The 144,179-nt window shown below is 46.5% G+C and overlaps 1 protein-coding gene and 1 long non-coding RNA gene across 3 annotated transcripts; one reads left to right on the top strand and one right to left on the bottom strand.

Annotated features, from left to right (window-relative positions):
• The first annotated feature begins 62,730 nt into the window (after positions 1-62,730).
• Positions 62,731-67,971, top strand: tpbg (trophoblast glycoprotein). Its single transcript, XM_070885569.1, has one exon. It carries the CDS (start codon positions 63,362-63,364, stop codon positions 64,514-64,516), a length of 1,155 nt encoding a protein of 384 aa, XP_070741670.1. The 5' UTR covers positions 62,731-63,361; the 3' UTR covers positions 64,517-67,971.
• Positions 67,972-76,740: 8,769 nt separating this feature from the next.
• LOC139266903 (uncharacterized) lies at positions 76,741-140,214 on the bottom strand. 2 transcript variants are annotated; one of them, XR_011593799.1, is made up of 3 exons: positions 139,864-140,214; positions 80,359-80,442; positions 76,741-76,863 (listed from the first exon to the last, which is right to left on the bottom strand). It is a non-coding gene; the product is annotated as an uncharacterized lncRNA (long non-coding RNA). The 2 variants fall into 2 exon arrangements; XR_011593800.1 differs by lacking the exon at positions 139,864-140,214 and adding an exon at positions 96,837-97,002.
• Positions 140,215-144,179: the final 3,965 nt, after the last annotated feature.

The raw sequence follows: 144,179 nt of genomic DNA, 5'->3' as shown, positions 1-144,179 counted from the left end.
CAGCGGGCGATAGCGCTCGGACGTCGTCCCAGTTCCAGCGTATCTTTCCCAGCCAGCTCCTGCCAAGCAGCTTGGGATCATCGCCCGGTACCACCCAGAGTGGTAGCTTGTGCACTGCTCCATCATAGAGACTTTTACAGTAGCACTGCCGATTACGGGAATCAGTTCTGTCGTGTAAGTTCTTAGTTTCGTTCAAATTGGAGTTAAGACGAGCCTTGAGGCCTTGTTGCACCACAATCTTCTGAAAGTCTTTTGCCCACGATGGACTGGCTCACGTCCATGTCCAGTTCCATTGACACCGGGAGTCCATTTAGTTCAACATTCAGCATTATCGGGGGACAATTCGTGGTGAATGTGTGCACCCCATGTACCTCTGCCTCCTCGAGGCACTGCTTTGTCGTGATCCTCCGTGGATCTGTCCTCCTCTGCATAATGGTGGTTTGCAGGTTTAACAGGATTAGCAGCTCACCTGCACATACACTGGAGGTGTCCCATTGTTCCACAGCCCTTGCAAACATACCCTTTGAATCGGCATGAATGGAAACGATGATCAGCCCCGCAGCGCCAACAAGGTGTTAATGGCCTTGCATTCATCACCCTTGATGGTGGACTCTGAGACATCTGCGGACGTGCAGCTGCAGGCATGTGTGATCTGTCCTTAATGTTGCGATTTGAAAACAACATCACTTTGTTCACAATACTTGTAGCAGCACTTGTGTGCTGAGAGATTTGCTTCGTATTGTCACTGGTGGCAATGAACGCCTGGGCTATCGCTATGGCCTTGCTCAAGGTAGGGGTCTCTACAGTCAAAAGTTTGCGAAGTATGGTTTCGTGGCCAATGTCAAGTACGAAAAAGTCTCTGAGCATGTGCTCCAAATGTCCTTCAAATTCGCAATATCCTGCAAGGCGTCTTAGCTCAGCAACATAACTCGCCACTTCCTGGCCTTCAGATCTTTTGTAGGTGTAGAACCGGTACCTCGCCATCAGAACGCTTTCCTTCGGGTTCAAATGCTCTCGGACCAGTGTGCACAAATCATCGTACGATTTCTCCGTGGGTTTCGCTGGAGTGAGCAGATTCTTCATGAGGCCATACGTTAGTGCCCCACAGATGGTGAGGAGGATCGCCCTTCATTTGACAGCACTCTCTTCCCCATCTAGCTCATTGGCCATGAAGTATTGGTCGAGTCACTCCACAAAAGTTTCCCAATCATCTCCCTCCAAGAATTTCTCCAAGATGCCCACTGTTCTCTGCATCTTTGGGTTCGCTATCTGTATCTCATCGCCAGTTATTACGTGTGGAGAAAGAGTCAGACTGAACACTGTGAGCTCAAAGTAAAGTGTGACCTTAGTCTTTTATTGCAGGTCTCCACAGTGCCTCTCCAGCCTGTGAGGCCTCATTAAGTACCAGTGCTCCCAAGGGATTTTGGGATCCCTTGGGACTCCAGGGGATGCGCTCTCTGGTGGCCACACAAGGTATATACAGGTTTACATATATAACAATATTAACAGTAAAGGGATTGTCAGAGGAGTGCTGGGGCTGATTAGGGACCAAATTGGAGATCTATTGGTGGAGGCAGAAGGCATGGCAGAGGTACTCAATCTTCACATTGATGTTCATCAAGAAAGAAGACTTTGCCAAAGCTATCGTAAATGAGGAGGTTGCCGGAATACTGTTGAGCTAAAATCAGATAAAGAGGAAGTACTAGAAAGGCTGTCAGTACTTAAAGTGGATAAGTCACCCTGTCCAGATGGGATGCATCCTAGGTTGCTGACAGAAGTAAGGGTAGAAATTGAAGAGGTGCTGGCCAAAATCTTCCAATCCTCCTGAGATACAGGGGTGATACCAAAGGACTGCAGAGTTGCAAATGCTACACCCTTGTAAAAGAAAAAGGAGAAGGATAAACCTGGCAATTACAAGCCAGTCAGTTTAACGTCAGTGGTGAGGAAGCTTTTATAAACAATAATCCGAGAGAAAATTAACAGCTACTTGGACAAGCATGGACTAATAAAGGAGAGCCGGCAGGGAATTGTTCAGGGCAAATTGTGTTTGACTAACTTGATTGAGTTTTTTGATGAGGTAAGAGAGAGGGTGGATGAGTGTAGTTCAGTTAATATTGTGTATATGGACTTTCAAAAGGCATTTCATAAAGTACCGCATATTAGGCTTGTTATCAAAATTGAAGCCAATTGGATAAAAGAGGCAGTAGTAGCATGGATACAAAATTGGCTAAGGGATAGAAAACAGAGAGTTGTCATGAAAGGCTGTTTTTCAGACTGGAGGGAGATATACAGTGGAATTCCCCAAGGTTCAGTACTAAGACCACTGATGTTTTTGATATACATTCATGACTTGGTACAGGGCTCAATTCCAAAACTTCAGGTGACACAAAACTTGGAAGTGCAGTAAACAGTGAGGAAGATAGTAATAGACTTCAAAAGGACATAGACAGACTGGTAGAATGGGCAGACACATGGCAGATGAAATTCAATGCAGAAAGTGTGAGGTGATACATTTTGGTAGGAAGAATGAGGAGAGACAATGCATGCTAAATGGTACAATTTAAAGGGGGTGCAAGAAGAGAAAGACCTAGAGTGTTTATGCACAAATCTTTGAAGCTGGCAGGACAGGTTAACAGAGCAGTTCATAGAATCATAGAATCATAGAATGGTTACAGCACGGAAGGCCATTCAGCCTATCGAACCCGTACCGACTATCAGCTAGCACCATTCCCCTGCCCTTTCCTCATAGCCCTGCAATTTATTTTCCTTTGGATACTTATCTAACTCAATTTTGTAAGATAAAATTAAGTTTTCCTCCACCACCCTTTCCGGCAGTGCATTCCAGATCTTAACCATTCGCTGCGTAAAAAAGGTTTTTCTTATGTTGCCTTTGGTTCTTTTGCCAATAACCTTAAATCAGTGTCCTCTGGTTTTCAAACCTTCTGCCAATGGGAACTGTTAGCGTGAATGTTTTCTCAGAAGAATCACTCAACACTCAGAGTCGGTTCCAACGCCAATGCGGCCTTTATTTTTGCATGCGGGGAGGAAGCCTCAGGACTGGATCCAGGCACTTCTCTCCGACGAACAAAGAAACTCATCGATATTTATATGTTTTACAATAGTTCTTTACAGTTACTCAGCCCACTTCGGCTGGACACAATTCAATTATAACGATTATAGATTACATATAGGTTTCTTTAACCCAATAGAATTACCCTGATACCTCAGGGGCTGTATGTTCGGTTTTTGTCAGCTAGGACTGATTAATGACCTCGTTATGTGAGGCAGGTTCTCCCCTTATCTCTGTTCCTCGGGGCTTGGCTGTGTGAAGTCACTGATTATACCAGTGTACTATAATGGTTCGTTATAATTATCTTGTATCCAAGGCATTCCTGGTAGTGGGCCTCACAGGGTCATTGCTCGGTCATTGCTCGGTCAGCCCCAGTTCATTCCTTGACTAACTGAGTACCCATCATGCTTGGGCAGCCATTTTATGTGTGGCCACTTTAAACTTATATGAGTTTAGATATATTCAGCAGGTGCCTAATGCCTAGTGTTTTGACATATTCAGCAGGTGCCTAATGCCTACAACAATTTCCTCCTTTCGGTAAAGGGACTAGTCCTAGTCCCCCTTTAATCGACCGCCCTACTTTTATTAGATTTTGTGCATGGCCCGGTACTCCCTGCCTCAACGTGCTGGCCAGTCACGCGGTTTCAGGAGTCCCGGTTGCTTAAATCAAATTAACAAAGGCCAAATCCTCCTGCCCCTTTATTAGACAGGCTTGTTTAGTATTTGAGGACCGGTCATGGGTCCCTCTTCATCGTGCTTGGTGCCTGCATGCCTGGCAGGCCATTATGCCCCATGTTACTGCTAAGATCAATTGTATCCCAACCAGTATTCGAATCCAAGGATGGATGTTCACATTTATTCCCCAGTCCCAGACCTTTCTCGACCAACTCTGACTTTGTAAGTCTACATCGATATCTTCTTCCAGTACTTTGATTTTAGTTTGCAGTTGGTGGTAGAGCTTTACGGATTGACCCACCCTGAGCCTCAATTCTCGTAATACTTCGGTTAGATGTGGGATAGGGACCTGCTCTGGCTCATCATAATCCTGCAAATGATCGTGGAGCTGATCGGTTACATCAATAACTTCGGGCTTCCGGCGCCTAACCTGGGTGATATGCGCTTGCCCGATCGTGACAGGTCGTAGCGGCGCAAAGCAAAAGTTCGGCTGTGGTATCGGGCACTGCAGGTCATTATACCGGTATGAACGCTCTGTGGTAGAGACGCAGTAGCTTCCCTTCCCTCCGTAGCCTGCCCTCGCGAAGTGCCTGTGTGCGGGCACTATTTCTAGTACGCACCCGTCGGTTCGGTTAAACCCGCACTCGTCTAGCTCACCTCGGCCTACCGGGTGAGGGCATACTGTGATCTCCCCCCTTTGCTTGCATTCTGTTAGGGAAATTCCGATAAGTATGTTGTTTCGACGAATGGCGGAGGTGGTGGTCAGGTAGTAACGTATGGAGACATTTTCCCGTATTACTCCGATATTCTCTAGTTGGTACAGGGGGAATGGCCCTGAGTCCGGCGTGGTTATAGGGATCATCAGGACTATCTCTATCCCAGTATTCCTACCCATCTGGCAATCTGGAATTGCTGGGTATACTCGGGTCAGTCCCTTCAGAGTACAATTATCCAGTGTCCCCCTCTGGTTAGCCAACTGAGCCAAATGTGAACTGTCTACCCAATCGGGTACTTCCCCGCGTTGGATCTGGTCGCGATTGTGGCGGATCTGTCCCACCATCCACAGACCATAAGCGTGACAGAGTTGCCCCTGTCTTTGCTTTCCTGTATCTTCTTTTTCTCTATCAATGAGGTGATTGATGGTTTTGGCGTGAGCTTCCAGGACTGAGATGCCATCCAACTGGATTTCGGCACCCTCCTTTCCTAGGTTGGCTTGGTCTTCCTGGTTTTGCTTCACCCTCTCTAATAACCCTTGTATATCTGTCGAGTTTACTACGGAGGTCCCTGTATTAAAACCGGTAGCAACATCATTAACTATTCCCCTCTTTATCCTGGTGGCTGACCCCTGTCCTCGGAATCTATTGGCACCCATTGCATTTGCAGCCTGCTGCATTACAACTTTAATTAATACATTGTACATTTTCCTTGACTGTTCTGTACAGTATTCCGGCATCTGGATGCCTGAAATATTGATCAGGACAGGCACAATTTCATGTTTAACATTATCATACAATAATTCCCCTTCGTTGTACATTACAATCCCATTTTCTGGTCCCTTAGTAGTTATGGGACAAGGCAGTTCCTCGGGCAATGTAGTGGTTCTTATGGGGCACGGTGTCGGAGGGGGTGAGAGGCATACATACAATGACATTGCAGCCGCCCCCACCTCCTCGTAGTACCCACACAGCCCCACTCCCTTTTTGCGGATGACTGATTGCTGGGACTGTCCCGGAGGTGCGCAAATTATGCCGAAAGTACATTCATCGGGCCCTTTGACATCCCTCCGTTTATTGCAGCTGCTCCTTATACCCGTGGAGCACTGTACACATACCCGGTTCTTATTAGGATTCACTTGTAACCATGCATTAAAATAAGTGCTGTCCTTGCTCCAATCCTTGGCTGCTGGGATGCACATTCCATCCGTTAAATTAAACAATACTCCATAGTTCATGTAGTTGTTTATTTCCTGAGTGCGTTGCAATCCGTTGGTATCATCCAGTGTTTGCGTGGGTCTTGAGGTTCCCAGTATCATGAGTCCCCAGAGTCGAAGTCATCACTGCGGTCCCATCTTGGTGAGTGTTTTATCTGAAAATTTTAAACAGATAGCCTGGTCGTCACCAGGTATTAGGTAGTGGTCTACTTGTGTCGCTGTCACTCTGTGGAATCGGAGGTAAGGATTAGGTTAACCATATTCTTTATAGTCGTACCATCTCTATCACTTCATGTCCCTGTCTGGGCTGCTGTCGGTTTTGCGTTTGAGCCTGCTGTGCTCGAGCCTGCACGATGACCCATCTAAATATTATCCAAACTCCAATCAACACCAATGCCACCATTATTCCTCCAAACATCGCTGTCTGCTTTACCGTTAGGTTGGGTTTGTGGACTACACCTACCTACCGTGGGGTACATTGGCTCTATTGCCATAGGTGATGGTGCTATGGCTGCGCACTGCACTATCCGTCTAGTCCCATTTTTTAAAACATCTCTTCCAGCCCGTTTATCTTAGCTTTTAACACTTGACCAGCTAGTTCCGTTTTATTTTTATTCTGAATATCCCACCACTTCCTCTGCCTGTCAGGTGAGTCTTCTTTATTTTATTAAGAAATCCAAATTAATAATGTCCAGTATAAAACAGCTGTCAATGGAAAGGGTTAACTCCTTTACAGGTTTGTAAGAAAGCCTGATGTCATTACATGACTTCACGTAATCATCCGAAAAATTCTTTTTTTTTTCAAGTCTTTGTGCCTTCAAAACTTGCTTAAAATTAGGAATCCGTTAAACAGCATAAATCATTAGTAAAGTGGTCATAATAAAAATCTTCTCGTCGGGAAAGACAGCATTTTAGATTAAACTCCAATTTTTTCTTAACTTCTAATTCAAGTACTTGCCAAAGAATTTTTTTTTAAAATTGATTTAAAACGAGACTACACATTTTTAATAGCTATTTTGTTTACTGAAATTCAATTTTGTTTTTTTTTAAATTTCTCTCTCAGCACAAAATCTAAACTTCTGTGCCAGTTCCATTTTTTCTTTCTGTGCTGAGTTCGCATAGCTTAGATCTTTTCTTCTCGTTATTTTCATACATTCCAACATTTCGTTTTTTTTTTACGGTCCCGTTCACTGGGCAAATCTTGTGTTTTATTTCTCTCTCAGCACAAAATCTAAACATCCGTGCCAGTTCCATTTTGTATAAGAATTTAAAAATTCAGTAAGATTCTCTAATTCCCAGTTTTTTTCTTTCTGTGCTGAGTTCGCATAGCTTAGATTTTTTCTCCTCATTATTTTCAAAACCTTCCTGCTTGTTTAGACTGTTCGGGACTTTTCTTGATAAACACTGTCCATTTTGGAAATCTTTTCAAACTGCATTGAAACTTTCTCATAATTTAAAATCATTATCAATGTAGAGTGTCTTTTACCTCTTCCAATTTTTTTTCCTTATCCTAATTGAACCAATATCTTTTTCACAGCAAACATCAACTAGTATTTAGTAAGTTATGTCTTTTTCCATCAAAAACACATTTTTTTTTTCAGCACTTATTTAGTACGTTACATCTTTTTTTTTCAGATCTCCTTTCTTCAAATTAGGTTTTGTATTTTACACGGAGGACTCGTGACTCCATAAATTTGTTAATTTAAAATCATTTGTTTACTTTCAAAGTGGCGTCTTTATCTTTTTCTTTTCTCCATAACTAGAATGGAGTCCAGCAATTAGGCTTTGAGGGCTGCTTTTCGTTATCTCAAAATGCTCCAGTTTCAAAGTCGTTAAAATGTCTCTTCTAAACTGCTAAAGCTTGCTGTTTTTAACATTTTTCAAAAGTCCCTTTTACACCTTCGCAGATAGCTCGCCACTCGCCCAGGAGTTTGACCTGATCCCTGAAGGTATTTCTAGATTGTTTCCAAACCTTTTAGTTTTATATCTCCTTTTTTCTTTAAGAGATCAGATTTAATTTAATTATTTTTTTTTTTGAATCCACCTCAGTATTTTGCTGTGCCTTCTCTGAATATCTCAAAATCCCAATTCAAACGTTGTAATTTCAATCTTTATTTAAAACTTTTTTTTTGGAGCTAGAAGCTTTTTTTAAAAGGCATTCTTTCGCTCATTCCGAGACTAAATTTATGCCTTTCAACCCAATGTAATCAATCATTGCATGTTTTCTTTCGACAAGTAAGTGAACGTGTCAAATAAATTCTTTTTTTTTAACCACCGGGACCATGTATTTTTTATCTTTTGCTCAACAAACCTATCCTTCGTACATTTCCTAGCTCCGTAACTTATCATCCGAATAAATCCACACCTGAGTTTCTAACTTAAAATGTCTTAAAACTTCCCACATACAGGACAATACTACAAAGGGTTAAAAAAAACTTTCACTCTGTTTAGAAAAGTGGGTGGAGCTAAAATAAACAGACAGTTGCATTCCTCTTCCAACCAGGCTTTCGAAAACATGAAAACATTAAAAAAATTCATTCCGCAGTCACAAAATCACACAAGGACTCTCAACGACAGACATTTACAAAAGTCTCTCTTCATTCAACAAAGCTTATTAATTTTTTTTTGGCCGGCTCTATTCTTGGATCCATACTTCACTTAAGATAATCATTATCAGGTTTTTTTATTTCTTACATATTCCCTTTGATTCGCTGGCAGGTCCTGAGGATCCCACCCTGCTCTAATCATTTTCTCGATTAGTTTCTTTTGTTTTTCCACCAGGTGGCGGGTAAGGGACCCTTCTGGTCCCCACTCGAGGTTACTTGCTTTCGTGGCCATTCCTGGGTAGGACTAGAACCATTAGGAATCTACTCTCAGAGGTCCGCTTTCTACCTAGCGTAACTTGTAGTAGACCATCTCCTGGCTACCGTCAGGTCACAAGTTCTGCTGTTACACAAACTTATACAATTCTTAAAACGCGTTTAAGCAATTCCCGCAGTGCTCTACGTATCCTAAATGACTACCTACCACCGCTCTGCCCGTTGGTCCGAACCTATTCACAGGTTTGGATTCCGTTAGCCGCTGTACACCGCTTGGTTCTACCCCGGGGTATATTTCAAATCACACTACTGGGTCCGGAAGATGTCTTTCGGTACCACGATTCCACGGTCCAAGTGTGTTCCCGGCACCTACTTAGTTCCTGGCCGTCACGTGGGACTAAAGCCCTCTTAATTCAGGCTCAGGCGAGGTGTTTGAGATTTTGGACCGTCTCCTCGTGTCGATCAACCAGCATCCACCTTCTGCACCCGTTATAAAATTTTGTTTAAGGTATATCCACCCGGTTTCTCCAAGAGCGTTAGCGACCCCGAAATCCTGTTCGTGACGCCATTGTTAGCGTGAATGTTTTCTCAGAAGAATCACTCAACACTCAGAGTCGGTTCCAACGCCAATGCGGCCTTTATTTTCGCATGCGGGGAGGAAGCCTCAGGACTGGATCCAGGCACTTCTCTCCGACGAACAAAGAAACTCATCGATATTTATATGTTTTACAATAGTTCTTTACAGTTACTCAGTCCACTTCGGCTGGACACAATCCAATCATAACGACTATAGATTACATGTAGGTTTCTTTAACCCAATAGAATTACCCTGATACCTCAGGATTTGTATGTTCGGTTTTTGTCAGCTCGGGCTGATTAATGACCTCGTTATGTGAGGCAGGTTCTCCCCTTATCTCTGTTCCTCGGGGCTCGGCTGTGTGAAGTCACTGATTATACCAGTGTACTATAATGGTTCATTATAATTATCTTGTATCCAAGGCATTCCTGGTAGTGGGCCTCACTAGGTCATTGCTCGGTCAGCCCCAGTTCATTACTTGACTAACTGAGTACCCATCATGCTTCGGCAGCCATTTTATGTGTGGCCACTTTAAACTTATATGAGTTTAGATATATTCAGCAGGTGCCTAATGCCTAGTGTTTTGATATATTCAGCAGGTGCCTAATGCCTACAACAATTCCTTCCTTTCAGTAAAGGGACTAGTCCTAGTCCTCCTTTAACTGACCGCCCTACTTTTATTAGATTTTGTGCACGGCCCGGTACTCCCTGCCTCAACGTGCTGGCCAGTCACGCGGTTTCAGGAGTCCCGGTTGCTTAAATGAAATTAACAAAGGCCAAATCCTCCTGCCCCTTTATTAGACAGGCTTGTTTAGTATTTGGGGACCGGTCATGGGTCCCTCTTCGTCGTGCTTGGTGCCTGCATGCCTGGCAGACCGTTATGCCCCATGTTACTACTAAGATCAATTATATCCCAACCAGTATTCGAATTCAAAGATGAATGTTCACATTTATTCCCCAGTCCAAGACCTTTCTTCACCAACTCTGACTTTGTAAGTCTACATCGATATCTTCTTCCAGTACTTTGATTTTAGTTTGCAGTTGGTGGTAGAGCTTTACGGATTGACCCACCCTGAGCCTCAATTCTCGTAATACTTCAGTTAGATGTGGGATAGGGACCTGCTCTGGCTCGTCATAATCCTGCAAATGATCGTGGAGCTGATCGGTTACATCAATAACTTCGGGCTTCCGGCGCCTAACCTGGGTGATATGCATTTGCCCGATCGTGACAGGTCGTAGCGGCGCACAACCCTAGCTTCACCAGTCTATCCACGTAACTGAAGTCCCTCAACTATTTTAAGTTGCACCTGTAAATCAAGTAAATCGAGTTAAATCAAGTGCCCCCTGGTTAAAGGGGGAGAGGCACTAAAACCGACACAATTAATCAAATTAAAATTTGGTTGCCGGGGTGATGATGCACTCCAGTCCCTCCGGCGCCCACCTCTCGCGCAATGCCACGAGCGTACCGGTGGGCACCGCGTGCACCATCTCCAGGGACACTCTGGCTCGGATGTAACCGCGGAAGAGAGGCAGGCAGTCAGGCTGAATGACCCTCTTGACCATCCGCTGCCTGCATCGGTTGATGGCCATCTTGGCCATGCCCAGGAGCAGTCCTATGAGGAGGCCTTCCAACCTGCCGCTCCCCTCCGCACAGGATGCCCAAAGTTCAGGAGTGTGGGACTGAAGTGCAACCAGAATTTGAGGAGTAGCTCCTTCAAATATTGGAAGAGGGGCTGCAACCTTGCCCACTCTACATATACCTGGAACACGGACTCCTCTATACCGCAGAAATTATAGGCAGCCTGGGAGCCCGTGAACCGACTTAAAAACTTATTGCATGGGACTCAATAAAGGGAGAGGGTGAGAGAGAAATTGAACACAGGAGTTAGAAGCAAACAATTTGTTGATTGATTGATAGCAGTGTGAATGTCACAAGCAGCCTGTGGTGGCAGTAAACATCGAGGGAAACTGGTATTCCCAGTCAGTCTCCCTTCCAAGTACTAACCAGGCCTTATTTGCTTAGTATCCAAGATCAGATAAGATCAGGCTTTTTCAGACTAGTATGGCCATAGGCCTGAAGGCCCTCATTCCTGGAATCATTTTCATAAATCTATTCTGCAGCTTCTCTAAGGCCTTCACATTCTTCCTATAGTGTGGTGCTCAGAATTGGACACAATACTCAACCTACCCTGCCACCTTCAACAATTTGTGCACATATACCCCCAGGTCTCTCTGTTCATGCACCCCATTTACAATTATACCCTTTAGTTTATATGGCCTCTCCTCATTCTTCCTATCAAAATGTATCCCTTTGCACTTTTCTGTGTCAAATTTCATCTGCCACGTGTCGACTCATTTCACCAGCCTGTCTATGTCTTCTTGACGTCTATTACTATTCTCCTCACTGTTCACTAAACTTCCAAGTTTTGTGTCATCTGCAAATTTTTAAATTGTGCCCTGTACACCCAAGTCCATATCATTAATATATATCAGGAAAAGCAGTGGTCCTAGTATCAGTCCCTGGGGAACACCACTGTTTACCTTCCTCCAGTCTGAAAAACAACCGTTCACCACTACTCTCTGTTTCCTGTCACTTAGCCAATTTTGTATCCATGCTGCCACTGCCCCTTTTATTCCATGGGCTTCAACTTTGCTGGCAAGCCAATTATGTGGCACTTTATCAAATGCTTTTTTGAAATCCATGTGTGCCACGTCAACCACATTGCCCTCATCAACCTTCTCTGTTACCTCTGTCAGCAGAAAGCAGGAATGGGGTACTGAAGTTGCATGTTCAGCCATGAACTCATTGAATGGCGGTGCAGGCTAGAAGGGCCGAATGGCCTACTCCTGCACCTATTTTCTATGTTTCTATGTTTCTTCTATGTTTCTTAATAGGGATAGGGTCGAGGGAGCAGGAAGTGGATCTCATGGACAAGATGAGTGTGGAGAGGTCAAGGAAGGAGATTGGAAAGAAACTGGAGAAAGATGCAAGTTCAGGGCTAGGGCGGTGGGGGGAGCGACCCTTAGAGGAAGTTTGGCCTGGTGGGGTTGGGAAAGGAAGGGAAGTGGCAGAGACAGCTGATTGGATAGTCTCAGTCTTAGAGATAAAGAAGTCCATGAGCTTCTCGCACTGGTTGTTGGAGGTGAGGGTGGAGGTGAGAGATGAGAGCAGTTTAAGAAGATGGTTAGCAGTAGAAAATAATAGCCAGGGGTTATCTTTGCATTCCAGAATGATCCTGCAATAGTGAGCAGTTTTGGCAGTCAAGAGTAGGACCCGATAATGCTTTCTGAGGTCCAGCCAGATCTGGCAGTGAATGGTAAAACAAGTTGTCTGCCATATCCATTCAAGTCTGCGTCCTTTGGAGATGAGGGAGCGAAGATGAGGGCTGTACCGGGGGAATGGCCAGGGTTAGAGAAATTACTGGTTTTAATAGGGTCTAGGGTATCAAAGGTGGTGATGAGGGTGCGATTGAGCTGATTGGTGGCTGCAGAAATGTAATGGTGAATGAAAAAAAAAACTTGCATTTATATAGCGTCTTTCACAACCACCGGATGTTTCAAAACACCTTACAGCCACTGAAGTACTTTTGAAGTGTAGTCACTGTTGTAATGTGGAAAATGCGACAGCCAATTTGCGCACAGCAAGCTCCCACAAACAACAACGTGATAATGACCAGATAAACTCTTTTCTGTTATGTTGATTGAGAGATAAATATTGGCCAGGACACCGGGGATAACACTCCTGCTCTTTTTTGAAATAATGCCATGGGATCTTTTACGTCCACCTGTGAAGGCAAACGGGGCCTCGGTTTAATGTCTGATCCGAAAATGGCACCTCCGGCATTGCAGCACTCCCTCAGTACTGCACTGCAGTGTCAGCCTAGATTTTTGTGCTCAAGTCCCTGGAGAGGGACTTGAATCCACCACCTTCTGACTCAGAGGCGAGTGTGCCACAGGTGGAGGGCCAAAGGCTGGACAGTTGGGATTTCATAAGTGCAATTGTAAGAGAGTTTGGAGAGAGTTTTTTCCAGGGGCGGACACAGAAGGAAGTAGGGTTGGATGGGGGAAGGGGGTTGTGGGTAGAGAGCAATACGAAGAAATGGTCAGAGATGACCTTATCTGCAATTGACACAGTGGGAATAGCAAGGCCACAAGAGATGGCAAGGTCAAAAGGGTAGTCTTGATTAGGGGTTGGGGAGTTCACATGGAGGGAGAGATTAAGGGAGGATAGGAGGGTAATGAACTCAGAAGAGAGAGAGAATGATGAATTGAGATGGAGGTTGAAACCAGCGCGAGACCAGACCCAGCAGCAAACAACTAAAGGAGCCAGTCCGGAGCGGTGCCAACCGACGTGGGAGGTTAAGAAGTAAAAAGAATCAAAGTATGACGTCACAGGAAAGCAGGGAAGTGATTGGTTGGTCAGTGTTTCTCTCTTTTTGTCGGGCATGGTATTAAAGTAAAAGCCGGGATTTAAAAAAAAACGAAACATTCAAAATTTCAAAACATAATTAATGAAATAAAATACATTAGCGTGTTACTGCTGCAGCATGTGGGAGCTGGTGGACACCATTGAGGTTCACGGCTACCACATCTGCAGTAAATGTTAGCTGCTCGAGGAACTTTGGCTCCATGTTGATGAGCTGGAGTCCGAACTGCAAACACTGCAACACATCAGGGAGGGGGAGAGTTACTTGGACACTTTGTTCCAGGAGACAGTCACATCCCTTAGATTAAATAATTCAAATTTGGTCCGTGGTCAGGGACAGGAGGGAGTGACTACAAGCGAAGCAGGTATAGGGATCCAGAAAGTAGCATTGAAGGAGCCACAGCCCTTGCAATTGTCTAACAGGTTTGAGGCTCTTACTCCCTGTGTGGACGGGAGCAGGGACTGCAGGGAGCGAACTGACCATAGCACCTTGGTACAGGGCCCCATTCAAGACAGGGGAGTAAAAAGAAATTTTGTAGTGATAGGGGACAGTATAGTTAGGGGGATAGATACTGTTCTCTACAGCCGAGAGCGTGAGTCCTGAAGGCTGTATTGCATGCCTGGTGCCAGGATTAAGGACATCTCCTATGGGCTGGAGAGGAATTTGGAATGGGAGGGGGAAAATCCAGTTGTCGTGTTCCATTGTTGTAGCAATGAAAGAGGTAGAACAAAGAAAGAGGTTCTGCTGAGGGAGTATGAGCAGCTAGGGGATAAGTTAAAAAGCAGAATCACAAAGGTAATAATCTCTGGATTACTACCTGAGCCATGAGGAAATTGGCATAGGGTAAATAAAATCAGAGGGATGAACGCGTAGCTTGAAGTGTGTGAGAAATGGGTTTCGATTCCTGGTGCACTGGCACCAGTACTGGGGTAAGAGGGAGCTGACCGTTGGGATAGGCTTCACTTGAACCATGCTGGGACTAGTGTCCTGGCAAATCGAATAACTAGGGCTGTAGAGAGGGCTTTAAACTAAATAGTGGGGGGAGGGTTCAGGTGAGCAGAAATGTAAAAAGTCAAAGGGCAAGGAGAAGGCAATACAGCAGGGTAGCACGGGGGGAAATGATAACCAGAGTGTGCCAGGAAGGGACAGAATGTATAAAAATAACAGTGTATCAGAAAGTGGGGCCAAAGCAGGGAAAATGATAAAAAGATCAAATTAAAAGCTCTTTATGTGAATGCACACAACATTCGTAACAACATAGCTGAGTTGACGGCACAAATAGATACAAATGGGTATGATTTGATAGCCATTGCAGAAACGTGGTTGCAAGGTGACCAAGGCTGGGAACTGAATATTCAGGGGTATTTGACAATTTGGAAGGATAGACAGACAGGAAAAGGAGGTGGGGTAGCTCTGTTAATAAAGCATGAGGTCAGGGCAATAGTGAGAAATTATATTGGCTCAGAAGATCAAGATGGAAAATCAGTTTGGGTGAAGATAAGAAATAATAAGGGGAAGAAGTCATTGGTGGGCGTAATCTATAGGCCCCCTAACAGTAGCTACACTGTTGGACAGAGTATAAATCAAGAAATAATGGAGGCTTGTAAGAAAGGTACAGCAATAATCATGGTGATTTTAATCTTCACATTGATTAGACAAATCAAATTGGCCAAGGTAGCCTTGAGGAAGAGTTTATAGGGCTAGACTTTCCACTATGATTGTTATCACCCAAAAATGGGTGATATTTCCGGTTTTAGTGATTTTTTATTTTTCAGGATTGCTGGAAATCGGCCATTTTTTGACCTCTAGTTTGGGCTTTTTATTTTGGCGATAGCTTTAGTGATGTGAAATGGGCCTTAGCGATGCATTCAGTCATGCAAGGCTGGCGTCCATAGCAACGGCCGTTCTGCTCATGCACTTTTTTTTTAGCAAATAACTTTTCCCGTGATTCTGGAGGTCAGGGAGGGACAAAGGGAGGGAGAGAGAGTGTTTGTAGTGGAGAGAGAGAAGAGCTTTAAAGAGTGATGGATTGCTAAAATTTTTGAAGGAGTGCTATTGTTGTGAAGGAGTTAAAAGATTGTTGTAAATCAAGTGAGAAAGTTAAAAATTATGATGGAGATGTCCCACAAGGACTCAGGAGAGAGTCTCCAGGAGGTTGCAGGAAGAAGGAGGGCAAAGGCCTTGTCGGACGATGCGAATGAGGCATTAGTCCATGAGGTCGAGACTCGGTGGGGCCAATTAACCAGGGGTGGGCATGGGAAACTTCCACACAGGATTTATCAAAGAATATGGGGCGAGATCGCCGATATTGTTTCCTCGGTGTCCTACGATAGGCGTGGGTCCGACCAGTGCTGCAAGAGGTGGAACAGCCTGGTTGCTTCCGCAAGAGTATTAAATAGATTTTAAATTATAATGATCCATTGAATATGTAAATCTGCCAGATTGTAATGAAGCTGGGTAAACTTGCATAGGTTCCCTGATAAGATCTGGACTGTGTTCGGAACCTGCGTCCTTTAAGTCTAATTTAGGCACCGTCTCCATTTGGGTTACGTTGGTGGATGGGGTACGACTGAGCACTGAGGGGTCTGCTGAACCTTTACCCAGACTGTGTGAGTCTCTGCGGCTGCTGTCACTTACACAGTGACCCAGCCTGGACTGGGGAGAGCTGCCCTGGCTCATTGTCTGCCCTGAGACACTTTGGGACATTGGATCCAGCCACACAGCGGTCTCTGAGCACAGCCCATGGACACAGGGCCCCCTCCCATTACACTCCTGTCATTGCCGAGCTCACCAGCGGTCCTGATTCTAAATCCTGGGAGACTTCCATTGAGTCAAATAAACCACCTACCTCCCCTCAAGTGGTGAATGCAATGGCTGTGGATGGTGCCCTTCCTGCAGATTGTATGTGAGATGTTTGGTGTCAAGCATTAGTTGCTAAACACGATGTTATTAAATATTTTCTCTGAACGTAGATGTTATAACAATGCATCCATTGTGGATATAAACTGTATTAGCGTATAACGTTAGAATCTGTTGTTTTTCCGTAAAAGTACCTAGTCAATTAGCTTATGCCATGCTCTTGTCACGTTTACAGCAAAAACATATAAACATAGAAACATAGAAAATAGGTGCAGGAGTAGGCCATTCGGCCCTTCGAGCCTGCACCACCATTCAATAAGATCATGGCTGATCATTCACCTCAGGACCTCTTTACTGCTTTCTCTCCATACCCCTTGATACCTTTAGCCGTAAGGGCCATATCTAACTCCCTCTTGAATATATCTAATGAACTGGCATCAACAACTCTCTGCGGTAGGGAATTCCACAGGTTAATAACTCTCTGAGTGAAGAAGTTTCTCCTCATCTCAGTCCTAAATGGCTTACCCCTTATACGTAGACTGTGTCCCCTGGTTCTGGACTTCCCCAACATCGGGAACATTCTTCCTACATCTAACCTGTCCAGTCACATCAGATTTTATATGTTTCCATGAGATCCCCTCTCATCTTTCTAAACTCCAGTGAATAAAGGCCCAGTCGATCCAGTCTCTCCTCATATGTCAGTCGTACCATCCTGGTAATCAGTCTGGTGAACCTTCGCTGCACTCCCTCAATAGCAAGAACGTCCTTCCTCAGATTAGGAGACCAAAACTGAACGCAATATTCCAGGTGAGGCCTCACCAAGGCCCTGTACAACAGCTTCTATACTCAAATCCCCTAGCTATGAAGGCCACCATACAATTTGCCTTCTTCATCGCCTGCTGTACTTGCATGCCAACTTTCAATGACAGATGTACCATGATACCTAGGTCTCGTTGCACCTCCCCTTTTCCGAATCTGCCGCCATTCAGATAATATTCTGCCTTCATGGTTCTTCCCCCAAAGTGGATAACCTCACATTTATCCACATTACACTGCATCTGCCATGCATTTGCCCACTCACCTAATCTGTCCAAGTCAACCTGCAGCCTCTTAGCGTCCTCCTCACAGCTCACACCGCCACCCAGTTTAGTGTCATCTGCAAACTTGGAGATATTACACTCAATTCCTTCATCCAAATCATTAAAGTATATTGTAAATAGCTGGTGTTCCAGCACTGAGCCCTGCGGCACTCCACTAGTCACTGCCTGCCATTCTAAAAAGGACCCATTTATCACGACTCTCTGCTTCCTATCTGCCAACCAGTTCTCTATCCACATCAGTACATTACCCCCAATACCATGTGCCTTAATTTTGCACACCGATCTCTTGTGTGGGACCTTGTCAAAAGCCTTTGAATGTCCAAATACACCACATCCACTGGTTCTCCCTTGTCCACTCTATTAGTTACATCCTCAAAAAATTCCAGAAGATTTGTCAAGCATGATTTCCCTTTCATAAATCCATGCTGACTTGGACTGATCCTGTCACTGCTTTCCAAATGCGCTGTTATTTCATCTTTAATAATTGATTCCAACATTTTCCCCACTACAGGCTAACCGGTCTATAATTACCCGTTTTCTCTCTCCCTCCTTTTTTAAAAAGTGGTATTACATTAGCTACCTTCCAGTCCATAGGAACTGATCCAGAGTCACTGGACTGTTGGAAAATGATCACCAATGCATCCACTATTTCTAGGGCCACTTCCTTAAGTGCTCTGGGATGCAGACTATCAGGCCCCGGTGATTTATCGGCCTTAAATCCCATCAATTTCCCTAACACAATTTCCCGCCTAATAAGGATATCCTTCAGTTCCTCCTTCTTACTAGTCCCTTGGTCCCCTAGTACTTCCGGAAGGTTATTTGTATCTTTCCATGTGAAGACAGAACCAAAGTATTTGTTCAACTGGTCTGCCATTTCTTTGTTCCCCATTATAAATGCACCTGAATCTGACTGCAAGGGACCTATGTTTGTCTTCACTAATCTTTTTCTCTTCACATATCTATCGAAGCTTTTGCAGAAACTTTTTATGTTCCTGGCAAGCTTCCTCTCATACTCTATTTCCCCCCTCCTAATTAAACCCTTTGTCCTCTTCTGCTGAATTCTAAATTTCTCCCAGTCCTCAGGTTTGCTGCTTTTTCTGGCCAATTTATATGCCTCTTCCTTGGATTTAACACTATCCTTAATTTCCCTTGTTAGCCACGGTTGAGCCACCTTCCCCATTTTATTTTTACTCCAGACAGGGATGTACAATTGTTGACTTTCACCCATGTGATCTTTAAATGTTTGCCATTGCCTATCCACCGTCAACTCTTTAAGTATCATTTGCCAGTCTATTCTAGCCAATTCACGTCTCATACCATCGAAGTTACCTTTCCTTAAGTTCAGGACCCTAGTCTCTGAATTAACCGTGTCACTCTCCATCTTAATAAAGAATTCTACCATATTATGGTCACTCTTCCCCAAGGGGCCTTGTACAACAAGATTGCTAATTAGTCGTGCGGATCCTGTTGTTGCGCCATGTGAGTAATGTGTAAATCAGTGGTATACCAGTGGTAATTTAAAGTAATGTAACGGCATTTCATTGTAATATATGAATGATGTTATGCATGCAACTATGACCTATCTCAGGCTAACAACATAAGAAATAGGAGCAGGAGTAGGCCATTTGGCCCCTCGAGCCTGCTCCGCCATTCAATAAGATCATAGCGGATCTGATCATGGACTCAGCTCCACTTCCCTGCCCACTCCCCATAACCCTTTACTCCCTTATCGCTCAAAAATCTGTCTATCTCTGCCTTAAATATATTCAATGACCCAGCCTCCACAGGTCTCTGGAGCACAGAATTCCATAGATGTACAACCATATGATTTAATCATATGTAACATCTCTCATTCACATTTATTGCATTAGTGTTGCTCCTCATACATATGCCAGCGCAGCACAAGCATTCTCATGTCTATCCTTCTCTTCTGATAACCTCAATTATGTTTTGCAGGTACCGAGACTCCCGAGGCGCAAAGGGAGGACCCTTCACGAACGTCTTTGCCATTGCAGATGGTCATCACCACGGGTGCAGAAGATGAAACAACAGAGGAGGAAGAAGACGACCACATGTTATCTGTTGTACCTGCGGCCACGTCTTCATCGACGAATGAAGTAACGGGGCCAAGCGGCTTGCAGCAGGTGACTCCAAGGTGTCCAGTGCCCACGCCGACCCCACGGAGGTTGAGTTAGCAAGGTAGGCAAGCACTGTGACGGGCAGATCCTAACGAGGACATGGTGTCATTGTCAAGGGAGAGCATCGACATCGATGAAGAGCTCCTCCAGGCGATTGGTGGGTTGACCGGAAACATTGCCACAATGTCTGCTTGAATAATAGAGGGCATTGAGCGGATAGTTGAGACAATGGGGCAAACGACCGATGGTGTCCATGTGTTGCAGCATGCGATAGTGTCAGGAGATGGCACTGCACCCCAAGATGCCATCCCACCAGGCACTAGGACAGATGCGAGTCAGGAGGTAGAACTTCCTTCTGACTCGTAAGACATTTCTTCAGAAACGTCTTCTCAGCCACCCACTGAGGAGATTCTGCCAACGTGACCCCCCCACCCCCCCACCCTCACAGCAGCAGGCTTTGAGGTCCCCTGCTGCAAGACGTCCTGGTCCCATTATTGGGGATTAAAACCGGGGCTGACTACAAGGGGAGGGCGGTCAAGGTTCAGGAGGGAAGCGTGCCGCAGGTAGGTTGGGCGGGAGGGGGAGGGGTTGCTGTGTATAGTTCTTGTTAAAAATACATTTTTGTTAAATGTTCACTGTTGGGGAATGATGGGAGGGTGTTATGTTATTGTTGTGTTAAAAATATTGTTGAATGTTTGGGGTTGGGGGTGGGGGGAGGGTGTTATATATGTTTGTTCTAAACATTTTCAAATTTGTGTTTCATTATTAAACATCTTTATTTAACTTTACAATTGTCCTCAAGTGTCTTCTAATAATGTACGGTAAAACATCAATACAATGGTTGGAAACAATGGGCATGGCCAGGCAAGGATGAAATGTAATGCAACTGTAACAGTCACCAATGTAACTTCATGCAAAGGGTTCATTTATGAGCTGCTGATGCAAGAGTTTTGCAGCTGTGTAACTACCATGGAGCTTTTCCAGTCTTGAGCAGGGGGGGCATGGGGGCATGGGTTCATCGCCAGGCTGATTGTCCTCCCCGAGGTCCTCGTCATCCTCCTACTCATCCTGCTCTTCCGCCTGCCCTCTCTCCTGAGGTGGACCAGCAATCCCATCTGGCCATTGTTGTCCTCTCCTTATAGCTAGGTTATGCAACACGCAGCACACCACAATGAACTCAGCGACATGCTCAGGGTGGTATTGTAGGTTGCCTCCTGAGTGGTTCAGGCGTCTGAAGCGCTGCTTCAACACTCCAATTGTCTTTTCGATGACATTGCGTGTAGCTATATGGCTTTCATTGTAGTGCTTCTCGGCTTCCGTCTGGGGCTAACGCAGGGGGGGGTTATGAGCCAGCTGGCAAGGCCATATCCTTTATCGCCCAGCATCCAACCGTGATCTTGTGGCTGACTGTTAAACAGATCAGAGACAGTGCTCTCATGCAAGATGTGTGCATCATGGATGCTGCCTGGAAAATTTGCATTTGCTGCCATGATTATTTGCTTGTGATCGCCAACGAGCTGCATATTCAAGGAGTGGAATCCCTTTCGGTTCCGAAACACCTTTGCATCCTTGCAGGGTGAAGTGCGTACAGTCTATTGCTCCCTCCATCTTGGAGAAGTTTGCTATTCGTGACAAACCCAAAGCCCTCTCAGTCCAGTGCCTCCCTGGTAATAGGGAAGTTTATAAAGTTCATCCTGCGTACGTAAAGGGCTTCAGTCACTTGTTGAATGGAGCAATGTGTGGCATGCTGAGAGATACCGCAAATGTCGCCAGCTGAGGCCTGAAAGGAGCTCGATGCTGAGAAGGAAAGTGCCGCAGTAACCTTAACTGCAACGGGCATACGGTCCTGATGGTGCTGGTAGGCTGCAGATCTCCCTTAATTAGCTGGCATTTCTCACTGATGACCTCCTTTCCGAAGCGCAGCCTCCTAATGCACGTGTTATCAGACAAGTTCAGGTATGATCGCTTATCCCTGTAAATGTGTTGGGTGTAACGACTCCTCCTCTGCAGCAGTCTGCCATCTCTTTGATTGGGCACATAATGCTCTTCAATATACCTTCTCCTATCTCTATTCTAAAGCATCTGATTAGTGACCAATACTGGTTAAGAAATTGCAGGCACCATCACTATAAATCGCTATAAATGCCCTTAATTTGTCCTCAACAGATACAAATGTGATTAGATGATTGGAAAGAGTAAAAAGGCCCTTAAAATCACAAATTGACTCTCCTCACAAGCACTTGAAGCAGCCTTTCAGTACAGATGCTCTGAGTTTCAAAATGGCATCAGTAGTGCTGAGTACTGCCAAGTAGTGCTGACTTAAGGTCAGGTGAGTGCAGCTTTTTTTCAGCGACTTTTTTGGCCAGCGAACATTTCAGCAAAGTTTGGGCAAAATGCCGAAAGTTGCGGTCGGCGATAATCTTGGCGATAATCGGGCGCAAGTTTCTATTTTCAGCACTGTTTTCGGCCTTGCACGTGGATGAGGACATTTTTTTTTTTGAAAATTAGGCTGAGCGATGCAGCACATTCATGTGTGCCGAAAGTTGGGCCGGTGATAAATGGACGATAATCAGGTGCTTGTTTCCACTTTTTAGCAAATATAATGGAGAAATTTAGAACTCAGCAGAGGAGGACAAAGGGTTTGATTAGGGCAGGGAAAATGGAGTACGAGAAGAAGCTTGCAGGGAACATTAAGACAGATTGCAAAAGTTTCTATAGGTATGTAAAGAGAAAAAGGTTAGTAAAGACAAACGTAGGTCCCCTGCAGTCAGAATCAGGGGAAGTCATAATGGGGAACAAAGAAATGGCGGACCAATTGAACAAGTACTTTGGTTCTGTATTCACTAAGGAGGACAGAAACAACCTTCCGGATATAAAAGGGGTCAGAGAGTCTAGTAAGGAGGAGGAACTGAGGGAAATCCTTATTAGTCGGGAAGTTGTGTTGGGGAAATTGATGGGGTTGAAGGCCGATAAATCCCCAGGGCCTGATGGACTGCATCCCAGAGTACTTAAGGAGGTGGCCTTGGAAATAGCGGATGCATTGACAGTCATTTTCCAACATTCCATTGACTCTGGATCAGTTCCTATGGAGTGGAGGGTAGCCAATGTAACCTCACTTTTTAAAAAAGGAGGGAGAGAGAAAACAGGGAATTATAGACCGGTCAGCCTGACATCGGTAGTGGGTAAAATGATGGAATCAATTATTAAGGATGTCATAGCAGCGCATTTGGAAAGAGGTGACATGATAGGTCCAAGTCAGCATGGATTTGTGAAAGGGAAATCATGCTTGACAAATCTTCTGGAATTTTTTGAGGATGTTTCCAGTAGAGTGGACAAGGGAGAACCAGTTGATGTGGTATATTTGGACTTTCAGAAGGCTTTCGACAAGGTCCCACACAAGAGATTAATGTGCAAAGTTAAAGCACATGGGATTGGGGGTAGTGTGCTGACATGGATTGAGAACTGGTTGTCAGACAGGAAGCAAAGAGTAGGAGTAAATGGGTACTTTTCAGAATGGCAGGCAGTGACTAGTGGGGTACCGCAAGGTTCTGTGCTGGGGCCCCAGCTGTTTACACTGTACATTAATGATTTAGACGAGGGGATTAAATGTAGTATCTCCAAATTTGCGGATGACACTATGTTGGGTGGCAGTGCGAGCTGCGAGGAGGATGTTATGAGGCTGCAGAGTGACTTGGATAGGTTAGGTAAGTGGGCAAATGCATGGCAGATGAAGTATAATGTGGATAAATGTGAGGTTATCCACTTTGGTGGTAAAAACAGAGAGACAGACTATTATCTGAATGGTGACAGATTAGGAAAAGGGGAGGTGCAACAAGACCTGGGTGTCATGGTACATCGTCATTGAAGGTTGGCATGCAGGTACAGCAGGCGGTTAAGAAAGCAAATGGCATGTTGGCCTTCATAGCGAGGGAATTTGAGTACAGGGCAGGGAGGTGTTGCTACAGTTGTACAGGGCCTTGGTGAGGCCACACCTGGAGTATTGTGTACAGTTTCGGTCTCCTAACCTGAGGAAGGACATTCTTGCTATTGAGGGAGTGCAGCGAAGGTTCACCAGACTGATTCCCGGGATGGCGGAACTGACCTATCAAGAAAGACTGGATCAACTGGGCTTGTATTCACTGGAGTTCAGACGAATGAGAGGGGATCTCATAGAAACGTTTAAAATTCTGATGGGTTCAGACAGGTTAGATGCAGGAAGAATGTTCCCAATGTTGGGGAAGTCCAGAACCAGAGGTCACAGTCTAAGGATAAGGGGTAAGCCATTTAGGACCGAGATGAGGAGAAACTTCTTCACCCAGAGAGTGGTGAACCTGTGGAATTCTCTACCACAGAAAGTTGTTGAGGCCAATTCACTAAATATATTCAAAAAGGAGTTAGATGAGGTCCTTACTACTAGGGGGGTCAAGGGGTATGACGAGAAAGCAGGAATGGGGTACTGAAGTTGCATGTTCAGCCATGAACTCATTGAATGGTGGTGCAGGCTAGAAGGGTCGAATGGCCTACTCCTGCACCTATTTTCTATGTTTCTATGTTTCTATGCGCGATAGCCTACATCTCAGCTTTTATATGGGCGCTAAATGGGCAATGATCTGCTGAAAGTCTCGGCCATAGAATGTTTCCGGGATGGTTTCCTTGAACAGTACATTGTGGAACCAACCAGGGAGCAGGCTATCTTTGATCTGGTACTGTGCAATGAGACAGGATTAATAAATGATCTCTTACTAAAGGATCATCTTGGAAAAAGTGATTATAGCATGGTTGGATTTCAAATTCAGTTGGAGGGTGAGAAAGTTGGGTCTCAAACCAGTGTCCTGATCTTAAATAAAGGCAGAGCTAAAGTGGACTGGGAAAATAGATTTAAGTGTAAGACGAGCAGTGGCATGCATTTAAGGAAATATTTCATAACTCTCGACAAAAATATATTTCAGTGAGAAGGAAAGACTTTAAGGGAGAACCATCTGTGGTTAACTGAGGAAGTAAAGGATGGTATCAAATCGAAAACAATGGGATACAATGTAGCCAAGATTAGTGGGAGGCCAGAGGGTTAAGATTTTTTTAAACCAGCAAAGGTTGACTAAAAAAATAATAAAGAGAGAGAAGATGGATTATGAGAGTAAACTCGCAAGAAATATAAAAACAGACAGTAAGAGCTTCCACAGGTATATAACAAGGAAGAGGGTAGCTAAAGTAAACATTGGTCCCCTAGAGGATGATCCTGGGGAAATAGTAATGGGGATCAGGGAAATGGCAGAGGGCTAGACTTTCCCTAAAGCCCCTCAACACCCGATTGCCCGCTGAGAAGAACCACTAATGTTTGGTGAGTAACCAACCCTTTGGGAACTCTTCAGACTCCAGGGAATTTTTAGGTTTAAAGTAATTAAAACTAATCTCCCGGCGAGAAAATGGGCGTTGCACACTCATTGTTGGCAGTTTTCTCGGCGGGTAAGTGGAAAGTTAGTAACATGGGCGGTCGTTACCGGAACGGACAGTAAGTACTAAAATTTAGCCCAAGGCTGCGGTTGGGCCTCGGTGGGGGGGGAAAACTAAAAAAAAAAATTTCAATAAAAAAAATAAAAACGTACAAAGCATTCCCAAGACACTTTTATACCTAATCGCCATTTAAAATGTTTTAAAAAATAAATAAAGAACCCGTCATGTTTGTAACCTTCACATAACTGTAACCTTTATGTAACAACACTGTACACTGTATACACCTGAGTAATGCACACCTTGACCACAGGGGGTGAACTTGTGGGAGACTCTCCTCACCTGGTCATCCAGGTATATAAAGGGAGGTCCCACGCAGGGTCAGCACTTCTTAGTCCTGGGAATAAAGGTTCAGGTCACGTAGTGACCTTGTCTGCAGTACATGCCTCGTGTGATTCTGTAGTAAGGTGCAAGGATACCACATTTAGCGACGAGAAACGGGAATCAACAAACCATGAGGATGGCCACCGGTAGCACAGAGGAACAGTACTGTGTTGGTGAGAATTGGGACGATTTCGTTGAGAGGCTCCAGCAAAGCTTTGTCACGAAGGACTGGCTGGGAGAGGAAGCGGCTGGCAAATGGAGGGCGCATCTACTGACCAGCTGTGGATCCAAGACGTATGTGCTGATGAAAGACTTGCTCGCACCCGAGAAGCCGGCGGACAAGTCCTTTGAAGAGCTCAGCACTCTGATCGGTGAGCACCTCAAACTGCCGAGCAGTATACACATGGCCCAGCACCGGTTCTATACACACCGGCGTCGGGAGGGACAAAGCATATCGGACTTCGTTGTGGACCTTCGGCGTTTGGCCAGCCTCTGTAAGTTCACAGACGCCTGCAGGGGGGAGATGTTAAGGGATTTCTTCACTGAGGTCATTGGTCATGCCTGGATTTTCAGGAAGCTTATTGAGGCCAAGGACTTGACTTTGGAAAGGGCAACGCTGATAGCTCAGACCTTCATGGAAGGGGAAGAGGAGACCAAGATAATTTACGCGCGCAGCCCTGGTTCCAATGTGGCGATGGACCAGGGAATTAACATTGTAAACGAGACACAGAACCCCGCAGGCAGGCAAGGGCAATTCAACACCGCCCAGGCAGTAACAGACTTTAGGGTGGGCCAGCAACAGAGACAATGGCAGGGGGATCGGCAATTCACGCCATCACAAGGGACAATGCATCCGGGATGGGAGCATTGACACTCAGCAACAGAGTGCTCAGGAGTAATCAAAGAGACAATCAGAGAGGAATGCCTGTTAATAGTTCCTTTGTTCACAACAATCTCAGGCTGGAGGTGCGGTGGCAGACATGCTGCGAAAACCTGTAGGTTTCAACAATTTATCTGCAGTGGACATCTGGCCAGAATGTGCAGAAAGCCCATAGCGAGGCTAGTTTATGAGGCAGAGGAACCAGACGAGGGGTCTGCAAGGCAGGGTGGTGCTTGGGGTAAAGCTATGGATGCTGAAGTCCAGCGGGTTCATGTGGCAGACGTCCACAGCTCGTACACCAAAATGCCACCTATGATGATGAAAGTTCTATTAAATGGCATCCCGGTATGCATGGAGCTGGACACAGGAGCCAGCCAGTCACTTATGAGTGCCTAACAATTTGAAAAACTATAGCCACTCAAAGCTAACAGGCCCAAACTGGAACGCAGCTACGGATGTACACCAGAGAGATCATCCCAGTACTAGGCAGTGCAAACTTGGTGGTCACACACAATGGATCGTAGAACCGGCTGCCACTCTGGATTGTCCCGGGGAATGGTCTCGCGCTCTTGGGGAGGAGCTGGCTAGCCGAGATGAACTGGAAATGGGGGGATGTGCACGCCATTTCATCCGTGGAGCGAAGTTCATGCTCACAGGTCCTGCAGAAATTCGAGCCACTTTTTCAACCAAGTGTCGGGACCTTTAAGGGCACCAAAGTAGTGACACGCATCACCCCGGACGCCAGACCAGTGCAGCACAAAGCCAGAGCCGTGCCGTATGTGATGCGTGAGAGAATTGAGAGTGAGTTGGACAGGCTGCTAAGAGAGGGCATAATTTTGCCTGCTGAATTCAGTGACTGGGCAAGCCCCATCGTTCCTGTCCTTAAAGCGGATGGCTCGGTCAGGATTTGTGGCGACTACAAGGCCACCATCAACCGAGTGTCACTACAGGACCAATACCTGCTTCCGAGAATGGAGGATCCTTTTGCCACGCTGGCAGGCAGCAAGCTGTTCACTAGGTTGGACCTCACTTCGGCCTACATGACTCAGGAACTGGCTGAAGAATCCAAGCTTCTGACCACCATCACTACGCACAAGGGGCTATTCGTTTACAACAGGTGTCCATTTGGCATTCGTTCAGTGGCCGCTATCTTCCAGAGAAACATGGAAAGCTTGCTTGAATCCATCCTTGGAACAATCGTATTCCAAGATGACATCCTTATCACGGGTCGAGACACCGAGGAACACCTCCACAACCTGGAGGAGGTGCTACGCTGACTGGACCGGGTAAGCTTGCGACTAAAGACGTCCAAGTGTGTGTTTTTGGCCCCAGAGGTCGAGTTTTTGGGCAGAAGGGTTGCCGCAGATGGGATCCGGCCCACCGAATCCAAAACGGAGGCAATCCATCGTGCGCCCAGGCCTGGCAACACATCAGAGTTGCCGTCATTTCTGGGACTATTGAACTACTTTGGGAACTTTCTGCCGAACTTAAGCAGCCGCTGCACGTGCTCCTGTGTAAGGGTTGTGAATGGTTTTGGGGGGACTGTCAAGAACGGGCTTTCAATCGGGCATGGAATCTGCTTTGTTCGAACAAGCTGTTGACCTTGTACAATCCCTGTAAGAAACTGGTTTTAACATGTGATGCATCATCCTATGGGGTTGGGTGCATATTGCAGCAGAGTAATGATGAGGGCCAACTCCAACCTGTGGCTTATGCCTCCAGGTCGCTCTCCCAGGCAGAACGGGGATATGGGATAGTTGAAAAGGAAGCACTCGCATGTGTCTACGGGGTGAGAAAGATGCACCAGAACCTTTTTGGCAGAAGGTTCGAGTTAGAAACGGAACACAAACCGAAAACATCCCTGTTGTCCGACAGCAAGACTGTCAATGCCAATGCGTCAGCTCGCATACAGCAGTTTGCCCTCATGCTGGTTGCGTATGGTTACACCATACGGCACCGGCCAGGCAGCAAAAATTGCGCTGACACGCTCAGCAGGCTACCACTAGCGACCACCGAGGGGGCGTCGGAACAAAGCGCGGAGATGGTCATGGCTGTTGAGGTTTTCGACACCGCAGGCTCTCCCATCACAGCCCGCCAGATCAAAATATGGACGAAGAGAGATGCCCTCCTATCCCTGATAAAGAAATGTGTCCTGACTGGGGATTGGGCACCCGTACATGGAGCGTGTCCCGAGGAGGTCAGGCAGTTTCACAGACGGATGGATGAACTCTCCATCCATGCCGACTGCCTGCTATGGGGCAGCCGGGTAGTCATGCCCCAGAAGGGAAGGAAAGCATTCATCAGGGAACTCCACAGCGAGCACCCAGGCATCGTGCTAATGAAGGCCATTGTCCGGTCACATGTATGGTGGCCGGGAATTGACTCAGACCTGGAACACTGGGTTCGCAGGTGCATAACGTGTTCTCAGCTGGAAAATGCCCCCAGGGAGGCCCCACTCAGCCCATAGCCCTGGCCCACCAGGCCATGGTCAAGTATTCACATAGACTACGCGGGTCCATTCATGGGAAAAATGTTCCTGATTGTTATCGATGCATACTCGAAATGGATTGAGTGCATCATATTGAATTCGTGCACGACATCCACCACCGTGGAGAGTCTGCGTACGGTCTTTACGACCCACGGCTTGCCAGACATCTTGGTTAGCGATAATGGCCCGTGTTTCACTAGCTATGAATTCCAGGAGTTTATGTCGGGTAATGGTATCAAACACGTCAGGACAGCGCCGTTCAAGCCGGCTTCCAATGGCCAGGTGGAACGTGCGATTCAAATCATAAAACAGGGCATATTCTGGATTCAAGGACCCTCCCTTCAGTACCGCCTATAGCGCCTCCTGCTGGCCTATAGGTCCCACTCACATTCGCTCATGAAACGCATGCTTAAAACGCGGCTGTCCCTCATTCACCCAGACCTGTCAGACATTGTTGAGGGCAAGCGCCAGTCCCAAATCGAGTGCCATGATCGCAACTCAGTGGGGAGATGCATAGAAATTGATGACCCTGTATTTCTTCTCAATCATGCTTTGGGACCCAAGTGGCTTGAGGGACTGTAATTGGCAAAGAGGGGAATAGGGTCATAGTGGTCAGACTTAACAATGGGCAGAGATGCCGCAAACATCTGGACCAAGTAAAGAAAAGGTTCAGCATGGACACTGAGGAACCTGAGGAAGATCATGAGATGTCAACCACACCACTGCCAGTGAATGAGCAACAAGGACATTCACCAGCATGCACAGTCCCTGCGGCCAGCCCAGACAGGCCGGAATCACCTCAGGCGACAGAGACGCATACCAAGGCCCAACCACCAGAGTCCCAACTGTGGCACTCCACGAGAGAGCGTCGACCGTCTGGAAGACTCAATCTTTGACCCAAAGATGTTGGGGGGAGGTGATGTCATGTTTGTAACCTCACATAACTGCAACCTTCATGTAACAACACTGTACACTATATACACCTGAGTAATGTGCACCTTGACCACAGGGGGTGAACTTGTGGGAGACACTCCTCATCTGGTCATCCAGGTATATAAAGGGAGGTCCCACGCAGGATCAGCACTTCTTGGTCCTGGGAATAAAGGTTCAGGTCACGTAGTGACCTTGTCTGCAGTAATGCCTCGTGTGATTCTATTGTAAGGTGTAAGGACACCACAGAACCTTTAACTTACCTTTCTTAGCGGGGTCTCCCCTTACCACCCTGTTTAAGCAGCTTTTACAGGGCGGTTCTCTCGGCGATCTGGATGTCGGCGGTTGAGGTCAAACTTACGTCCTGGTGGTTGTTCTCGGCGTTGCACGTGGGCGGTTTGGTCCCAGCGGGCGTCTTCAGATGTGGGCGATACCATGAAAAAACTTAAATGGGAACTTTCACCGGGAGAAAAAACAGCTGTACCGCCAAGAAAATTGCTGACAATGAAGGCGAAAGTCTAGCCCAGAGACTTTGAACAAATATTTTTATTGGTCGTCATGGTAGAAGACACTAAAAACATCCCAATGATAGATAATCAAGGGGCTATAGGGAGAGGGGAATTTAATACAATCACAATCACTAAAGAAAAAGTACTCGGTAAAATAATGGGACTAAAGGTGGACAAGTCCCCTGGACCTGTTGGCCTACATCCTGGGGTCTTAAAAGAAGTGGCTGCAGAGATAGTGGATGCATTGGTTGCAATCTACGAAAATTCCCTGGAGTCTGGGGAGGTCCCAGCAGATTGGAAAACTGCAAATGTAACACTCCTATTAAAAAAGGAGGGAGACAGAAAGCAGCAAACTATAGACCAGTTAGCCGAACATCTGTTGTTGGAAAAATGCTGGAGTCCATTATTAAGGAAGCAGGAGCAGGACATTTGGAAAATCATAATGCAGTCAAGCAGAGAGTCAGCATGGTTTTATGAAAGGGAAATCATGTTTGACAAATTTGCTGGAGTTCTTTGAGAATGTAACGAGCAAGATGGATAAAGGGGGAACCAGTGGATGTGGTGTATTTGGATTTCAACAAGGCATTCGATAAGGTGCCACATAAAAGGGTACTGTACAAGGTAAGAGCTCACGGGTTTGGGGGTAATATATGGATAGAGGATTGGCTAACTAACAGAAAACAGAGACTCGGGATAAATGGGTCTTTTTCCAGTTGGCAAACGGTAACTAGTGGGGTGCCACAGGGATCAGTGCTGGGGCCTCAACTATTTACAATCTATATTAATGATTTGGATGAAGGGACCGAGTGTAATGTAGCCAAGTTTGCTGATGATATAACGATGGGTGGGAAAGCAAGTTGTGAGGAAGATGCAAAGAATCTGCAAAGGGCTATAGATAGGCTAAATGAGTGGGCAAACATTTGGCAGATGAAGTATGATGTTGGAAAGTGTGAGGTCATCCACTTTGGCAGGAAAAATAAAAAATAAAATTATTATTTCAATGGAGATTACAAAATGCTGCAGTACAGAGGGACCTGGGAGTCGTTGTGCATGAAACAAAAAAAGTTAGTATGCAGGTACAGCAAGTAATCTGGAAGGCAAATGGAATGTTAGCCTTTATTGCAAAGGGGATGGAGTATTAAAGGCAGAGAAGTCCTGCTACAACTGTATAGGGTATTGGTGAGACCACACCTAGAGTAGTGCATGCAGTTTTTGTCTCCGTATTTAAGGAGAGATATACTTACATTGGAGGCAGTTCAGAGAAGGTTCACTCGGTTGATTCCTGAGATGAAGGGGTTGACTTATGAAGAAAAATTGAGCAGTTGGGCCTATATTCATTGGAGTCTGGAAGAATGAGAGGTGATCTTAATGAAACATATAAGATACTGAGGGGGCTCATCAAGGGAGATGCAGAGAGGATGTTTCCCCTCGTGGGGGAATCTAGAACTAGGGGTCATTGTTGAAGAATAAGGAGTCACCCATTTAGAACTGAGATGAGGAGAAATTTCTTCTCTCAGACAGTCGGAAATCTGTGGAATTCTCTGCCCCAGAGAGCTGTGGAGTCAGGGTCATTGAATATATTTAAGGTAGAGATATACAAATTTTTGAATGATAAGGGAGTGAAGGGTTATGGGAAGTGGGCAGGGAAGTGGAGCTGAGCCCAAGATCAGATCAACCATGATCTTATTGAATCGTGGAGCAGGCTCGAGGGGGCAAATGGCCTACTCCTGCTCCTATTTCTTATGTTCTTAAATCACCAAGGATGAGAAGTCGCTCAGTGCAGAGACTGAGGAAGGAAAGCAGTGAAGATATCTCATTGATAACATTTACATTGTACTTGGGTGGGCGATAGAGAATGAGAATTTAAAATGAGAGGTGAGAGGGGTGGAATAGGGTGAAATGCTCAAAGGAGGAGAAAGTGCCGGAGGAGTATGCGTACAGACCAAGGTACGATTTGGTGATGAGAGCCACACTGCCACCACAGCGATCTGAGCGGGGCAAATGGTGGAAGGTATAGCCAGGAGAGGAGGCTTAATTTTTTAAGGGTAAGGTGTCATCACCCCTCAGCCAAGTTTCTATCAGGGCCATGATGTTGATGCCATCATCCACAATAAGCTCATGGACGGGAAGGGCCTTGTTCGCAAGTGAACCAACATTCTGCAGGAACCAATGGACACAGGGAAAAACTCAAGTTATACAAGCCTGGTTATGTAGCAATTATCGGGATGTATATGTAATGACTCAAGAGTCTTGTTACTGTAAACGGCCTCAGGTGTAAACCTGATCCAACTTTATTCGCGCCCAGAGTACCCGCGTTACATAGTACCTGTGCTTATATAGTACCCGTGCACACGCGCATACAGCCTGATGACCTCCGACAGTGGCACCCTCTTTTGTCTGATGACCCCAAGCATCAATACATAACAGTATATTACCTGGTAGTAACAAGGAATAGGTTGGTGGCAATAGTAGGGAGCCCAGAGTTAAAGTCGAAGGTCCCGTGGAGAGAAAAGGTCGACATAGGTAAGACGAATTCGGCGTAGAGCATCGACGAACTGTTGTCCAAGTTCAGAGACAGATGTAGCAGGTGAGAGAAGTCCAGAAGCTATTTGAAGGGTAGATAATTGAAGGCTGGAGGTTATTGCCATGATAATGAGAATTGCTTGCGGTGCAGTAGGATGATGGCGAAGCTGACAAGAAGTTGGAGGTCACTGTAGATCAGAAGAAGCAGAGAAAATGTAAATCCATAAGCCAGCAACCAACAAAGCAGAAAAACCAGTAGACTAAGTCATCCAGCTCAGTAAAGAAATAGCCACAGTGGGGAAGATAAGGTTTTTAGCAACAAATTTTTGACACAGCAAATGAGTCTTACAGTGTAATCCAGTGCAAAAGCACAATCTTGATGTCCAGAGAAATCCAGGAATTCGGAAACCAAATTTGAGATGCAGAGAGCTGGGTTGCGGGATGTGTAATAACAGTTTAAAACAGTTAACTTGTAGTTAGCTTGTAGTTGGGGCTAAAATGCACTAAATAATGGAGCCAGGGGAACTTGAAGAAGTGGAAGTGAGGAGATTTGGGAGAGAAAGGGCAAAGGTTGGATGGAGATTCCCTTGGATAGAAGTGAAGAGCTCCATAGCTCCTTATGGCACTACAAGCCTAGCAGCAGTCATCTTTGCACCATCGCTCACTGGCATCTCACCATCTTTAAACAACTCTGGAAAACACCAACCGCTTCTACAAACTGACACAGAGCCAGTAGAAATTAATCAGCAACTAACCGGAGAGTGGTTGGTGATCCCTTTAAATAGTGCTTGTGGGAGGTGCAAGACTAACACAGGTCATTAGCTCCAGCGTTAAGGATGAAAATGGCAGCGCTAGCTTTAAATCAGCATTACATGCTGATTGACATCATGATCTGCCTACTCTACATGCTTATGGCGCACGCGCCTAACGTCCACCCTACTGCCCTCACCAAAATGGCGTCCAATGCAGCCCACACCAGAAGTGTACGCATGTGCTGCGGATGACATTTGACGCACAACAGTAGCTGCAGCGCCGAAAAATCGGGTGCTACAGAGCCAATTTTCTAGCCCATTATCTGGTCATTCATCTCATTGCTGTTTATAGGGCCTTGCTGTGAATAAATTAGTTGCCACATCTGTTTATATTACAATAAAACTACACTTCTAAAATACTTAACTAGATGTGTTGTGCTTAAAATGTCCCGTGGTTATGAAAGGCACTATATAAATAGTGGCAGGAGGAATCTGGGTTCCCAGTGGATTTCCTTCCAATTTGTCCATGTTATCGCCACTTCCCAGGGCCACCACATGGAAGCTTACGGTGATCCCCAGGAAGCAGTAGGAATTCTGCTAAAATCACCTCATGGGTGGGTTTGTAGTGGCCTCCTATATCTCTATTTCATCTCCCACAATTACCTGCTGCAAGCCTTAATCTTGCAATGCATTAAAATGCATCACTCTGCAAAGACAGAAAGAGTTAATTGTGAGAACTATAGGTACTTCAAGGTAACACTGTGTACAGTGAGAGCAAAATATATTTCACAGTTAGCAGCTGGTTCCTGTAAAGTCCTGTCCCCTCAGTACAGATTCACACAAGGCATGTAGTGAAGTCAAGGTCACTCTGGACCTGCACCTTTATTTCACAGCTCTGGAATGCTGCACTTGCCAGAGACCTGTCCTTATATACCTGTCTCTTGCAAGTGCACCCCTGGTGGTAAGGTATGCTGGTGGTTACAGGTCATATCTTATTACAGTCATGTATAGCATGTTAGGATACAGTTATATACAATAATGTAAGATACATGACATCACCCTCCCCCAAGGTCTTATTGTCTTTATAGGTTCAGTCTCTCAGGTGGTCTATGCTTTTGCGTGGAATGTCTGAGTTGTTTGCCTTGGTGTCTGTTTTTCTTTGGATGTGGTTGCTGGTATCTCGCCTGGGCTGTCTGTTTCGATTAGTGTGATTGTTGTTGACTCACCTGGGCTGTATGTTGGGATTGCCCTTTCCTCAGGTTGTTCCCTCCAGGTGTAGTGCGAGTTCCACATTGTAGTCTGCCTCTGGTTCCGCAGTGTTGTTACTAAATCTGCTTTTGACTTGGTCTACATGCCTCCGACAGGTTTTGTCATTGTCCATTTGTACTACCAGTAGCCTGTTTCCTTCCTTGGCTGTTACTGTCCCTGCAAGCCATTTGGGACCCCTGCCATAGTTTAGTACAAACACTTTGTCCCCTATCTCATTCCATCTCCCCCTCGAATTTCTGTCATGGTACTCAGTCAGCTTACGGCGCTTTGCCTCAACAATTTCGTGCATGTCTGGGAGGATTAATGAGAGCCTTGTTTTTAAAGTCCTTTTCATCAACAGTTGCGCGGGGGAGGATCCCAGTCAGTGAGTGCGGACGAGATCTGTATGCCAGCAGCAGTCGCGACAGGCGACCCTACAGCTTGGGACCTTGGATTTTAAGCATGCCTTGTTTAATGATTTGCACTGCTCTCTTCGCCTGGCCATTGGAGGCTGGCTTGAACGGTGCCGTCTTGATGTGATTTATGCCGTGGTCAATTATAAAGTCTTGGAATTCTGCGCTGGTGAAGCACGGACCATTGCCACTGACCAATGTGTCAGGGATTCCATGCATTGCAAACATGGTTGCGAGGCTCTCCACAGTGGTGGAGGTTGTGCTCGAGTTTAAAATGGTGCATTCGATCCACTTTGAAAATGCATCTACAACTACAAGGAACATTTTGCCCATGAATGGGCCCGCATAGTCCAAGTGCACCCGTGACCACGGTTTGGTAGGCCAGGGCCAGGGGCTCAGTGGAGCCTCCCTGGGGGCATTGCTGAGTTGGGCACAAATGGTGCACCTTTGGACGCAGAGCTCCAGGTCTGCGTCAATACCAGGCCACCAGACGTGGGATCTGGCTATGGCATTCATGAGAACAATCCCCAGGTGCTCACGGTGGAGCTCCCGGACAAATGCCTCTCTGCCTCGTAGAGGCATGACTACTCGGCTGCCCCACATCAGGCAGTCTGCTTGTAGTGATAGCTCATGCATGCACCTGTGAAAGGGTTTTAATTCCTCAGGGCAGGCATCGCAAGCCTCTGCCCAGTCACCGGTTAGGACACATCTTTTTACTAAGGATAACGTGGGGTCGCTGGCCGTCCAGGCTCTGATTTGGCGAGCCGTCATGAACAAACCTGTGGACTCAAAGGCATTGATTGCCATGACTATCTCACAGTCCTGTTCGTCAGACTCTTCCATGGTCACCAGGGGTAGCCTGCTGAGCGCGTCAGCACAGTTGTCTGTGCCTGGTCTGTGCCTTATTGTGTAGTCGTAGGACGCCAGCATGAGTGCCCACCGTTGAATTCGCGCCGAGGCGTTGGCGTTTATTGCCTTGCTCTCGGATAGGAGGGACGTGAGGGGCTTGTGGTCGGTTTCCAACGCAAACTTTTCCCCGAAAAGGTATTAGTGCATCTTTTTGACACCGTACACGCACGTGAGCGCCTCCTTCTCTACCATTCCGTACCCGCGCTCCAACCGCGAAAGTGACCTGGAGGCATAAGCTATGGGTTGTAATTTGCCCGCACTATTGACATGTTGCAAAACGCACCCGACCCCGTACGCTGATGCATCGCATGTGAGAACTAGCTTTTTACCTGGGTCAAAGAAAGTCAAAACACTGTTGGAACACAGAAGGTTGCGTGCCTTATTGAAGGCACGTTCCTGGGCGTCCCCCCAAAACCAATCGCACCCCTTCCTGAGTAGCACATGGAGAGACTCCAGCAGCGTGTTTAAGTTCTGCATAAAGCTCCCAAAGTAATTGAGTCGCCCGAGAAAGGCGCGCAGTTCGTCGACATTCCTGGGCCTGGGTGCCAGGCGAATTGCTTCTGTTTTGGACTCTGTTGGGTGGATTCCATCAGCGGCAATCCTTCTGCCCAAAAATTCAACCTCTGGTGCGAGAAACAGGCACTTGGATTTCTTGACTCGTAGGCCTACCCGATCCAACCGCTTTAGTACTTCCTCCAAATTATGGATATGGGAGTCGGTGTCCCTGCCCGTGATAAGTATGTCGTCTTGAAATACAACCGTCCCCGAGATGGACTTTAGCAGACTCTCCATGTTGCGCTGGAATATGGTAGCTGCTGACCTGATGCCGAATGGGCATCGATTGTACATGAAAAGGCCTCGATGTGTGTTGATGGTGGTGAGTAGCTTGGATTCCTCAGTCAATTCTTGCGTCATATACGCAGATGTGAGGTCTAGCTTTGAGAAAAGTTTACCTCCAGCCAATGTGGCAAATAAGTCCTCCGCTCTGGGCAGTGGGTACTGGTCCTGTAGGGAGACTCTGTTTATGGTAGATTTGTAGTCCCCACAGATTCGTACGGATCCATCAGGCTTCATGATTGGGACAATGGGACTTGCCCAGTCGCTAAATTCCACAGGTGATATAATGCCTTCCCGCAGAAGCCTGTCTAGTTCGTGTTCAATCTTTTCCCCCATCACATAGAGTACAGCTCTGGCCTTGTGATGGACCGGTCTAGCATCCTGTGTGATGTAGATTTTGACTTTGGCCCCTTTGAAAGTGCCCACACCTGGCTGAAAGAGATGTTCAAATCGCTTTATAACTGTTGAGCAGGAGGTCCATTCCTCTCATGACATGGCATGGACATCATCCCATTTCCAGTTTAGTTTTGCCAGCCAGCTTCTCCCCAGCAGTGCTCCCCAGCAGCTTCTCCTCCATTGTTCAAAGAGTTCCCAAAGAATGAGCTGCGTCTGGCTGATCTCTCTTGAGCTTCTCTCAGTTTGTAGTTGATTGCTCGCATTGTGGGTTGATGAGGTGTGAACGGCCATTCCTGTGGCCCTTGATGGCTTCTGCCTGCTGTCGAGAGCCTGTTCTCCCGGTTTTGTCTGTGTGTGGGGGTAGCAGCTTGTTTAGTGCTGTGAACTTCTTCTTCCGATATTTCGTTAGTTGTCATATCTACATTGTAAATCAACTTCGTTTCTTCTTCCCCTACCAAGAATGTCTGGGCAACCAGTGCTGCTGCCTCTAAGGTCAGGTTCTTGGTCTCTATGAGCTTTCGGAATATGCCTGCGTGGCCTATTCCTTCAATGAAAAAGTTCCTCAGCATTTCTCTCCTCAGTTCATCGGAGAACTCACATAAACTAGCCAACCTCCGAAGTTCCGCCACGAAATCGGGTATACTTTGGCCCACACAGCGTCTGTAGTTGTAGAACCTGTGTCTGGCCATGTATAGGCTGCTCGCTGGTTTCAGGTGGTCTCTTACCAGTGTGCTCAATTCTTCAAACGACTTGCTTGCTGGTTTCTCGGGTGCCAACAGATCCTTCATTAAAGTGTATGTTTTCGAGCCACAGCTGGTCAAGAGATGGGCTCTTCTCTTGTCTGCCTTATTGTTGCCTAACCAGTCTTTGGTTACAAAGCCTTGCTGGAGATTTTCTATAAAGTCCTCCCAATTGTCTCCCGCATTGTACTTTTCATCTGATCCGTTGTTCGCCATTCTATGGATTCTGTAATCCCGTAACCCGTCGCCACTGTAAAGTCCTGTCCCCTCAGTACAGATTCACACGAGGCATGTAGTGAAGTCAAGGTCACTCTGGACCTGCACCTTTATTTCACAGTTCTGGAATGCTGCACTTGCCTGAGACCTGTCCTTATATACCTGTCTCTTGCAAGTGCACCCCTGGTGGTAAGGTATGCTGGTGGTTACAGGTCATATCTTATTACAGTCATGTATAGCATGTTAGGATACAGTTATATATAATAATGTAAGATACATGACAGTTCCAATCAGTGGTCAGAGTTAGATACATTCAAGCCTGTCGAGGTTGAATGAAAGGCTATGTTTACTGAACAAACTGGTAAGTGCCTGGGGTGACCCAAGGAGAGAGCCATCTTACCTTGTGCTGTTTTGACCAATGATTTACACCCTAGCAAAGCGACATAAGTTTTCACTTTGGACCTGGGAGTGATCTAATGCTTTATCTGGATTGTCTTGGACCATTATTTAAAGCCAGACAGAGTAAATGCTTTTTCAACTGATGGATAAATCTAGCTTTCCTCGTGTTGGTAAGAATTTCCCATTATATGTGCTTGAAAAATGCCTGCCTGAGATGACTTGAAATAAGAGACTCCGTGTAACAAGATGTGCCACACAGACTGGTTGAAATGAAAGTAGGTTTTAACTTGAGAATCAAAAGATATAAAAGATGTATTTTCTGAAACTAAAGTGCAAAACAAATCAGGCCAAGAGAGAGAAAATTTGACCACAGAAGACAGAAAGAAGGCTGTTGACTGCAAGATAGAAATTACACGAGTTTAGAAAAGTTAAGAATTCCATTAGCCATAGATAGGTGTATCATGTATCTGTAAGAGTTAAATTCCTGAGAACAGAAGCAAGGTTAGTGCTACCAAGGGAGACCAAATATCATTAGAAAGTCGAACTAGTACAACAACAGATACAGATACATCATATTGACGTCCTGAAGGAAACAAAACCAACAACCTTCCTACACTGACTCTGAAGGATAGGTTGTACAAGATCCATAAATCTTTTCAAAGCTTCCAGTTTAACAATAATAAGCTGAACTAACTAGACTTTTAAGATATCTGATTCACCTATTATTCAAGGCTGTTAACCTGTTAGCTATACACAGAACCAACCTTACTGATTTTATATCCGTTATGAACTGAGTATAATATCAACTTTCAATAGGTAGACCCAGCTGACACTGAGTTACCGTGAAACACTTGGCATGCCTTTGAAACCCAGATATTAATTCTGTCAATTATATGTCTAACTATCTTGAGCAGTCTGGCTTTTTAATATTAAGGTGCAGTTAATTGCATTATCCTAGGTGGCTTAACAAAGAAATATTCATGATTTCATGGCCTGACTTTTTTTTGATGACTTTGGCAAGAAAAGGTTAACTCAATTATTCAGTAGCTTACCTGAATCCCAATAGGAGGATGGTAGTGTAAATGTTAATGTAATTTGAATTGGCTGATGTAAGATGATTCAAGCAAACCAAATAATAACATTTATTACAAGAATTTTCAGATGGTTCTTTGATGAAGAGTTAAGGTGAAGGAGTTAGGATTTATTTAGTGACCTTTGAATATAGGAGTTATGATTAAGAAGTTTGCAGATGATACAAAAATAGGCTGTGTGGTTGATAATGAGGAAGAAAGCTGCGGACTGTCGGAAGATATCCATGTACTGATCAGGCAGGCGGAACAGTGGCAAATGGAATTCAATCCGGATAAGTGTGAGGTAATGCATTTATGGAGGTCTAAACAATGCAAGGGAAGACACTTTAAATGGTATGACACTGAAAAGTGTAGTGGAACAAAGGGACCTTGGAGAGCAGGTCCACAGATCCCTGAAGATAGCAGGCTAGGTAGATAAGGTGGTTAAGAAGGCATATGTAATACTTGCATTTATTAGTCGAGGCATGGAATAGAAGAGCAGGAGGTTATGCTTGAATTGTATAAAACACTGGTTAGACCGCAGCTGGAGTATTGTGTGCAGTTCTGGTCACCACATTACAGGAAAGATGTGATTGCACTGGAAAGGGTGCAGAGGAGATTTACAAGAATGTTGCCTGGACTGGAGAATTTTGGCAATGAGGAAAGATTGGAGATACTGGGTCTGTTTTCTTTGGAATAGAGGATGCTGAGGGGAGATCTGATTGAGGTGTATAAAATTATGAGGGGCCTGGACAGAGTGGATAGGAAGGATCTGTTTCCCTTGGACACAGACTTAAAGTAATTGGGGGGAGGTTTGGAGGAGATATGAGGGGAAATTTCTTCACCCAGAGGGTAGTGGGGGTCTGGAATTCACTGCCTGAAAGGGTGGTAGAGGCAGAAGTCCTCACCACATTTAAAAAGTACTTAGATGTGCACCTGATGTGCCATAACCTGCAGGGCTACGGACCTAGAGCTGGAAAGTGGGCTTAGGCTGGATAGCCTCTTGTTGGCCAGCGCGGACACGATGGGCTGAAATGCTGTAAACTTCTATGATTCTGTGATAATATCCTTTACAAGGTTTATTGGGGTATCAATTCCACTGTTCTTACAGACTGAATTCCCTCCTTTTGCTATGTTCACCAGCATTATCAACCCCTTTCTATTCTTCTGTGCTAACTCGATCCCTTTTAAAATTGCTGCCATCATCCCCTTCTAAAAATGGCACTCTCTGAAACCACCAGCCGATCTTCAATTTGTCCTTTCCCTCCAAGGTCCTTGAATATGTTATTGTCATAGAACTCCACATCCAGCTCCCCAGAACTCCCTTCTCAAATCCCACAAATATGATTTCTAAACTGCCCTGGTGAAAGTGATCAATGACATCTTGTGTGACTAAGGTGGATGAATTAACTGTGCAAATAGATGTTGACAGATATGATGTGATTGGGATTACAGAGACGTGGCTCCAGGATGATCAGGGCTGGGAACTCAACATCCAAGGGTATTCAAGATTCAGGAAGGATAGATTAAAAGGAAAAGGAAGTGGGGTAGCATTGCTGGTTAAAGAGGAGATTAATGCAATAGTTAGGAAGGACATTAGCTTGGATGATGTGGAATCTATATGGGTAGAGCTGCAGAACACCAAAGGGCAAAAAACGTTAGTGGGAGTTGTGTACAGACCTCCAAACAGTAGTAGTGATGTTGAGGAGGGCATCAAACAGGAAATTAGGGGTGCATGCAATAAAGGCGCAGCAGTTATCGTGGGTGACTTTAATATGCATATAGATTGGGCTAACCAAACCGGAAACAATACGGTGGAGGAGGATTTCCTGGAGTGCATAAGGGATGGTTTTCCAGACCAATATGTCGAAGAACCAACTAGGGGGGAGGCCATCTTAGACTGGGTGTTGTGTAATGAGAGAGGATTAATTAGCAATCTTGTTGTGCGAGGCCCCTTGGGGATGAGTGACCATAATATGATGGAATTCTACATTAGGATGGAGAATGAAACAGTTAATTCAGAGACCATGGTCCAGAACTTAAAGAAGGGTAACTTTGAAGGTATGAGGCGTGAATTGGCTAGGATAGATTGGCGAATGATACTTAAGGGGTTGACAGTGGATGGGCAATTGCAGGCATTTAGAGACCGCATGGATGAACTACAACAATTGTACATCCCTGTCTGGCGTAAAAATAAAAGAGGGAAGGTGGCTCAACCGTGGCTATCAAAGGAAATCAGGGATAGTATTAAAGCCAAGGAAGTGGCATACAAATTAGCCAGAAATAGCAGCGAACCTAGGGACTGGGAGAAATTTAGAACTCAGCAGAGGAGGACAAAGGGTTTGATTAGGGCAGGGAAAATAGAGTATGAGAGGAAGCTTGTAGGGAACATTAAGACGGACTGCAAAAGCTTCTTTTGATATGTAAAGAGAAAAAGGTTAGTAAAGACAAACGTAGGTCCCTTGCAGTCAGAATCAGGGGAAGTCATAACAGGGAACAAAGAAATGACAGACCAATTGAACAAGTACTTTGGTTCGGTATTCACGAAGGAGGACACAAACAACCTTCCGGATATAAAAGGGGTCAGAGGGTCGAGTAAGAAGGAGGAACTGAGGGAAATCCTTATTAGTCGGGAAATTGTGTTGGGGAAATTGATGGATTGAAGGCCGATAAATCCCCAGGGCCTGATGGTCTGCATCCCAGAGTACTTAAGGAGGTGGCCTTGGAAATAGCGGATGCATTGACAGTCATTTTCCAGCATTCCATAGACTCTGGATCAGTTCCTATGGAGTGGAGGGTAGCCAATGTAACCCCACTTTTTATAGAGAGAAAACAGGGAATTATAGACCGGTCAGCCTGACATCGGTAGTGGGTAAAATGATGGAATCAATTATTAAGGATGTCATAGCAGCGCATTTGGAAAGAGGTGACATGATAGGTCCAAGTCAGCATGGATTTGTGAAAGGGAAATCATGCTTGACAAATCTTCTGGAATTTTTTGAGGATGTTTCCAGTAGAGTGGACAAGGGAGAACCAGTTGATGTGGTGTATTTGGACTTTCAGAAGTCTTTCGACAAGGTCCCACACAAGAGATTAATGTGCAAAGTTAAAGCACATGGGATTGGGGGTAGTGTGCTGACGTGGATTGAGAACTGGTTGGCAGACAGGAAGCAAAGAGTAGGAGTAAATGGGTACTTTTCAGAATGGCAGGCAGTGACTAGTGGGGTACCGCAAGGTTCTGTGCTGGGGCCCCAGCTGTTTACATTGCATATTAATGATTTAGACGAGGGGATTAAATGTAGTATCTCCAAATTTGCGGATGACACTAAGTTGGGTGGCAGTGTGAGCTGCGAGGAGGATGCTATGAGGCTGCAGAGTGACTTGGATAGGTTAGGTGAGTGGGCAAATGCCTGGCACATGAAGTATAATGTGGATAAATGTGAGGTTATCCACTTTGGTGGTAAAAACAGAGAGACAGACTATTATCTGAATGGTGACAGATTAGGAAAAGGGGAGGTGCAACGAGATCTGGGTGTCATGGTACATTAATCATTGAAGGTTGGCATGCAGGTACAGCAGGCGGTTAAGAAAGCAAATGGCATGTTGGCCTTCATAGCGAGGAGATTTGAGTACAGGGGCAGGGGGGTGTTACTACAGTTGTACAGGGCCTTGGTGAGGCCACACCTGGAATATTATGTACAGTTTTGGTCTCCTAACTTGAGGAAGAACATTCTTGCTATTGAGGGAGTGCAGTGAAGGTTCACCAGACTGATTCCCGGGATGGTGGGACTGACATATCAAGAAAGACTGGATTAACTGGGATTGTATTCACTGGAGTTCAGAAGAATGAGAGGGGATCTCATAGAAACATTTAAAATTTTGACGCGTTTAGACAGGTTAGATGCAGGAAGAATGTTCCCGATGTTGGTGAAGTCCAGAACCAGGGGTCACAGTCTAAGGATAAGATGTAAGCCATTTAGGACCGAGATGAGGAGAAACTTCTTCACCCAGAGAGTGGCGAACCTGTGGAATTCTCTACCACAGAAAGTTGTTGAGGCCAATTCACTAAATATATTCAAAAAGGAGTTAGATGTAGTCCTTACTACTCGGGGGATCAAGGGGTATGGCGAGAAAGCAGGAATGGGGTACTGAAATTGCATGTTCAGCCATGAACTCATTGAACAGCGGTGCAGGCTCAAAGAGCCTACTCCTGCACCTATTTTCTATGTTTCTATGTTTCTATCATCATGGCTTAATATCCCTTCTCAGCCTCCTTGATCTCTCTGCTACCTTCAACACTGTCAGCAACTCTATTCTTCTCTGCTGCCTATCCTCCAGAATCTACATTCGTGGCATTGCTCTCTGGGTTCCATTCATACTTGTCCCAACATTGCCATTACATCTCCTTAAACGGCATTGGGATAGATCTTGACGTTTTGCGATAGTGTAAAACTGCTGATAGCGAATTGGCAGCCCTTTTCATATCTCTCCCGATTTTTATTTCCAATTTCAATGCCTATAAATAATTATGAGAAAATGAGGGTTAACAGCACTAAAGATAATTGTGAGTATAGAAAGTTTAGTGAGGAGTTAAAAAGGGAGATTAGAAAGGCTAAAGGATATCTAAAAAACAGGCTATCAGATAATATAAAAGCAAATAGCAAGGGCTTTTATAAGCATATAAAAATAGTTAGAGGGTAGTAAAACTCAGCGATGAAAGAGAAAGTCTAGTCATGGTGGATGAAGGTACAGAGGAGATATTTAAAAATATTTTGCATTGCTTTTTTCACAAATGGTGGTGGACATAAGTGTATTGGTAGACTACAGGATGATATAGAATAATTGGTAAAGATAATTGTAGAAAAGGAATTGATTCTGAAAAAATTAGCAGAATTCAGTGTGGATAAATCACCAGGCCTCAATGGTGTGCACTCTAGACTGGAAGGTCTATGCAATTTTTCAATCCTCCTTAAATATGCAAACTGTGCTGTTGAACTAGAGAGTAGCTTATGTAACAACTTTGTTCAAAGAGGGAGGGATGGATAAACCAGGTAACTATAGACCAATTAGTCTCATGTCATTTGTGGACAAACTCTTAGAATCTGTAAATCCAGATAAAATGGGTTAACATTTAGAACTGCATGAATTAATCAGGGGAGGGGGAGGGGACTTGGATCTAGGACAATAAGCACAGATTTTTAAAAAATTTGTTCCAGGATGTGGGCGTTGCTGGCAAGGCCAGGTTTATTGCCCATCCCTAATTGCCCTTGAGAAGGTGGTGGTGAACTGCCTTCTTCAACTGCTGAAGTCCTTGTGGTGAAGGTACTCCCACAGTGCTGTTAGGGAGTTTCAGGACTTTGACCCAGCGACAATGAAGGAACGGCGATATATTTCCAAGTCAGGATGATGTGTAACTTGGAGGGGAACTTGCAGGTGATGGTGCTCCCATGCACCTGCTGCTTTTGTTCTTCTAGATGGTAGAGGTCACGGATTTTGGAGGTACTGCTGAAGAAGCCATGGCGAGTAGCTACAGTGCATCTTATAGATGGTACACACTGCAGCTATGGTGAGTCGATGGTAGAGGGAGTGAATTTTGGTGGATGGGATGCCAATCAAGCAGGCAGCTTTGTCCTGGGTAGTGTCAAGCTTCTTGAGTGTTGTTGGGGCTGCACTCATCCAGGCATGTGGAGAGTAATCCATTACACTCCTTTTATGTCTCAAATAAAGCAATGTGACTGAGTACTGTAGACTTGAGTAAGTGTGACCTTAGTCTCTTCTGACTCTAGAGTGCTGGCACAGCATGGGAGGCCTACTTATATGCAGTGCTCCCAAGGGATGCTGGGATCTTTTGGGACTCCAACAGATGCGCCCTCTGGTGGCGGTAGAATGCTGGTTACAAGCTGTTGCATGCATAACATCACTCCCCCTCCAAAGTCAATAGTACATTTATTTACAGGGCGAGATGACCTGGGGCTTTCCGCTCCCTAGTCGATTGTCTCGGTACAAACACCAGTGCAGGTGAGTTGGTTGGACCTTCGCTGGGCTGCTGCACAGCTGGCCTTGCTGGGCTGCTGCGGCTGATGAGTTCAGCTTTGTGGTCAACCGTAATGTCTGTTGTGTCCTTGGATCTCTAATAATGACTCCACAAGGCAATGTGTTGTACTTAAACTGTAGTGACCTTCGTCCTTTATTTTTAACTCCAGAGTGAGGATCACACCTGGTGGCCTGCCTTTTATACTAGGCTAGGCACACCTGTACAGGTAACCTACAAGTCTCCCGCTGCTGTGCTCTCTGGTGGCACACGCTTGTGATAGTACAAACAGTAGCCATGTAGGATACATGACAACACTCTCCCCCAAGCTTTTAGTGCAAATTGCCTCTGCATTGACTGCGCTCTGGGCTTAGCTCTAACTGGTTGACCCTTGACGGGTTGTTTCAATCTTGGGTGAGTGGTTGGTGCAGTTGAGTGCAAGTGGTTGCTGTTTGTGTGTGTCCCTGACCATTCCACTCTCCCCCTCCCACATATAGGTTATGCCGGAGGCTCAGTGCGTTCATATATATTCAAGTTCAGGAAGACAAATTTGCATTCATTTGTGGTTTAGTTGTGAGACCAGTTTGCTCGACTGTTGAGATACATTATCAATGCGTGCTGGAGATCAGTGACTGGTGCGTAAGGACAAACTAGTTCCAGAACTGCTGGATGGTGTCCCTGCAGTCTGGTGGTGACACGGTGCGCAGTGCTGGCAGTGGGAACCCAGTTGGCTCGAGTTGCCTGCTCTTGGGGCTGTTGCCATGGTTCCTAGCATCGGGCAGGTTCACAGTTGCCTGTGACCTCCATGTCTTTTCTTTGCACCCTGGGTCACTGCTGCTCCCTGAGGGGCTGTCGTCTAGCAGTGCACAGAGAACTGCTGACTCGCTAGCCTGGGCGTTGTTTGGTTTGGGATCCTGGCTGATCCCGGTCCCCTTTGGGAGGACTGTAACGAGTGACCCTTCATTTCTGGGTATGGCCTTGGTGGCAATGGGGTCTGGGGGCTGCGCCTTAGCACAGTTTGCTCTTTCAGGCTCATGGCAGTTGCTGCCAATCAGGTGCTTGAGAGGTAGAGCTGATCAGGGTCAGGGTATCGATACCGGTGCCACTACCCTCCTGAGATCGCTTGCTCTGCAGCTCATGTGTATTGGCCACACTCCTGGTGCATAACTCTGGTCCCAGGGACGCAGGCTACAGCATTGGGTAGCTCACTAGACCAGTGTGCTCCAAATGGATGTCTGCCCACTGCATTGGCTGCGTGCAGTTGAAATCCTACATCGCACAACTTTTCATTACTTATTGTGCATGCTCTGTCGCTCCGATCGCGATTGCGCAACTTTTCCTCGCTGGTTGCATGTACACAATTCTGATCGTCACTTACACATTTCATGATCGCGCGACTTTTCCTTGCTTATTGCATGTACACAACTCTGATCATCAGTTAGACATTTTATCTCTAACTTACAGTTGCTATTACCTTGCTTGAGTGTATGGAACTCTCCTTTTAATTGTAGTAGGTTGCAGGCCTCTTTTCAGAAAGCCTTGCTTTCTTTACCCCAATCCTCTTCTCCGTTTGGTGCCACGTGTTGCTCCATCAGCACTACACCTCGTGGTCTGGCTACGGCCATCTTTTTCTTCAGCGCCTCACCTCGTGATTTGGGTGCCAGCTTTCCTCCATGTCCACTTCCATGAAGACTGGAACTCTATCTATCTCAACTTCCATCCTCAACGGGGAACACTCGGTGGTGCAGGTAATAATACTACATACCTCATCGTGGGGCTGAGCTGCCTCTCTGCCTATCGTTTCATAATCCTATGGATTCATGGCCATCTGCAGACTCTTCATCGACATAGTGAGTCATAATTCTCTTGCACATTCTCTGGAGGTGGCCCTTTGTGCTGAAGCCCTTGCATACATAGTCTTTAAAGTGGCACTGGTGAGTCCTGTGATTGCCTCCACAATGCCAGCATAGAGCTACTTGATTAGCCCTCCTCGGTGGACTCTGAGTTAAGGGACTTGGGGGCATGTTCTCTTTCCTCTGAGAGGGTTCGCGTTCTACAGTCCAGCCTCTAAAAAGCACCACTCGGTGCACAGTACCTGCCGGGTTTGAGTCCTGAGGGTGAGTCATCTGCCCAGAACCGCAGGTCGAGGTCGTGAATGACTGGCTCACAGAGATGGCTTTCTGCAGTGTGACTGTGGTATCTGCCAACAGTAGCTTATGAAGAAAGCCCTCATGGCCGATTCCAATGACAAAAATGCCCCGCAGCGCATCGTTTAGGTGGTTGCTGAACTCACATGGTGCCGCCAGCCTCCTGAGGTCTGCAGCGTCTTTCGCGATTTCCTGGCCTTCGGGCCGTCGGTGGCTGTCGAACCTGTGTCTGGCTGTGAGGATGCTCTCCTTGGGTTGAGTTGCTCATGGATCAGGGTTATGAGCTCCTCATACGTCTTGGTCATTGCCTTCACTGATGCCAGCAAGTCCCTGATGAGGTCACAGAGAGTGGACCCATAACTGGTTAGCTCTGCGCTTATCAGCCAGTGTGGCCGGGTCGTCTCCTGCCAGGTCATTTGCTGTGATGAAATGGTCGAGCCTCTCCACAAAGGCATCCCAATCATCACCATCGGCGAACTGCTGCAACGTACCAAGGGTAGCCATTTTCGCGTGAAAGTCCGTAATCTCGTCGCCAATTGTTGTGTCCTTGTATGCTCTAATGATGACTTCACTAGGCAATGTGTTGAACTGTAGTGACCTTAGTCCTTTATTTGTTAACTCCAGATTGAGGATCACACTTGGTGGCCTGTCTTTTATACTTGGCTAGTATAGGTATAAACTATATACCTGTACAGGTAACCTACAAGTCTCCCACTGCTGTGCCCTCTGGTGGCACACCTTGTGATAGTACCAACAGTTGCCATGTAGGATACATGACATCGTCGGTTGCCACTTGTCTCTGTATTGGAGGGTCGAAGTTGGTGGTGTCCTCTTCAGGCTGGTCGTGGCAGTCTGTGAATTGCAGTTTGGTTTGGTCCAAATGCTTTCTGCAAGTTAGTCCATTTGCAAGTTTGACCTCAAACACCCTACTCCCTTCTTTGGCTATGACAGTGCCAGCAAGCCATTTGGGACCATGTCCATAGTTGGGTAAAAAACAGGGTCATTGACTTCAATATTGCGTGACAAATTTGTGCGATCAAGGTACATCCTTTTTTCATGCCGCCTGCCCTCGACATGATCATGGAGATCAGGCTGGACTTGAGAGAGAGCCTTGTTTTGAGTGCCCTTTTCATGAAAGTTCGGCAGGGGAAACTCCAGTGAGCGAGTAGGGTCTTGTGCGGTAGCTGAGCAGGACTTGGGACAGGCTGGTCTGCAGGGAGCCTTCCGACAGGCGTTTCAAGCTTTGTTTGATGGTTTGGACTGCCTGTTCTGCCTGGCCATTAGATGCGGGCTTGAATGGGGCAGATGTGATGTGCTTCATCCCATTGCGGGTCATGAATTCCTTGAATTCAGCACTGGTGAAGCACGGCCCATTGTCGCTGACATCAGGCAGGCCATGTGTGGCAAACACGGCTTGTAGGTTTTCGATGATGGCAGTGGACGTGCTAACAGACATTATTACACGCTCAATCCATTTTGAATAACCATCCACAACAGCCAAAAACACGGGCCAGCGAAGTCAACGTGGATCCTAGACCACGGTTTGGAGGGCCATGACCACAAACTTAGCATTGCCTCGCTGGGTGCATTGCTCAGTTGAGAGCAAGTGTTGCATTGGCACACGCAAGACTCCAAATCTGAATCAATGCCGGGCCACCACACATGGGATCTGCTAAAGCTTTCATCATTGCCATGCCTGGGTGGGTACTGTGTAGGTCACGTATGAACGCTTCCCCCTGCCTTTCTTATGCAAAACTACGCGATTACCCCACAAAAGACAGTCCGCTTGTTATGGACATTTCGTCTTTGCGCCGCTGGAACGGCTTGATCTCTTCATGCATCTCCGCTGGGACGCTGGACCAGCTCCCATGGAGGACACAGTTTTTTACAAGGGACAGTAAAGGATCCTGGCTGGTCCAGGTCCTGATCTGGTGGGCCGTAATGGGTGACTTTTCATTTTTAAATGCATCCATCACCAAGAGCAAATCTGCAGGCTATGCCATTTCCACACCGGTGGTGGGCAATGGTAGCCGACTGAGAGCATCAGCGCAGTTCTCTGTGCCTGGGCTGTGGTGAATTACATAGTTATATGCAGACAGCGTGAGTGCCCATCTTTGGATGCGAGCAGAGGCATTGGTATTAATTCCTTTGCTCTCTGAGAATAGCAATATGAGCGGTTTATAGTCAGTTTCTAACTCAAACTTAAGCCCAGATACTGGTGCATTTTTTTCACCCCGTAAATGCATGCCAGAGCTTCTTTTTCAATCATGCTGTAGGCCCTTTCGGCCTTGGACAAACTCCTGGACGCATAAGAGACCGGTTGCAATGTTCCTGATTCGTTTGCTTGTTGTAACACACACCCGACCCCGTATGACGCGCATCGCAAGCTAGCACTAATCGTTTACATGGGTTATACAGAACAAACAGTTTGTTGGAACGTAACAGATTTCTGGCTTTCTCAAAAGCAGCCTCTTTTGATTTCCCCCATACCCAGTCGTCTCCCTTGCATAGCAACACATGTCGGGGTTCTAGCAAGGTGCTTAACCCGGGTAGGAAATTACCAAAATAATTGAGGAGTCCCAGGAACGACCGCAGCTCCATCACGTTCTGTGTACTCGGCGCATTCTTGATGGCCTCCGTCTTGGCGTTGGTGGGTCTGATGCTATCTGCCGCAATTCTTCTCTTTAAGAACTCTACCTCTGGCGCCAGGAAAACACACTTCGAGCATTTCAACCTGAGTCCCACGGCATTGATGGGCTCGATGATCACCTCCGCAGCGCCAACAAGGTGTTAATTGCCTCGCATTCACACTTTATGGTGGGCTCTGAGTCATCTGAGGTCATGCAGCTGCAGGCGTGTACATTCTGCCATATGCATTCCTGCCTGAAAATGACATTACTTTGTGTACAGTAGTGGCCGATGCATCTTTATGCTGTGAAATTTGTTTGGTGTTATTGCTGGTGGACATAAATGTGTTATGTCTTGAATAAAAAATCTGACCAGATACTGTAAGCTCAAAGAAATGTGTGACCGTAGTCCTTTATTACAGGTCTCCAGAGTGCCTCTCCAGCCTGTGAGGCCTCCTTATGTACAGGTGCTCCCAAGGGATTGTGGGATCCCTTGGGACTCCAAGGAATGAGCCCTTTGGTGGTTAAACAAGGTATTTACAGGTTAACATATGTAACAACATGCCTGGGCTAGCGTTATGACTTTGCTCAGGTTCGGTGTTTCAACAGTCAATAGTTTACGAACGATAACCTCATGGCCAATGCCAAGCACAAATTAGTCTCTTAGCATTTGCTCCGGGAATCCATTGAATTCACAATGTCGTGCAAGGCGCCTTAGTTCAGTGACGTAGCTCGCCACTTCCTGGCCTTCAGACCGCTGACATGTATAAAATTGATAACTTGCCATTAGAACGCTCTCCTTCGGATTTAGCTGCTCCCGGACCAACGTACATAGTTCTTCATACGATTTGGTTGTTGGTCTCACTGGAGCAAGAAGGTTCTTCATGAAGCTGTAGGTTGTTGCCCCGCAGACGGTGAGCAGGATTGCCCTTCATTTGACAGTGTTCTCATTCCCTTCCAGCTCGTTGGCCATGAAGTATTGGTTGAGTCGCTCCACGAAGGCTTCCCAATCATCACCTCCTGAGAATTTCTCCAGGCTACCAACAGTTCTTTGCATTTTCACGTGATGGTTCGTTATCTATTGCTCGTCGCCAGTTGTTATGTCTCAAATAAAGCAATGTGACTGAGTACTGTAGACTTGAGTAAGTGTGACCTTAGTCTCTTCTGACTCCAGAGTACTGGCACAGCATGGGAGACCAGCTTATATGCAGTGCTCCCAACGGATGCTGGGGTCTTTGGGACTCCAAAAGATGCACCCTCTGGTGCTAGTAGAATGCTGGTTACAAGGTGTTGCATACATAACACTCCTAACTTGTGCCTTGTAAATGGTAGTTAAAAACAAGTTGTGTTTGACAAATTTAATAGAGTTTTTTGAAGAAGTGACAGCTTAAATAGATAAAGGGGCAGTAATATAGTTGGTGTGGATTTTCAGATGTCAATGTTGAAGCATGGAATGCTATGCCACAGACAGTCATTGAAGTAAAGAGCATTGCATTGCTTAGGTGAAAATTGAATGAAAATCTGAAGCAGAGGAAGAGGGTGCTGTGGGGAGAGAAGCAGTGGGATTGGTTATCTATGAGTGAAGAAACACTTACAGGTAAAAGCTGGAGGTGTAAAGCGTGCCATGCTGCCCCATGGTCCTTGACATTAAGCAACTTAAAAATTTTAATATAGTGTGTGGGGAAGTTCATTATAAGTGACAGATATATTTAGAGCAATGCATACTTGGAAAATGTGGCCTCTTAATTTTGCCTGGTCTGGAAGGGTCATTAAACATTTTTGGGTGTTGTGTGTGAGGTATTGGGATTTGGCACTACCCTTGAGCATCTCTTCTTGGGGCACATTTTTATTCCATTCCAAAGAGAACCTACCTCCTCAGTCTGATGTTGTCCAGCAACATAGCAAGGGATTTGAGTACAGGGGCAGGAAGGTGTTACTACAGTTGTACAGGGCCTTGGTGAGGCCACACCTGGAGTATTGTGTACAGTTTTGGTCTCCTAACATGAGGAAGGACATGATGGCTATTGAGGGAATGCAGCGAAGGTTCACCAGACTGATTCCTGGGATGGCGGGACTGACATATCAAGAAAGACTGGATCAACTGGGCTTGTATTCACTGGAGTTCAGAAGAATGAGAGGGGATCTCATAGAAACGTTTAAAATTCTGACGGGTTTAGACAGGTTAGATGCAGGAAGAATGTTCCCAATGTTGGGGGAAGTCCAGAACCAGGGGTCACAGTCTAACGATAAGGGGTAAGCCATTTAGGACTGAGATGAGGAGAAACTTCTTCACCCAGAGAGTGGTGAACCTGTGGAATTCTCTACCACAGAAAGTTGTTGAGAGCAATTCACTAAATATATTCAAAAAGGAGTTAGATGTAGTCCTTACTACTAGGGGGATCAAGGGGTATGGCGAGAAAGCAGGAATGGGATACTGAAGTTGCATGTTCAGCCATGAACTCATTGAATGACGGTGCAGGATTGAAGGGCCAAATGGCCTACTCCTGCACCTATTTTCTATGTTTCTATGTAACACTTCCATAGCTGAATAAGAACATAAGAAAAAGGAGCAGGAGTAGGCCATACGGACCCTTGAGCCTGCTCCACCATTTAATACGATCATGGCTGATCCAATTATGGACTCAGGTCCACTTCCCTGCCCACTCCCCATAACCCCTTATCAGTTAAGAAACTGTCTAACTCTGTCTTAAATTTATTCAATTACCCAGCTTCCACTGCTCTCTGAGGCAGCGAATTTCACAGATTTTCAACCCTATGAGAGAAGAAATTCCTCTTCTTCTCAGTTTTAAATGGGCGAACCCTTATTCTAAGATTATGCCCCCTAGTTTGAGTCTCCCCTATCAGTGGAAACATCCTCTCTGCATCCAGCTTGTCAAATCCCCTCATAATCTTATACATTTCGATAAGATCACCTCTTATTCATCTGAATTCCAATGAGTAGAGGCCCAATCTACTCAAACTTTCCACATAAGTCAATCCCCTCATCTCCGGAATCAACCTAGTGAACCTTCTCTGAACTGCCTCTAAAGCAAGTATATCCTTTCTTAAATATGGAAACCAAAACTGTACGCAGTATTCCAGGTGTGGCCTCACCAATACCCTGTATAACTGTAGCAAGACTTCCCTGCTTTTATATTCCATTCCCTTTGCAATAAAGTTCAAGATTTCATTGGCCTTCCTGATCACTTGCTGTATCTGCATACTAACCTTTTGTGTTTCATGCACCAGGACCCCCAGGTCCTGCTGTACTGCAGCACTTTGCAATTTTTCTCCATTTAAATAATAACTTGCTCTTGGATTTTTTTCTGCCAAAGTGCATAATTTCACACTTTCCAACATTATACTCCATCTGCCAAATTTTTGCCCACTCACTTAGCCTGTCTATGTCCTTTTGCAGGTTTTTTGTGTCCTCCTCACACGTTGCTTTTCCTTCCATCTTTGTATCATCAGCAAACTTGGCTACGTTACACTCGGTTCCTTCATCCAAGTCGTTAATATAGATTGTAAATAGTTGGAGTCCCAGCACTGATCCCTGCAGCACCCCACCAGTTACTCATTGCCAACCCAAGAATGAACCATTTATCCTGACTCTCTGTTTTCTGTTAGTTATCCAATCCTCTATCCATGCTGTTATATTACCCCAACCCCATGAACTTTTATCTTGTGCAGTACCCTTTTATGAGGCACCTTGTCAAATGCTTTCTGGAAGTCCAAATACACCACATCCACTGGTTCCCCATTATCCACCCTGTTCATTACATCCTCAACGAATTCCAACAAATTTGTCAAACATGACTTCCCCTTCATAAATCCACGCCGACTCTGCCTGAGCGAATTTTGCTTTTCCAAATGTCCTGCTACTGCTTCCTTACTAATGGACTCCAACATTTTCCCAACAACAGATGTTAGGCTAACTGGTCTATAGTTTCCTGCTTTTTGTCTGCCTCCTTTTTTAAATAGGGGCGTTACATTTACAGTTTTTCAACCTGCTGGGACCTCTTCAGAATCCAGGGAATTTTGGTAAATTACAACCAATGCATCCACTATCACTACTTCTCTTCCAACCCTAGGATGCAAGCCATCAGGTCCAGGGGATTTATCTGCCTTTAGTCCCATTATCTTACTGAGTACCACCTCCTTAGTGATTGTGATTGTGTTAAGTGCCTACCCCCTATAGCCCCTTGACTATTCACTGTTGGGATATTGTTTGTGTCCTCTACCGTAAAGACTGATACAAAATATCTGTTCAGAGTTTCTGCCATCTCCATGTTCCCCATCACTAATTCCCCGGTCTTGGAATCTAAGGGACCAACATTTACTTTAGCCACTCTTTTCGTTTTTATATACCTGTAGAAACTCTTGGTATCTGTTTTTATATTTTGTGCTAGTTTACTTTCATCGTCTATCTTCCCTTTCTTAATCATTTTTAGTCATTCTTTGCTGAGAATCTAGAGTCATAGAATGATATAGCACAGAAGGAAGCCATTTGGCTCATCACACCCTTTGAAAGAACTATCCAATTAGTCCCACTCCCCAATTCTGTCTCCAGAGCCCAGTATTTTTTTTTTCCCTTCAAGTATTTATCCAATTCTCTTTTGTAAGTTACTACTGAATCTGCTTCCTCCCCTCTTTCAGGCAGTGTAAACCTCACTGAGGCTTACTGCATTAAAAAATATTACCATGTCGCCTCGTTATTTTGCCTATTACCTTAAATCTGCATGCCTTGCTTACCGACCCTTCTGCAAATGGAATTTCTCCTTATTTACTCTATCAAAACCGTTCATGATTTTGAACACCTCTATCAAATCTCCACTTTACCTTCCCTCCTCCAAGGAAACAAGCCCAGCTTCTCCAGTCTCTCCACATAACTGAAGCCCCTCATCCCTGGTACCTTTCAAGCTTGACTGCGGGGGGCTAATCTTGCCAATCTCATCCCAGTCCAACTCATCGCTCCAAGCACTGACCCTGTGGATGCTGGAAGTGGATCAGCCATCACTGACCCTCTCTGCATCTCCCTCTAGAACGTCCGTTCGCTTGTGAACAAGGCCCTTGCCATCCATAAGCTTATCGTGGGTGATTGCATCGACATCATGGCCCTGACCGAAACTTGGCTGAGGGCTCATAGCACCTTCCTTTTAAACAAAGCCTCTCCGCCTGGCTATACCTTCCACCACTTGCCCCACACAGACCGCGGTGGTGGCGGTATGCTTCTCATCATCAAATCACACCTTGGTCTGTCCCCCTACTCCTTCAGCACTTTCTCCTTCTTTGAACATCTCACCTTATTCCACCCCTCCCACCTCTCATTTAAAATTCTCGTTCACTCCTGCCCACCCAAGTACCATAACAATTTTATCACCGAGATATCTTCACTGCTTTCCTCCCTCAGCCTCTGCACCGAGCAACTTCTCATCCTCGGTGATTTCAATCGTCATGTCAATTCATCATGCTCTCTCTCCTGAGTTCACTACCCTCCTATCTTCAATTAATGTCTCCTTGTGAACTCCCCAACCCATATTCACGGCCATCCCCTTAACCTTACCATCTCTCGTGGCCTCGCTATTCCTACCATGACAATTGCAAATAAAGCCATCTCGGACCATTTCCTTGCATCGCTTTCCACCCACATCCCCCTTCCCCCACCAAACCCTACTTCCTTCCGTGTCTGCTCCTGGAAAAAACTCTCTCCAAACTTTCTTACAACTGCACATCAACTCCAAACCATCCAGCCTTTGGCCCTCCATGCACCATGACATTTCTGCAGCCACTAATCTGCTCAACCACACCCTCACCACCACCTTTAATGCCCTAGTCCCAATAAAACCATTACCCTCTCTCACCCTGGCCATTCATAAGAACATAAGAATTAGGAACAGGAGTAGGCCATCTAGTCCCTCGAGCCTGCTCCGCCATTCAACAAGATCATGGCTGATCTGGCTTTGAACTCAGCTCCACTTACCCGCCCGCTCCCCATAACCCTTAATTCCCTTATTGGTTAAAAATCTATCTATCTGTGATTTGAATACATTCAATGAGCTAGCCTCAACTGCTTCCTTGGCCAGAGAATTCCACAGATTCACAACCCTCTGGGAGAAGAAATTCCGTCTCAACTCGGTTTTAAATTGGCTCCCCTGTATTTTGAGGCTGTGCCCCCTAGTTCTAGTCTCCCCTACCAGTGGAAACAACTTCTCTGCCTCTATCTTGTCTATCCCTTTCATGATTTTAAATGTTTCTATAAGATCACCCCTCATTCTTCTGAACTCCAACGAGTAAAGACCCAGTCTACTCAATCTATCATCATAAGGTAACCCCCTCATCTCTGGAATCAGCCTAGTGAATCGTCTCTGTACCCCCTCCAAAGCTAGTATATCCTTCCTTAAGGTGACCAAAACTGCATGCAGTACTCCAGGTGCGGCCTTACCAATACCTTATATAGTTGCAGCAGGACCTCCCTGCTTTTGTACTCCATCCCTCTCGCAATGAAGGCCAACATTCCAAACGCCTTCCTGATTACCTGCTGCACCTGCAATCTAACTTTTTGGGATTCATGCACAATGACACCCAGGTCCCTCTGCGCCGCAACATGTTGTAATTTCTCCCCATTCAAATAATATTCCCTTTTACTGTTTTTTTTCCCAAGGTGGATGACCTCACATTTTCCGACATTGTATTCCATCTGTCAAACCTTAGCCCATTCGCTTAACCTATCTAAATTTCTTTGCAGCCTCTCTGTGTCCTCTACACAACCCGCTTTCCCACTAATCTTTGTGTCATCTGCAAATTTTGTTACACTATACTCTGTCCCCTCTTCCAGGTCATCTATGTATGTTGTAAACAGTTGTGGTCCCAGCACCGATCCCCGTGGCACACCACTAACAACCGGTTTCCAACCCGAAAAGGACCCATTTATCCCGACTCTCTGCTTTCTGTTAGCCAGCCAATTCTCGATCCATGCGAATACATTTCCTCTGACTCTGCGTACCTTTATCTTCTGCAGTAACCTTTTGTGTGGCACCTTACCGAATGCCTTTTGGAAAACTAAATACACCACATCCGTCGGTACACCTCTATCCACCATGCTCGTTATATCCTCAAAGAATTCCAGTAAATTAGTTAAACATGATTTCCCCTTCATGAATCCATGTTGCGTCTGCTTGATTGCACTATTCCTATCTAGATGTCCCGCTATTTCTTCCTCAATGATAGCTTCAAGCATTTTCCCCACTACAGATGTTAAACTAACCGGCCTATAGTTGCCTGCCTTTTGTCTGCCCCCTTTTTTAAACAGAGGCGTTACATTAGCTGCTTTCCAATCTGCTGGTACCTCCCCAGAGTCCAGAGAATTTTGGTAGATTATAACGAATGCATCTGCTATAACTTCCGCCATCTCTTTTAATACCCTGGGATGCATTTCATCAGGACCAGGGGACTTTCTACCTTGAGTCCCATTAGCCTGTCCAGCACTACCCCCCTAGTGATAGTGATAATCTCAAGGTCCTCCCTTCCCACATTCCTGTGACCAGCAATTTTTGGCATGGTTTTTGTGTCTTCCACTGTGAAGACCGAAGCAAAATAATTGTTTAAGGTCTCAGCCATTTCCACATTTCCCATTATTAAATCCCCCTAGTATGGCCCTCATCTTCGCTCCCTCAAGTCCAAGGGACGCAGACTTGAGTGGATGTGGCAGAGAACTGGTTTAGTCATTTACCGCCAGGTCTGGCTGGACCACATAAAGCATTATCGGGTCCTACTCTTGTCTGCCAAAACTGCTAATTATTCCAGGATCATTCTGCTACTATTCTCTACTGTTAACTGTCTTCTGAAAACTTTCTTCCCTGACGACACCACACTCACCTCCAACATCAAGTGCGAGGAGCTCATGGACTTCTTTGTCTCAAAGATTGAGACCATTCGATCAGCTGCTACTGCCAGTTCCCTTCCTTCCCCTTGCCCACCACGCCAAACTTCCTTTGAGGTCCCGTCCCCCCAACCTTGCTCCCTTGCCCTGAACTCGCAACTTTTTTCAGTTTCTCTGATTTCTCCTCTTGACCTCTCCACACTCATCTTGTCCATGAGACCCACTTTCTTGACCTTATTCCCACTAAACTGCTGACCACCCAACTTCCTTTTCTGGCTCCCATGTTAGCTGACCTTGTTAACGGTTCTCTCTCCCTGGTTACTGTCCCCCTCTCCTTCAAATCTGCCGTCATCACCCGTCTTCAAAAAAACAACCCTTGACCCCACTGTGCTTGCAAGCCATCATCATATCTTCAAATTCCCTTTCCTCGCCAAAGTCTTTGAGCGTCGCAAATCCGTGCCCATCTTTCTCGGAACTCCATGTTTGAATCCCTTCAATCTGGTTTCCGTCCCTGCCACAGTACAGAAACAGCTCTCATCAAAGTCACAAATGACATCCTTTGTAACTGTGACTAAGGTAAACTATCAGCTTTTGACACGGTTTACCACTCCATCCATCTCAAAACCTCTCCAGCACAGTCCAGCTGGGTGGGACTGCACTCACCTGGTTCCATTCTTATCTATCTAATCATAGCCAGAAAATCACCTGCAATGGCTTCTCTTCCCACTCCCGCATCGTTACCTCTGGTGTCCCCCAAGCCTGTCCTTGCTCCCTCCTATTTCTCATCTATATGCTGTCCCTTGGCGACATCATCCGAAAACACAACATCAGTTTCCACATGTACACTGACGACACCCAGCTCTACCTCACCACCACTTCTCTCAACCCCTCCTCTAATTGTCAGATTGCCTGTCCGACATCCAGTACTGGATGAGCAGATATTTTCTCCAATTAAGTATTGGGAATTGAAGCCATTGTCTTTGGACCCCACCACAAACTCTGTTCCCTAGCCACCGACTCCATCCCTCTCCCGAGCATCTGTCTGAAGCTGAACCTGACTGTTCGCAACCTAAGTGACATATTTGACCCTGAAATAAGCTTCCAGCCACATATCCGTGGTATAACCAAAACTGCCTATTTCCACCTCCATAATATTATCTGTCTCCGCCCTTGCCTCAGCTCATCTGCTGCTGAAACCCACACCTATGCCTTTGTTACCTCTAGACTTGACTACTCCAATGCACTCCTGGCTGGCCTCCCACATTCTACCCTACATAAACTTGAGGTCATCCAAAACTCCGCAGCCCATGTCCTAACTCACACCAAGTCCTGCTCATCCATCACCCCTGTGCTCACTGATCTACATTGGCTCCCAGTTAAGCAATGCCTCAATTTCAAAATTCTCATTCTTGTTTACAAACCCCTCCATGGCCTCATCCCTCTCTATGTCTGTTATCTCCTTCAATCTCACAACCCCCCCTCCAAAGATGTTTGCGCTCTTCAATTTCTGCCCTCTTGAGCACCCCTGATTATAACTGCTCAACCATTAGCATTGGTGCCTTCAGCTGCCTAGGCCCCAAGTTCTGGAACTCCCTCCCTAATCTCTCTGCCTCTCTTTCCTCCTTGAAGATGCTCCTTAAAACCCACCTCTTTGACCAAGCTTTTGATCATCTGTCGTAATTTCTTCTTGGGTGGCTCGGTGTCAAATTTATTTGTTTTGTCTTAAAACACTCCTGTGAAGCACCTTGGGACAGTTACTATGTTAAAGGCGCTTATATAAATATAAGTTGTTGTTGAATCTCTTGCGCACCCTCTCTGAGGCCTTGACATCCTTTTTATACTCCAGCTGAGGCCTAACCAGTGTTTTATGTAGTTTAGCATAACTTCCTTGCTTTTGCACTTTATGCCTCTATTAATAGAATCTCATATGCTTTTTTATACGGCCTTCTCAACTTGTCCTGGCACCTTCAAAGATTTTTGTATGTACACCCCCAGGTCTCTGTTTCTGCATCCTGTTTAAATTTGTACCTTTTCGTTTATATTGTCTCTCTCGTTCTTTCTATCAAAATGTGTTCAATTCCATCTGCCATGCTTGTGTCCATTTCACCAGTCTGTCCATGTTCTCTTGAAGACTGTTACTATCCTCCTCATTGTTTACTACATTTTCAGAGTTTCGTGTTATCTGCAAACTTTGAAATGGTGCCCTCTATACCCAAGGGCTGGCCATTAATATACATCAAAAAGAGCTGTGGTCCAAATACTGACTGCTGGGGAACACCACTGTATACTTTCCTCCGGTCTGAAAAACAACCGTTCACTACTACTCTCTACTTTGTCCCTTAGCCAATTTCATATCCACGCTGCCCCTTTAATCCCATGGATTTCGTTTTGCTAACAAGTCTATTATGTGGTCCCAGAGAAGCGGGAAACATTCTAGCCGGCACCTCATTCGTGGTTTTTTTTCCCCAATATAATTTGCTTAGGGCCTTGGGCGCTGCGTAAATGAATCTATCCCTTTAAATCTTGCAGGAGTGTGCTTTCACCGCACCCCCTCCATCACCAACCGGCAGCTCCTAATCACAGGAATGTTATCATACCTGGAGTGCAGACACAATAGTTTCATGGAACTGAGCCCGAGAATTAGAACTGTCGGGTGGATGCAAATCGTAACGCTTGGTCGGTCTGATGGGACTCACGCATGATCACAGACTTGGCGAATTGTGTGGCATTACGGCGAGGGGAGGGTTAAACCCGTTGAATTAAGTTATGACACTGCGTTCATCGCCTGTTGTAGCCCGTCACTTGATAGAGTTTTGCATGAGTCTGTACAATACTGTCATTGAGGCCAAATAATGTTCTAAAGCAAGTGAATCCCATTGTGCAGTGGATCATGTCAGTTCAACATTGTCTCTACTTGGGTCCGTCACATTTACCAGAAACCGAAATAAAAAAACGAAATAGTTTGAGGACAGAAACATACCCAAAAAAACAAATTATAATAATAACGTTTGATATTAGATTGGTGGATAATGGAGTCATTTGAACTTTCACATTTGGGTGGATAAGGCATAGCAATTCTTTTTCCCCCCAAAAGTAGTGAGATCAGTGAGTTTTCACCGTGAAATTATTCTTTCCAAACGCGCAGCATCTCCACCCCCTCTCTGCCATCCAAATACACACTCCTAATACACAGACAACACTGCATTTTTAAACAGTTCGCGACTCAAAAATAACCTGGTAACATTACTGACCTATTCACAGATCTAATATTCCTTCGGGTGCTCTAAAATTCCTTTAAAGTTATACGCTGGGATACATCAGTAAATGTTATAGGAAACAGCCTTCGAACCGCAAGTAAACCAATTGTGTTCACAAACTTTTAGATGTTAACGAAAGTATTTACGGCAGTGATCCATTGTGGGGCTTAGAAAACGAAAATAACCGCGGTTTATATATCTGAACGAAACTCATGAGGAGAAAGGCGAACGGTTCCTGTAGGACTACTCACTGGAACGGAGGCTGTTAAGCTGGAGAGAGCCCTTATCCTGCAAGACTGCACGAACAGGTCAAATCATTGTATTAGTCGTATAACGTGCCCAGTTACAGATCTCTGTGTCTTGTTTATAATCGCTTAAGTTAAGGAGTCAATAATTCATTCCAATGAATTAATAATGAATGTTTGGAGAAAATGTAATACTACACAAATTTACAAACAAAACTCTGCATATTCTATGTAACAACGTTGCTGTTAATCAGTCGCCGTGTTGGTTTATAAAACAGCGCACTGAGATGACAAGCTTCGAAGTACAGAGCTCCCATTTACTATGTGTTCACCCAACTCCGATACCAAGTGAATTACAAGGAAGGGTATTTCTCCCGTTTTTTATGTTGTTTTTTTTAAACAAGTCCGATTTTCTTTAAAAAGTCGATCGCCCTGATTTGTGATATTTAATAAACAGCATTTAAGGCAATTAAACAGGGAGGTGCCCGCCGGGTTCCAGTCATTTGTAATCGCGCAAATGTCTCACCTCCAGTTACGAAATAAAGTATTTACCGAACTCATTAACCCCTTTCTGATTAACTCAAAAGAAATGTGTTCTTTGCTTCCGACCGCAAAGGCTACAGAGCAGGCGGTGGTGTCGGTGAATACCCCCTATCCTGTTCGAGTAGTCCTGCCCATGGCGATTACTTTCCGTGGAGCTGTGGCACAGCGACTCATTTCCTTTCTCGCAGTGATTGGGGGAGAAATACTTGGAAGTGTGTAAAGTTAGACCAGGGTCTAGTAGAGGAGGAGGAGGAGGGAGGGGGTGGGTCTGGGACGCCGGCTCTCACGATTGGACTTTGGTTCCTCTTTTTTTTTCGCTCTGCGAGATCTGTAGTCAGCCACCAAACTGAGCGGAGACACACAGCAGACAAACACAACCTGCGACCCTCGGAGCCCATTCTCAGCAGCAGCAACATCCTCCTGCTGATCATCACATGGAAGAGCTGCACACAACAAGCACAGGAGAGTGAAACTTCCAGCGGGCGGGAATTCTCAGCCCGAGAGAGAGAGAGAAACAAAGCGGAAAGTTCCTTTTTTGCAATGGATCGATGGACTGAATGAGAGGAGAAGCCGAGCGAGGTGAAGGAGGAGGAGGAGGGTCGGGCAGTGGAGCACACGAGGCTCTCCCGTCAGAAGCCGATTGCAGCCACACACACTGAGGGAGAGGAGCTCCTGGACTTGGCGGCGGCGCCTCTCTCTCTCTGATTTCCTCCGGCGGGGTCGGGTTTTGATCCGCTGTAAAAGTGCCAGTCGCGGGAGTTTCCAACCATTTATCAGTTTTTTCTCCCTCACTTTCCGTGACCGTGGAAGGATCTTCAGAGGAAAGACAAAGAGGCTGAAAGTTGTGGAGGAGCGTGGAGCTGGGGGAGAAGCCGATCCCAACACCGATGAGAGGATGTCCGGGTGCGGGCCGGTGCAAAGTTGGCGCGGGGCCGGGCGGGGGCTAGGCCTGGGGCGGGGGCTGCTGCTGCTGCCGTTGCTGAGCTGGGCGGCCGCCGCCAGTGAGTGCCCGGACGAGTGCGAGTGCTCGGAGCCGCCCAAGACAGTGAAGTGCGTGAACGGCGGTCTGAGCGCCATCCCCAGCGGCCTGCCGGCCGGCGTCCGCAACCTCTTCATCACCGGCAACAACATCTCCACTCTGCGTAGTGGGGCTTTCGGGTGGCCGCTGCCGCAGCTGCTCAACCTCAGTCTGAGCGGCAACCGCATCGAGGTGCTGGAGCGCCGGGTCTTCGCCTCGCTGCCCAGCCTGCAGCAGCTCGACCTCAGCGACAACCGCATCTCGGCCCTGCACCCGGCCGCTTTCGGCACCGGCGGCGGCGGCCACAGCCCGCTGCGGGAACTGGACCTGAGCCGGGCGCTCCGCAACGGCTCGGCGGTGGAGCAGCTGTCCGAGCTGCTGCAGAACGGCAGCCTGACCAACCTGGTGCGGCTGCGGCTGGCGGCCAACGACCTCTTCTACCTGCCGGCCCGCACCTTCTCCCGCCTGCCCAAGCTGCGGCACCTGGAGCTCGCCAACAACTCGCTGGTCGACCTGCGCCACACCTTCCGCCACCTCGACCTGCAGACGCTCGACCTGAGCGCCAACGCGCTCAAGACCCTGGGCAACAGCACGCTGAGCGAGCTGAGCGGCCAGCCCCAGCTCCGCGTCAACCTGCGCGACAACCCCTTCGCCTGCGACTGCGGCATCCAGGACTTCTTGGCGTGGCTGCGGAGTACCGAGAAAGTGGTGCAGAAGGAGCGGCTGCTCTGCGCCTCGCCCGAAAGCATGAGGAACAAACCTGTCCTGCAGGCCAAGTACTCTGATTTGGAGTGCTCCTTCCGAGGGGACATGGAGAGCGTCTTGCAAACTTCTTACGTCTTCCTGGGGATAGTTCTGGCCCTGATCGGGGTCATCTTCATGTTTGTCCTGTACCTCAACAGAAAAGGCATCAAAAAGTGGCTTTATAACGTCAGGGATGCTTGTCGAGATCACATGGAAGGTTATCATTACAGATACGAGATTAACTCAGACCCCAGATTGACAAACCTTGCCTCTAATTCGGATGTGTAAAGCACATTGCTGCGGAAAGCTGACTTGTTTGAGACTAAAGATTGGATTTGTTTTTACTATTAATTATTTGTAATAGCGATGCATGATGGTACCCACTCAGACCAAGGGGGCCGAAGTTGCTGCTTGTGTCGCTCTCCATGGAAAGTGACAAGAGGTTTGACTCTCCAGTGGGAAATGCTCCATGTGCTGCGGTGTGTGTGTGTGATCTTTCTCTCCCTCTTTTCATATGACCTGCTGTGTGATGGTGCCAAAATGAGTGAGTGCGAGGGCGCGTTTGGAAGGTATTGAAGCTCTCTCCAAGCCTTGCTGTAACAATAGAGTACTTCTTAAAACTTACTGAGAAATTAGACCCCCAGTGCATTATAGGCGGGAGAAGGGATTAATTGCTGCAGGAACCATTTTACCATTTCATAGGATAAAACAAAACAAAAAAAAAACTATATAAACAATCAAAACAACAAAAAAAACTATATAAGCAATAAAAACAATGCTGTAGCGAAAAGTTTTTGAACATTAGCTTCACCAACTCGAAGTTTTATCATCGGTCTCCAGGCGGTGTAGTAGCACAAGCAACTGAGTGGTTTAGTGCTTTATTAGAAGTTCCAGTGACTTGAATCCGACCCTAGTCACAGAAGTAAAAGGCGCTTATTACCGTAATGGCATTTTAATGCAAGCTTAATGTGTTTTTTAAAAAACAAGTCTACCTATCTTCCACCAACTTAGCAAAATAAAGAGACACATAATGTCACAAGTATATATTTTTTTGTTGGTCTCATGAGTTGCATTGGGTAATGAAGATTATTGGAATGGAAGCTGGTCGTCAGCCTGTCTGTTCCTGTGAAACCCCGGGGTTTGGAAACATCTGGATCCACAAAGATCAAGGACTCTTCCCCACCCCATCCCCCATTGTTATTTAAAAGAATGTAAGACTCCTTGGAGAGTGGTTCTATTGATGTTGCCCGCAGGCCTCCCTCCGAGTGTTACGATATGGAAGGACTGTGAAATCCCGCCAGACAACTTAATTATTTCACGGGTGGAGGCTGCAACATCACACTAATGCTCAGCCTCGCAGCTTATATGGATTAAAAAAAAACTGCATCTTTGCAAGTCCAACGTTTTGTAATATTTTCAAGAACTCTTAGTCTGTATGAACTTTCGACCCACTTAACCTTTCGACTAAAATAAATTCCAAGGCTACAATAAAGTCAAGCTTAGCAAAATCATCTTTTGAGAATTTGCATTGAAGAAGTTTATATGTAGCACGCATGCACACAGACACTGCGGAAAGGAATTGTACAAAGTGGGACTGTAAATACCAAATAATTGCACGGACAAGCTTGCATTATTTATCAAAGCAGTCTATTAGATCCACAATCCTATAGTAAAATAGAATTAGAATTTGAATGCTTAGCACCACTTGATATAGTGCATGACTATTCTGGTACTTTTGGGGAGGGGCTGCACTGGGGTTATACTAGAATATTGCTAGCTAGAGAATGAATCCAGCTCATTTAATATTTGTTCAGCTTCTCAGCATGAATGAGCTTTGCAGCACCATAACAGTACGGGACTTCAAAGTCCAAACACTTGGCTGCCTTTCATGTACAGTGAGTTCCATCAAAACACAATGGGTGACGGTCAGAAACATTTCACTTTCTGTGATACTTGTTTTCTTGCAATGCAGATGCATATCATAGAGGTGAGGCAACCTCACTTCACAACATTTTATTTTGGTGCATGCGCTATAGAAAAGTTTGAAAATTCTCTAATTTAGGTATTCATTAAGAGAGGATTAACTTTTTACACCATATACACGTGTGGAACATTTGATGGAGTGATTTGATAGAACGAGATGGAAAATCGCGCCAAACTAATGTTCATAACCTACAAATTTCTAATTACATATCAATTTAATTCATTTGAATATTTTCTCAATGGTTTGGCAAATTGCTTAGTGAGCGGTGTGTATGCCTTGGCATCTAGATACATACCATTTGCTTGACTTGGCAAAGTGTAGGCTTCCTAGCATTGCCGCAGACTAACAGTGCTCCTTCAGTCTCATACAGCAGGGAGTTATTTAACTGCTGTGATTGTAATAACACACCAGGCTGTAGAATTTGTACAGCCTGATGTTTCAGAGAAATTGGATTGCGGACAGTTACTAAAACCTAGCTTTGCATTTGTAATTGTGGAAATGGAAGAAATCAGACAGAACTAACGAGTTGAATATGGAATAGTTTACTAACGAGATCCTCTTCAATAAGGCAGCAAAAACTTCCTTAAACTCTGATCAGTTATAGAATCTTAGTGTGTACAGAAGGAGGCCTTTTGGTCCATCGCCGGCTCTTTCGAAGAGCAATCCAGCAAGTCCCACTCGCTGGCTCTTTCCCCATATGCCTGCAATTTTTCTCCAAGTATTTATCCAATTCCCTTTTAAAGGCTACTAATGAATCTGTATCCACCACCCTATCGGGCAGAGCCTTTCAAGTGTTGATATTTGTAATAAAATACAAGCTAAAACTACGACTGTTAGAAATCATCTGGTTTCTTTCATGTTCACAAGCATTTGCCTTTTTAGTAGTCCTAAAATATACTTGAAAATATTTTCAACCAGTGTTGACCATTTCAATTCCTAAAGCACAGTGGAAAACATAAACTTCCACAGTTCAATTAACCAATTTTATCCAAATCTATTCTTTGATATATATATATATATTTATATAAAATGGCTTTAGTTATGAAAGAAGGCACCGGCATGAACTCGGTATACGTAGATATTTTAAAGTGCAGAGTGGCAGCCTATGTCTTGTACTTCACCTCAAAAAATTAGATTGTTTGCATAGTCACTTGTAAGTCTATAAATCAGGTAGCCTGGTCCCTTCCTAAGCTGTTACGGAGTTTCTATTTTTCAGTGTTGCTTTTCTTGTTGCCGGGTGCTAATAATTGTTTTTATTATTGTGTAAAATTTCATTCAATTGCATTCACATCATTTTCTCCAAGGAATGGTACACAGGGATGATATTTTATCGACTGAACAACAAAAAAAAGAAAAGCACAGACAGAAATCTAGGTTAATGCCATCTGGAGTGCATTTTGTTCTGCGCCAGTGAAGAGATGGGGAGAAATATGCTGAATACAGCTTTTTGCCATGTCACATTCTTGACTAGTGCCATCGGTCTTGTGAATACTGGAGACATAAACAAGGCCATGACAGGGAGGGTGGGGCAGTTACCTATTTATTTGAAGGCCTCATAATGTTGCTTATTTAGTCATCAAAGAATAACTCAGTTAAAGAATCATTGCATGCAAAATAAAGCAGTATAATGGAAGTTGGAAAAAAGAGAAACTCGCATTCTGAGAGCCCTGAAGAATGTAAGCATATGCAAGTTGTATGTTTTCTGCTTAACAATGGCTTTGTTAACTTTTATTAAGAAAAATAAATAATATCGTAGCTACTTTTTGGTCTTAATTGAATGTGGCTTTGATTACTAACATTGATTACTTTCATTATGTTTGTGTGTGCGAGCGCATGTGGCAGTCACTGTTGGATATAGTTATTGGTACCTTCACATTCTGTGAATGTCAACTGCATCTTCCTCACAGTGAAGATATTCATTGCAAGCTATTCATTTCCATTAAAAAAAGAAAACTGCAACAGTGAAGAACAGATAGGATTTGCTTTGATTCATTAAAGAAAAAGTCATTCATCATCCAAACAGTAATGCCCAGTTATTCTGTGTGATCTGATTTCATTTGACTTCTCTGTCACTCAAGAGATATGTTGAGTTACAGCAGCAGTCCTCGAAAATATTTCTTTGTACTCAGCAAGCCCTGCAGTGTCACTGGCAGACGTAATTTTCTGGTGGCAAAGTTATCTAAATCAAAGCAAGGCTCGCTGCGAAGATGACAAAGCCAATACTGAAAGCACAATGGTTGCTCAAAAACAACTTGCATTTATTTAATGCAGAAAATGCCTCCAGCTGCTTCATAGATGATAAATGCCAAGCAGAAGAGATGACAAAGCATGGTCAACCTCAGAGTTTTTTTTAATAGAAAGAAAAGTAGCTAAACAATGGAATTTAGGGAAATAGTTCTAACCAGTAAGGCTGAAATAGCTGGAGGATTTGCCCCCAGCTGTGGAGCGGGGGAGGGGGAGCTTGGAGGGTAGTGGGGAATGTGCAGGTAGTCAGCGTGGTCACGCAGGCTCACACATGTAAAAAGGCCAATTGGCAAGGTACTAGATGGCCATTCCCATATCCAAGGAAGCATACTGTAGAGTTAGTCATCACCAAAGGGAAAAAGGAGGAGGGGGGGGGGGGGGGGAAAGCACAATAAGAATGATATATGGGAGGCTGATGTGTTAGATTAAAATTTGCTTGCAAACAATGGAATTTATTTTTAAAATCATGTTTCCTAGTTTTTACATTAAAGATGGTCTGTATTTGTCATTTATGTATTCTGGATTCTACTTAACTTACAATGAGGAAATAATGAACGAAGAAGCATGGGGTAGAGTTTCTGCTTTGAGCACAACGGGGAAATTGTGGCCAAAATGTGCTTGAAATTGCGCTGATCAGCTTAGGCTTCAAGTTTACGCTATAATTCATTTGCCTAATCACAATCGTAAAATCTTCCATGAACCAGTGCAATCGAACAGTGTAATAAAATGTAATCATTTCTTGTTTTCCCTTTCCATTAAAAAGTATTCCTTGATGTATTTAAAAATGGTAACCTGGTACAGTTTTATTAATACAGGTGAAAATGGGATTATCGCCATAAATAAGTATTTTTAGTAAGGGTGTCCAGTTCTGTGAGTAACCTATAAGAATATAAGAATTAGAAGCAGGAGTAGGCCATTCGGCCCCTCGAGCCTGCTCTGCTATTCAATAAGATCATGGCTGATCTACCTCAACTCCACTTACCTGCACTATCCCCATTAAGATTCCATCAATCTCTGTCTTGAATATACTCAATGACTGAGCCTCCATAGCACTCTGGGGTAGAGAATTCCAAAGATTCACCACCCTGAGAGAAATTTATCCTCATCACAATCCTAAATGGCCGACCCCCTTATTCTGAGACTGTGACACCTGGTTCTAGACTACCCAGCCAGGGGAAACATCTTCCCTGCATCTATCTTGTCAAGTTCTGTAAGAATTTTGTATGTTGCAATGAGATCACCTCTCATTCTTCTAAACTCTAGAAAATATAGGCCTAGTCTACTCGATCTCTCCTCGTTGGACAATATCCTGATTTAAAATCAATGAAATTAAAAACATATATATACTGAACCATTTATTAGTTTCATTGGTGTACACCAGTCAGTTTCTTAGTAAACTAAAACTTTTTGATCTGAAAATTTTGAAAACGTGCGTACTAGTGCCTGTGACCTAAGAAAATGAGCACAATTTCAAGAGCCTTTCAGAACTAGAGCAATCAGTGGAATCTTGCAATTTTTGACTGGGGGTGTGGCCAGTTTTGTGGGTGGGGCCTGATTCGGGCAAATCGAGCCAGCATAAAAGCTCATGGGGAAACACAAGCGCAAGTGGTTTTGGGTGTAACTCATCTACGATTTACCGATTCTGCCCAGATTGCACTGATATAAGCGTAAACAAGCAGAAACTTGACCCCCACATGTTTAAAATTAGCTTTAACTCCCCTGGGACCATTAGGACACAGCGAAGCTAAATACTAACGTGTAACCTTGAGACAGTAGATGTTGTTCAATGACACTTTCCTTGGTTCATTCGTGCTATTCAATTCTGAAGTATGTCGGTGTAACAGTAGAATTAATTTCCTTTATTCTGTTCCTTTTCTTTGATTTCATAACAGCAATGAAGAAATGTAGAATAAAACGATTTTGGCTAAATGATTGCAGAGTTTACAAAAGTTCTCCAAACCTTTTTTTGATCATTACTGACGTTGAGGTGATTTAAAGCTGGGCTGGTCTACCATTTTAGTCTAGGAAAAAGCTGCTAATAGATTGAGATGCCTTTTGAAGTTCTATGAGTTTCTGGGGGCGATTTTTAACCTCGCTCAGCAGAAACCACGGGTGGGCAGTTAAAATCGCCCTGACTCTTATCTGTCCGAAAGCTGCCATGATCGCAAAATCTTCTGAGCAGGCAGCAAGGTCAAGGTCTCAGAGCCAACAGGGACCTTCTTTACATAAGCATGTTGCGGTCCGATAATATAATTGAGACGCAAGTGTAATTTTAACGCTTGAGCAGGGGATCCACCTGGAGTTAAAATCAAGGCTGTTTGCCTCCATATTGTGACATTGTCTCCGTCCCTTTAAATTTAATCTATTCCACCTGTTGCTGTGAAAAATTATGTAAATATGCTTATGCATTTGTATGGAATGCTATTTTCTATTTGATCTTTCAGATGGGATTTGAACCAGTTCTAACCCAGTTAGAATTGTCCGACCCTAATGCAAAAATTGTCCTTGAGGTGTTTTCACCATGGAAGCAGGCAGTAGAGTTACATCAAGATTGTTGAAATTATTCAGATGCTGGTATAATCCGCTGAAAATACAACAGATCCTCCAATATGGACTGGTGTTTTTTGTCATTTACCAATTCCCCACCCCTCCTCCCTACATTGTGTATTATGCTTCTACTCTTCATTTGCTTTGTTGGTTACACCATAAAATGTGCAGATGTCTATATTTAAAGTGGATTTTAAAAAAAATGCTGCAGCCATTTAATTACATCTGCTGGAGACATGCTTTATTCTTAAAGCTGAATATAGCTGTACAAATCTAAATACAGTGCGAAGCAGGTTGGCATCAACAGAAGATAAAAAAAACACATGTTGGAAATTTGAAATAAAAACAGTTGATAAAAGGACCAGACCTGAATATCTTTCCTTTCAGATGCTGATTGGCCTGTTTGCAATTCCTGTTTTAGTTTTTGCAGAAACCAAAACAGATTCCAATATAAACCTCAGACAGACTTAGTTTCACAATTTTCATTTACTTGCAGGTCCTATTTTCCACAGCCTCAAGTTGGAAAATATAATAAATTCTTTCTTAAATCATATTTCCATCAATGGACTGAGTATTATAATAAGTTTAAGGTTTGCTGATAGGTGTTCGAGTGCCACTGTGATATCCTTGTGTTGTATGCTAGAATACATTTTCACCCTTTCTGCTATTGAATGTTTGGGCAATAAATTGGTATCTTAGAAAGTTTTCCCTTGAAATGAGCATTGCCATGAATTGGGGGAAGGAGGGAATTGAACAGCTCTATATATACTTGTATCTAGGCATATTCAGGCTGTTGTATATACTCATAGTATCCTGGTGGAATTTTGATTAACTCTATTACAATCGAAACAAGTCAGGAAATGTCATTAATTAAATTAATCTTTGCAGTACTAACTGAACATTGTATTGTGTTTAAGGAACTCAATAAGAATTGCTGGCCTGCCATTTTAATTTGATCTGGTTGTGGCTGTTATAGTCATAGAAGCATAGAATCATAAAAGTTTACAGCACGGAAGGAAGCCATATCAGCCCATCATGTCCATGTCAGCCAATAAGAGGCTATCCAGCCTAATCCAACTTTCCAGCTCTAGGTCCGTAACCCTGCAGGTTATGGCACATCAGGTGCACATCCAAGTACTTTTTAAATGTGGTGAGGGTTTCTGCCTCTACCACCCTTTCAGGCAGTGAGTTCCAGACCCCCACAACCCTCTGTATGCAGAAATTTCCACTCAAATTTCCTCTAAACCTTCTACCAATTACTTTAAAATTTTGCCCCCTGGTTGTTGAACCTTCTGCTAAGGGAAATAGGCTCTTTCTATCCATTATATCTAGGCCCCTCATAATTTTATACACCTCAATGCGGTCTCCCCTCCGCCTCCTCTGTTCCAAGGAAAACAAACCCAGCCTATCCAACCTATCCTCATAGCTAAGAATCTCCACTCACGGCAACATCCTCGTAAATCTCCTCTGTACCCTGTCCCGTGCAATCACATCCTTCCTGTAATGCGGTGACCAAAACTGCACGCAGTACTCCAGCTGTGGCCTAACCAGTGTTTTATACAGTTCAAGCATAACCCCCCCTGCTCTTGTATTCTATGCATCAGCTAATAAAGGCAAGCATTACGTATGCCTTTTTAACCAACTTATCTACCTGGCCTGCTATTTTCACGGATCTGTGGACGTGCAGTCTAAGGTCCCTTTGTTCCTCTCCACATTCTCAGTATCCTACTATTTAATGTGTGTTCCCTTTCCTTGTTAGCCCTCCCCAAATGCATTACCTCACACTTCTCTGGATTAAATTCCATTTACCACTGTTCTGCCCACCTGACCAGTTCATTGATATATTGTTGCAGTCCGCAGCTTTTTTCTTCATTATCAACGACACAGTCAATTTTATATCATCAGCAAACTTCTTAATCATATCCCCTATATTCAAGTCTAGATAATTAATGTATATCATAAAAAGCAAGGGACTTAGTACTGAGCCCTGCGGAACCCCACTGGAAACATCCTTCCAGTCACAAAAACACCCATCAACCATTACCCTTTGCTTCCTGCCTCTGAGCCAATTTTGGATCCAACTTGCCACTTTGCCCTGGATCCCATGGACTTTTACTTTTGTGATCAGTCTGCCATGTGGGACCTAATCAGTTGGCTATTGCACTCAACTGTACATATAAGCCTGAAAATTACTGAGAGTGATGTTGTCCTACAAACACACAATGGAAATGAAAACTGGAAGAGACGTTTAAAAGGCGACCTAATCAATATTGCCCATTTTTACATATCACCCAAAGTCAAAATCATCTCCAATGTGTTTGTAGCAAATTCCTCTCTTCTTTATTTTAATAGCGAAGTTAACTCATTTAAAACAAATGGAATAATGCCTCCATTAAATAGCAGAGAGGAATTTGATATAAGTACATTAAGCTTGTATGACAACAATAGCCACTGTAATTTCCCGGGTATTGACGCACTTTCATCCTGTGATGCGCCTTCGATGAATTGCAAATCTCTGCTGCCGTATACAATTTCCCCTCAACTCCACATGCTTCCAATTACTTGCCAGTATTATTTACTGTTATTTGCTTCTTGTGTGAAATAAGGTGTCTATACTTTTAGCAAGTAAAATAGGTGTACAATTTCCAAGGAATAAACTGTCAGACTTATTATTTGACCAACCGTAAGAGCAATTAGGTGTGATTCTGTGCCTGCTACCAACATAGCCTCATTATTCTGCCAAGTTGGTGGTGGAGTGCAAATCTCTTTGCCACTGTATTTTTCTTTCTAAGATAGAACTGTGTAAGGATCCTAGAATACTTGTAATAGTTTTCTTTAGCTGTGACACACAGAACTACACAACAGTGAAACCATGTGCTATAATAAAGTTAAAATGTAGTAGTGCTTACTATCGTTGTCACTTTTTCTTAATTCCAAAACTGGATATGGCCAGCATAGGAATGGAACAGGAGGTGGCAGAGATGACAGGCTTGGGTGCTGATGTTTTTTTGCTGCAGATACAAAATCGTTGACAATGTTAATATCAATAATTGATTCCTCCAAATCACAAGAAACAGAAATGGAAAAATGAATGTTTACAAGCTAGACTGTTACCCTACGAACACCAGTTTAAAAACTTTAATATGGATATTCCTTTGTTTGTTTGTTGAATTGGGCAGGAAACCCTGTTTCCCTGACGGCCTGACAAATAAGTTAGCATGCATGGAGAGAAGGCTGAGCAGATCAGTGCCAGCGACATCACTCCTAGGACCTGGCTGCAGCACCATCTTACCAGGACTGCCAAGGCAAGACTCCTTTTCACATCTCTCTAACTCTGAATGCAGCCCTACACATTACACTTTATCCCAGCACAACCAATCCTTCCCTTCACTTGCTACATAAGCAGCTCCTCCAATACAATGGGATACTTACTACTGCTTACGCCTGCTACTGCCCTCAAAACTGGCACAAGCGACATACTGCTTTTATCTTGTTTTGATTTGGATGAATTAAGTTGCTTCACACATCTTCACAACCCTTTCACAGGGATTCCTCTGCCAGGGTTTCCATTTCCATTTCTTTCCAAATAACAATGTAGTGCTGGTACAGCAAGCAGCCACAAGGCAAGAGACCCACTTTAGAGTAAACTGCAGTTTCCCTTCTGATTTATCCAGACACTGAAACTTTCAGAGCCACAATAGTTCTCTTAATGACCGCCCTAGTCAATCAACACGCCTCATTGTACCCATTGGTGAGGATAGCAGTCAAAGTGGAGTCATGAGCCATCGAAGCAAGGGGTATACTTTGTTGCCCATAATCCAGCCTGACACTTGACTGTCTACCCTGAATAAAACAGGAAGGCTGGTTCAAGGCCCCATGACAGTAGTGCAATGACAATTCACTGCAAATTTGACATTGACATGGAGAACTTGTTGTCGGTCACAAACAATTTAAACATTCAGGGAATGGAATCCCTTTCCATTCAGGAAATTCAGTATAAAGAACAAACTTGCTTTTATACAGTGCCTTTCTCGGCCTCAGGACATCGCAAAGCATATCGCAACTAATTAGGTATATTTTGAAGTGTAGTCACTGCTGTAATGTAGGGAAACGTGGCAGCCAACTTGTGCACAGCAAGGCTCCTCAAACAGCAATGAGATATTTGACAAGATAAGTTATTTTGGTGATATTAGCTGAGGAATAAATGATTACCCAAACTCTGCTAATCTTCTTTAAATAGTGCCATGGGAACTTGTACATCTACCTGAAAGGGTCGACGGGGTCTCAGCTTAACATCTCATCAAAAGACACCAATCCATCACTGCAGCACTCCCTCAGTACTGCACTGAAGTGTCAGCCTGGATTCTGTGTCAGGTGGGGCTTGAACCCACAACTTTCTGACTCTGAGGCAAGAGCGTTAGTACCACTGAGCCAAGGCTGACACCAACAGGTTCCAAATAGGAGCCTGCAGTCCCATCTATGGCCCTTGAACTTTAGGGAACACAGCAACATTACAGGACTGAATGGTCCTTTTATGCTCTACCTTAGAGTCACATACATACTAACCTAGCAAAATTTGATTGACAGCTTATTAAAAAAGCTGACAGTCCCAGAAAAACTGGCAGCTCAAGATCAGCCCTCAACATAAGCCTTATGAGATGTGTAGATGAGTGGTTGCAGTATTATCTGGGCAAGTGATAACTGAAGCTGCAAGTACCCAATATTTCATCACTTTTATTGCAGGGTAAAAATCTCAAAATACATAAAATCTCAAAATACACAGTTTGAAACAGTGCTGAATTTAGAAATTATTGAGGGGGTTTTGAGCGTTGACGGTAGGGGGATCTGGGGGCATAATTCGGTGAGTGATGTCGTCGATTGTGACATTCTGTGAGAGAACACTACTGAGGGTAGCAGAATTTATCCGTGATCTTAAGTGGTAAGTTATTGATCATAACCAGAGGGGGGCGTGGCTGGATGACCAGTAGGAGGGCGTGTTGAATGTCCAGGTAAGGGCGTGGCTGGATGACCAGTAGGGGGTGTGGTGAATGACCAGGTAAGGGCGTGGCTGGATGACCAGTAGGGGGTGTGGTGAATGACCAGGTAAGAGCGTGGCTGGATGACCAGGAGGCGGACCATGACATCCCCCTTTTTAAAGTTGGTGGTAAGGCCAAAACTTTGTGCAGCCTGAGCAGCTGAATATCCTCTAATGTGGGTGATAATTGGCAAAAAGTAAGTCATGGTTATCTGCATTACTTTTATTTTTGCAAGCAGCCAGCAAAGGTTGAAGATGCTGCCACCTGTACGACATCGAATATAAATTCCTCTGTCACAGTTCTTTAATCCCTTGAGTGGTACCGCAACAACTAGCACCATGAGCAGGGTTGAATCAAGAACACAACCTTATTTGACTCAGTTAGTGACTACAAATAGTGGATAGGTGACCTTGGTTTATTAGTCAGGTTATCATACCATGGTGTAATTGGCATGCAATATTCACAAATCTGCCAAAAGAATCTCCTTCATCCCATCACAATTCACAGCACTGAATGTCTTTGTCAGGTCAATAGAAACTATCAGAAATTCTAGTGCTCTTCTCTACACTTTTCCTGGATTTGCTACAAAAGACTCATTTGTCCTCTACAATAAAATCTGGGAGCATAAAACTGCTGCAAGATTTCAAGGTCGCCAAAATTGGGCACCTCTACAAGTACAAAGGAGACCGCTCGTGTTGCGATAATCACCGTTTAATTTTGCTTCTAACAGCAGCAGATAATATTCTCACATCATGCTCTGCCAACTAAAAGAACAACCAACGAAAAACTTTCTCCCAGTGGTTTTCGGGCTGGTCGCAGAACATCTGAAGATAATGGAATAAAATAGAGGAGCATCAATTGAACATTAAGCATTTGTCCACTCGTAATTTCTAGTTTATATATAAAAAAGGTTTATTTTCTTCTACTGAAAATGAACATTACATACTACAAGTAAAGTGACAGAAATGTGGTTTGCAGAAACAGGCAAGTGGTGCTGACATTTGTGTTCTCAGGTGGATCTGATTGACTGCCTTTTGTCTTTGGATTTGCAACCTATATACTCTTCTTACTGATGATTAATGCCACTCCTTATATTTCCTCTTGGATGTTGACAGTTCTAATATAGGTGGTGTGGTCTCTCTTCCCAGTCACTCCACATTAACAAAGGAACCTCTCAACTATATGTGTAAACAAACTGAAAACAGCGAAATTACAGAAAATAACTGGGCACTGCGACTCACACAAAATAACAAAGGTTCATATCACAGGAGTACACTGTAGTAAAATCCAAAATATGGGAATGACCCCATTCTTAATTTCCAGATCCTAGCAATTTCACAAGTGTAGGAAAAGAATGCTCAATAAAGCCAGTTAATGCATTCACACCAGGGAAAGGAAAAGGCAACTAATCTTGAAGAAGATAAACCTTCAGATAAGACTACAGCCTGACACGAGGGAAATTAAACGTTTTTTAAAGTTTGAATTTAGGAGCTACACTCAATTAATAAAACCACCTGGAACTGTGGTGCTGAGAAACCATTAACTTACCTTAAAGCCTTCTGGCACAAGTTTTTGCTCATACAACACGGGAAGAAAAATTGTTCTAATAGCCATTACTATTCTCCAACTGATCCGATTGGTTCATATTGGTGACTGCCTATCCCAGTGAAAAAAGTTGACTTTTCCTGTGAAATGCCAACAAATTGGTGTGTGGTGTGAAAAGCTGACAGTCAGTTTAAAATAACAAACATTTGGAATGTATGGAATCATAGTAAAATGGATGAATACCTCAGCTCTCCTAAAGATGGCATCGGTGGTCTGGTGAATGCAGAACTGGATGGTCCACTGGTTAATGTTACAAAAATACCCCATTGCAGCCTGGAATGAACCAATGATGTAAAAATATAGAACTGCACTCACTTTGACAGCTACTGGCAGAGCTGTTTGGGCACGTAAACTGGATGGTGGGTCTGGCTATCGAAGTTGGCAAAGGTCATCTAGAGCTCCTAAGTCTGAAAAGACACAGCTCGTCACTCATACCATCTTAAAATCTCCTGGGCCTGTAGGCGCATGTGGTCTGGTGGGGGGGATGGGTAGTTACTGGTTGAACTCATTCGTCTTTGATGCTCCCACACTCTCATTTGCTCTCTTCAGATCTACCCACTCCTCCTTCATCAACATTGTGTGCAGAGGGAATTCCCACAGGAAACTCATGCTGCTCAATAGTATCCTGTATTGTATGCCAAGGTTCCAAATTTTGCTGGTAACCGGCGAGTGCTCCACCCCATTTTGGCAGTTTAAAGTCTATCTCAGTAACGCTCCATGAAAGAAAATAATTTCAAAAATATGGTGGCAAACCTGTGGGCCAATTTTGTTCAAAAAGTTAGCACCTTTAAATGTAGCAGTTCCACCAGGATCAGTTGATCCTGGCAAATCACAGTGCTTCATTTACCTGCTTGTAAGATACATTGAGTGCAACGGGGGCAGTGATGACTTGAATTGGGATGTATGAAACTATCCCATCAATACCATGCAATTTAAATATCTGAGCAACTGAAGGGGTGGGAAACTGGACCAAACCCCATCCTAACCGGAAATGTCATAGGACTGAATGTGGGACAGAACCTGGTGGAAATGGCTTCTGCCCAACTTACGCCCCTATACTGAGTCCCTGCCTCCATTTTACCCCCAGTGCAGTAGAATGTGAGGAAATTTGGAGCCAGGGTGTATAATTTTCTGATTGATTCATTGATGATATTTTCCTGAGATGTAGTTAGGTCAAGAAAAGTGTGGGCCCTGCCACGAGGGAGAAAGAGAGTCAGAGGGTGTGATTAGTTTAGTGTGCTAATCATTGTTGATTGATCACTGAAAAGCACAGGCCAAAAAAGAATAATTCATATAATTAAAGACAATTAAGTCAATTTGTCTGTTGCTGCTACGCAGTTTAATTTGGTCTATGAGCTGAAGCAACACTGAGGTTGCACAATGCACAACGAGCTTCTATGAATAAAAAAATACATTTTGCAAGCCTTGATCAGGAAGCGTTACAATGTAAAGAAAGACTTGAATTGATATGGTGCCTTTCACGACCATTGGACATCTCAAAGTGCTTTACAGCCAATTAAGTACTTTTGAAGTGTAGTCACTGTTGCAATGTTGGAAACGCAGCAGCCAATTTGCAAACAAACAGAGATGTGATAATGACCAGATAATCTGTTTTTTTGTTATGTTGATTGAGGAATAAATATTGGCTAGGACACCAGTGATAACTCCCCTGCTCTTCTTCAAAATAGTGCCATGGGATCTTTTACATCCACTTGAGAGAGCAGACAGGGCCTCGGGGTTTAACGTCTCATCTGAAAGACGGCACCTCCGACTGTGTAGCGCTTCCTCAGCACTGCACTGGAGTGTCAGCCTAGATTTTTATGCTCAGCCCCTGGAGTGGAACTTGAACCCACAAACATCTAACCCAGAGGTGAGTGTGGTACCCACTGAGCCACAGTTGACACTGACAAGAACAAGCAAAATTCCCTACTGATGGTTGACAGCTAAGTGAGAGGAGGGCTGTATGCAGTTAAGCACAGGAGTGAGATCAGATGTGTGGTTGACAGGGCCGGGTGTGGGAAGCGACAGCCACAATATTGAACAGGCGAATTGCAATGCTCTTTCAAGGCAGCTTGGTGAGTGGGAGGGTCGGAATCCAGCAGGATGGGCAAGTTTGATAGGCCTGCAGAAGCATCTTCAAGGGCAGGGGTGGAAGCAAAAGGGAGCAGTGGTTTATAGCGGCAGGGAACATTTTTGCAGTGCCTACAACGGCAAAGAGATCAAATACTGAAAGCCTTTAAGGCTCAAAACACACAAGCAAGCTGCGGTAAAAAATGAATGCCAGAATTTCTTCCACCTTTACCTTGCTGCAGGTGAATACCTTTTTAAATACTGTTGGAAACTGCAGGAATTTTACGGGGGTCTTCCTAAATCAAGACCCCCGTAATAATCGGTACCGGTAAATTGGCAGGTTAATCCTCCAAGTGATTCTTGTCTCGCTATCCCAATTTTTAGGCAAGATAGTAGCAACCAAAAATTGGCACCAGTAATTCAATTTAGCTCCACCGCAGATTTATATATACTTAAAGCTGCATTGCCCCACAGTCATTCGGATAAAATAACAAGGGATTTAAAAATACTTTCCAAGTTTTGGCAGTAAGCCCACTACTGCATTTTATGCTCTACAGTTTTTAAACAATTTTAAAATGAGTTTGCTTTATATCAACCACATAACACACATTTTGTTTATTCAGTGTTCTAGTAAATTGCTTTACTTCTCATTTCTTTGCTGTGTCTCCTGCTGTTGATCCTTTTTGCCATTCTGCTTCTATTCGTTTTTCAGTTTCAAGGTAGAATTGCTTTGGATAAATAAAAATGAATTAAAAAAAATTGCACAGTGGCACCTAGGAGCTGCAAAATTACATGTAGTTCCAATATTCAGAAAAAGGAGTAAGATGCCAGTTAACTCAACATCCATGGGGGGGAAGAAGAGAATATTTTACAGGATGCTGTAAATAAATAGTCACAGAATATAGACTGACAAAAGTGAGATTACTGTATTATATTCTATATGGAGAGGGTAAAAGTGACTTAAAAATTGGCATCAATGAGCTATATTTCTGGATCAAGACCTTTTTTCGTAGCGATGGTGACCATGTTTGTTACTGATCATGGCAATGGGATATGTTTGTTATGGATGGATTTTCTTTTGTTTGTATCAGAGATTAATTCAGTAAGCAGTTGCTGATAGCTAGGATGGGTTGTTTGAAATGTTAATATATGCAAATTAGCAGATCGTGGAATGGACAAACTCAGTTATAAAGTAAGACATTTGCAGATAGACAGTAATACTGAAATATTAACGCCACATTCACAAAATGTGAAAACTAACTTCAAAGGCATAGCTTTCAGTTAAAAGGATTCTCACAACATAAATCATAGCTTTGTTCTGTCTGAAGATCTGAACACTATGCTTTGAAATTTGTATCATCTACATGCCTACAAAGACTGTTTCAAATAGGAGTCCTGTTGGTTATCGAGATGTAAGAACTATGCTCTGAGGACAGCATTTTATATCCATATAGCTTGATTTTACCTACATTGTTTCAAGTATTGTACATTCAATGTCTTTCTGCTGGGGTGTATCACTGCAAATAAACCTGACTAACAATTTTTGCCTGAACACTTTAATCTGATTGTATGGGGTTTAAATTCGACTAGGGTGGTAACACCACATGGACAATAGTGAATCGTCAGCACGCTTTACACTCTGTCCACATAGTTTTTTCCCATTGAAATCAATAGAAAAGAAAATCAGGCGGGGTGCAAAAGGGACAGTTCACTATCATCCGTTGTGCGCTACCGCTCGAGACAAATTTATAACTTATTGTAATGTTTGCACCCGTGAGGATGCTCACAGGTTTGTAGAGCTGTCGGGGGTCGTTCAGCCTGACTGCCTGCCTCTCTTCCGCGCGTACATCCGCGCCAGGGTATCCCTGGAGATGGAGCACGCGGTGTCCACCGGTACGCTCGCGGCCTTCCGCGAGAGGTGGATGCCGGAGGGACTGGAGTGCATCATCACCCCCGGCAACCAAATTTTAATTTGATTTTAATTATTTTACAGTTTAATTTGTTTTAATTGCCGGTTTTAGTGTCCCCCTCCCCTTTTATAGGGGGCACTTGTAAATTATGGTTTTAGAGCCCCAAAAAAAAACACAAAAAAAACCTACAAAAATACAAAAAAAACAAAACAAAAAAAAGGGCCTTGGGAAATGTTTGTAGTCGGGGGACACTTGATCTAATGTTTGCCTGTTTACTTTAAAAGAGTTGTAGAGCTGTCGGGGGTCGTTCAGCCTGACTGCCTGCCTCTCTTCCGCCTGTACATCCGAGCCAGGGTGTCCCTAGAGATGGAGCACGCAATGTCCATCGGTACGCTCGCGGCCTTCCGCGAGAGGTGGGCGCCGGAGGGACTGGAGTGCATCATCACCCCCGGCAACCAAATTTTAATTTGATTTTATATGTTTTAAAGTTTAATTTGTTTTAAATGCCGGTTTTAGAGTCCCCCTCCCCTTTTATAGGGGGCACTTGGAAAAAAAAAAACTATGATTTTAGTGCCCAAACAAACCCCACAAAAAACCCCACAAAAATCACCAAAAAAAAACAAACAAAAAAAAAAGGGCACGTGAAAAGTGTTTGGAGTGTCCCCCAGATCGAGGGGCACTTGAGTTAATGTTGATTTTGTTTCCTCCAAAAGAGTTGTAGAGCTGTCGAGGGTCGTTCAGCCTGACTGCCTGCCTCTCTTCCGCGCCTACATCTGGGCCAGGATGTCCTTAGAGATGGAGCTCGCGGTGTCCACCGGTACGCTCGCGGCCTTCCGCGAGAGGTGGGCGCCGGAGGGACTGGAGTGCATTATAACCCCCGGCAACCAAATTTTAATTTGATTTTATTTGTTTTAAAGCTTAATTTGTTTTAATTGCCGGGTTTTAGTGTCCCCCTCCCCTTTTATAGGAGGCACTTGTAAAATTATATGAATTTAATGCCCCAAAAAAAAAATCACAAAAGGAAAAAAAAAACACAAAAACCCCCCCCCAAAAAAACAACAAAAAAAGAGGGCAGTTATAACTGCCTGGAGTGTCCCCCAGATCGGGGGGCACTCGATCTAATGTTTATTTGTACTCCCCAAAAGAGCTGTAGAACTGTCGGGGGTCGTTCAGCCTGACTGCCTGCCTCTCTTCCGCGCCTACATCCGCGCCAGGGTGTCCCTAGAGATGGAGCTCGCGGTGTCCACCGGTACGCTCGCGGCCTTCCGCGAGAGGTGGGCGCCGGAGGGACTGGAGTGCATCATCACCCCCGGCAACCAAATTTTAATTTGATTTTATGTTTTAAAGTTTAATTTGTTTTAATTGCCGGGGTTTTTAGTGTCCCCCACGCCTTTTATAGGGGGCACTTGTAAAATATGGAATTTTAATGCCCAAAAAAAAATCACAAAAAGGAAAAAAAAGCACAAAAAAACCCCCAAAAATTTTTTTTAAAAAAGAGGGCAGTTATAAGTGTCTGGAGTGTCCCCCAGATCGGGGGGCACTCGATCTAATGTTTATTTTGTACCGCCCCAAAAGAGTTGCACAGCTGTCGCTGATTAAGGTTAACGGGTCCTTGACGGCGCCCCTTCGCTTTAGGAGAGGGGTGCGCCAGGGATGCCCCATGTCCAGCCAGTTATATGCTGTTTGCGTGGAGCCTTTCCTGCACCTCCTGCGGACGAGGTTGACGGGACTGGCTCTGCAAGGGCCGGTCGTGGAGGTCGTCCTCTCGGCTTATGCCGATGACGTGCTCCTCACGGTAGAGGATCCCGTTGACCTGCGGAGGATCTGTGAGTGCCAGGAGATTTACTCGGCCGCATCCTCCGCCAGGATCAACTGGGAGAAATGTTCCGGACTCCTGGTGGGTCAATGGCGGGTGGACTCCCTGCCGGAGGAGCTCAGGCCTTTTGCCTGGAGCACGACCCATCTCCTCTATCTGGGAGTCTACCTTAGCCCCGACGAGGAAGCCTGGCCGGCGAACTGGCAAGAGCTGGAGGCCAAGGTCGCCGCTCGCCTAGGGCGCTGGACAGGACTGCTCTGAGTGCTGTCCTACAGGGGTCAAGCGCTAGTCATAAACCAGCTGGTGGCCGCTATGCTGTGGTACCGGCTGGTCACTTTGACCCCTCCCCCTGCGTTTGTCACCAAGATACAGAAGAAGCTGGTGGACTTCTTCTGGAACAACAGGAAGCACTGGGTCTCTGCCGCTGTCTTGAGTCTCCCGCTTAGGGAGGGCGCTCAGTCCTTGGTGTGCGTCAGCGCCCAGCTCGCGACTTTCCATCTTCAGACCCTGCAGAGATACCTTTACGTCGGGCCCCCTCCTAGATGGCGTGCGCTGGCGACATATTTCTTCTGCCAGCAGCATGGCCTCAACTACGACACGCAGCTCCTGTTTGTGAGCTTGGGAGGGCGTCAGGACAGCCGTCCAGGAGCTGCCTGTCTTTTACAAGGAACTCACCAGGGTCTGGAACAAAGTCTCCACCAAGCGCAGCTCTCCACCGGCTGGAGTGGCGGCTGTCCTGCAGGAGCCCTGCTCGGGAATCCGTACCTCCACGACCGAGGTTTTAGGTGGCAGTCGGACGAGAGGGCTGTGGCTGGTGAGGTGACCAGGGTCAGGGACCTGCTCGATGGCGGAGGAGCGGGCTGGATGGCGCCAGGCATGCTGGCACGGCGCTTAAATTCGGCCGACGTCCACCGCGCGGCCGATGCCATCGAGTCGCTAAAAACAGATCTGGGCCCTGACTCCGTTAGGTGTGTCGAGGAGGCTCAACTACGTGGGGAGATCCCGTCCGAACTGACCCCCTTCTGGACGGAATTCCTCATCGGCGCCAAACCCCGGAACCTCCCTCGGGAGTCGGCGCCTCATAACTTGAGCCGCCTCGGGGAAATCGCCTCCGTGCCTTTCAGTTCTGCACGGAGGGGTTTCCTGTACGGGCTGCTCCTGCACACTCTCACCCTTGCCATCCTCGTCTGCTGTCCGGACACGCCATGGCGTACCATCTTGCCTTCCGGAGGAGGCGGGGGTCCCCGATGGAGTGCACTCTACGCGGGAGTCCTCACATTATTTATTGGGGACTTGGCCTGGAGGGTGGTGCACGGAGCAGTGGCGTGTTCGGACCACCACCTGGTGTGGGCGGAGCTCGCTTCGCTCCGCGCGAGGACGGGGTCTGCGTACTGGCATTTTAACAACCAGCTGCTGGAGGACGTGCGGTTCCAGGACTCGTTACATCCTTTCTGGGCCGACTGGAGAAGGAAGCAGGGGGGCTTCCCATCCTTGAGGCTATGGTGGGACGTGGGCAAGGCTCACGTCCGCGTCTTCTGTCAAGAGTATGCGAGGGGGTCGACCAAGAGGCGGGCGGCCAGGGTCGGGCGCCTAGAAAAAGAGGTGCTCGACCTGGAGTCCCGTCTCGGTCAAGTCGTCGAGGACCCGGCCCTGCGGACGGTGTACGAAGCGAAGAAGGCCGCGCTGAAGGACCTGCAGCTCGTCGGGTCCCAAGGCGCGTTCGTGAGGCCGCGGATCCGGTTCCTGCGGGATCTGGACCGCGGTTCCCCCTTCTACTCGCTGGAAAAAAGACAGGGTGTCCGTAAGCAGCTCTTGACGCTGTTGGCCGACGACGGCTCTCTCGTCTCGGATCCGGAGGGCATCATCAACAGGGCCTGAGACTATTACGGGGCTCTGTTCTCTCCGGAGCCATCCAGTGAGGAAGCGCGTAGAGTTTTGTGGGAGGACCTGCCGAAGGTCAGCCCGGAGGGCGCCGAAAATCTGGAAGCTCCGCTAAGCCTGGCAGAGCTGATCGGCGCCCTCGACCGGCTCTCGAGGGGAAAATCCCCGGGGCTGGACGGGCTGACCGTGGAGTTCCACAGGGCGTTCTGGGACGTCCTGGGGGGTGACTACGCGCGGGTCCTGGGAGAAAGTCTGGTGACTGGGGAGATGCCCCTCTCTTGGCGCAGGGCAGTCATCATCCTGCTGCCTAAGAAGGGTGATCTCCGCCTCCTTAAGAACTGGCGCCCAGTCTCCCTCCTCAGCACGAACTACAAAATCTTCACCAGGGTGATGTCTGCTCGCCTTGGCGCCGTGCTGGATCACATGATCCACCCCGACAGTCCTACACGGTCCCGGGCCGGACAATCCACGATAACATCCATCTGGTCCGGGACCTCATCCATCATTCCCAGGAGGCTGGTCTGTCGGTCGCCTTCCTATCCCTCGACCAAGAGAAGGCGTTTGACAGGGTGGATCACGACTATCTGCTCGGAACTCTGCGTGCTTTCGGGTTCGGGACGCATTTTGTCGCCCGGATCCGACTTTTGTACGCCGTCGCGGAGTGTCTGATTAAGGTTAACGGGTCCTTGACGGCGCTGCTTCGCTTTGGGAGAGGGGTGCGCCAGGGATGCCCCATGTCCGGCCAGTTATACGCCGTTTGCGTGGAGCCTTTCCTGCACCTCCTGCGGACGAGGTTGACGGGACTGGCTCTGCAAGGGCCGGGCGTGAAGGTCGTCCTCTCGGCTTAGGCCGATGACGTGCTCCTCACGGTAGAGGATTCCGCTGACCTGCGAAGGATGCGTGAGTGCCAGGAGATTTACTCGGCCGCATCCTCCGCCAAGATCAACTGGGAGAAATGTTCCGGACTCCTGGTGCTGTCCTACAGGGGTCGAGCGCTAGTCATAAACCAGCTGGTAGCCGTCATGCTGTGGTACCGGCTGGTCACTTTGACCCCTCCCCCTACGTTTGTCGCCAAGATACAGAAGAAGCTAGTGGACTTCTTCTGGAACAACAGGAAACACTGGGTCTCTGCCGCGGTCTTGAGTCTCCCGCTTAGGGAGGGCGGTCAGTCCTTGGTGTGCGTCAGCGCCCAGCTCGCGACTTTCCGTCTTCAGATCCTGCAGAGATACCTCTACGTCGAGCCCTCTCCTAGGTGGCGTGCTCTGGCGACGTATTTCTTCTGCAAGCAGCACGGCCTCAACTACGACACGCAGCTCCTGTTTGTGAGCTTGGGGGGGCGTCAGGACCGCCGTCCAGGAGCTGCTTGTCTTTTACAAGGAACTCACTAGGGTCTGGAACAAAGTCTCCACCAAGCGCAGCTCTCCACCGGCTGGAGTAGCGGCTGTCCTGCAGGAGCCACTGCTCGGAAATCCGTACCTCCACGACCGAGGTTTTAGGTGGCAGTCGGACGGGAGGGCTGTGGCTGGTGAGGTGACCAGGGTCAGGGACCTGCTCGATGGCGGAGGAGCCGGCTGGATGGTGCCAGACACGCTGGCGCGGCGCCTAAATTCGGCCGACGTCCGCCGCGCGGCCGATGCCATAGAGTCGCTAAAAACAGCTCTGGGCCCTGACTCCGTTAGGTGCATCAAGGAGGCTCAAGCACCTGGGGAGATCCCGTCCGAACTGACCCCCGTCCGGACGGAATTCCTCATTGGTGCCAAACCCCGGAACCTCCCTCGGGAGCCGGAGCCTCACAACTTGAGCCGCCTCGGGGAAATCCCCTCCGTGCCTTTCAGTTCTGCGCGGAGGGGTTTCCTGTACGGGCTGCTCCTGCACACTCTCAACTTTGCCATCCTCGTCTGCCATCCGGACACGCCATGGCGTACCATCTTGCCGTCCGGAGGAGGCGGGGGTCCCCGATGGAGTGCACTCTGCGTGGGAGTCCTCCCAGGATTTATCGGGGACTTGGCCTGGAGGGTGGTGCACGGAGCAGTGCCGTGCAACAAATTTTTAAGCCGGTTCACGGACTCCCAGGCCGCCTGCAATTTCTGTGGTCTGGAAGAGTCCGTGTTCCATGTTTTTATTGAATGTACCAGGTTGCAGCCCCTGTTCCAATATTTAAAGGGGCTGCTTCTCAAATTCTGGTTGCACTTCAGTCCCACACTCTTGATCTTTGGGCATCCTGTGCGGAGGGGAGTGGGTAGGTCCGAGGGCCTCCTCGTAGGACTGCTCCTGGGCACGGCCAAGGGTGCCATCAGCCGGTCCAGGCAGCGGGCTGTCGAGGGGGTCGTTCAGCCCGACTGCCTGCCTCTCTTCCGCGCGTACATCCGCGCCAGGGTGTCCTTAGAGATGGAGCACGCGGTGTCCACCGGTACGCTCGCGGCCTTCCGCGAGAGGTGGGCGCCGGAGGGACTGGAGTGCATCATCACGCCCGGCAACCAAATTTTAATTTGATTTTATGTTTTAAAGTTTAATTTGTTTTAATTGCCGGTGTTTTTAGTGTCCCCCCGCCCCTTTTATAGGGGGCACTTGGAAAAAAAAATTGATTTTAGTGCCCAAAAAAACCCCAAAAATACAAAAAAACAACAAAAAAAACACACCAAAAAAAAGGGCCTTGAAAATGTTTTGTGTGTCCCCCAGATCGGGGGGCACGATTTAATGTTTAGTTGTTTTTCTCCCAAAAGAGTTGTAGAGCTGTCGGGGGTCGTTCAGCCTGACTGCCTGCCTCTCTACCGCGCGTACATTCGGTCCAGGGTGTCCCTAGAGATGGAGCACGCGGTGTCCACTGGTACGCTCGCGACCTTCCGCGAGAAGTGGGCACCGGAGGGACTGGAGTGCATCATCACCCCCGGCCACCAAATTGTAATTTGATTTTATGTTTTAAAGTTTAATTTGTTTTAATGCCGGGTTTTAGTGTCCCCCCTCCCCTTTTATAGGGGGCACTTGTAAATTATATGATTCTAATGCCTCAAAAAAAAACCACCAAAAAAACCCCCCCAAAAAATACAAAAAAGCCCCCAAAAAAACAAAAAAGAGGGCAGTTAAATGTGTCTGGAGTGTCCCCCAGATCGGGGGGCACTTGATTTAATGTTTCATTTTGTTTACCCTAAAAGAGTTGTGGAGCTGTTGGAATGGTTTAAAGTTTAATTTGTTTTAAATGCCGGTTTTAGTGTCCCCCTCCCCTTTTATAGGGGGCACTTGTAAATTATGGTTTTAGAGCCCAAAAAAAAAACACACATAAAAAACCTACAAAAATACAAAAAAAAAGGGCCTTGGGAAATGTTTGTAGTCGGGGGACACTTGATTTAAAGTAAACAGGCAAACATTAGAAGAGTTGTAGAGCTGTCGGGGGTCGTTCAGCCTGACTGCCTGCCTCTCTTCCGCGCGTACATCCGGGCCAGGGTGTCCTTGGAGATGAAGCACGCGGTGTCATCGGTACGCTCGCGGCCTTCCGCGAGAGGTGGGCACCGGAGGGACTGGAGTGCATCGTTACCCCCGGCAACCAAATTTTAATTTGATTTTATATGTTTTAAAGTTTAATTTATTTTAATTGCTGGATTTTTAGTGTCCCCCTCCCCTTTTATAGGGGGCACTTGTAAAATATATGGTTTTAATGCCCCCCCAAAAAAACATAAAAAAACAAAAAAAAAGAAACAAAAAACTTAAAATAAATAGGGACAGTTAAGTGTCTAGAGTGTCCCCCAGATCGGGGGGCACTTGATCTAACTATTTTGTTGCCCCCCACAAAAGAGTTGTAGAGCTGTCGCTGATTAAGGTTAACGGGTCCTTGACGGCGCCCCTTCGCTTTAGGAGAGGGGTGCGCCAGGGATGCCCCATGTCCAGCCAGTTATATGCCATCTGCGTGGAGCCCTTCCTGCGCCTCCTGCGGACGAGGTTGACGGGACTGGCTCTGCAAGGGCCAGGCGTGGAGGTCGTCCTCTCGGCTTACACCGATGACGTGCTCCTCACGGTCGAGGATCCCGCTGTCCTGCGGAGGATGCGTGAGTGCCAGGAGATTTGCTCGACGCATCCTCCGCCAGGATCAACTGGGAGAAATGTTCCGGACTCCTGGTGGGTCAATGGCGGGTGGACTCCCTGCCGGAGGAGCTCAGGCCTTTTGCCTGGAGCACGACCCATCTCCTCCATCTGGGAGTCTACCTTAGCCCCGACGAGGAAGCCTGGCCGGCGAACTGGCAAGAGCTGGAGGCCAAGGTCGCCGCTCGCCTAGGGCACTGGACAGGACTGCTCCGAGTGCTGTCCTACAGGGGTCGAGCGCTAGTCATAAACCAGCTGGTGGCCGCTATGCTGTGGTACCGGCTGGTCACTTTAACCCCTTCCCCTGCGTTTGTCGCCGAGAAAAAAAAGAGCTGGTGGACTTCTTCTGGAACAACAGGAAGCACTGGGTCTCTGCCGCGGTCTTGAGTCTCCCGCTTAGGGAGGGCGGTCAGTCGTTGGTGTGCATCAGCACCCAGCTAGCGACTTTCCGTCTTCAGACCTTACAGAGATACCTTTACATTGAGCCACCTCCTAAGTGGCATGCGCTGGCGATGTATTTCTTCCGCCAGCAGCACGGCCTCAACTACGACATGCAGCTCCTATTTGTGAGCTTGGGGGGCGTCAGGACCGCCGTCCAGGAGCTGCCTGTCTTTTACAAGGAACTCACCAGGGTCTGGAACAAAGTCTCCACCAAGCGCAGCTCTCCACCGGCTGGAGTGGTGGCTGTCCTGCAGGAGCTGCTGCTCGGGAATCCGTATCTCCACGACCGAGGTTTTAGGTGGCAGTCGGACGAGAGGGCTGTGGCTGGCGAGGTGACCAGGGTCAGGGATCTGCTCGATGGCGGAGGAGCGGGCTGGCTGGCGCCAGACATGCTGGCACGCGCTTGAATTCGGCCGACGTCCACCGCGCGGCCGATGCCATCGAGTCGCTAAAAACAGCTCTGAGCCCTGACTCCGTTAGGTGTGTCGAGGAGGCTCAAGCACGTGGGGAGATCCCGTCCGAACTGACCCCCGTCCGGACGGAATTCCTCATCAGCGCCAAACCCCGGAACCTCCCTCGGGAGTCGGCGCCTCACAACTTGAGCCGCCTCGGGGAAATCCCCTCCGTGCCTTTCAGTTCTGCGCGGAGGGGTTTCCTGTACCGGCTGCTCCTGCATACTCTCACCCTTGCCATCCTCGCCGGCCGTCCGGACACACCATGGCGTACCATCTTGCCGTCCGGAGGAGGCGGGGGTCCCTGATGGAGGGCGCTCTACGCTGGAGTCCTCCCATTATTTATCGGGGACTTGGCCTGGAGGGTGGTGCACGGAGCAGTCCCGTGCAACAAATCTTTAAGCCGGTTCACGGGCTCCCAGGCCGCCTGCAATTTCTGCGGTCTGGCAGAGTCCGTGTTCCATGTTTTTATGGAGTGTGTGAGGTTGCAGCCCCTGTTTTATTATTTAAAGGGGCTGCTCCTGAAATTCTGGTTGCACTTCAGTCCCACACTCCTGATCTTTGGGCACCCTGTGCGGAGGGGAGCGGGTAGGTCCGAGGGCCTCCTCGTAGGACTGCTCCTGGGCACGGCCAAGGGTGGCATCAGCCGCTCCAGGCAGCGGGTGGTCGAGGGGGTCATTCAGCCCAACTGCCTGCCTGTCTTCCACGCCTACATCCGGGCCAGTGTGTCCTTGGAGATGGAGCACGCGGTGTCCATCGGTACGCTCGTGGCCTTCTGCGAGAGGTGGGCACTGGAGGGACTGGAGTGCATTGTTACCCCCGGCAACCAAATTTTAATTTGATTTTATATGTTTTAAAGTTTAATTTGTTTTAATTGCCGGTTTTAGTGAGCCCCTCCCCTTTTATAGTGGGCACTTGTAAAATATATGATTTTAATGCCCCCCAAAAAATCACAAAAAAACCCCACAAAAAACAAAAAAATACAAATACATTAAAAAAAAAGGGACAGTTGAAAAGTGTCTGGAGTGTCCCCCAGATCGGGGGGCACTTGATTTAAAGTTTATTTTGTTTACTCCAAAAGAGTTGTAGAGCTGTCACACCCATTGGAGGGCTCTTTACGCGGGAGTCCTCCCTTTATCTATTGGGGACTTGGCCTGGAGGGTGTTGCACGGGGCAGTCTTGTGCAATAAGTTTTTAAGTCAGTTCACAGACTCCCAGGCCGTCTGTAATTTCTGCGGTCTGGAAGAGTCTGTGTTCCATGTTTATGTTCAATGTGTGAGGTTGCAGCCCCTCTTCCAATATTTGAAGGGGCTGCTCCTCAAATTCTGGTTGCACTTCAGTTCCACGCTCCTGATCTTTGGGCACCCGGCGCGGAGGGGAGTGGGCAGGTCGGAAGGCCTCCTTGTAGGACTGGTCCTGGGCACGGCCAAGGTGTCCATCAACTGGTCCAGGCAGCGGGCGATCGAGGGGGTCATTCAGCCCGACTGCCTGCCTCTCTTCTGCGGTTACATCTGAGCCAGGGTGTCCCTGGAGATGGAGCACGCGGTGTCCACCGGTACGCCCGCGGCCTTTCGCGAGAGGTGGGCACCGGAGGGACTGGAGTGCATCATCAGCCCCGGCAACCAAATTTTAATTTGATTTAAATTTACAATCAAAAGCTTAATTTGTTTAATTTTGTGGTTTTAGCGCCCCCCCCCCTTTAATCAGGGGGCACTCGATTTATAGTTATCAACTAAAATAGTTGTAGAGCTGTTGCACCCAATGGAGTGCTCTCCATGCGGGAGTCCTCCCTTTATCTATCGGGGACTTGGCCTGGAGGGTGGTGCACAGGACAGTCTTATGCAATAAGTTTTAAAGTCAGTTCAAGGACTCGCAGTTACGTTCACGCCAAGGTGTCCCTGGAGATGGAGCATGTGGTATCCACCGGTACGCTCGCGGCCTTCCGCTGGAGTTGGGAGCCTAGTGGATAAACTGGTAATGTGCAGTGTTAAATCTTTATTTATAAACCAACTAGTTTTTAATAGCAATGTGTTGCTATGAATTCTTAAGCAAAGAACCCAAGAAGCAAATACATTACACCTATAAATTTTCTACCTTTCAGAGACATGTGATCTCTGGTGCATAATATATTATAACTGGAGGTAATTGTTAATCCTACAGCCTGTTGTGCCGCTCTCAAACCTAAGACACAGATTTTGGTCTATAAGAAACTTCTGGTCTGGTTATGGAAACTGTCTTTTTGTCATCTGCACTAAAGTATTGGGAGAAAGCTTGAATCCTAACAAGTGTCATAGGGCACACTCAGAACGGTAGTAGATGTAACAGGTCATGTCTAACATACCTACTGGAATTTTTGAGGAAGTAACCAAGGTAGTTGGTGAAAGTAATCCAGTCATTATTGCTTACTTGGGTTTTCAGAAGACATTCAACAAAGCTCCTCATGTGAGATTAATAGGAACTGTTAAGGTTTAAGGAACAGATAAGAACATAAGAATATTCAGAGCAAGAGGCCATCCAGCCCTTTAATCCCCTCCAGTCAGAGTTTATATATGATTATATTATGGACTTCACTTCTAATTATTGATCCCTACTTTAGGGAACACTGATTTTGTTTGCTGACGTTCCCTGAAAAAAAATCAAACAGCATTAAATATTTCTATAACCTTCAGTCCAGCTCCTTTTAAATGGTGCTAATTGACCCCAATTCTCCTTCTCTACCAGTCTGTTTACTAGATAACAAATTGTCCAGATGGACTGTGAATTCGTTTAGGAATAAAAGTCAAAGGATGTTGATCCATACAAAGTGGTCTGCCTGGGAAACAGTAACCAGCAGTGTTCTTTAGAAATCCGTAATAGGATCTCTGTTACTCACAGTATTTGTGAATGATATGGAGCAAAGTGTCTGTATTCGTATTATTACATTTTCTGATGATGTAATGTAATGTAGGCAGATAATGATTAGTAAAGAAGATTGATCATCTTTAGAGGCTAAGGTCAATTATGTGTTTGAGCTCAGAAATAGAAAATGGATTAAAATACAGATAAATGTAGGGTAATGCTGATCGGAACAGCTAATAATGAACATATGTATAACATGAAAGGATTCTGTTTTAAGTAGGCCCATGGGAACTATGCAATTGATTAAGCCCAACCTTACTGGACTTAAAAAAATGCCTCCCTTTAAAGGGGCAACGTAATTAAAATTCAAAGAAGATTTGGCTCACTCAAACAAATATCAAAGGGGCCTATTTTAAGTAGACCAGAGGAAATGTGGGATTTAGCAAGCCTAAAATCCTTGGGATACAATCAAGTGCTTCTCATTAAAGGGGCAGCACACTAAAATTTCAGCAAGTGGTTGACCCACTCAAAATGAGCTTTAACCAAACGAGCAAAAGTAAGTAGAATAACAAAATTATATCAAAGAGGTAAAATTAAGTGAAATCGAAACAAAAATTCCTTGCAGTGCCCACCAGTCATGGGAGACACCCAATGAGACAGTGGACTCCACATGTTGATGGTGTTCAAGGGTCATCTAGGCACAAACAATAGTCTGAAATGTGGGCAAACAGTTGCTGGAATCCCACCTGGCATTCTTATACATCCTGCAGCTGTGGATGGCAGACTTGGCAAGGTGCAGGTTTTCCATTGGCAGAGATAGAAAAGGAGAAGGATTTGGGAGGAATCGTTATTCATGCTCGGAAAGCCTTTGGTCAATGTGAAGCAGTGGTCGATAAGGAGAATCAGATATTGGATATATCAGGAGGAGACTGCATTAGAAGTCACCATACATTGTACTGACATTGCACAAATGAATGATGAGACCAGTCCTGAAGTATGGTGTACAGTTTTGGTCACCTTTAGAAAGGGTTTAGAGGAGAGAGACCAGAATGATTGGGAGCCAAGTTGTAAAGAAAGTGTCATGCAAGTACGTTTATTTTTGTTCAAGAAAAGGATGAGGGGAGACATGATAAATATTTTTGAAATAATGAAAGTTTAAGATATAATTAAAGTTGGTAAGCTATTGAACCGGGACACTGACAATCGGCCAGGGGGATGCAAATACAAAATTCACAAATCTCGAGAAAGTTAGAGATTGGAAAATCTTTTTTGCCTCCAGGGTGGTGAGATACATGGAACAGATTCCCTGATGGTGGTTGATATGGGCTCAATTGGCACCTTTAAAAAAGAGCTAGATTGATATCCGTTGTGAAGAGGATCAAGGGCTATTGTACTACTTGATTTTTTTTCAGGGAAGTAAAGGAAGGAATTTAAGCTGAAAGCTTCCAAGCCCATGCCAGCAGTGAGGTACTACACATGCTGCCAGCTCACAGGGAACACCCTGATATGTATCTTGTTGCTGATGTAGGCTTGGAAACCCTAATATTTCTTACGTAGGGAAATTAGCAGGCAATGATAGTAGTAGTGGTAAGTCCAGGATAGAATAATTTTATATGTCTGGATGGATCAACCAAGTGACAGATTTTTCACTCTGGAGTGAAAAGTGTTCTTGTGTGTTTTACCACAATAAGATGCAATGTAAATGCAAGATTTTTTTAAATGAATGCTACAGTTGTCAAGCTCAAGCGTTCAAGTAAGTAAACAGTAACCACTGCCAGAAGATGAGTTTGAGAGTGAGAGAAAGAAAAAAAATGAAGGAAGTTGTAGGGGTAAAAGGAAGGCTTCTCTTCCTCGGGGTGGATTAACTGATATAGATAATCGACACCTCGCCCAGCTCCCACTGTATAGTGACCACAGAAGTAAACAAACGAAATCTCAGGTTTACCAGCTTTATTTCGAGCAATGCACGGGAAGATTCAGTCGTGGAACCTCCGAAATACATGAGGTTTTGAGTATAATTTATACAGGCTTTGGAGAGGAGCTACCCTCCTACAAAATCATCAATAGGTCTATTGCTATCAGCGGAGTTACATTGATTTGGCGATTATCATCAGGCTGGCTCTGAATGGTGTATGCAACTGTCCATCTCCCATCATTGTGTTGTTCTGTTATTTGACCTCTACCCCAGTCTGCACATCGCCTGGAGTAACTGTACCAAAATACTGGCTTCCTTATCTCTTCCTCAGAGACTTCTAATCAAAATTGTAACTGCTGACTTCGACTGTTTAAGTGTTACTAAGGTTAAGGATACAGTTTTAATGTGTTATAATTGTGCTATACCTACATAAGCAAGTGTTACATACATAGGCAATTCCTCAGACCCCACTAATACTGATTAGTTCACTATCTTCAGCATTGTTCTGACCACCTTTCTGTCTGCTACAATAATATATCCCTTACAGAAGTAAAGTAGTAAAAAGAGAGAGAAAGGGAAAGAAGACTTCCTGGAGCTCTGACATGTATAAAATGCACATTATGTGGGTGAGGAAAACCAAATTATTTTTAAAATTGTGCAAAAATGGCAGGCCTGTCAAGTCTCATGGATTTGGTTAAACAATATAATGTGTTTCTCTGCTGCCTCCTCTCTGAGAATACGTAAAGCTTCATGTATTTAAATGGGGTCACAATCCATCTTACTCATTTTGTTTATACTGTCACTTCTGATCAAGCCTACCCTTAACATATTTAAAAGCGTTCGCTAGAGACATCTGACTTTAAACACATTGCCAAAAGTAGCTAATAGTTTAAAGTCAGATTATTTTAAATGTTAATGATTTGGGACATTGTGATATTAAATGAACTTTTATAATTGCCATAACACTTTTATAACAATTTAGAAGTCTGCCGAGTACAAAATCTATAAAAAAAAGACCAATGCACATAAAATACCCTTGATAGCTTAAATGGCCTTTTCTCACTCGAAGCTTAATATTTTCTTATGTACTCATTTCAATCAAACTATAAATACAATAATGCTGAACAAGCACATATTTGAGGATTTGTCGAGGTTGTCCAATTGGCAGTCATTTTTTTCCCGAATTGTTGTAACTGATAATAATGTAACAACATTCGGTCGTAAAAGTATGTTGCTGTTGGTGGGGTTGAAAATCGACAGCCATGCTGGTGCACTCCTGCTGTAACCTCAGTGTGCTGGAAACTAGGCCAGAATCGAGATACACGGGGTCCACGCGTAATGTCGTGATCCGCCTCTCCCCCTATGTTTTTTGACGCCAGTATCTATACTAGCAGCAATAAGTAGTGTGGAATGTCTGACTTTCTATTACTTTTTCCAATATAAAGATATTTAGAAGCACCACTTTAAAACAAAAGGCCTCTCCTATTAGACACAGTAAGTCCACTATTTTCGCTACAATTGTGCACCGCTTTTTGGCGTCCAAACGTTTTTTGGCGTGAAGTACTCACTTTGCAACTTTCACCAACGTTTGGACACCGGCGCCGACCATGTGCACCAGTTAAAACATTTTTGCCGCAGACACGAGTCAAAACGAGACCAGGAGCCGTTATTCTGGACTTAATAGATTTTGGCCATCCACGATTTTTTTCAGCGCAAAAAAAATACGTTAATTTAAGGAATCAGCACGGGGCACAAGGGGACAGGAGCGAGGCAATAAGAATACACGATAAGATACCTTTTTTTTCCACATGGAACTCTTTTTGGAGCAAGGGAAGAAGATTTCCGGGCCGTAAAGACTGCTCCCCATCTGCTATCTTCGAGCCGAAAGGACTGATCCCCACCGGCTGGACCCGCTGCAATCCTAGGCCGAATAATCCCCTGCTCAGTCCCGCTCACCCTGCGAGTTGAAGTTCGGGGGCGGGAGGGCCATTCGGCCGAGGATTGCAGCGGGTCCAGCCAGTAGGAAGCAGTCCTTTCGGGGGAGCGGGCTTCAGCGTCTCTGGTTGCCTTGGCAACTTCAGCTTTTTGCGCACGCCCAGAGAGTTTTTAGCGCAGATTTGAAGCTTCGCCCTCACCCCCAGTCTAACTTCGGAGTGCGCTGTGCCAAATTCAAATATTTCTTTGGCTAAAGTCCTGATTTTTTTTTTCTGGCGCAAACATACACAATAAAATCATACGTTAATATGCGCGGGCGCCAAAAATCCAGCAAGTGGAAAATAGGGGCCTAAGACTTGTGTCCTCAGCAGGACAAGATTCCAACCATGTGCTTGCAATGCAATCAGGCAATGCATGATCTGTCATGCTAATGTATCTGCTAATGTATAGTAATTTTGTGGGGTAGCATAAAACACGGTATTAATGCATTTTCTCTCAAACTTCTAAAATGTCTTCCAGTGCTGGCCAGGTTTAATTCTTAGTTAGAATTTTTGGCTTGTTAAGGGCTCTTTAAGCACCAATTAAAGGTTTGCATGTGCTTGTGTTCCAGCACTCATTGTATTAAGGTGACAATGAGGTAACAGAGAGTCAGCAGATAATAGAGCAGGAAACTTTGTATTGAGCGATTCAAGCCACAATGCAGAAAATGTACATCCATAAGTCCTATTTTGCTGAACACATTGAAGGAAGACAAGAACAAGCAGTGAGATGGGTTAAAGGGAGATTTGAGGCAATAGGAGATGAACAATCAGGATCAACCACTACTACTCCAACCAATGTGCTTAACATCAACTGCACAGTTACCTCAACTTCAGCCAGGAGCAATGAGCTATGCCTCACCAAAGATACTGTCCCCTGAGAGAAGTGCCCTGGAGTACCAAACCGGAGAATCTCCTTGCACCACCTTCACTTCAGCAACTATCAAATTAGGGTTTTGGGTGCTATGCCACTCCTTCACATACACACAGACTCTGTTTCCCACTTCCACATTTGTTTTTCCACCATTTTATATTTGCTAGCAACTTTTGTTATAGCCTTGGGAAAGGTTAGCAATGATTGCTATACCCATGTGCAGTCACTTATCTGTTAAATGGCCACATCCTTTTAAATGTGGCCTGAAACCCATTAAAGGTTGATGCTGCACCAGATTGCTCCCCTCCCCCCACCCCCGGGGGCTCCAAGCAAAAGTCCCATTCCGTGCAGGGAGCTCACTTTGAATAGTAAATGGGACCAGTCCAGAACATTCAGTAGGGTCAATCTTTCCTGAGATCACAGAGGTCTGGTTCTTCCACCTTATCCTTCAGACTGGAAAATCTTATTTCATCCATAAGAAAGACGAACACCACCAACCATAACATTTAAAAAATGTATAATTAGTTTTTACCTACACTGGAAAATAGTTATAGCAGATGACAAGGGTCCCTAAGTAGAAATCCCATACCACCAACTCAGGTTAAAATATTGGCCATGAGGAATTACAGCTCTCTCTTATTTTTTAAATGTAGGTTAGAAATTACTTTTGATAATTTTAGTTTGTAAAAACTTAGCATTCTCATCGATCGTTCTCTTTTCCTTAATTTACCGGAGATGTTATTCTATTTAAAATAAATGAGTTCGAACCACTGTTAAGATAACAGACAAAGAAATGTCCTATGAACACGTGAAACAGTTGTCTGCTAATATTTCCAACAGTAATTTCTATGCTTATATTTTTCTGCTTTGTGTCTTTGAGTCTGCCTGACAGGATGAACAGGCAACAATCTTAAATTCCACCAATGATGCTCTTGAGGCTAGCTGGAAGAGAACAACTGAGGTGCAGCCTACATTGGGATACCTGCCAATTTCCCCCTTCATCTCCTCATCTAAGAAACTTGCTTCTACTCAAAGTACTCCCACCCTTTATAGAGGTTCCTGTATTTTTCATACAGTTGAGGAATTTCAGACATCACCCAACCTATGGAACCTACAGAGATACCTTTGAGATTTTGAGAACATTTGTATTTTTGCTGCTGCATGTATGTGTGCAAATGGGCAAAAGCTGAGATTTTAAACCAAATCTCCCAATCTGGGGTGTAGCACATGCCACACTAAGGCACTGTGCTATCACAATATACAAAACATTACATCCTCCTCTATAACAGGGTACAGAATAACCATTCAGTTTTGATGGTGCCAGTCTTGATAAACATGAGGCTTCCTGGAGTACTCAAGGGGAATTTTGAGGACATTAAAACCAATGTATGAACTAGTGAAGATGACAAATACATTTGCCAATATGTCAGAAATTATTGGTATCACAGCAAAACTATCAGCACTAATTTTTAAAGTTTTAACAAATTGTACTGTTTTTCTCAGCCTTGTTGCTATCTGAACAGCTATAAAACACACACACAATGTTTGGAACTGTTATGTATGTAAACTTTACGAGTGTGTAAGACTTGCCACCAGGGGGCGCACCTGTTGGAGACCCAAGGGTCACCTGCACACCCCGGGCAAGCAGGTATAAAAGGCAGTCTACCATGCTGCTTCCTCACTCTGGAGTTACATTAAAGAGACCAAGGTCACAATAGTTTGAGCTTAAGATATACAGTCTTGTGGAGTTATTCTGAACATAACAATTGGCGACGAGTATCAGATCACGAACTTTCAGATGGCTATGGCTGTCATTGGTATTCTTGAGAGATTTGTTGAGGGTGATGATTGGGAAGCCTTCATTGAGCATCTTGACCAGTACTTCGTGGCCAACGAGCTGGATACGGAAGAGACCGCGGTCAAGCGCAGGGTGATTCTCCTCACAGTTTGTGGGTCCACGATATATGGCCTCATCAAAAGTTTGCTAGCACCAACGAAACCAACGGAGAAGACATATGCAGAGTTGTACACGCTGGTTTGGGAACATCTCAAGCTGAAGGAGAGCATCTTAATGGCCAGGTATCACTTTTACACGCACCAGCGCTCCGAGGACCAGAACGTTGCGAGCTATGTTGCTGACCTAAGACGCCTTGTGGGACCGTGCGTATTTGCTGGATTTTTGGGGGCAATGTTGCAGGATTTTTTTCGTGCTTGGAATCGGCCACGAGGTCATTCTTCGCAAACTGCTGTCTGCCGAATCGCTAGATCTGAGCAAGGCCATCACGATAGTCTCCTATGGGGAAATCGTGTAGTTTTGCCAAAAAAAGGCAGGGAACGTTTATTCATGACCTACACAGTACCCACCCAGGCATAGTCATGATGAAGGCTATCGCCAGGCCACACGTTTGGTGGCCTGGCATTGACTCGGAATTGGAGTCATGTGTACACCAATGTAGCACTTGCTCACAGTTGAGCAATGCACCAAGGAAGGCCCCACTGAGTCTATGGTCATGGCCCTCCAAACTGTGGTCCAGGGCCCATGTAGATTTCGCTGGCCCTTTTCTAGGACAGATGTTCCTAGTAGCAGTTGACGCTTACTCTAAATGGATTGAATGTATAATAATATACGTCCACTGCCACCATTAAAAGCCTCCGGGCCATGTTTGCCACCCATGGTTTGCCCGACGTCCTTGTTAGTGACAATGGACCATGTTTAACCAGCTCAGAATTCAACAAGTTCATGATCCGCAATGGCATCAAGCATGTCATGTCTGCCCTGTTTAAGCCCACATCCAATGGTCAAGCAGAACGGCCAATCCAAACTATCAAGCAGAGCTTGAAACGCGGTTATCTCGGATTCTGCTCAGCTACCGGACACGACCCCACTCACTTACTGGTGTTCCCCCGGCAGAATTGTTAATGAAGAGAGCACTCATAACCAGGCTCCCCTTAGTCCACCCGAATCTCAATGATCATGTAGAAACCCGGCGTCACCGGCATAACATGTACCACAATCGCGCGGCTGTGTCACGTGACAATGGGGTTAATGACCCTGTGTTTGTTCTTAATTACGGTCAATTTCCCAAATGGGTTGCTGGCACTGTTTTAGCCAAGGAGGGGAATAGGGTGTTTGTTGTCAAACTTTTGAATGGACAAACATGCAGAAAGCACTTGGATCCGACCAAACTGCAATTCCCTGACAACTAAGAAAAGTTTGAAGAGGACATTACCATCATTGATCCACCAACACACACCCAATCAGCAATCGACCTCGCAGCCAACCACGAGGATGAACCCACCAGGCCCGACAGCCCGATCAGACCAGCTGCGCTGCAGTGCAGCAATGATCCGACCAACTCACCCATGCCAGGACTTCAACTCAGCCGATCAACCTGGGAACGTAGAGCTCCTGATCACCTCAACTTGTAAATAACTTGTATCTAAGACTTTGGGGAGTGAGTGATGTTATGTATGTAAACTTAACTAGTGTGTAAGACTTGCCACCAGGGGGCACACCTGGTGGAGGCCCAAGCATCACCTGCACACCCCGGGTAAGTAGGTATAAAAGGCAGTCTACCATGCTCCTTCCTCACTCAGGAGTAACATTAAAGAGACTAAGGTCACAACAGTTTGAACTTACAGTCTTGTGGAGTTATTCTGAACATAACAGGGACAGCTGGGGCTGAAACCTATGGGATATGAATCAAAGGCTGGAAGCTGCTTAGAATTAATTAAAAGTTGTCTTTACTGGATTGGTTTCCTCTAATTATTCTCACAATAGCACTTGGGTAGGGCACGCTCAGTAACAGAGAAACCATAGAAAATGGTTTCATTTCAAATGGTTGTCATACAATGGCCTGTGGACTACACCTCGCTGTGGCCTCAACAGGTTTGTTGTTCTATGAGCCTCCAGACCTTCATTCACACCTCTCCAGCTTTGGAAGGCAACTTAAGCTGTCAGCGGGCAGAGCAGTAAACTGGAAGAAAAAGGAGAAAGAATAGGATGAAGAATAGAGAGAGAAAATGGGTTTGTGCTTCTACCCAAAAAGTTAAGTAAGCATTCCGTTGTCAGTAAGCCACCTTTGGTGCAGCAGGGAGGGATTCAAATTCATGGGGCATTGGAACCGGTTCTGGGGGAGGTGGGACCAGTACAAACCGGACGGTCTGCACCTGGGCAGGACCGGAACCAATGTCCGAGGGGGAGTGTTTGCTAGTGCCGTTGGGGAGGATTTAAACGAATATGGCAGGGGTATGGGAACCAATGCAGGGAGACAGAGGGAAACAAAAAGGAGGCAAAAGCAAAAGACAGAAAGGAGATGAGGAAAAGTGGAGGGCAGAGAAACCCAAGGCAAAGAACAAAAAAGGCCATTGTACAGCAAAATTCTAAAAGGACAAAGGGTGTTAAAAAAACAAGCCTGAAGGCTTTGTGTCTTAATGCAAGGAGTATCCGCAATAAGGTGGCTGAATTAACTGTGCAACAGATGTTAACAAATATGATGTGATTGGGATTACGGAGACGTGGCTCCAGGATGATCAGGGCTGGGAACTCAACATCCAGGGGTATTCAACATTCAGGAAAGATAGAATAAAAGGAAAAGGAGGTGGGGTAGCATTGCTGGTTAAGGAGGAAATTAAGGCAATAGTTCGGAAGGACATTAGCTTGGATGATGTGGAATCTATATGGGTAGAGCTGCAGAATACCAAAGGGCAAAAAACGTTAGTGGGAGTTGTGTACAGACCTCCAAACAGTAGTAGTGATGTTGGGGAGGGCATCAAACATGAAATTAGGGGTGCGTGCAATAAAGGTGCAGCAGTTATAATGGGTGACTTTAATATGCACATAGATTGGGTTAACCAAACTGGAAGCAATACGGTGGAGGAGGATTTCCTGGAGTGCATAAGGGATGGTTTTTTGGACCAATATGTCGAGAAACAACTAGAGGGGAGGCCATCTTAGACTGGGTGTTGTGTAATGAGAGAGGATTAATTAGCAATCTCATTGTGCGAGGCCCCTTGGGGAATAGTGACCATAATATGGTGGAATTCTGCATTAAGATGGAGAATGAAACAGTTAATTCAGAGACCATGGTCCAGAACTTAAAGAAGGGTAACTTTGAAGGTATGAGGCGTGAATTGGCTAGGATAGATTGGCGAATGATACTGAAGGGGTTGACTGTGGATGGGCAATGGAAGACATTTAGAGACCACATGGAGGAACTACAACAATTGTACATTCCTGTCTGGCATAAAAATAAAAAAGCGAAGGTGGCTCAACCGTGGCTATCAAGGGAAATCAGGGATAGTATTAAAGACAAGGAAGTGGCATACAAATTGGCCAGAAATAGCAGCGAACCCGGGGACTGGGAGAAATTTAGAACTCAGCAGAGGAGGACAAAGGGTTTGATTAGGGCAGGGAAAATGGAGTACGAGAAGAAGCTTGCAGGGAACATTAAGACGGATTGCAAAAGTTTCTATAGATATGTAAAGAGAAAAAGGTTAGTAAAGACAAACGTAGGTCCCCTGCAGTCAGAATCAGGGGAAGTCATAACGGGGAACAAAGAAATGGCGGACCAATTGAACAAGTACTTTGGTTCGGTATTCACTGAGGAGGACACAAACAACCTTCCGGATATAAAAGGGGTCGGAGGGTCTAGTAAGGAGGAGGAACTGAGGGAAATCCTTATTAGTCAGGAAATTGTGTTGGGGAAATTGATGGGATTGAAGGCCGATAAATCCCCAGGGCCTGATGGACTGCATCCCAGAGTACTTAAGGAGGTGGCCTTGGAAATAGTGGATGCATTGACAGTCATTTTCCAACATTCCATTGACTCTGGATTAGTTCCTATGGAGTGGAGGGTAGCCAATGTAACCCCACTTTTTAAAAAAGGAGGGAGGGAGATAACAGGGAATTATAGACCGGTCAGCCTGACATCGGTAGTGGGTAAAATGATGGAATCAATTATTAAAGATGTCATAGCAGTGCATTTGGAAAGAGGTGATATGATAGGTCCAAGTCAGCATGGGTTTGTGAAAGGGAAATCATGCTTGACAAATCTTCTGGAATTTTTTGAGGATGTTTCCAGTAGAGTGGACAAGGGAGAACCAGTTGATGTGGTATATTTGGACTTTCAGAAGGCTTTCGACAAGGTCCCACACAAGAGATTAATGTACAAAGTTAAAGCACATGGGATTGGGGGTAGTGTGCTGACATGGATTGAGAACTGGTTGTCAGACAGGAAGCAAAGAGTAGGAGTAAATGGGGACTTTTCAGAATGGCAGGCAGTGACTAGTGGGGTACCGCAAGGTTCTGTGCTGGGGCCCCAGCTGTTTACACTGCACATTAATGATTTAGACGAGGGGATTAAATGTAGTATCTCCAAATTTGCGGATGACACTAAGTTGGGTGGCAGTGTGAGCTGCGAGGAGGATGCTACGAGGCTGCAGAGCGACTTGGATAGGTTAGGTGAGTGGGCAAATGCATGGCAGATGAAGTATAATGTGGATAAATGTGAGGTTATCCACTTTGGTGGTAAAAACAGAGAGACAGACTATTATCTAAATGGTGACAGATTAGGAAAAGGGGAGGTGCAAATGACCTGGGTGTCATGGTACATCAGTCATTGAAGGTTGGCATGCAGGTACAGCAGGCGGTTAAGAAAGCAAATGGCATGTTGGCCTTCATAGCGAGGGGATTTGAGTACAGGGGCAGGGAGGTGTTGCTACAGTTGTACAGGGCCTTGGTGAGGCCACACCTGGAGTATTGTGTACAGTTTTGGTCTCCTAACATGAGGAAGGACATTCTTGCTATTGAGGGAGTGCAGCAAAGGTTCACCAGACTGATTCCCGGGATGGCGGGACTGACCTATCAAGAAAGACTGGATCAACTGGGCTTGTATTCACTGGAGTTCAGAAGAATGAGAGGGGACCTCATAGAAACGTTTAAAATTCTGACGGGGTTAGACAGGTTAGATGCAGGAAGAATGTTCCCAATGTTGGGGAAGTCCAGAACCAGGGGTCACAGTCTAAGGATAAGGGGTAAGCCATTTAGGACCGAGATGAGGAGGAATTTCTTCATCCAGAGAGTGGTGAACCTGTGGAATTCTCTACCACAGAAAGTTGTTGAGGCCAATTCACTAAATATATTCAAAAAGGAGTTAGATGAAGTTCTTACTACTAGGGGGATCAAGGGGTATGGTGAGAAAGCAGGAATGGGCTACTGAAGTTGCATGTTCAGCCATGAACTCATTGAATGGCGGTGCAGGCTAGAAGGGCCGAATGGCCTACTCCTGCACCTATTTTCTATGTTTCTATGTTTCTATGTTTACTGTACTATGAATTATGGTTGCCTCCCAATTACATCATTGCACAGCAGGTCTGCTGCAGTTCATCCTGCACATTATTTTTTAATTGACATACTTTATTGTAGTCAATGAATGATTTGCTTAATTGGTGTTTTATCCATTGTATTCTAATCACTCATGGCTATGTTTAATTTAATGTGCAAAATGTGAACTTGTAGTAATTATACTGAAAGTAGGATTACTGCCAAAATAACCACTGGAAGCTCGAACTAAATGATAATACTATTGTAGACAGGTTGTTTCTGGTCTAAAAGTTGATAGCTGAAGTCCATTAATTTGCAAAACGTACTTTATAAATGTTACACTTTCAAAGCTAAGAGCGATTGCCCTTGAAGCGTGTGTTTAGTGCACAGGTGGCACTGGCCAGGCAACACTCACTACTGTCGATTCCAAATCCAGGGACAAGCAGTGTGGGATGTGGAGATCAACATCATTTGCTATAATAAAGCAAAATCTCCCAAATGGGTCTTGCTTCAAACAAGATACTTTAATCAAGTACAAACTTAAAGGGAGAAAATGCATCAAGGGTCCTGCATGTTGTTTTTTAAACTTCACTTTTTTCATTTTGTCCCTGTTTCAGATACATTTTCTCTTTTTTTTTCTTGGCCCTCTATGCCACACGTTGAGAACAAAAGCTTCAGGCCCAATAACCTGCTCCAGGAGCCTGCCCAAGCTGCTCTCTCGCCAGCACCGAGGTAGTGTAATCTTTATCCAATGATGCATTTATTTCCTCCTATGAGGAAGAGCCATAGTTGGGATGTCATTGTATGGGAAATGATATAGGAAGGGGTAGGTGCACCCTGCTACCCAATTTCATAGCTGGTTGGAACACAGGGGTCGAACTTGACTTTTTGCGATAGTGTAAAATAGGTGAAGTCAATTGAAATAAAAATCGGGGGAGATGTAAAATGGACTGCTGACTTGCTATCACTCATTTTACACAATCACTCAAAGTCAAGATTTATTCAACTGTGTGGTGTAAATCATAGGAGTTTTAAGGAAAGTTACATGTTTAGAAGCAAATAAATCTTTTGATCAGTACGCTGGAAACCTGCCAGTAATTGCGCCGGCCAAGACTAATGGCTGCCCCTCAGAGAGCGCGCAGGCAGCTTCGCTATTTTGGTGCTACCTGCTAATTAACATCAGTGGTGCGGAGATTTTGTGGTGTAACGTGCTCCTTCCAGCACTAAGTTCAGCAGGAGGCGGAAGGTTGTATTTGTCTCCCGCTTGCAGTGAAGGAGAACGGGCAAGAAGGAGCGAAACTGTGGGCCATGGGCGGAACAGTTGACGCACTTGTGACAATATTACCGGCCACCCGATGTTTGTTAATTTTTTAGCAGTTCATGAAATGAATGCATCTGCGTTCTCTAACTCTAATCTTTCCCCAATGGTTATCCTTGCAAGTGTATAAGTGTGTAGTAATCATGCCAGGTCTTGCACACTCGACACAAAATAATGATTTGATAAATAATTGGTTTTGGAATTGTGAATAAATGAATTAATTCCTTAAACACTTAAGCCGATTTACTGCAGGGTGACGTTCTGGTGATGTTATCATAAAGGTAAAAGATCTTACCAGATCTTCAAATGTTGCAATGCAGTTCTAGGCAATCTGGTGCTTTTTAGGAATTTGTTTTTTTATTTGCTGGGAATCTACCGAGGGATTTGTAGTTTTGTGCAGGTGTTTAGTTCAGAACTAAAAGCTTGTTCCACAAGGTTTCACGCATTGATTTACTGACCCACAAACACTGTAGGCCAACCAGAAAGCTACCAGAAAATACAACCCTCTCCCCACTGCCCCCCCCCCCCAACCATACTGATGGGCAAAATATGATGAAAGGAGAACCTTAATTAAGGAGGCGTTTGACGTTCTGGCATCCATCTGAGGTGTTTCCCAATTGTCAGCCACCATCTTCGTCTACAATGTCCTGCCAGACTCCTCATGGCCCGTTAATGCTGCTGAAATGCTTCAACAGCTATACGCACAGGCGTGCTTTAGAGAGGGCGGCAATCGGACCGGTGAAAGAAAGATAGAAAGACTTGCATTTATATAGTGCCTTTCACGACCACTGGACATCTCAAAATTAATATGTCCTTACTATACAGTATAAATGCACATTAGGCCCATACTTGAGAGAAGGTCACTCTGTGACCAGTAACCTTTATTAGCCAGCACTGAAGTGATGAAGTTGGGTGGAGCTTCCCCTTTTATACCTGAAAGTTCAGGTTAGGAGTGTCTCCCACAAGTTCACCACCTAGTGGTCAATGTTCTCATGGTGTACAACTTAGGTCAGTTTATGCACGGGTTACAATGACAGTTGAATACATGACATCACCTCCCCCCCCCAAAGTCTTATTGGGATCATAGGTTAAGTCTTGTAGAGCGCCTGAGTTGGGGTCTGGTTGTTGGGCGCTGACCTGAGTGTCTGCTGTTTGTGGTGTCTCAGGCCTGTCCGGACTGCCTACAGCGACTGGGCTCTCCTCTGCTTGGTTCCGGTGTTCGATCACCTATGGAGGAGTGAACTCTACATCGTGTTCTTCCTCTGCTTCTTCCGTGGGGTTGCTGAACCTTCTTTTTGTTTGATCCACGTGTTTGCGGCAGATTTGTCCATTGGTGAGTTTAACTACCAGAATCCTATTCCCCTCTTTGGCAATCACAGTGCCTGCGAGCCATTTAGGCCCTGCAGCGTAGTTGAGGACAAAGACAGGGTCATTGACATCAATACATCACGCCCTCGCATTCCCGTCGTGGTAGTCACATTGTGACTGGCGCCTGCTCTCAACAATTTCTTTCATGGTGGAGTATATAAGGGATAACCTGGTTTTGAGCGTCCTTTTCATTACCAGCTCTGCGGGTTGGACCCCTGTGAGCGAATGTGGTCGGGATCTATTGGCCAACGGGAAGCGTGATAAACGGCTTTGTAGGGAACCCCCTTGGATTCTGAGCATCCCTTGTTTGATTATCTGCACTGCTAGTTCCGTCTGGCCGTTTGAGGCCTGCTTGAACGGTGCCATTCTGACATGGTTGATACCATTTCCTGCCGTGAAGTCCTGGAATTCAATGCTTGTAAAGCACGGGCCATTGTCGCTCATGGACGGCGAACATTGCCCGTAGACTTTCTACTGTGGCAGAGGATGTGCTTGAATTGAGAATGACACACTCGATCCATTTGGAGTAGGCGTCTACTACAACCAAAAACATTTTTCCCATGAAAGGACCTGCATAGTCCACATGGATGTGTGACCATGGCTTGACGGGCCAGGACCAGGGGTCTAAGGGGGACTTCCCTGGGCGCATTGCCTAGCTGGGCACACGTGTTGCACCTGCGAACACAAAGTTCCAGGTCTGCATCTATCCTTGGCCATCAAACGTGTGACCTGGCAATTGCCTTCATCATGACAACGCCCGGGTGCACATTGTGGAGTTCTCTGATGAACATCTCTCTGCCCATCTGGGGCATGACTACTCGGTTTCCCCACAGTAGGCAATCGGCCTGAATTGAGAGTTCATCCTTGCGCCTGTGAAATGGTTTGAATTCCTCAGGGCATGCCCCGTATGTGGCTGCCCAGTCCCCATTCAGGACACAATTCTTGACTAAAGACAGTAGCGAGTCTCTATTTGTCCAGACTTTAATCTGAAGGGCTGTCACGGGTGAGCCTTCGCTTTCGAAAGCTTCAACAGCCTTGACCATCTCAGCAGCATGCTCGGTAGTCCCCTCGGTGGTGGCTAGTGGGAGCCTGCTGAGTGCACCGGCGCAGTTTTCAGTGCCCGGTCTGTGCCGAATTGTATAGTCATAGGCGGCTAACGTGAGTGCCCACCTCTGTATGCGGGCCGATGCATTTGCATTTATGGCCTTGTTGTCAGCCAAAAGGGACGTTAGGGGTTTGTGATCTGTCTCCAGCTCAAATTTCCTACCAAACAGTTACTGGTGTATTTTTTTTACAGCATATACACATGCAAGCGCTTCCTTTTCTACCATCCCGTAGCCCCGTTCTGCCTGGGACAGACTTCTGGAGGCATAAGCTACCGGCTGTAACTGACCCTTGGAATTAACATGCTGCAACACACACCCGACCCCATAGGACGACGCATCTCATGTTAAAACAAGTTTCTTACATGGGTCATATAGCGTTAACAGATTGTTGGAGCATAACAAATTTCGTGCTCTATCAAAAGCCCTTTCATGGCTGTACCCCCAGACCCATTTGCGACCTTTGCATAGGAGCACATGTAGTGGCTCTAACAGCATGCTCAATTTGGGAAGAAAGTTACCAAAATAGTTCAGGAGCCCCAGGAATGAATGCAGCTCCGTTGTGTTACGGGGTCTGGGTGCTCTCTGGATCGCTTCTGTTTTGGACGCAGTAGGTCTAATCTCGTCTGCTGCTACCCTCATTTCCAGGAATTTTACCTCTGGAGCTAGGAAGATGCACTTCGCCTTTTTCAGTCGCAGACCTACCCGGTCCAGTCTGCATAGCACCTCCTCCAGGTTGCGAAGGTGTCCTTCAGTATCACAACCCGTGATGAGGATGTCGCCTTGAAAAACCACTGTCCTTGGAATCAACTTGAGGAGGCTTTCCATATTTCATTGAAAGATTGCGGCGGCCGAGTGAATCCCAAATGGACATCTGTTGTACTCAAACAACCCCTTGTGTGTCGTGATGGTGGTCAGCTTCTTCGACTCACTCGCCAGCTCCTGGGTCATGTAAGCTGAGGTCAGGTCCAATTTTGAAAAAAGTTTGCCACCAGATAGCATCGCAAAGAGGTCTTCCGCTCTCGGTAGCAGGTACTGGTTTCGGCGTGACACCCGATTGATGGTGGCCTTGTAATCACCACATATCCTCACCGACCCATAACCGGCACAATCGGGCTTGCCCAGTCACTGAATTCGACTGGCAAGATGATGCCTTCCCTAAGCAGGCGGTCCAATTTGCCTTCTATCTTTTCCTGCATCACGTATGGCACTGCTCTGGCCTTATGGTGTACTGGCCTGATGTCCGGGTTTTTGTGAATCACTACCTTGGTCCTCATGCCGGGTTGAAATAATGAGTCAAATTTGTCCAGGACCTGTGAGCATGATATTCGCTCCACAGAAGAAATTGCATTGACATCGCCCCATTTCCAGTTCATGACAGCCAGCCAACTCCTCCCCAGCAGTGCAGGACCATCCCCTGAGACAATCCAGAGTAGCAACCTGTTCTCCGAATCTTTGTGGGTCACGACTACCGTGGCGCTGCCTAGCACCAAAATGTTCTCCTTTGTATATGTCCGTAGCTGTGCGTCAATTGGCAATAATTTTGGCCTCCTGGCCTTGGGCGTCCACAACTTGTCGAACTGTTTGATACTCATCAGGGACTGGCTGGCCCCTGTGTCTAGCTCCATGGATACTGGGATGCCATTGAGGAGCACTTCCATCATTATCGGTGGCATCCTGGTATATGAACTGTATATGTACTCCACATGAACCTGCTGAACTTCAGCTTCCAGCAATTTCCCCCAGTGTCCATTTGGCCTCGTAGGGCTTACATTGTCCCCGTCCTCCTCGTACATCAACTTGGCTGCAGGTTTCCTGCACATACGCGCCAAGTGACCGCTGATGTTGCAGTTTCTGCAGGTATATTGCTGATATCTGCAAGCTCTGGCTGTGTGTTTGCCTCCACACCTCCAACATGAGCCGTTGTTGGAAACAAAAGGTCCACTACCAGTCGATCGTCTCTGACTGTCTCTGTTACTGTCCTTAAGCGCACCATTGACAGATGTTGATGGCCCCATTACTGGCCACATTGTCCCTTGCAATGGCATGAATTGCCGTTCAGCTAGCCATTGTCTCTGTTGAATTCCCCTTTGGGTTCGACTACATGCTCAGGCATGTCCGATTGCCCCTGTCTGCCTGGAGAACTATGCGCCGCGTTAACAATGTTGACTCCCTGTCCATTTACTGCATTTAAATCAAGATTTTTGTCAAACATCATTCTGGTCTCTTCCTCCCCTGCAATAAATGTCTGGGCCATCAAAGCCGCCATTTCCAGGGTCAAGTCTTTGGTCTCAATCAGTTTCCTGAAAACCCCAGCGTGCCCGATGCCCTCAATAAAAAAGCCTCGCAGCATCTCCGCTCTGCATGCATCTGGGAACTTACATAGACTCGCCAGTCTCCGGAGGTCTGCCACGAAGTCTGGAACGCTTTGTCCTTCTCGCCGCCAGTGCGTGTAAAACTGGTGTCTCGCCATGTGCATGCTGCTCGCCGGTTTAAAGTGTTCCCCGATCAACTTACTGAGTTCTTCAAAAGTCTTGTCCGCCGGCTTTTCTGGCGCTCGAAGGTGCTTCATCAGGGAGTACGTCCTGGATCCACAAACCGTCAGGGGATGAGCCCTGCATTTGTCGGCCGAATCCTGTCCCAGCCATTCCTTAGTGATGAAACTTTGCTGTAGTCTCGCAATAAAATCGTCCCAATCATCACCAACACAGTACCTCTCATCTGTGCTGCTAGTGGCCATGCTCGCGTGGTTTAAATCCCAGTTTCTCGTCGCCAATAATATGTCCTTACTATACAGTATAAATGCACACGAGGCCATACTTGAGAGAAGGTCACTCTGTGACCAGTAACCTTTACTGAAGTGATGAAGGTGGGTGGAGCTCCCCTTTTAAAGCTGAAAGTCTAGGTTAGGAGTGTCTCCCACAAGTTCATCACCTAGTGGTCAACGTTCTCACGGTGTACAACTTAGGTCAGTTTATACATGGGTTACAATGACAGTTGAATACATGACAAAAATGCTTTACAGCCAATGAAGTAATTTTGAAGTGAACTGTTGCAATGTGGGAAACACAGCAGCCAGTTACGCACAGCAAGCTCCAACAAACAGCAATGTGATAATGACCAGATAATTTGTTTTTGTTATGTTGATTGAGGGATATATAGACAGGACACCAGGGATCGCTCCCCTGCTCTTCTTCAAAATAGTGCCATGGGATCTTTTACGTCCACCTGAGAGAGCAGATGGGGCCTCGGTTTAACATCTCACCTGAAAGACGGCACCTCTGACAGTGCAGCACCCGCTCAGTTCTGCACTAGAGTGTCAGCCTAGATTTTTGTGCTCAAGCCCATGGAATGGGATGTGAACCCACAACCTTGTGATCCAGATGCGAGTGTGCTACCCACTGACCCACAGCTGACACAATATCCGAAATGAATGAGCGGGCATCAACTTGGCGTTGCTCGCCAATTGACGTCACGCTCCGACTCATTACAATACTTTTGATGAACATTGCCAACCTGCCGAAAATGCCGGCCACTGCGGGACTCGCTGGCAGTGGGCGAAAGTCCGGTGGTGGCCATTTTTTCCCCGAATTGGGCAGTAACAGCTGGCGCTAAACCCTTGAATTTTTAGCCCAATGTCTTTACCCTCACACTGCTCAGTGTGAAAGTTTAAAATTGAGGTAAATGGCTCCCAAATGCAAATGATTCATCCAATCAGTGCAAAGGATTACGTTTGAAGACATTTATATTCCTCAGACAAGCGCAAGCTTCAGCAGATTTGAGTTGGTGTAATAAAATGTTTTCCCAAACTGTCATAAATGGATATCTCAGAATGTCTGTGTACGCAGTAAATCTGAAAGACATAGGATACTTTGAGCACAATTCATTATTATAGTTTCTCTTTTTTAAAGAGACCAACAGAAAAAACAAACAGAACATATCGTTCAAGTCCTTATATTAACAGAGTTGCACAAACGTGTCAAATCGAAAGTAATTCTGAGATGTGGTTGTAGAGAAAAAGCACATTTATTTTCTTCTTAAGTGACATGGGACAATGTTGTTACAGCTAAATATCGCATGTAGCATGTGTTTGTAAGATCAGTTCCCAATGTTCCTGAACTTCTGTATGTGAAGAATACTTCTATTTTAAACAATGGTGCCCCAGCTGCTGTCATACTGATATTTTGTGAGTGAAGTTACACTCTACTGATTCTGGGATTCATCAGGCAGTACCTCCCCAGGAAACAATGGCATTTGGAATCACTGTTGTGAAGGGGAGCTGCCATTCACATTGTGAACTGGCACCTGCAGAAAGAGTGACCATTACCACTCTTACAATATGAGCCCTGAGCGCCACACAAAATGAAAGCTGTGCCAAACTTCATTGGTCTCTGAGGAGGCACTTACTGAAGAAAACCAGCAGTGGTGTTTGCAGAATTCATCCATTTCACAAAGCATCAGTCCAACTGCGACTTCAGAGCACCTGTGTTGAACACAATTAGTCTGGTGTTCTAGTCATTTGGGAAACAAAATAAAAGGCTGATATAATACAAAGGGCTCCTGTTATGGATCTGCGAGTAAATAGAATTATACAACCATAGACATTTACACCATTTGGCCCGCATGTCTATGCTAGCACTTTGCTAGAGAAATCTGAAACTAATCCCACTGCCCCGTGCTCTCCTAATAACCCTGTATTTTCCTCTGCTTCAAGTGTTTACTCTTCCCTTAAAAGATGCAATGATCTTTGCTTCAACATCATCATCATAGGCAGTCCCTTGGAATCGAGGAAGACTTGCTTCCACTCTTAGCATGAGTTCTTAGGTGGCTGTACAGTCCAATACGAGAACCACAGACTCTGTCACAGGTGGGACAGACAGTGGTTGAAGGAAAGGGTGGGTGGGGAGCCTGGTTTGCCGCACGCTCCTTCCGCTGCCTGCGCTTGATTTCTGCATACTCTGAGGAACTAAGCGCCCTCCCGGATGCACTTCCTCCACTTAGGGCGGTCTTTGGCCAGGGACTCCCAGGTGTCAGTGGGGTATCGCACTTTATCAGGGAGGCTTTGAGGGTGTCCATGTAACGTTTCCTCTGCCCACCTTTGGCTCGTTTGCCGCGGACGAGTTCCGAGTAGAGCACTTGCTTTGGGAGTCTCGTATCTGGCATGCAAACTATGTGGCCTGCCCAGCGGAGCTGATCAAGTGTGGCCAGGGCTTCACTGCTGGGGATATTGGCCTGGATAATAATGCTAATGTTGGTGTGTCTGTCTTCCCAGGGGATTTGCAGGATCTTGCGGAGACATCGTTGGTGGTATTTCTCCAGCGACTTGAGGTGTCTACTGTACATGGTCCATGTCTCTGAGCCATACAGGAGGGCGGGTATTACTACAGCCCTGTAGACCATGAGCTTGGTGACAGTTTTGAGGGCCTGGTCTTCAAACACTCTTTTCCTCAGATGGCCAAAGGCTGCACTGGCGCACTGGAGGCGGTGTTGGATCTCATTGTCAATGCCTGCTTTTGTTGATAGGAGGCTCCCGAGATAAGGGAAGTGTTCCAAGTTGTCCAGGGCCGCGCCGTGGCTCTTGATGCCTGGGGGGCAGTGCTGTGCGACGAGGACAGGCTGGTGGAGGACCTTTGTCTTACTGATGTTTAGTGTAAGGCCCATGCTTTCATATGCCTCGGTAAAAATGTCGACTCTGTCCTGGAGTTCAGCCTCTGTGTGTGCACAGACGCAGGCATCATCCGCGTACTGTAGCTCAACGACAGAGGTTGGGGTGGTCTTGGACCTGGCCTGGAGATGGTGAAGGTTGAACAGCTTCCCACTGGTTCTGTAATTCAGTTCCACTCCAGCGGGGAGCTTGTCAACTGTGAGGTGGAGCATGGCGGCGATAATGCAGCCCTGCTTGACCTCGGTCCGGACATGGATGCTTCAACAATTCACCTCCCCAGTCAGAGAAAATAATCTTTCCCTATAAACTCTCTCAAAATTCTTCCATTTTTTAAACGCTATTAAATCTCCTCTTGGCCTCCTTCGCTCCAGTGAAAATAGTCCCAGTATTTCAGGACTTTCCTCATAACTTTGGGCCGAGAAATTCAGAGGTTTAGAGCCTGATTCAGGGATAAAATGGCAGCCGCCGCATTTCTTCTCATTGCCGGTGGTTCTCGCGGTGCCATCATTTTTGGCTGGGCGGCAGCATTGTCGTGAAAATTATGGAGATTGTGATGTCAGTGAGTGTGCAACATTCACTTGTTGCCCGATCTGTGATTTTCAACTTCATCGCTCCATTTACCGGCATGTCTTAATTATGACCAGCTGAGCAAGCATTGACAAGCAGGCAGGAGATTCCAGCAACAACTTGCAGCTGACAGTTTCTTCACTTTGAATAACTCTGTGGAACTTTCTGCAACTCCAACAGCTTTATAAACTTCTTTCAAGGTCCTAACATAATAGGGAGTTGAGGCAAATGGAGAATGCTTTCACTCTTATTTAAAAGCGTCAGCTCATAACATTTGCTCACAGTCATGGGGGCTCTACTGCTGACCCTCTCACTCTCGAGTATCTTCGGGAGAGGGAACAGAGGCAGCGAAGAAGAGAAGATGTGTGCAGAGGGAGTTGGAGGAGTGTCAGGGGGGCTCTCAACAGGGGGCATTACCCAGGAGGATTCCGAGAGCGCTTCTCTTATCTCCACTTACGCAAGGAGCAGTGCATTAGGAGACTCTGCTTCAGCAAGGAGGTGGTCACAGAACTCTGCCACGTCCTGCAACCAGACCTGCAGCCTCAGAGCAGGGTGACCATGGCTCTCTCAGTGGCCCTCAAGGTCACCGTGGCTCTCAATTTCTTCACCAATGCATCCTTCTAGCCTGCAGCAGGAGACATAACTAACATCTCCTAGTTCGCCATCCATTGCTGCCTCCGGGAGATCACTCTCTACACCAGGAGAAGGGACTATGTTTTTTTTCTCTGAGCAGAGAGAAGCAGGAGGAGCATGCATGTGGTTTTGCCAGGATAGCGGGCTTCCCCATGGTGCAGGGCGTCATCGACTGCACCCACGTGGCTTTGCGGGCACCACATAACAATCCTGAGATCTTCCGTAACTGCAAAGGCTACCACTCACTTAATGTGCGGCTACTGTGCGACCACCCCCAGAGCTTCCGAATGATCAATACACACTATCCTGGCAGCAGTCATGATGGCTTCATCCTGCGTCAGTCCAATGTGCCAGCAATCTTCCAGCCACCACGTCAAATCTGAGGGCTATCTGCTCTGCACCTGGCTGATGACTTCCCTCCGCAACCCCAATACTCATGCCCAGCACTCATACCATGAGAGCCATGCTGCCACCAGGAACATCATCAAGCAGACCATCGGGCTGCTGCAGCAAAGGTTCCGCTGCCTTGATCACTCGGGAAGGGCCCTCCAGTATTCGGTGGAGCGGGTGTCCCATTTCGTGGTGGCCTGCTGCATGCTTCGCAACTTCATCATCATGAGGGATTGCGGGACCACCTCAGGAGGAGGAAGAGGGAAATGAGGAGGATGAGGAGGACAAGGGGGACGAGGAGGAAAACGGGGAGGAATGGAGAAAGCAGACAGAAAATCCCACTTCAGCACAGACTGTCTGTGAATGCCTCATCGGACTCCGATTCCAGTAAATGAAACCCCAAATCCCCGTTGCTCACCACATCCCCATCATACCATCCCTCTATCATGGAATAGCACTGCATCCTCCTGAGCACAAAACTGAAATGAAAGCCACCACAAAACAAAGATTCCAAACAAAATTATTAAGCTTATCGGGAATCAATTCACACATACTATATCAACTAATCACCCAAATCCTCAGTCTGGCATTGCCCTTGTTTACTTATCCATTTACTGTTTAATAAATCAGTTTGGCATTTTATAGCCTAAGCTGTGGCCTAACAAAAAGTTTATTCTACCCTTCTGAAGATCAAGTGATGAAATGAAAATACAGCACTGAGGATTTCCTGTTTAATTCCTGGGGCTTGCTACAAATTACCCAGATATTGCACAAGTTAACACTGTTTATGATATTGGTATCATACTGACCAGTAGCACCTCTGAGCCCGTGCTCATCACCACATTCCAGCCCACAGGAAGCAACGGTTCACCTATGGAAGTGATCTGAGATGCTGAACTCGAACAAATTATGTCAAGTAAAATCTCTAAAACGTATTAAGGAATGCAATAAGAAGTTTGGGTTAAGAGCAATTAAAAGTGTAAGGGCTTGTTGAGTCTGACCTCAGAGCTCAGAGAAAAAAATACTGCCACCTAGTTCTTGTTTCCCGTTTACTGGATTCTATCAATTGCAATGCAAAATAAATCAACATACAAAAGTTTCCTCTGAAACAAAATGACCCGAACAGCAATTTTTGCCTGTGCAACCTCAAAATGTAAATTTGTGAACATTGTCCCACTACCAGCACTAGGGAGCCAGCACCACTGCTAGCCTGGGCAATTCAGTGATCTTCGTACGCCGTAAAAGATCCCACGGCCACTATTGGAAGAAGAGCAGGGGGGTGTTCTCCCTGGTGTCCAGGGGCCAATATTTATCCCTCAACCAACATCAGTAAAAAAATATCTTATCATTGCATTGTTGCAGTTTGCAAGAGCTTGCTGTACGCACCACGCTTCCCACATTACAACAGTGACTACTGTGATCGGGACCCAGGAGAGGTGAGGGCCTAGGGGCAGCACGAGCCAGCCCACACTGCGGTATGTGTGCATACTAGGTCCGTGCAGTAGAACAGGTCTCCAGTCGTCTTTGTCAATCCTTGCCACTGGACCAAGACCTAGCTCTGTCAAGCCCATGTGGTGGCTGGTGTGCAACGGTCACCACACGTTAAAAATCCATGCACAGGCATCTTCCACCCTTCAACATGTAGTTCGGGACCTTGAATATTAGGTCCTTCATTGAAACACCTGTGAACTCGTCCTTTTTTTGGTGTGGAAGCAAGTCAGCCTCGATACGAGGGACCGCCTAAGATGAGATACACAGAGGAGGCTGGCCAATACGATTTGGGCCATGTCTTGCTTCCATTTTTATAAACATTTGCAGACCTGGCCCAGATCAGACCAGCCAAGATAGCTTCACGTTGCACAGTTTGATTTATTTTGCATTTGAAGTATGTTTCTATTAGACCAGGACTCTAAACTATTTTTTTTATTTTTCCTAACATTCATTAACAAACAGAAGAACAACCACTTATGTAGTTGGCAACCCTACAGATCTTATATAATGGAAATGGTGTATATTTTCAAAGCTGCAAGGGGCATATACTTCCCCTAAGGTTAAACAGTCACAGTCAATTGTTTATAACTGGGGGAATGCCTAATGTGTGCACGCCATATACAGTGTTTGCTATAGCTGTATCATGTGTCACCTAATGTCAGTCTCTTCCATTGAAGCTGATATCCTGCTTAAATTAATATAATACACATACTGGGCTTATAACTTCCCGACAAACAACTGCAGATTATGTCTGAAGAAACCAGCATCAACGATATTATAATCATTAATCCTTTATCATGTACCAAGGGTGCGGAGCGAAAAACCAGCTGAGTTCTGCTCCCTCAACTGTTGCCAGCATGATGTATCCCATACTAAGCTTTTCCATTATGATCTTCCTTTAGCTTTTAAAGTCTCCAAAGTTGTTATTTGATAGTTTAAAATGCTTTTAGACTAGTCTAAGCCCCAGCATAAAATTGAAATGACGTATGCTATAAACATAAGAAATCAGACAGTGGCTTTTGGGTTTAATCCAGTTTCAATGGTGGCTGTGAACCATTTCAGTGCGAAAGGAAATAAAAACTTCAGACAAGGCATTTAATGATAGGCTGAGAAAGTTAAAGGAAGAAAGGACACCAAACCCACATAGACTTCATAAAAGGCCCTTAGAGAAGTACATTGGTCATGTCCTTGCCAGTATCTTTACATGATCATTAGAAATGGGAATAGAGCCCAAGGATTGGAAAGTAGCTAACATAACACCATTCTTTAACAAAAGCTTAGGGATGGCCCAACAAATGAAAGGCTTTTATAGACTCTAAAGTTATTATTTGACAATTTTAAATGCTTTTAGACTACTCTAAGCCCCAGCATAAAATTGCAACCAACAGGAGCAGACATTGACAACGAGATTCAACACCGCCTCCACAGTGCCAGTGCAGCCTTTGGCCACCTGAGGAAAAGAGTGTTTGAAGACCAGACCCTCAAAATCTACCACCAAGCTCATGGTCTATAGGGCTGTAGTAATACCTGCCCTCCTGTATGGCTCAGAGACATGGACCATGTATAGTAGACACCTCAAATCACTGGAGAAATACCACCAACGATGTCTCTGCAAGATCCTACAAATCCCCTGGGAGGACAAACGCACCAATGGTAGCATTCTCAACCAGGCCAACAACCCCAGCTTTGAAGTACTGACCACACTTGATCAGCTCCACTGGGCAGGCCACATAGTTAGCATGCCAGACACGAGACTTCCAAAGCAAGCGCTCTACTCGGAACTCCTTCACAGCAAACGAGCCAAAGGTGGCCAGCGGAAACGTTACAAGGACACCCTCAAAGCCTCCCTGATAAAGTGCAACATCCCCATGACACCTGGGAGTCCCTGGCCATAGACCACCCTAAGTGGAGGAAGTGCATCTGGGAGGGCGCTGAGCACCTCGAGTCTCATCGCCGAGAGCATGCAGAAATCAAGCACAGGCAGCGGAAAGAGCGTGCGGCAAACCAGTCCCACCCACCCCTTCCCTCAATGACTATCTGTCCCACCTGTGACAGGGACTGTGGTTCTTGTATTGGACTGTTCAGCCACCTAAGGACCCATTTTTAGAGCGGAAGCAAGTCTTCCTCGATTCCAATGAAGATGATGATGATGAGGGATGACCCAACAAATGAAAGGCCAATAGGCATAGTACCTTTGTGGGTAAATTATTAGAAGGTATCCTGAAAGAGAGGATAATAAAACACTTAGACAGCATGGTATGATAACTGGGAGGAAGGTCTTGCCAAACAATTTACTGCGATTCTTTGAGGCAATGCTTGGGACTGGCTTTTCCGCTCCGTTGCGCCTTGGTTCGCGCCCACGCCGGGGCGGTAAATACTGTTTCTGGGCATGAAACAGGGTGGCCAGGATTTAGCACCCGGCCGGAAGTTTCTCCAATGGTTTTGTAGCAATGCCAAAACTTACCACCCTGCCCTCTGTTTTGACCGTCAGTATGACGTAAATCATCGTGCAAGGCTGCACTAGCATCCCCGGATGGAACTTTCGGCCATAATGCCTCATTTAAAGACCGCCCCAGGAAAAAACTGAAACAAACAGGCAGTCCCTGGGTGCAGCAGGTGCTATTTGTTATGTATGTTAACTGGGTTTTACCTGCCACCGGAGGGCGCGACTATCGGAGTCCTAATCGTCACTGGCAGACACGTGCAAGCCGTGTATATAATGTTGGAAGCCATGTTGAATCCTCACTTTGAGAATAAATAACTGGAGTAAGGTCATGCCTGATCTAGCTCACCGTACTTCGCTTCATGAAGTTATTCGATACCTAACAATTGGCGACGAGTTAAAAACAAGAACTTTCATGCAACCATGTCTGTTGGAATTTTGGAGAGATTCGTGCAAGGGGAAGAAGACTGGGGGGATTTCACTGATCGTCTCGACCAGTACTGCGTAGCCAACGGATTGGAAGGAACCGATAACACAATTAAGCGCAGGGCGGTTCTCCTCACTGTTTGTGGGTCAAACATTTATGGCCTTATCAAGAATCTACTCTCACCGACTCAACCAATGGATAAGACTTCCGATGAATTGTATACGCTGGTTCGGAACCACTTTAAACCGAAGGAAAGCATCATCATGGTGAGGTATTGTTTCTATACGCACAGTCGCTCCGAGGGCCAGGACATGGCGGAATTTGTCGCCGACCTGAGACGTCTCGCTGGGCTGTGCAACTTCGGAGCTGCATTGAAGGAAATGCTGTGGGACTTTTTCGTGCTTGGCATTGGCCACGAGGTCATCCTTCGAAAGTTGATGGCTGCTGAATCTCTAGATCTGAGCAGGGCCATCACGATCGCCTAGGCATGCATGTCCACGGACGAAAACTCAAAACAGATATCTTCCCAGCTTCGAAACTCACCAGCAAGTGCTGTGTATAAAATAATATCGTTGGCAGGCAGAGCTGCACATAGCAGGGCCGACTCGTCCGCGTTCGTACGATCTGTAACTGCTCAAAGTCCACCATCGGGGGTGAATCAAATCTCGCCTTGTTGGCGTTGCGGGGGCTATCATCAGGCCCATCAATGCCGTTTCAAGCAATACGTGTGCAAAGGCTGTGTAACAGTGGGGCACTTTCAGCGAATGTGTCCGCAACTGAGCAAGCGTGCTGCGACACACCACGTGGCTGAGGAAGATTGACCCAGCGTGGATCAAGCAGCACAGGCAACTCAACCCGAGGTACAGGATGAAGAAGTGTATGGGGTACATTCTTTTACCAAAAGTCCTCCGATAATGCTGGAAGTTAAATTAAATGGGGTTCCAGTATCCATGGAATTGGACATGGGTGCGAGTCAGTCAATAATGAGCCAGAGGGCTTTTGAAAAGCTGTGGGACACTAAGGCAAAAAGACACAAACTGAGCCCAATCAATGCGAAGCTGCATACCAACACCAAAGAGCTCATACCAGTCATTGGCAGCATGGCAGTAAAGGTATCGTACGATGGAGCTGTGCATGATTTATTATTCTGGATCGTTCCAGGCAATGGCCCAATGCTATTCAGCAGGAGTTGGCTTGAGAAAATTAAATGGAACTGGAACAATATTAAAGCCTTATCATCAGTAGATGACGCTTCGTGTGCTCAAATGCTGAGCAAGTTTCCCTCGTTGTTTGAACCAGGCATCAGCAACTTCACGGGAGCCAAGGTGCAGATCCACCTCGGCCCGGATGCAAAACCCGTCCATCACAAGGCTCGGGCGGTTCCGTACATGATGAGGGAGAAGGTCGAGATCTGTAAGGATTGACCAAACTTCCCTGGTTTGGGGAATCCACCTTGGTCTCGGACTGTGCCAGTTTAAAACTCCTGTTAAGGATCTGAAGCCTGGAGCCCTGAAAACAGCATGTGTGTGTACACCTTATGTGGAAACCTGGACTAACATTTGGGACCTTGAGACTTGGCCCTGGAGAACCTTTGTGCTGGACTGTCTTGGAGATTCTTGTGAAAGATTTGGAGGACTTTATGGACTTATAGGTATATTCTGTGGATTTTGCTGGAAAAGACTACCAAAAAGCCTGAACAGGAGGGACGGAGTAAAAGAACACATACTGCTGAGATGATGGACAGGCGGATTTTGCTGTGTGAGTAATGGGGGTCGGAGAACCTGCAAAATCAGCAAAACCATTATTTACCTGTCACTCATCTCGCCCCTCCTGAGTCACCACCTGACAACGATTAATTCCAACAAAGAACTCAGGCCTGGGCCCGAGATTGACAGGTGGCAGGATGGCCTAGTACAATGGACTGGCAGTTAGCACCTCATCAAACTAAATTGGGCCATCATCTACCGTTAATGGCCCAGGTCGGCCATTGGAGTTTGATCACGTCTCAAAGGGTGCATCTTTTGAAACCGAACAAGCCCGAACAAAGGACTTTTTGAAAACCAACCAGGTCAGAGTCCTATATCTAGGCTCCACCTTCTCCAGCAAGAGAGTGTTTGCGTCAGTGTTCGTGTGCGTGCCCAAGTGTTCGGAGTGTCTCCAGCATTTTGCTGGCCAGCAAAGGACTAACAGCCAACCTCGTTCCAACCAAAGGGGGCCAAGTCAAAATCGCAACCGGGAGCGCGATACTCAGCTTGGTCAGCCGCAACCAGGCCCCGAACTCCACCAAGGTCCAACTTTGGATTAAAACACAAGTGGGCCCATCGAAACCTAGAGAAGAACTTGCCACCATATTACTGACGGCCAACCAGCGACGATCGAGCTGACCACCCGCACTCTACCAGTGGCCGAATCAACCGGGGTCCCCAACGGCAATAAACCAACTCTCCCATCGCTGGGAAACAAAGCCTACCATCCTTGAAGACAACATCTAAAGCTGCATTGGCAAGTATAATTCTGACCTTAAAGGTGTAGACCGAGACAGTAAGGTTTAGATGTTGGGAGGTGTTTTTTTTTTTTGGTTTAGACAGATACACTGTAATTTTGTGTGTTCTTCTTCCTCCCTTCTAGCTCTGCCTGACCGTGATTGTTACGTTGCATTAAAGTTTGGTAGTTTTCACTTGTCTGAAATAAAGTTTTGGTGCCTTCAATTTTCTAATAAACACCTTAGACTCATTCCAAACACACACTTGTCTGCCTTTTGCTATATTACTTCTGTGATAAGTCCAGTGTCCAGAAGCAGGGGTTAGGAGCACTTTGAAACTGCCCAGAGAAGTTCCCACAGGCCAGGCATAAACTGAGGGGGCTCAAAGGTCGTAGTAAAACCCCCTACAGAATGGTGACCGCAGCAGGACGCTGGCTATCAGAAAGTAATGAAGACAAGGTTGTGTCAGGAATGTCTAAAATGGAGGAGAGAATTTCCAGATATGTTTTTAGAAAGATGAACATCACCAAATAGTGGGTTTCTGATCTCATGCACGCAGACCGCCCAGTAGATGCGCAGCCCAGTGGACCAAGAGTAAAGCGCACGATCGCAGGGTAGGGAAAGCGATTTGGCTAGTCTGTCTGTCCCGACAGGTCCAAAATTTGGACGAGAGGGTTAGGGAGTTAGAGGCAGAACTAAGGGAAGCCGAGGAATGCTCAGAGGCCAGGGCTGCAGTGGGGGAAAGGCTGTATGAGGAAATGGAAGAGGCTAGGCCGCAAGTTAGACAAGTGAAAGAGACATACGGTAATAGGCAGGATTACCTTCAGTGTCAAATCACTGAAACCAAGGGAAATGAATTGGTGTTGAGGGAGCAAAATGCTCACCTCATTCCGTGGAGCTACAGAATATCAAAGGGCAGAAAACGCTAATTGGAGTTGTGTACGGACCACCAAATAGTAGTAGTGAGATTGGGGACAGCATCAAACAAGAAATAAGGGAGGTGTGCAATAAAGGTACAGCAGATATGTGACTTTAATCTACATATTGATTGGACTAACCTAACTGGTAGCAATGCGGTGGAGGAGGATTTCCCTGGAGTGTATTCGGGATGGTTTTCTAGACCAATATGTCGAGGAACCAACCAGAGAGCTGGCCAACCTAGACTGGGTGATGTGTAATGAGAAAGGACTAATTAGCAATCTTGTTGTGCGAGGCCCCTTGGGGAAGAGTGACCATAATATGGTAGAATTCCTTATTAAGATGGAGAGTGACAAAGTTAATTTGGAAACTAGGGTCCTGAACTTAAGGAAAGGTAACTTTGAAGGTATGAGGCGTGAATTGGCTAGAATAGACTGGCAAAGGATACTTAAACGGTTGACGGTGGATAAGCAATGGCAAACATTTAAAGATCACATGTATGAACTTCAGCAATTGTACATCCCTGTCTGGAGTAAAAATAAAACGGGGAAGGTGGCTCATCCATGGCTAACAAGGGAAATTAAGGATAATGTTAAAGCCAAGGAAGAGGCATATAAATTGGCTAAAAAAAGCAACAAATCTGAGGACTGGGAGAAATTTAGAATTCAACAGAAGAGGACTAAGGGTTTAATTAAGAGGGGGATAATAGAGTACGAGAGGAAGCTAGCAGGAACATAAAAACTGACTGCAAAAGCTTTTATAAATATATGAAGAGATAAAGATTAGTAAAGACAAACGTAGGTCCCTTGCAGTCGGATTCAGGTGAATTTATAATGGGGAACAAAGAAATGGCAGACCAATTGAACCAATACTTCGGTTCTGTCTTCACGAAGGAAGACACAAATAACCTTCCGAATGTACTGGGGGACAGTGGGTCGAATGAGAAGGAGGAACTGAAGGATATCCTTATTAGGCGGGAAATTGTGTTAGGGAAATTGATGGGATTGAAGGCCGATAAATCCCCGGGGCCTGATAGTCTGCATCCTAGAGTACTTAAGGATCATTTTTCAACAAACTATTGACTCTGGATCAGGTCCTATGGACTGGAGGGTAGCTAATGTAACACCACTTTTTAAAAAAGGAGGGAGAAAGAAAACGGCTAATTATAGACCGGTTAGCCTGACATCAGTAGTGGGGAAAATGTTGGAATCAATCATTAAGGATGAAATAGCAGTGACAGGATCGGTCCAAGTCAGCATGGATTTATGAAAGGGAAATCATGCTTGGCGAATCTTCTGGAATTTTTTGAGGATGTAACTAGTAGAGTGGACAAGGAAGAACCAGCGGATGTGGTGTATTTGGACTTTCAAAAGGCTTTTAACAAGGTCCCGCACAAGAGATTGGTGTGCAAACTCAAAGCGCATGGCATTGGGGGTAATATACTGACGTGGATAGAGAACTGGTTGGCAGACAGGAAACAGAGAGTTGGGATAAACGGGTCCTTTTCAGAATGACAGGCAGTGACTAGTGGAGTGCCGCAGGGCTGAGTGCTGGGACCCCAGCTCTTTACAATATACATTAATGATTTAGATGAAGGAATAGAGTGTAATATCTCCAAGTTTGCGGATGACACTAAACTGGGTGGTGGTGTGAGCTGTGAGGAGGACGCTAAGAGGCTGCAGGGTGACTTGGATAGGTTAGGTGAGTGGGTAAATGCATGGCAGATGCAGTATAATGTGGATAAATGTGAGGTTATCCATTTTGGGGGCAAAAACACGAAGGCAGAATATTACCTGAATGGCGGCAGATTAGGAAAAGGGGAGGTGCAACGAGACCTAGGTGTCATGGTTCATCAGTCATTGAAAGTGTGCATGCAGGCACAGCAGGCGGTAAAAAAGGCAAATGGTATGTTGGCCTTCATAGCTAAGGAATTTGAGTATAGGAGCAGGGAAGTCTTACTGCAGTTGTACAGGGCCTTAGTGATGCCTCACCTGGAGTATTGTGTTCAGTTTTAGTCTCCTAATCTGAGGAAGGACATTCTTGCTATTGAGGGAGTGCAGCGAAGGTTCACCAGACTGATTCCAGGGATGGCAGGACTGTCATATGAGGAGAGACTGGATCGATTGGGCCTGTATTCACTGGAGTTTAGAAGAATGAGAGGGGATCGCATAGAAACATATAAAATTCTGACGGGACTGGACAGGTTAGATGCAGGAAGAATGTTGCCAATGTTGGGGAAGTCCAGAACCAGGGGACAAAGCCTTAGGATAAGAGGTAGGCCATTTAGGACTGAGATGAGGAAAAACTTCTTCACGCAGAGAGTTGTTAACCTGTGGAATTCCCTGCCCCAGAGAGTTGTTGGTGCCAGTTCATTGGATATATTTAAGAGGGAGTTAGCTATGGCCCTTATGGTGAAGGGGATCAAGGGGTATGGAGAAAAAGCAGGAAAGGGGTACTGAAGGAATAATCAGCCATGATCTTATTGAATGGTGGTGCAGGCTCGAAGGGCCGAATGACCTACTCCTACACCTATTTCTATGTTTCTAACAGGTTAAGGAGCTGGAGGAGTCCAGGTGGCATATAGGGTCGCGAGCAGTCGTGGGTTTGAAGGGGGAGATCACGGTCCCTGCCAGGAACAGGTCCATAGTCTGAAGCTCATTCTATCCCAGGCTAGAGGCATGGTGTGTATGATATGGCCGGGGGGCGGTCTCTGGGAGACCAGGTGGAGCAGTGGAGTGAGGGAGATACGGATCGTGTGACTGAAATAGGCAAGCGACCACCACCTGTGGCGCCGGGAATAGGCTAGGCGTGGATCCAGGGGGAGTGGTGGTGCAAGACTAAGGGACGCCCGACTATCTCCTGTAGCACCAGCAGCACGCCCGGCTTGGCTATAGGAGGAGCGGGGCGCACAACCGTCACCCGTGGGGCCGGGACCGGGACCGATGTGTCCGGTACGGCAAGGGTACGGAGCGACTGCCGAGGGTTATGCATGGGCAAAGGAGGTTGACCAAGGGTCCACTGTGGCACCGGTAGTAAACCCGACTTGGCAGCAGGAGGACCAGGGAGCAGGACCAGTGCTGGCAGAGCCGGGACCGGGACCTATGTGTCCGGTACCACAGTGGAAATATTGTGCTCCCCAGGGTAATCAAGATCTAGGAGCCACTGAGAGCGACTTTGTGTCCCCACATAGTACCCAGGCGCTCAGGACTATGGTAGGCCTAGCTAAGCTCGGCCCCAGCGGGGACCCATCAATTCACTTTATGGAGGTGGAGCAGCTAGCAGGAATTAATGGCTGCGATGATGCCGAGATAGCAAAAATGCTGTTGTTCTCCCTGGACAGCAGGCTGTACCAGTCGCTTTCCTCAGCAAGTTGGAAAGGACAGGGCACGCTGGCGGCTGTCCAGGAAGAAGTCCTAGAGGCCATGGGCCTCAATGACGGAAGCCCGTTTGCTAGGGTAGAGAGGACTCGACAGTTAGCAGGTGAGACCCCGCAGGGGTTCGCCGACAGGCTATGGCCAGTCTATAACGGGGCCTGTGGGGGAGTCGTAAATAGAGACCATTTAAACGAGGAACAAACCGGCCGTTGGCTAAGAATCCTTATGGCAAATTCCCTGCCCAGGATTAGGGTTAAAGCGGAGTCCTGGTTTGACTCAAGGGACCCTAATGCTAATGAAGCAACTGTAGTTAGGCAGATGACCCTAGCTTTCTATAATGGGAAAGGTGAGGAGGATAAACCCTCCAAGGGTCGGGTACATGAAGTGAGACCTGACCCACCAGTAAAAAAGGAATGGCACCAAGAGGGGGGTGGTCCTTCTGATAAAAAGAGAACCTGCTTCCAGTGCGATAAAACTGGGCATTGGAGAAAGGAATGCCGGAGCCAGTATAAAAGGCACGGGGAAAGAGAACCTCCAGTTCCCACTCCAAAGGAGGAGACAGAAACCCAGGCAGGGCCCCAGTTAATAAATCAATTAATTACAACGCTGCAGACAGTATTAGGAGGGCCAGCGGGGTCAGGAAGGGTCGCTACGGTTTCAGGCAGGGAGGTTCCAACTGCCCCGCCGAAACCTGAAGCGTGACTAGCTCCCAGCCAGCCAGTGTACCTGTGCCCCCTGGAGACGACCTTACGTCCGGATGGAGGTCGAGAGTGAGCACGGGATGTATCAGCTTGACACCGGTGCGCCCAGCACCATTGTCTATGCAGAGGATCCAGCCACCTCACCTCTGTCCAACGGGGTCCCGTATTGTTTAGTGGGATTCACAGGCAATGAGCAAGCCGGTTCATTCTCCATCCCACTACACATTCATCTAGGCACTCCACGCCCAGTGGAAGTGTGTCCTGATGAAGTGGGAGCAGGAAGGACATGGGATACTGGGGGCAGATTTCATTGTTGCCCACCAGATACTCGTGGACTTGCGAAACCATTGCCTGTGGGGGACAGTGTACTCGGGGGCTGAAAAAGAATGTATGGTATGGTCATAGAGGGAGTTCAAGGTAAAGGGGCTCTGTGTACTGTGAAGCCAAAAGAGGGTTATAACTTGGAATTGCTGGTTGGTAACACCCCGGCTGAGTACCATGCATATGTGCGAGCAAATCTCATCGCATTCGCCACCCACAAGCACGACTGTGGGAGAGTCAAGCGAGTTGAGGTGAGGATAGAGGGCGACCCCATGTCCAGACTCCAAAAGCAGTATAACTTCCCAAAGGAAGCTGAGGCCGCTATGGAGACAGCTTGTCGAACAGGGTGTTCTTAGAACTATAGCCACCCATATCAACTCCCCACTTTTGCCGGTTAGAAAACCGGACAATTCGTGGAGGGCAACGGTGGACTATAGGGTCCAAAATAAGAACATCCCTGCCTGTGCTCCTATGGTCGCTGCTGTGGCTGATTTGATAGGGAGCATTCCAGCATCCACGACCACATTCACGGTGCTGGATATCTCCAACGGATTTTGGTCCATTCCTGTAAGAAGGGAGGACCAATATAAATTTGCATTTACTTTTAAGGGCCAACCGTATACCTGGGATTGTCTACCACAGGGTTTCCATAACAGACCTATTATATTTCACCAATGTATGGCCAATTGTTTAAAGGGCTTTAGCAGACCTCAGCAGCTGGTCCAATATGTGGATGACCTGCTCCTGTTCACTGATCAGAGTGAAAAGCACGGTCCACTGCTGGCGGAGCTGTTGGCGCTGCTAAAGGAGGAAGAGTTCAAAGTAAACTCTAAGAAAGCACAGATAGGCCTGCAGGAAGTCAAGTTCTTGGGACTGACTCTGCGAGCAGGGGAGAGGGCAATAGACGAGGCTAGGAGGAAGGCGGTGCAGGAGCTTCAGCACCCACCAATGTTACAGGGGTGAGATCCTTTCTCGGGTTGACCGGTTACTGCAGGGATTTTATCGAGGACTATGCAGCTACCGCAGCCCCATACTCCGACTCTTGCATAAGGGAGTCGATTGGGAGTGGGATGAGGGCTGTGAAGCTGCATTGGTCCGGTTAAAAAAGGATCTGCAGATAAGTCCAGTGTCCAGAACCAGGGGTTAGGAGCACTTCGAAACTGCTCAGAGAAGTTCCCACAGGCCAGGCATAAGCTGTGGGGGCTCAAAGGTCATAGTAAAACCCCCTACAGATTGAACTGGACAGACTTCAACGGGAAGGAATCATATCGCCAGTCGAGATCAGCGAATGGGCCAGTCCAATTGTCCCGTGTTGAAAAGTGATGGCACAGTCAGGATCTGTGGCGATTATAAGGTAATGATCAACCGAGTCTCGATACAAGATCAATACCCGTTACCCAAGGCTGAAGACCTGTTTGCAACGCTAGCGGGGGGGGGAAGTTGTTCGCCAAATTGGACCTGACCTCTGCTTACATGACACAGGAGCTGGTCGAATCATCGAAAAAACTGACGTGCATCAACACGCACAAAGGACTGTTTATACACCACAGATGCCCTTTTGGAATTCGCTCGGTGGCAGCCATATTTCAGATAAACATGGAGAGTTTGCTAAAGTCCGTCCCGAGAACTGGCAGGTTCCAAGATGACATCCTGATCGCCGGTCACGACACCACCGAACACCTGCACAACCTGGACTGAGTGGGACTCAGGCTAAAACGCTCCAAGTGTGTTTTCATGGCACCAGAAGTCGAATTCCTGGGGAGTAAGATTGCAGCAGACGGTATCAGGCCTACGGACTCGAAGACAGAGGCCATCCAGAATGCACCCAGACTCCAGAGTGTGACGGAGCTGCGTTCATTCCTGGGACTCCTCAACTGCTTTGGTACTCAACTATTCTCAACTATTTCGGGAACTTTATACCTAGTTTGAGCACATTGCTAGAGCCTTTGCACATGTTGCTGAGAAAGGGTAACGACTGGGTTTGGGGCAAATCTCAAGACAGAGCCTTTGAGAAGGCCAGGAACCTGCTATGTTCCAGTAAATTACTGGTACACTCTGACCCATATAAGTGGTTAGTGTTGGCCTGCGACGCCGCATCATATGGGGTCGGTTGTGTGCTCCAGCAAGCCAATGTATCAGGCAAACTCCAACCAGTTGCATATGCGTCCAGAAGTCTGTCTAAGGCTGAAAGAGCCTATAGTATGGTAGAGAAAGAGGCTTTAGCATGCGTATATGGGGTTAGGAAAATGCACCAATACCTGTTTGGGCTTTGGTTTGAGCTTGAAACAGACCACAAGCCGCTCATTTCATTGTTTTCTGAGAGCAAAAGTATAAACATCAATGCCTCATCCCGCATCCAAAGATAGGCACGGACATTATCCGCTTATGATTATGACATCCGCCACAGACCAGGCACTGAAAACTGTGCTGATGCGCTTAGCTGGCTACCATTACCCACAACCGAGGTGGAAATGTCTTAGCCCGCAGACTTGCTGCTGGTCGTGGATGCCTTCGAGAGCGAGGGCCACCCATCATGGCTCGCCAAATTAGGACCTGGACCAGCCAGGATCCTGTACTGTCAAACGTAAAAAGGTGTGTCCTAAATGGAAATTGGTCTGCCATTCCCAGGGAAATGCAGGATAAAATTAAGCCTTATAGCCGCCGCAAAGATGAATTGTCTATTCAGTCTGATTGTCTGTTATGGGGTAATCGTGTTGTTATGCCAAAAAAAGGCAGGGAAACTTTTGTGCGAGATTTACACAGTACCCACCCAGGCATTGTCATGCTGAAGGCCATTGCCAGGTCTCACGTTTGGTGGCCCGGCATTGACTTGAACTTGGAGTCATGCGTGCATCAGTGCAACACTTGCATGCAACTGAGTAATGCACCTGTGGAGGCTCCGCTGAGTCTGTGGTCATGGCCATCCAAACCGTGGTCAAGGATCCACATAGACTTTGCTGGCCCCTTTCTCGGCAAAATGTTTTTAGTGGTGGTGGACACTTACTCCAAATGGATTGAATGCGTAATCATGTCATCCAGCACATCCACAGCCGGGCCATGTTCGCCACCCATGGCCTGCCCGACGTCCTTGTCAGCGACAATGGACCGTGATTCATCAGTTCGGAGTTCCACAAGTTTATGACCCGTAATGGCATCAAGCATGTCAGGTCTGCCCCTTTCAAACCCGCGTCTAACGGTCACGCGGAGCGGGCTGTCCAAACCATTAAGCAGAGCCTAAAATGGGTGACTCATGACTCCCTATAGACCCGCTCGTCCCGCATTCTGCTCAGTTACCGGATAAGACCCCACTCACTCACTGGGGTCCCTCCTGATGAGCTGTTAATGAAGAGAGGCCTCAAAACCAGGCTCTCCCTTGTACACCCAGATCTCAATGATCACGTCGAAACCGGAAGGTAACAGCAGCAATGGTACCACGATCATGTGACATTGCTGTTCATGACCCTGTGTTTGTCCTGAGTTATGGTCATGGTCCAAAGTGGGTTGCTGGCACGGTTTTGGCCAAGGAGGGGAACAGGGTATTTTTAGTCAAACTGTTAAATGGCGAAACATGCAAGAGGCATATCGACCAGACCAAACTGTGATTCACAGACAACCAGAACAAATTGAAGATAACATCATCATCGACCAACCAACATACATCCAACCATCAGTTGACCCTTGTGTCATTCACGAAGACGAACCTCCCATCCCCGCCAGTCCTGTCAGACCGACTGCTCCGCAATGCAGCAATGGTCCTACTAACTTACCCAAGCTTGGATCGAACTGAAAAGATCAACCAGGGAGCAGAAGGCCCCGGACCATCTCAACTTGTAAATACAACCTGTACCAAGGACTTTGGGGGGAATGATGTTATGTATATTAACTGGGTTTTACCTGCCACCAGAGGGCGTGACTGTCGGAGTCCTAATGGTCACTGGCAGACATGTGCAAGCCGTGTATATAATGTTGGCAGCCATGTTGAATCCTCACTTTGAGAATAAATAAACTGGAGTAAGGTCATGCCTGAACTAGCTCACCGTACTTAGCCTCGTGGAGTTATTCGATACCTAACACTATTGGTGGCTTATTTAAACAGAGGCTGGAGGATCTTATATCGCAGTTGTCAGTGACGGCTACGGTTGTGCGCAGCACGCTGCGTGAGGCTCCGAATTGCAAACGGCACTTTTATGTGTCATGACACTTTGCTTACAAGGCCAGTGAGAGACTTCAATGGGGGCAATATTAGTTCGTCAGCGTATCATGTTGGTTACTATTGACAGGCAGCTTCAAGCTGGAAGAAGGGTTCTTGGCCATGTTGGGCCACGGATTCGAAGCGATCACAGACATTTGGGGAGGAGGCCTTACCCCCCACGCGTTTACAGGGAACATCGCTCATACCTCCACATCTCTGGTGCGCAATGCGTTAGAAGGCTGTGCTTCAGAAAAGAAGTGCTGACAGGGATATGCCAGTTCATACAGACAGACCTACAGCCTACCAGTGCCAACAGGACTGCGCTACCCATCGAGACGATAGCCTTCTATGCCTCCGGCTCCTTCCAGGCAGCAGCAGGAAACATATGCAGCATCTCGCAGCACACTGCACATTGCTGCATTCGCCAGGTTACAAGTGCACTGGAAGCATGCAGAATGGACTTCATAAAGTTCCCAATGAGTAGGGACAGCCAGAATGAGAGGGCTCTAGGGTTTGGATGATTTGCAGGCTTCTCCAAGGTTCAAGGTGCCATTGACTGTACACATGTTCACTTGCGAGCACCATCACACAATGCAGAGGTTTTTAGAAACCAAAAGGGATAGTGCCAAAATGTAAAGTTGGTCTGCGATCACACTCAGCGCATCCTCAGAGTGAATGCCAGCTATCCAAGGAACACACATGATGCTTTCATCTTGCGTGAGAGCAATGTCTCATGAATGTTTCCACAACAAAAACACGGTCAGAGCTCGCTGATCAGTGACAAAGGATATAGCCTGGCTACCTGGCTCATGACCCCCCTCCAGAACCCTGCCACAGAAACTGAGCAACACTATAATGACAGCCATGCAGCCATCCGCAACATCATTGAACAGACAATTGGCATGCTGAAGCAGCGCTTCCGATGCCTGGACAAGTCTGAAGGCTGCCTGCAATACTCCCCTCAGCAGGTCTCTGATTTCATTGTGGTGTGCTGCATGCTACACAACTTAGCCATCATGAGGGGACCGGCATTGCTAGTGGGGATTGCAGGACCACCTCAGGAGGAGGAGAACGAGGAAGAGGAGCCTGGTAAGGAACCCATTGCGCATCCACCACAACCACAGGGGAGGCAGCGTGGAGATGTAGCCGCAATAAGAGCCTTACATCAGCAGCTCATCATTGACTGGTTTGGTTGAATGGGGAAGGTGGGGTTGACTCGCTACTGTATGCCACCATGCCAGCTATTCTACACTTGATTCTACGAATGAGATACAGCACACCAATGGCACAGGACAAGCAAACATTTTTATCGAAATGCAACATTAACAATTCCGCCCCCCGCAAAAAACCCCAACTATACAATGCTTAAAGACTATGTAAGTGATGACAAAACTACTCCCTGTAGTGAACAAAATGTAAACTAACACAAGACTGCTTTATGCAGCAACACCATTGAACAGGAGTGCATTGTTAACGAGGGACTGCCTTTGATGATGACCACATTCGGCCAGTTCCGTTGGGCGGGCCACATTGATCGTATGCCTGACACAAGACTCCCAAAGCAAGCGCTCTACTCGGAACTCCTACACGGCAAGCGAGCCCCAGGTGGGCAGAGAAAATGTTTCAAGGACACCCTCAAAGCCTCGTTGATAAAATGCAACATCCCCACCGACACCTGGGAGTCCCTGGCAAAAGACTGCCCTAAGTGGAGGAAGAGCATCCGGGAGGGCGCTGAGCACTTTGAGTCTCATCGCCGAGAGCATGCAGAAAGCAAGCGCAGGCAGCGGAAGGAGCGTGCGGCAAACCAGTCCCACCCACCCTTTCCTTCAACGACTGTCTGTCCCATCTGTGACAGAGACTGTAATCCCTGTATTAGACTGTTCAGTCACCTAAGAACTCACTTTTAGAGTGGAAGCAAGTCTTCCTCGATTCCGAGGGACTGCCTATGATGATGATTGTTATCGCACAACTATGTCCAATGTGGACAATTGTATATACATTCCTGGCAATTAAGTGTTGCCAGCCCTTAATGTGTTTTTGCAAGCATCACCCCGCCCCCCTCCCCCCCCTTCCCTTCAAACCCTCCCATGTCTGCTGTTCCTCCTCAATGAGTCCTAAAGGTGTACAGCAAGGCTGCTAGAGGGCTTCTGTGTTGGGGGAACAGACAATGCAGACGGCGTCTGAGGACGCCCTGCACCAGCTCTTAGCCTGGAAGGCCCAGCTTTGAATTGGGGCGCCTCATCATTTGCATGACCAATCATAGGTGGCGGGAGTGTCAACCGTATATGGTGCATGGTGGACAAGTGAGTGGTGGGATCCGAATGCTGTCATCCTGAAGAATGACAGCAGTTACCATTTCTGCGGAGCCATCATCATCATCATAGGCAGTCCGTAGGAATTGAGGAAGACTTGCTTTCACTCTTGAAGTGAGTTCTTTAGTGGCTGAACAGTCCAATACGAGAGCCACAGACATTGTCACAGTGGCACAGCTAGTCATTGAGGGAAGGGTCGGTGGGACAGGTTTGCCGCACGCTCCTTCCACTGCCTGCGCTTGATTTCTGCATGCTCTCGCCGTTGAGACTCGAGGTGCTCAGCGCCCTCCCGGATGCACTTTGTCCACTTAGGGTGGTCTTTGGCCAGGGACTCCCAGGTGTCAGTGGGGATGTCGCACTTTATTAGGGAGGCTTTGAGGGTGTCCTTGTAATGTTTCCGCTGCCCACCTTTGGCTCGTTTGCCGTGTAGGAGCTCTGCATAAAGCACTTGCTTTGGGAGTCTCATGTCTGGCATGCAGACAATGTGGCCTGCCCAGCGGAGCTGATCAAGTGTGATCAGTGCTTCAATGCTGGGTATGTTAGCCTGGACGAGGACACTGATGTTGGTGTGTCTGTCCTCCCAGGGGATTTGTAGGATCTTGCACAGACATCGTTGGTGATATATCTCCAGCGACTTCAGGTGTCTACTGTACATCGTCCATGTCTCTGAGCCATACAGGAGGGCGGGGATTACTACAGCCCTGTAGACCATGAGCTTGGTGGTAGATTTGAGGGCCTGGTCTTAGAACATTCTTTTCCTCAGGCAGCCAAAGGCTGCACTGGTGCACTGGAGGTGATGCTGAATCTTCTCATCAATGTCTGCTTTTGTTGATAAGAGACTCCCGAGGTATGGGAAATGGTCCTCGTTGTCGAGGGCTGTGCGGCGAGGACAGGCTGGTGGAGGACCTTTGTCTTACGGATGTTTAACATAAGGGCCATGCTTTTGTATGCCTCAGTAAATACGTCGATTATATCCTGGAGTTCAGCCTCAGAATGTGTGCAGACGCAGGCGTCGTCCGCATACTGTAGCTCGACGACAGAGGTTGGGGTGATCTTGGACCTGGCCTGGAGGCGGTGAAGGTTAAACAGCTTCCCACTGGTTCTGTAGTTTAGTTTCACTCCAGCGGGGAGCTTGTTGACTGTGAGGTGGAGCATGGCAGCGAGGAAGATTGAGAAGAGGGTTGGAGTGATAACGCAGCCCTGTTTGACCCCGGTCCAGATGTGGATTAGGTCTGTAATGGATCCGTTGGTAAGGTTCACGGCCTGCATGTCGTCATGGAGCAAGCGAAGAATGTGGACAAACTTTTGGGGGCATCCGAAACAGAGGAGGACGCTCCATAGACCCTTGCGGTTGACAGTGTCAAAGGCCTTTGTAAGGTCGAAAAAGGCCATGTATAAGGGCTGGCGCTGCTCCCTGCATTTTTCCTGCAGCTGTCACGCTGCAAAGATCATGTCCATTGTGCCTCATAGGGGACGAAATCCGCACTGTGACTCCGGGAGGAGCTCCTTGGCCACAGGGAGAAGACAGTTGAGGAGGACTCTAGCGACAACTTTCCCAGTGGCTGATAGCAGGGAGATTCCCCTGTGATTGCCGGACTTCCCCTGTAATTGTTGGACTTATCCCCTTTTTTAAAGATGGTCACGATCACTGCATCTCTGAGATCTCCCAGCATGCTCTCCTCCCTCCAGATGAGAGAGATGAGGTCATGTATCCACGCCAACAGCGCCTCTCCACCATACTTCAGCACCTCAGCAGGGATTCCATCCGCTCCCGTAGCCTTGTTGTTCTTGAGCTGTCTTATGGTTTTTCCTACCTCGTGCAGCATTGGGGTTTCACTGAGGTGGCGGCGGGCCACATGCGGCGGGATGGAGTCAAAGGCAGAGTGTCAGTTGAGGAGATCTTTGAAGTGCTCCTTCCAGCGGGCCCTGACTGCCTCGGTGTCCCCGTTCTTGGCCAGCAGTGGGGTGGGGCCTTGGGAGTTTGGACCGCAGGTGGCCTTGACTGCGATGAAGAATCCTCGCATATCGTGGCTGTCGGCCAGTTGTTGTATCTCCTGTGCTTTCTTCATCCACCACCTGTTCTTTAGGTCCCGGGCTTTTGTTGGACCTCAGCCTTGAGCAGCCTGAAATGTTACTTTGCTGCTCCCAAGTTGGGTTGTTGCTTGAGGCTCAGAAATGCTCTGCGCCTGCGATCTATTAGTTCTTGGATCTCCTGATTATTCTCATCAAACCAGTCCTGGTGTTTCCTGGTTGAGTGACCGAGCTTCTCTTTGCAGGCACTGGTTATAGAGGCCTGGAGAGCAGACCAAGCGCTGTGGGCATTCAGCATCTCAGGGTCATCAAGGCACGCCAGGTTAGCTGTGAGGCGCTGGCTGTATAGGGCTTTCTTAGCTGGGTCCTTAAGTGCCCCGGCATTAACTTTTTGTGGCACTGCTTCTGCTGTCCCCTCCACTTTGGGGCTATGTTAATGTTGATGATGGATCGGATTAGGCGGTGGTCCATCCAGCAGTCGTCAGCTCCTGTCATGGCGCGGGTGATGCGCACATCCTTGCGATCCCTGGCTCGGACGATGACATAGTCGAGCAGGTGACAGTGCTTGGAGCGAGGGTGTTGCCATGATGCCATGTATTTGTCCCTCTGGTGGAACAGGGCGTTGGTGATGAGAAGTTCATGATCTAGACATTTTGTCAGGAGTAGGGTACCGCTGGAGTTAGCTTTCCCTACCCCCTCTGCCGATCACTCCTCCCCGGAAGGCTGTGTCTTTGCCGACCCTGGCGTTGAAGTCACCTAAGAGGATCAGTTTGTCGCCCGCGGGGACGCGGGACAGGGATGTTTCGAGGTTGGAATAAAAACTCTCTTTGGTCTCATCCATTGCATCGAAAGTTGGAGCGTATGCACTGATGATTGTGGCGCATTGGTTCCGGGATAGGGTGAGTCAAAAAGTCATGACGCGTTCATTAACCCCGCAGGGGGAGTCTTTGAGGCGGTCGACCAACTCATTTTTGATGGCGAGGCCGAGTCCATGAAGGCGGCATTCTTCCTCTGGTTTTCCTTTCCCGAAAAAGGTGTAAGCCCCACCTTGTTCCTTGAGCTGGCCTTCACCTGCCCGCCGGGTGTCGCTTAGGGCGGTGATGTCGATGTCAAAGCACCTACGTTCCCGGGCAACTATGGCGGTGCGGCGTTCCGGCCTGTCGCTGTTGGAATTGTCTACGAGAGTCCTGTTGTTCCTGGTCCCAAACTTCATGTTAACGAAGCAGAAGGTGCCTGTGCGTGTATTCTTTTAACGTGGGGTGGCTGTTGCACACCGGCCACCACACGGGTTTAGCTGAGCAAGATCTTGGTCCAGTGACAAGGGGGTCCAAGACGACTGGACGACGAGGCACTGCTGTATGAGCCTAATTGCCTACGGCGAGATGTTGGCCGCAAGCTCAGCGCCAAATAGCGCCCTTGACGGTAGATGGCCCGAGGCTTGGTTGGGGGGCAGGCATTTGGAAGGTCAGTTGTCCGCTGACGTTCCGAGTAGGAGGTCAGCAAGGAGTGGGAAGGTGGAAGAGTCATAGCCATGATGCTCACCAGTAGAAGAGGCCACGTCACCAGTGGGGAAGCAGAGGTCCAGCCACCGACGAGGAGAGGGATGTAGGCCCGCCGCTGGAGGGATGAGAGCCCACCGCTGGGGGGGATGTAGGCCCGCTGCAGCACTGGGGTGGGGGGGTTGGGGATGATGTCCCGTTCGCCTGGTCAGAGGCACTCCTGCTCGCCGGGCATCGTCGTGAGTAATCCAGTTTCAAATGACTGAAAATGATACTAATAAAACACACCAAACTATTTTCTGGTTAGATTGGGGTGCAGTATTCAATTCCTTAATAAAAATGTTTTAAAGAAAATAATTCTTGAAAGTTCCTCCACATTGTTTAAAACTTTCTTCAGAAGTTTTAAAAGTTTCTCCAGAAGTTTTAAAAAAGTTTCCTCAAGTTATTTAAAAGTTTCTCCACAGGTTTTAAAAGTTTCTCCAAGTTGTTTAAAAGTTTTTCCCGAAGTTTTAAAAGTATTCCCAAGTTGTTTAAAATTTTCCCAAGTTGATTAAAAGTTTAAAATGAAATGAAAGTCAGTAGTAAGCTACGCCCCTTGGTACTGTTCCATGGGCGATGCCAGCCCTCTGCAGCCGCACAAAGCCCTGGCTAGACCACACCTGGAGCACTGAGGAGAAGTAGAGGCCCAGTCGTCTCCAAAGTGGGCCCGAACGCCTGGACGCCACCGGGGAGAGGTCTGGACGCTGCCGGGGCTCGAATGCCTGGACGCCGCTGAAGAGAGGTCTGGACGCCACCGGGCGCCCGAACGCCTGCACGCTGCCGGGGGCCTGAACGCCTGGTTGTCGCTGGGGGCCCAAATGCCTTCATTCCCTGGATCTGCCTTTTACACTTGGCCAGCAAACAGCCGAGAGTAAGGTCGACCCGATCCATCCCAGCCCAGCCCAGTCTGCGGGCCCGAGAGTGGCTAAACCCACGTTAGTGGTGGAACTACTGACTTTCCGATGGGACTAGGCCTGAGCAACTGGAACACAATGTCTCCCCACAACTTGCTGGCCTGTTTTGGCACCATCACTTCCCCCGTGGACAGTGGGGAACGCAGAGTATGGAGGCAGACATGGACTGCATCACTTGACCAAGCTGAAGCAAAGTATGTGCCGTGATGCGCCCGAGTCTGCGGCGTGATCAAGGGCATGCGCCACACACTCTGGAACGCCACTGCCACTGCTCGAGACCACCAGCCTCTGTGTGTGGGCAATGATGGCCTCGCTGGGCTCACGACTTGCAACGACAATCTGCGATGCTCTCTGGGATCCGTCCCAATGCATCTGTCAGCTCATGGTGTATCAGTGTGGTTTCCCTGGACATTTCTAGTTCCACATCTGCCTATCTTTGAGCAGAGTAACTTTGCCGACTCACCTTCCGGCGAGCTGGCCTGCGAGATTCCACCCCAGCACTGCATTGCTGTACGCCACTGGGACCAGGAGCCTCCGAGTCCTCAAACCCTGGCAAGTCAGCGTCGTCCTTCAGATGAACTTAGTCCCGATGGGGCAACTGGTGGACTGCGATGCTACACAGGAGCAATCTCCTCCCCTCCCTCATCATCTCCACCATGGCCTGATGTGGAGGCTTCCCTCGAGGGGTGCTGCGCCTCTGGTTGGCCATCTGGGAGTAGAAAACAACAGAGTGGTTAGCAGCAGGGGAGGGGGCAGGGTGAAGGGGTGCCGCAACTCCATAATATCACTGCAGTATCTTGAGTCGCGCGATCCATTTACATACTCTCACTACCCGAAGGGGGCTTAGCATCGCCCCCGGCAACTGCCTGAGCTGGGACTCTGATTTGGGCCGAGACTCTCTCCTCCACATCTGTGAACGGGATTGGTTGAGGCAGACCCCCGCCTGTCCGCAGCTGCTCCCTTCTATTATGGGAGTGTTTGCACTGCAAGGAGAAAATTAGGAAGGGTTCAGTCAGGGTTTCTCTGCTGTTGTGGTACATATGCCTACCAGAGTACAATAGGTGATACTGTGTGATTGTTATTGTTGCTTCCATTCAATCTCTTTGGATGTTGCATGTGCTTCGTCAGTATTTGTTTGCAGGTTAGAGGTATCTAACATAGGGCTGTAAGTGATCTTTTAGCTGCAGTTGGAATATATTGCGAGGGACAATGTAAATGATAGAGTTAATGTGCATGAATCATTAAAAGCCAATGGGTGCCAAAGTAAGCCTTCATCTTTATTATGCATTGTGATAGCCAACCCACAGAGAGGGACCATACACATGACAAACTTCACAGAGTGTGTGAGATTAATGTTAGAAGTCATGGAGGCATGCATAGGTCATTGAATTTTTATCGACACTGTGTGCCAGTCCTATGCACAGTGTCTGCAGCAGACATCTCCCTCCATATTCGCTTAAACACAGGAGGAAGTGCTCTGGCTCCCCCAGCAAGATGGAGTGAGGCCTACCTCCTCTCCACTGCGTGGACTAAGGCCTCACTTGCCTCATGACTGAAGCGCCCGGCACACTGCCTTTCCTCCTGATCTTCCATCTCAGCAGAAGTGGCTGAAGTGGAGCGGTTTATAGGTGCATGCGCGCAGGAAGCTGCCATGCACTGCATTAGCATTTGCGACCAAAAAAAGAATTGTGTACAACACCTCTGGTTGCAACACCGGTTTGATATTTGGATTGCGCCTGCTCCATAGTGTCCTGTAGCGTGCCCGAGTGGGAATGCCAGTAAAAGTTGCCGTTCTAGGCTGTACCGGCCGAAGTGATTGAAGAAATATCTATCTCAGGGAAGTGTGATTGTTTTTCTTTGTTTTGTTTTGCGATTTATGTTGGGCTCGCATCAGTAATGAATTGGGAATGTTTTTGGTGGGTTCTTTTCAGGTTTTTTTAATTCCCCTCCGAACCCTCTCTTATGACACTCCGAGGCCGGCTGTTTAGCTCGGGATTTTCCCTTTCTGAACCAGCCTAGCGCCCTAAACTCCGGGCCAACTGATTCTTCACGTTAGTTACACCAGCATCACAATTCATGGTTACATTATCATACTTGCATCCTTTTACAGCATTTTTAATTTTAAAGTCGCCATCATCTTTAAGTTGAAACTGTCCCTTTAAACTTTTTTGGTTACCGGTCTCCTTTAAGGGAGCCTTCCAATCCGATTGGCCACTTGGTGCCACGTGTCGCTCTTCCAATGCTGCCCCTCGTGGTCTGGTTGCGACCATTTTGATAACAGGTTCTTCTCCTCATGGTGCAGCCGCCATCTTCTGGCTCTCCTCCAGGTAGGCTGTGGTGGTCTTTTCTTCCTCAGGTTCGGCCATGGACGTCGGGAGTCCACCTTTCTTGACGATTTTCACCTCTTGGAGTCCTGCCCCGGCCCAGAAGGAGAAGTTTGGGTTTTCGGTCCTGGAGATTTCGCCACGCAGTCGAGCTGGACAGTGGGATCTCTAGATGCAGCGATGGATCCATGTTCGATGCCGATTGCTGGAGCCTGGAGGCTGTCGCCACTTTGACTGATTTGGACCGGGTTCATCCAATTCCTTCCCAGCAGCATGGGACCATCGCCGGCAACGATCCGCAGGGGGAGTCTGTTCAACACGCCGCCCTAGGAGACCTGGATGTCTACGCTGCCAACGATTTGGATTTTACCTTTGGTGTAGGTGAGCAGCTTCTCTTGGACAGGAGATAGTTTTGGTCGAGTGGTGGGATTCATCCAAATTTTTTCAAAGATCGTTTGGCTCATCACAGACTGGCTTGCCCCTGTATCGATCTCCATGGAAACTGGGACTCCGTCGATGTCTACTTCCTTCGTCCACGGAGAACTTTCGGTGGAGCAGGTATAAATTCCATACTCTTCTTCCAAGGTTTGAGCAGCTTTATCTTCATCTGTGTCGGAGACCCGGTGATCAGCCAACACTTCAGTGACGCGGTGAGTAAAGCATTTTCTGCATATTCTCTGAAGGTGCCCTTTTTTTTGCAGCCTTTGCATGTATAGTCTTTGTAGCGGCACTGGTGGGCCCTGTGGTTTCCTCCACAGCGCCAGCACGGAGCCATCTGGTTTGTCCCATGTGGTGGACTCAGGGTTGCGGGACTCGGAGCAGCATTTCTGCCTTTAGAAGTAGTCATGCGGTGCACTGCATTCGCCGGTTTAAAGTCCTGGGTCCGTATTCGCCTGGAGTTGCCGGCCGAAACCATGTAAGCCTGGCTCACTTGGATTGCTTTCTGCAGAGAGCAATTTGTGTAGGAGGCCCTCATGGCCAATCCGATGACAAATATGTCCCTTAGTGCTTCATTAAGGTGGTCTCCAAAATCACACAGTGCAGCTAGTCTTCTTAAATGTGCAGCATACTTAGTAATTTCTTGACCTTCGGGTTGCCGGTAAGTGTAGAACCGGTGCCTGGCTGTGAGGATGCTTTCTTTTGGTTTTAGTTGCTCCTGTATTAGTGTTACAAGTTCCTCATAGCTCTTGGTGGTTGTCTTCTCCCTGCTAGCAAGTCCCTGACGAGACAATGGATGGTGGGCCTACAACTGCTAAGCAGGATGGCCCTGTGTTTTTTCTGTCGTGTAGCTGGTGTGGTCCCATCCAAGTCGTTGGCTATGAAGAAATGTTCCAATCTTTCTACAAAAGCATCCCAACCTTCCCCATCGGTAAATTGCTGAAAGTTGCTGAGATTCGACATGCTGAGCGTGTAGTTCGTGACCTCGTCGCCAGTTATTGTGTATGTAGGCATCTTTGGTAATGACTCCATGAGGCAGGGTTTGGTACTTAAACTGTGTAGACTGTAGTCCTTTATTTGCAGCGCCTCGAGTGAGGACACCAAGCTGTGAGCTCCCTTTTATACTGGGTTACCTGCAGTGTGCAGGTAACCCTTAGGTCTCCAGGAGCAGCACCCTCTGGTGTACAGGTAAGATGTGTACAGTGTAAGGGTACATTCAGTGTTACAGATATCATATAACAATACAAGCATGCATATATAACACTCCACCCAAATGAAACTAGCAATAATGGCACCCATGAAAAACAGAAAATGCTTGAGAGTGCTAAGGCTGCAGCTCAGTGACTGTTTAAATAGAGCTTCACCAATCCCACCAGGTTTTACTGGTGGGTCAGGCATTGGTTTTAGCATCTATGATAGGGAAAGTTTTAGAGTCTTTAATTAAGGATGAAATTATCACATATCTAGATAAACTGAAAACGTTTAGAATCAGCCAGCATGGGATAATTGTGCTTGAAAAAACCTCATGGAATTGATTGAGGATGTTATGGACATGATTGATCGGGGTAAATGCAGTGGATGTAGTTTACATGGACTTTAGGGAAGCCTTTGACAAGGTACCACATGGAAGAATATTAGGGCAGATTGAGGGTCATGGAATTGGGAGAGGATAGCAACCTGGATTAAAATTGATTAAAAGGAAGAAAAAAGAGAGTAGAAGTTAAGGACAGTTTTTCAGAGCATTGAAAGTGGGTAGTCGTATCCAACCGAGTTCAATTTTGGAGCCAATTCTGTTCACGGTGTATATCAATAAGGTGTAGGCCTAGGAGGAGTGATATCTGCAGATGATACCAAAATAGGAGGTATAGTTAATTCTTTAGAAAACCAAAGGAAGCTGGTGGACTGGGCTAAAAAAGTTGCAGATAGAATTCAATATCAATCAATGTGAGATGATATATTTTGGTTAAAAAAGCAGCTGTATTCGGACTGGAAGTTTTTCCAGACGTTGTTCTTCGCA

Source organism: Pristiophorus japonicus, chromosome 7, assembly GCF_044704955.1.
Source record: "Pristiophorus japonicus isolate sPriJap1 chromosome 7, sPriJap1.hap1, whole genome shotgun sequence".
Taxonomy (NCBI): Eukaryota; Metazoa; Chordata; class Chondrichthyes; family Pristiophoridae; genus Pristiophorus; species Pristiophorus japonicus.
Note: the sequence above shows the minus strand (reverse complement) of the source record. Positions and strands in the feature narration are given on the sequence as shown.

Bases quoted from the DNA above. Each gene is read 5' to 3' on its own strand.
- tpbg (XM_070885569.1), top strand. From the start codon at position 63,362: ATGTCCGGGTGCGGGCCGGTGCAAAGTTGGCGCGGGGCCGGGCGGGGG.